Source organism: Pseudopipra pipra, chromosome W, assembly GCF_036250125.1.
Source record: "Pseudopipra pipra isolate bDixPip1 chromosome W, bDixPip1.hap1, whole genome shotgun sequence".
NCBI lineage: Eukaryota > Metazoa > Chordata > Aves > Passeriformes > Pipridae > Pseudopipra > Pseudopipra pipra.
In genome coordinates this window covers 44819420-44963598 of record NC_087580.1, presented here as the reverse complement: position 1 = coordinate 44963598, position 144179 = coordinate 44819420, and the positions used below count along the sequence as shown (strand labels likewise).

Below are 144179 nucleotides of genomic sequence, written 5' to 3'. Positions count from 1 at the left end.
TGACAGTGCGCCCGAGCATGACTGTTTGCAGACCATCGAAGAGGCCTATTCCAGCAGACCAGACCTGAAAGATGTGCCTCTGGAAAACCCAGATTGGGAACTGTACACAGACAGAAGCAGTTTCATGCGGGATGGTAAGAAAATAACAGGATATGCAGTGACAACCAAGGACAAGGTAATAGAGGCGAAGGCCTTGCCAGCAGATGTATCATCCCAAAAAGCAGAACTGATTGCACTGACAAGAGCTCTAGAACTGAGTGAAGGAAAGAAGGTAAATATATGGACTGATTCTAAATATGCATTCATCACTGTACATGCCCATGGAGCCATCTGGAAAGAAAGAGGGCTACTAACTGCCCAAGGCAGAGGGATCAAACATACTGACCAAATCCATGCACTCCTGCAGAGTATTTGGAAGCCAGAAGAAGTGTCTATCATGCATTGCAGAGCTCATCAAAAGGGGAAAACAACTCCCGAATTGGGAAATCATTTTGCCAACCAGGAGGCAAAAGGGGCTGTAGAAAAAGGTATCCTAGCAGTAATACCACAAAAGGAAATCAATCTGTCAGGGTTTACCCCAAAATATGGTGAGAAAGACCACCAGTTAATTGAGTCCCTTAATGCTGAAATCAAAGAAAGTGGATGGGCTGTTACACCTACAGGACAGTTTGTAATCACACCCCCACTCCTTCCTCTGCGGGAACATGAGGCTATCCACTGGGGAACAGAAAATCTTCTAAAACATTTGAAGAAGGTAGTAGTAGGGACAGGTATGACCAAAGTCCTGCAATCTACTGTAAGTAAATGTGAAATCTGCAGGCAAAATAATCCTGATACAAGCAAGAGAGTGGTGCTAGGGGTAACAAAGGCTGGGGACCTTCCCGGAGATTATTGGCAAATAGATTTTGCTGAGTTACCACCCAGGGAGGGATACAAGTACATACTAGTACTGGTTGACACCTTCAGTGGATGGTCCGAAGCTCACCCCTGTTGCACTAACACAGCAAGGGAAGTGGCAAAAGCTTTACTCAGCCGTATAATTCCAAGATTTGGGGTTCCTCTGGGAACGTCATCAGATAGAGGGACATACTTTATTGCAACACTAGTGAAGGAGGTTTGTCGCATCCTGGGAATTGTTTGGGACTTGTATACTCCCTACAGACCTCAGGCAAATGGCAAAGTTGAATGTATGAATGGTACTCTCAAAATGCAAATTGATAAAATTTGTCAGGAAACATCTATGGCATTGGTTCAGGCTTTGCCTATAGCTTTGCTGAGAATCCGCATACAACCAAGGCAGAGAGATAAGTCCTTATAAAATATTATGTGGGAGACCATATCAAGCTCCACATATTCCAGGGGACATTCACATGAGGGGGAAAATTGACTTACAAAAGTATTTAATGGCTTTAGGCTCTACTTTACAGAAACTCCAGAGATTCGTCGTGTTATCCAGACCCATAGGATTGGACAGCCCTGCTCATCAATTCCAGCCTGGAGACTGGGTCTACGTTAAATGGTGGGACACTGACCCTCTGTGAGCCGAGTGGAGAGGACCATTCCAAGTCCTGCTGACCTCCCTCACTGCAGTCAAAGTTGCTGGCAAAGGACCCTGGTTTCATTACTCCAGAATTAAGAAAGCTTCTGTTCCTGGAACAACTAGCAAATCAGAGCCTGATATGGATGAAGAAGATGTGGCTTAGACTGTTTCTTCCGTACATATTATCTGTACAGTCGGTAACTATGATTCGAGTTTGGAACCAAAAATTACATGTGACCCTAGTCCAAAACATATCTAAAATCCTTCGCAAAAATGACTGCTGAATTTGTACTCAAATGCCAGCAATTGATGATGAGGATAGCTGTAGGAACCACGTGACACTAAGCCTTTATGTAATAAAGAAGGATGCATGCTCTTCTGAGGTGGTAATCAAAGAGGTTTATTTCAAATTCAGCGCTTCCCTTTATACCCTGATATCATGTGACCTTCTAACCAATAGGGTTATCCATTTAGACGCATGCTCCTTTGGGCTTCTCTGCCCCGGCACGTCCCCCATGCCTTGGACACGCCTCCTACATCACCCCCCTCTCAATTATATAAGAAGGTCACGAAAACAGTGTAATAACAACATTGCAAACAATCAGCACAGTATATTGTAAACTACCAAAGCTTGCAATGACCCAGCACATCGCTTGCTTGGCCTCTTATACTTCTATTGTAAACCTTTTAAAACCTTCTTATATTCCTAAAGGGTAGTGCAACTTGGAGAAATAACTTTATTAACCTAGGGGCCTTAGCCCAACCGTGTATAGACTTATAACCTTTATTAATCTGAGGGTTTCAAATAACTGAGGAGAACAACTTTATTTAAGAAACAAGCTAAGCTTAGCAAAACTAAATTCTCTTAAAGTGACCTTGTGGCGGAGATAGTGTTATTTTGTGAGGTGTTTTGTGTTTTAATATTTGTCCAGTCAAACAACTCTCTTATTCATTCACTCGCTCATTCATTGGCGGCTGCCATTCATTCATCTCACACACACATTCACAGATTTTTACAGACTGCTTTTCGCCACATCGGTCATCCCTAAATGTAAACCTGAAACATAAACATAAATCTTTTATAACTTCTGCGTTACTCTGGTTCTTGCTGTTGTGGTTATGTACCTAAATAGGGTTTTACACACCTTGAAGGAATCCACTTAAGCTCTTTTCCTGTAGCTACAGGGGCATAGCCTCTCCCCCAAGTCACAAGATCTAAGGGTCCCGTCCACTGTCCTGAAATCAAATTCTTTACCATGACTAGTGGTTTGGGGGAGGTGAGATCCTGAGATTTGTGCTGCTTTTCGTACCTGCTTCTTTCAACGCTGTCACAATTTAAAAAATTGATAACATATGTGGCTTTCTACAGACGCTCTTGTGGGCTATACAGATTCTCCCCCTTTTTTTTTTTTTTCTAGTTAACATTTCTTTCAGTGTGCGGTGTGCCCTTTCCACAATTGCCTGTCTGGTCAGTGAGTATGGGATTCTTGTGACGTGAAATTCCCCACTCTGATAGGAAATTTCTTACCTTTTCTGAGACGAGAGCTGGTCCATTATTAGTCTTTATCTGTTTTGGGGTGCCAAGGGTAGCAAAACAGCTGAACCAGTGTCTTATCACATCCTTTGCTTTCTCTCCTGTGTGTGTTGTGGCAGTTATGTATTGTGAATGTGTGTCTACAGTTACATGTACATACTTTAATGTGCCAAATTCGGAGATGTGTGTGATATCTGTTTGCCAGATCTCATTTGCCATTAACCCTCTGGGGTTAACGCCTTCTTGAGATGGCATGGGTGTGATTTTCTGACAGCCTGGGCATGACATAATGATGTCAAGAGCCTAATTAAGTGTTATTTGGAATTGTCTCTTGAGAGAACATGTGTTCTGATGGAAAAATGAATGAGACAAATTCGCTTGCTCTAAGACTCTAGGTATGGTGTTAAACATTGCTGCTTTGTCAGCCTCCCGGTTCCCGTCAGCTATTGGCCCTGGCATGTCAGTGTGTGACTTTGTTTGTATTATATAGAAATCAAACCTTCTATGAATCACAAGAAACCAAGCAGAACGCATTTCAAACAACAGGTGAGGGTTAACAATATCTCGAAGAAACTAACTCTCGAGACGGGGGATTAACTTTACAGTATAACAGGAATCAGTTACAACATTAAAAGGTTGTTCAGAAAATTTCCTCAAGGCAATATGAATGGCAGCCAGTTCCAGAACCTGCACAGAGTTTTGGTTCATGGTCTGTACCTCTTGTTCCCATTGTTCTGTGGCAGGGTTTTACCCAAGTTACTGCAGCATTTTGTGTTTTTCCCAGATGCATCTGTGAAGGCCCTGAGGCCTTTTACTGGTTCATGTTTGCATCTGGTTGTAGTCTTTATAGGTAAATTACTGATTTCTGCCCACAATCTGTGTTTAGGGAGATGGATTGAAATGTTACTGTCAAAGCTTGCCAGGGCAGCTTGGAATCATGCATCCTCAGCTAGCATCCAATCCAAGTTGCCCTTCGTAGCTGGAATGTAGATGATGGCAGGATCTCTTCCGTCTAGTTCCTGCAGTTGTCCTCTGCCTTTAATGACAAGCTTTGCAAACATCTCATTAGCAGTCCACAGAGTTTTAGGTGGTGTGTGGGGTAGAAACAGCCACTTAGAATTTGCAACGGGTCTTTCTCAGTCTGATCCCACTGAAACAAGACTGCAAATGTCTGGTACCTGCTGGGAACTAAGGCTAGGCAGATTTGCAGTTCAGGATCTCTCCACTGCCCTGTCTACTTTCTATTGCCTTGGCACAAATGTCTAACGCCTGCCTTGCCTCTGCTGTCAGAGACTTGTTAGACGTTAGGCTGGAGTCCCCCTTTAGCAGCTCAAATAGAGGGTATAGCTCCTCTGTGGTTATGCCTAAAATAGGCCTTAACCAGTTGATGGCCCCCAGGAGTTTTTGCAACTCGTGTAAAGTTAAAATGCTTTTTACCTCGAGCTGCAGTGGCTGTGGGGAAATTTCCTGCTACGTGATCTTTCATCCAAGGTAAGTCCAGGGTTGTGATGGTTGGATCTTCTCTGACACAACCTGTAACCCAGCATCTTGGACAGTTTTGGTTAGAGCAGTAATAACAAATGGCAGTTCATTTCTTGTGGCCGTGGTTATTAATATGTCATCTACATGATGGTATATGATAACTGTATGATTTCTCGTCGGGCTGCTTTGCATCCCCTGAGAAAGGACAGCCCAGCAGTAGCCTTGCATGGGCTGTGCATTGTTCAAGGCCGTGATGGAAAAGGTAAACCTTGGCACATTCTCAGGGTGCAGAAAGATGGTAAAGAAACAGTCCTTTAAATCAATTATCACTAGGGGCCAATTTGTTGGGAGCATAGTGGGTGAGGGCAGTCCAGGCTGCAATGCTCCTGTAAACTTTATGACTGCATTTACTGCTTTAAAGTCTTGCAGCATTCTCCATTTGTCACTTTTCTTGGGGGTGCAGAATACAGGGGTATTTTTTGGGGCTGTTTACTGCCACATTGCGGCTTGCTTCAAGCTGCTTCCTCTCTTGCTCGTGAAAGCATGTGGCAAAGAGGAGGATAGCGAGCAGCACAGCAACAAGCAATGCGATGCTCATGGCATGACCTTTGCCTCGCCCACGACACCCTTGGTAGAACTCAGCCCATTCTCTGCTTCTTAGGTACTTGTGGGATGTTGCTGCTAAGGGTCTCCAAGGACAATCCCTTTGAGAGTGGTTAGGGTCACCACATCTAACACAACTAGTTCTGTGTCTGGCCTCTTGCATTCCTAAGTGGGCCCTTAGGGCTGCACTTAAGGGGGCAGACTGGTGCTTCACAGAGCCAACTCTCTGGTAGGGTTGAACCACCTTAGCAATGCTGTAGCCTTCCCTTTCAGGAGGGGCTTGCAAAGTTTTTTTACAGTCTGTGTTTGCCTTTTCAAAAACCAATTGCTTATACAGCGTCTCTCTGGCTTTATTGTACTCTACTTGCTTATTTAAAGCCGATTGCAGCCAATCTAAGCGTTGTGAATTTGGTTCAGTACAACCTTGTAACACTTTTGTGGGGGACAGATTGTTATTTTGGTCTGTAGTGAGAAGCTTTCTCATGGCATTAAGGGCCTGTTTGGTTGTTACTTTGTACACCTCCTGGGGATAGGTTGATTGGGCATCTAGTCTGCTGTAACTCCCCTCCCCGGTTAATTGGTTTGTTGTTATGCCTGCTTGGGTGTTAGCTGCATGTTTAGCACAATTCTCTCGAAAGTCAGATAACCAGACTGTATATTGGGTGTTATTAAGAACTAATTTTATTAGATTCTTCCAGTCACGTGGGGTGAAAAAATAGATGGAACTCAATATCTCCAAATACTTGAAAGTATTGGTTAAGGACAGGCCAGCATCTCTTATTGACTGCCTCAATTTCTCTGTAACCCCATATGGCAGAGGTTGAAATTGAGGGGGCTGACGTTGGCTAGTATCGATTGAGCATGCCTGAATATCCTTTAAGCCTCCCACTCGAAATGCCTTGTCCTGACATTGCTCCCACTTGTTAACTGACCTTCCCCCATTTGCCTCTTCGCTCCCTCCTGCTGGAACCATCCCTGGTCCCTTTTCCCCATCGCTTTTTGCCTCCCCATCTGTGGCCCCAGTAATCCCGGTTCCCTGTGGGGGGGGGGTGGTGGGTGGTGGAGGTGGCGGGGGGGCAGGGCTACCTCCCCCCTCGTGCCTATGGGTGGGGCGGGGCGGCGCTGGGGCCAGAAGAGACGGATCGGCTTTCGGTCTCTTTGGCGGGCAAGATGGCTGTGCCCAGTCCGAGACACATGGTCGCTGTTCATTCGCAGTGGGGGGGGGCAGAGGGGCTGGGTTTCCTCCCTCATCACTGTAACAGAGCCCCCTGTGCTGATCCCATGGGTGGGGATCTCGCATTTCAGGCTTGTTCCCTCCCAGTGACTTGTGTCCCCTTGGCTCTCGGCTCCGGATTTGAAGTTTAACTCATGAACAGCTCCTTTCCCTCCCCCCAGTACATCCCATGAGTTTCTGTTACTATGCCTGGGGGTTGTGTTGCTGCTAGCAGTGTGAGCGGGGGGGTGGGGTGTGGGTTAATTGTTTCGTTCCTCCCTGTGCCTTGTGCAGGGCAGACCTTATCACAGAGTAAACTGGTTCTATGTTGCAAGCTTGGCAATTGCCTGTGTTCATGTTTTGGTTCAGAATGTGTAGAGTTAATGTTTCAATGTTTCATGAGGTTTCCATGGAAACAAAGCATCCTATGTTACCTTAGCTCCGGGCGGCCGCTGGCACACGTTGCCGCAAGTTCTTTGTTTGGCTGCTTTTACTTTCGGTTTCTGAGTCCGCTGCGGTTTCTCCGTTTGGCTGTGGCGGCGAGGGGTCCCTTGGTGCGACTGGCGGCTCCGGGTGCGGCGGTGCGGGCAGCTCGGCTCCTCGGCACGGGGCGCGGTGTCCGTCCGGGGGCTGCTCCAACGGCGGCGGCGGCGGTGCGGTGGCGGCGGCGGCTGCGGGCGCAGGCTGCGGCGCGGCAAGGGGCGGCAGGCTAGCGTGGGCGAGGGCTGCGGCAGCACGGAGCTGCAGCACTTTCTGCTAGGCAGAAAGCTGATGAGGGCTTCCCGGGGTCTGGTGGTGGGCTGGGGATGTTAGAGGGGCGGCAGCGGAGCTGATTCCATGTGGCCAGTGGCCGCGGCGGCAGCGGGCGACAGGGGGTTTCCCCGACGGCTTTTAGTGTGCTCCGCCGCTCGGGTTTCCAAGCTGCGGACACGGCGCCACTCAGGGATTAGCCCTGGCTGCGTGCTAGATGTTGGTGCTGCCTCTCAACCTGACTCACTGCTTCGGTGGATGCTGGACCCCGGTCCGCTGTCTTTGGCTGCCTGCTGTTCGGCTTCTTTTCTTCTTTCTTCTTGTTCCTGTGCACTTCTAATATTTTTTCGAGCTCACTAAACTAAGATTGCGTTTCTCAGACGCCGCTGAGACAACGGTTTACAGACATCTAGATTTTTTCGGTGAAAATTCCCATCTCCAAACAATTGAGACGATACCGGAATTACCGAGTTTTCTGCCTGATTCAGGATATGCTAAACTGACCTAATATAGGTTTAATGTCCCTGTCCGATGCGCCACGTGTAGGAACCACATGACAGTAAGCCTTTATGTGATAAAGAAGGATGCACGCTCTTCTGAGGTGGTAATCAAAGAGGTTTATTTCAAATTCGGCGCTTCCCTTTATACCCTGATATCATGTGACCTTCTAACCAATAGGGTTATCCATTTAGATGCATGCTCCTTGTGCCTTGGACACGCCTCCTACAGATAGCAACTGGCCTTTAATTGGCATTTTGTTGAATGAGACATACTTTCGCTTGACCACTGGACCTGAGAAAATCCCATGGCTTCCCACCCCGGGAACCTGGATGCAGGTTATTAAGACCTACTTTCTGATAGCCCTAAGCAATGTAATTCCTAATCAATAAAATTATGCAGTTCCCTGTATGTTTATTAATGCCACAGGAAAGGTCATTCTCCCTCCCTATTGTGATAAAGCCAGATCCAAAATAGGGCTAATACCAGAAACTGTAATAAGATTGGCACTGACGCCCTGGAGATTGATTCCCCCACAGGTTCAGGGTGGTATTGGATCTGTGAAAATGAAGCCTGGAAAGTTTTGCCTCTTGATAAAGATCGGGCCTGTGCCCTTGGGGCTGTAATCCCAAACATAACGGTACTTTACCAAATTGACGAACAAAGAGAATGAGTAAGAACTTATCCAAAAAGGGTAAAAAGAACCCTTGTTGAACGTCCCATGATTTTTCACAGTGTGGTTAGGGCCCTTATTCCTTCTCTAGGAGTAAGTGAATTAGAAAAGGCAATTGTTAACATCTCAGCTGTCCTTGAACTCATTCAAAATCAGGCTTCAGATGCAATCATGGCCTTACAAGAGGAAGTCCGTAGTTTGTCTCATGTAGTTATACAAAACCAAACGGCCCTCAACTTTTTACTAACCTCCCAAGGAGGCATATGTACAATCATCAACACCAGTTGCTGTTCTTATGTAGATCAAAGTGGAAGAATTACTAAAGATTTGTCTGCAATTCGGAAGCAAACCCGAATTCTGCATCAGGTAACTCTCGATTATGTGTCACTGGGCTTTGGAGACATCCTCCACAAACTTACTTCATGGTTACTGAACTGGACCTGAATAAAACCACTGTTTATATTAGTGATATACATAGTGTTTGTAAAATAGCTCTTTGCATGAACCAATGCTGTAGGTGTTGTTCATCTCTGGTATAAGGCTAGGTATAAGTGGTAGAGATTGGACAAGATGGAGTTTTGTCCATCTCTAAAGGGGGGACTGATACCTTTGAACTTTTGGGATTTTTTAGCTTTTTGTTGATTTTAGAAGTAGTGGATGTAGTAAATGTAGATTTTAATGTAGCTGTATGATATACCACCCTTTAGCACAGTAGTTTGCATATACCCAACCCTATTACCTCATTTCATATCAAACTTTCTAAATTCCTTTAGAGTGTTTAGACTTCTTTTCAAGGTAGAATTGTAGAAAACACCTCTCTTTAAGAACATCGCACCCTAGGCCCAAACAACAAGATACCACAGATAGGCATAGCAACTTTCAAGCCCAGATCTTTGGAGGAGTTCCAAGGACTGTACGTGCTGTGAAGAAGATGAAGATGAGGAAGAAGGGGACTCAAGGACCCCAGACTCAATTCCTGCAGAGGCGTGTTAGGGGCAGAACTGGGGGGTGGATAGTTCTGGGATTGGATAGGCCACATTATAAAATTGTAGAACCACTGCCTAGGTGCTTAGGCGTGTCTGTGTATTCCCCTGGGCCTGAGGGCCTAATTAAAGGACCTGCTCTTCTTATCTTATACACTAAATTGGCCTGGAGTTTTTTCTCCACAATCTTTTAAGGTATCAGTAGCAAGGAAAAAAGACGATCTTTATATTGCCAGAGTTGGGTAGTCACCTGAAGCACTTTTTGTTCTCCTTTCATTAACATCAATGCCAATTAGTTGGGTTACGATGATGGTGCATTCCATATAAACTTCCACCACATGGATTGTGTACACTTGACCTCATCTGGATCTACAGGGGCCTGCCCGTTATTTGAATCCCCATATATGCTACCATATATGTCATGGTAGAGATAGTTGCGATCGTGTGTATAATGTGTTATAGTATTTATAGTATTTATTTGTACAGTCATTGTAATATATTCCCTTTCCCCCACTCTGAGTCTGGTGTGTTTTGTCTGGAAAGAATCATCTCTCACTGAGTTGAAATGTTGGAGGGGGAATGGAGCTAGGGAATTTAGATTTTTGGAGAATCTCAAACCATGACATAAATGGTAGCAGAGGATGGTTGCGAACCATCGAGGGAGAGAGATAAAAGCCATGATGCTTGTAGTAACAGGAAGAGTTTTCCAGACAAAACACAGACTGTACCATTGTAGAGAGACTAAGGCTATAGTAATGTAAGTTAAGTACTAAGAGTAGAGTTAAGTTTGTGATAATGCTATATTGATGTGTAGTAGAGAGATTTTGATTATATTTTAGTTTATTGAAGATTGAATGTTGATTAGAGTTTTTAAGTTGTTGTGGTATGTTGACATTTCGCAGGAGCGAGGGGTGGAGTGTTGTAGTGGTTTGAATCTTGTTTTCCCCCAGAGGCTAAGAAAAATGGTAAAACCCCAGAGGGGTGGTAACCCCTGGAAGTTTTGAAGTTTTGTCCAATGGGCACTCCTGCAAAATGTAAACATTCCACAAGCTCACCGGAAGAGACGAGTTGTAGTTTTGGTTGTTGGTAGGAGGAGTGGCCATGTTGTAGAGCCACGAGGAAGGGGCTCTGAGCCCCTCGGGGCCTCTGGGGCCTCCCAGCCCCAGCTGGGGGGACTGCAGAGACTTGGAACAGTGTTAGACTGGACTAAATGTCTGTAGTTAAGCTGGGAGATGTTTTCTTCACCCCGGGCAGCGGAGACAGAGCAGAAAAGCAGAGACGCAGCGTCCAGAGACTCTAGCTGAGAGCCAGGACAGATAAGAACTGAACCGGAGAAGCAGCAGAAGAGATGCAACTGAGTAAGGAAGACACCGAGTTGTCTCGAAGAGCCAAGGAGGAGAGTCAGCAGCAGAGCTGAAGAGTTTTGGGGGTAAGAACTGATACCAGACCCCCCCAAACTCCTTTGAGACCTCTGGGAAAGGAGGGACATGGACTCCTATTAAGGAGAAGAGTTTTGGACATGCAGCACCAGAGAGAGAGAGGAGCTGAGAAGCTCAGTCGTCCTGAGAGCTGAGCCAGGACGGTGTGGGAGGTTGGCCTTGGGGGCCCTCCCTTGCTGCAAGCTACAAAGAAGCTCGCAGCCATCCTGAAGCAGGGCACAGAGGCCCTGCAAGGAGCTTGAATCCCCTGGAGATACCAGACCGTCACGAAGACCCCCTGCGTCTCGTGAAATGACCGTGGTGGAACGACCTTTGTCTGGGGTGACGTAGCCCACGGAGGAAGACCCCTTTGCCTGCATCAAGGGGCTGAGGGAGCTTGGATACCTCCCTCGTGAGTGCTGGCAGAAATCCAGCTATCAACTGCTGCATGCATGTGAAGAAGACAGACTGCTGCCTTAGAAGATACTCCTGCTTAGGGACTGGAAGGGATCTGTTCTTCTTCCCTCCTGGACTTTTATTTGGAGGGGAGAGGAGATCTGATCCATTGTAAATACTATATGTCATGGTAGAGATAGTTGTGATCGTGTGTATAATGTGTTATAGTATTTATTTGTACAGTCATTGTAATATATTCCCTTTCCCCCACTTTGAGTCTGGTGTGTTTTGTCTGGAAAAACCCATCTCACATTAGGTTGAGATGTGGGAGTGGGCTTAGACTAGGGAATTAGATTTTGGGGCTATCTCAAACCATGACAAATGTTGACTTTTAAGAATAGGCCCATAGGAGCCACTAACGGAGTACAAGGAGTTACAAGTGTCATGTCATATTTTACAGGATGAAAGTATCTTAAGACAAAGTTGTTTCATTATTTTCAAGTAACACAAAAAATCTTTTTTTAAGAACAACTTCTGTCTTTAAATTTGTAGGCATATTTCAGACCTCAATTTGCACTATACAAATGTAAATTAAGTCAGAAGTTGATCACTGATGAATAATAATTGCTGCTTTAAAAGAGTAATATTTTGACCAATGTGGTGTTCCACAGGAATAGCTTGCAAATCTGCAGATAATTCTTCCATGTAGTCACAGATCCCACCTGTAGTGGGTTTTTGTGGCTAGATTTTGGTAGCGGGGGGGTCTACAGGGATGACTTCTGTTAGAAGCTGCTAGAAGCTTCCCCTGTCCCGTGGAGCCAATGCCAGCCGGCTCCAGGACAGACTTCCTGCCGCTGGCCAAGGCCAAGCCAATCAGGAGTAATAGTAACGCCTCTGTGATAACATATTTAAGAACAGAAGGTTGTGGTACAGAAAGAATTCCAGCCAGGGAAGAGTGGAGTGAGAACATGGGAACAACAAGATAGACACCAAGGTCAGTGCAGAAGGAAGGGAAGGAGGCGCTCCAGGTACCAGAGCTGAGGCCCCTGCAGCCCGTGGTGCAGACCATGGTGAAGCAGGCTGTCCCCCTGCAGCCCATGGAGGACCATTGGGGTGCAGAGACCTACCTGCAGCGATGGAGGAGCCCATGCTGGAGCAGGTGGATGCATGAAGGAGGCTGTGACCCCATGGGAGGCCCAGGATGGAGCAGGGTCCTGCTGGGGACCTGCAGCCTGTGGAGAGGGAAGCCCACACTGGAGCAGGTTTTTCCCAGGTAAGACTTATGGGGGACCCACGCTGGTAGAGCTTATTTGTGAAGGACTGCACCCCATGGAGGAATGATCCATGGGACAGCAGTTTGTGAAGAGCTGCTGCCCAAGGGATGGACTCATGTCAGAGAGGTCCATCAAGGACTGTCTCCTGTGGGAGGGACCTCACAGGAGCAGGGGAAGGACTCCTCTTGCTGAGCAGCAGCAGAAACAACAACTGACCATAACCCCCATTCCCCATCCCCCTGCATTGCTGGGGGGGGAGGAGGGAGAACATGAAAGGAGGGGTGGGGGGAAGGTGTTTTTAAGACTGTTTTATTTCTCACTCTTTGGCTCTTATCCTGTTAGTAATAAATTCAAGTAATATCCCCACTTTGAGTCTGTTTTGCCCATGAAGGTAATCAGTAACTGACCTCTCCCAGCTATCTCAACTCATGAATCCTTAGCTGTTTTTTTTCTCTCTCCTCTGTCCAGTTGCAGAGGGAGAGTGAGAGAGTGGCTTTAGTGGGTACCTGGCATCTGGCCAGGGTCAACCCACAACACCACCCTTTGCAATAAGGTTGCTATGGAAACAGCAAAACTGATCACATGAAAGAAGGGAAGAGAAGTAAATGGAGATGAGAGATTATTGCAGCAATTTTTCATTTAAATAAATCAACTGCAATTTCTTAAGATAGTTTTTGGAAGGGTGATAGGAGAAATAGAAACTTTACTCACAATATCCTGGAATGCCCAAATAAGGAACAATATAATCTTAGAAAAATCCTAGGTAGTTAGATAAGGATGTACTCAAACAAAGAAGATGTAAACTAAGCTCTGTGTACCCAAACAAGATAAAATAAAGAACAAACATAACAGTTTTTGGTGGTGGAACACAATGATGCTGTACCTGCTCACGAACTTAGGTCAAGACGATGAAGAAGACCTGGAAGGACAAAAGAAGGACTTTCAGTAGGGAAGTGACTATGTAAAGCAAACTAATGAATATGTATTAAGTAAGCAAGAGTATCTAACGAATATGTAAACAGTATGTGTAATAAAAAGCCCTGTCCATCTGTCATTTGGCACATTCGATTAGAGGAGCTATCCTCCAAACGTCCAGCACTGAATAAAGAAGAATGCCCTTTTTAACATCTACAAATTGGTGTTAAGAAGTTTGTTTCTACCACTTTTCGGTATCAAGAGGAAGGCTATAGTCTTTGACTACAGACCTTGGAGGGTTTTTTTTTTTCCTTTCATTTTGCATAGGACAGTAATGCTCTATTAGTTTTACAGAAATTCAGATCTGACTCAAGCAACCAATATGGAAAAAGATCCAAGTGATATGAACCCAAACCATGTTTATTTCCTGTAAAAAGAGGTATATAGTCACAGCTTTTTAGTGACACTGATGGCAACTTCAGTTCCTTTGAATATTTCTATCAGCTGTGTGAATCTCCCTTGAAATTGCACAGGAATTTGTAACTGAGCATTGTGTGCAGGCATATCAGAGAGAGAGAGAGGAAGATAAAATATGATATATTAAGTGAGGAAGATAGAATATGGTATATTATGTACAAACAGAATAAATATCAATATTATTAAGAAATTTTTCTTTAAATGTAGTAGCTACATGCCTTTTTAAGGTTAGCTCATAATACTTTTTTTCTTGCCATGTTATATTGCTTGTCTGCAACCACATCATCTGAGGATGTCTCACAATCTGAGGATGTCTCAAATAAATAAATCTGGATTAGGTCTGATTAATATATGGATAAGATATTTCTGGTAAATATGTAGCTCATGCAAAGAAAGGTGGTATTTTCCCTTCTCACTTAATTAATTAAGTGAAAATATGTCCCAGTTATGTCCAGGTGTTAGAAAGACTAATTACTTGTTGATAGAATTGCCTTGTTAAGGTTTAGGACTTAACATGTTTCAATGATCTCAGACCTAGTGGAGGTTACCAAAGCTTGGGGAGAAGGATGTCCACTGATAGTGGACACAAAGAACACAGAATTTATGGACCACAGGGACATTTGGCAGAACTCTGAAGATAAGGAAGAAGCTAATAAAGCCAACTCAGCAACTGTGCTGAAATCAGCTCCAACTGGGTAAAAGGTAATTCCGGCAGGGAGAGATGGCGACCACCAACCCAAGAAACCCACCAAGCCAAAAGAAGAGGAAGATTGAGCATGCAGACTAATTAGCATGAGAAGCAAGAGAATCATTAACCATTAGAAGATAGACATGGACTTATCCAAGTACCACAGTCCCCTAGGGGTGTACCTGCTTCAAGTGGAGCCTCATCTATGAGCCACAGTCTCTTCAAGGTGTCATGGTTTATCCCCAGATGGCAACTAAGTACCAGGCTCGCTCACTCCCCACCCCTCTCAGGGGAGGACAGTAAGAAAAAAAAGTAAACCTCATGGGCTGAGGTAAGAACAGTTTAATGATTGAAACAAAATAAAATGCAATAATAATACCAATAAAATTAATTATAATAATAATAGTAATTTTAATGAAAAGGAGACAGAGAAAGAGGAATAAAATGCAAAAGAAACAAATGATGCACAATATAGTTGCTCACCACCTGCTGACCAATGCCCGGCCTATGCCTTAGCAGCACTTTGCCCCTCCTAGCCAACTCCCCCCAGTCTGTATACTGAGCATGATGTTCCATGGTATGCCATATTCCTTTGGCCAGTTCGGGTCAGCTGTTCCAGTTAGGCTCCTTCCAAGTTTCTTTTGCACCTGCTCGTTGACAGAGCATGGGAAACTGAAAAGCCCTTGACTCAGGGTAAGCACTGCTCAGCACCAAAATATCACTGTGTTATCAACATTATTCTCATATTGTATCCAAAACACAGCACTGTACCAGCTACTAAGAAGAAAATGAACTCTATCCCAACCAAAACCAGGACAGTATCTACCCCTTATTCCATACCATTTACATCAGGTCCCACACTTCCCAATACCCCATCACCTTTCCTGTCTTTTGACAGATATATACACAGATATCATTCCTTTAGTCTATGGACCATCACTATAAAAGTCTGTTGAGTTCATTTAGTCCATGACCTTGGGCTCCATCTGTCATAACAGTCAGACAGGAAAGATAGTGTGTTGTCACCTGTTAAGCCCAGTTCTGATTCCATCACCGCTGTGCTTGTCCAGTTTCATCAAAGTTCATTCTTCATTAATGTGGTGATTGAAGGGGAGTCTGGCTTAGATCCCCAAACCTGGAGTGGTGGAGATGGATGTTGCAAGGTGCCCAGTGTGGTGATGAGTGTATAGATGCCATAGAAGTGATGATATCCAGTATTATATAGTTATTAACATCATACAGTTTAATTCATTGACTATTCTCACCCAAAATTAAATCCCCTTGAGGCACACACTGGAATTCCACATCCTACCGCATTACCCACCAAGTGCACCCAGGTCCTTGAGCAAAAGCAATCCCAGAGATGGGTTTGCCTTTGCCTGAGGTACGAATAACCCAGATTCTTTTCCCCAGTATATTTTTAATGTGCACTACAGGAACTTTATTCCCTTCTACAGTATGCAAAAGTTTTGATTGGGTTGGGTCAGCCCAGTTGGCAGATCCTCTAGTCTTGACTAACCGAGTGACTTTTGCTAAATGTGTATCCCAACATTTGAAGGTCCCAGCACCCACTGCTCTCACTGTAGTCTTTAACAGTCCATTACATCGTTCAGTCTTTCCAGAGGCTGGTGTATGATGGGAAATGTGATACACTCCCTCAGTGCCATGTTCTTTGGCCCAGGTGTCTATGAGGTTGTTTCGGAAATGAGTTCCCTTGTCTTACTCAATTCTTTCTGGGGCGCCATGTTGCCATAAGATTTGCTTTTCAAAACCCAGGATAGTATTCCAAGTGGTGGCATGCGTGCCAGGAGGAGCTGTGCTTCAGTACCAATTACCTCCAAAGCAGCTCAAACTCCTTCATAAGCTGTCAGTATTTCCTTTTCAGTTGGAGTATAGCGGACTTCAGATCCTCTGTATCCCTGACTCCAAAAGTCTAGGGGTTGACCTCGAGTCTCTTTTTTACATCTTGCCCTCTCCAGACTGGCCTGAGGGCTACTGCATGAACTATTTCTTGTTTAATTTGTTCAAAGGCTTGTTGCTGTTTGGGGCCCCAATGGAAATCATTCTTCTTGCGGGTCATTTGATAGAGAGGGCTTACCATCAGACTGTAATTCAGAATGTGCATTCTCCAGAAACCCACAATGCCTAAGAAACCTTGTGTTTCGTTGTTACTAGCTGGTGGAGTGTGCTGGTTTAAAGGTAAACCAGCAGGGGAAATGAACTCAACTCAAAAGAGAGATTATAAGTCAGAATAACAATTTAATAAAATAATACAATAAGTACGATTATACAGACAAACAATTGGTTTTAACCCACAAAACCCAAATATATAACCCAGCACCCTGGGGCATGAACAGAGTGATGTTCTTTGGGCCCCCTGAGTCCAAAGGAAAAGGAGAGGGGAAAACCTGTTGGTGAGAGTGCTGTTGCAGTCTGGTCAAGAGTGGTGATTGCAGTCTGGTTGAAAAGTGATGGTTGCAGTCCAGTTGAGAGTGGTGGTTGCAGTCTGGTTGAGAGCGGTGATCTGCAGTCTTCCTCTGGATCCCATGAGTGGTTAAAAAGGTCCCAAGACTCCAAGATTATATATCTTCCAGTTCAGGCAGGAATGCTCAGTACCTCCCTCAGGGCGGGGGGGGGGTCCTTAATGGGTGTGAGGACAAGAGCAACTCCTATCTCGCAGGCCTCTTAGCACCTAGTTTATAGCCTGAGGAGTCAGGCTCTATGTGCAGATAGTGTAAATGGTTCATTGATAACAGTTTCTGGGAAATGGCATGGAAGGCTATAGAATACACTGTTTTGGGTTACACCCATCCAGTGATGAACTGGTCTCAGCTGTCCTAACTAGGACATGGAGACATTGATTTTGGGGTTTTTTTAATCACATCCATTGGGATCTGATGACATCCATCTTGCCATTTTATTCCTAAAAACTGGATCTCCTGTGCAGGTCCCTTGACCTTACATTGTTTAATGGCAAAACTGCCTTTCAGAAGAATTTGGACTATATTCTTTGCTTTCTCAAAAGCAACTTCTGCTGTCTTGCCCCACACATCATTAATATATTGCAGGTGTTCTGGAGCTTCACCCTGTTCCAGTGTAATCTGGATCCGTCCATGGCAGATGGTAGGACTGCGTTTCCTCCCCTGGGGCAGTCGATTCCAAGTGTATTGGACACATCTCCAAGGAAAAGTGGACTGTGGCCTGCACTCTTCCACCAAAGGGATTGAGAAAAATGCATTAGCGATATCAGTTGTGGCACCACTTGGCTGCCTTTGATTCTAGCTCGCATTGAAGTTCCAGCCTGTCCAGTATGGCAGCACTCAGAGGTGGCATAACTTCATTCAGGCCATGATAATCTACTGCTTGACTACATGCTCCATTAGACTTTTGCACTGGCCGTAGGGGGCTATTAAAGGGTGAGCAGGCTTTTCAGTCAACGAATCAGTTTATTGATGGGAATCAAGGAGTTTTGGTTGGTGCAATATTGCTACTGGTGCACCATTGGTAACGATCAGCACCCGTTGTTCTTCGACCTTCAGCAACCCTACAATAGAAGGATCCTCTGAGAGACTGGGCAAGGTAGACAGATGCTTAATTTCCTTGGTCTCCAGGGCAGCTATACAAAAAGCCCACCAGCAGCCTTTTGGGTCTTTGAAATCCTGAGACAGTCTATGCCAAGAATGCATGGAGCAATGGGGTGCTTTTGCCACTCATTCCCAGTCAGGCTAATCTCAGCCTCCAATATAGACAGATGTTGGGATCCCCCGTCACTCCAGAAATACAGATGTGTTCCACTCCTTTATAGCTTGATGCCATTAGAGTACACTGTGCACCAGTATCTACTAGAGCCTTATACTGCTGTGGGTCTGGGATAAGAGGTGCTTAGTTAATTTAATGTCATAAATATACTAATTAAATACCCATATTTAGACCATTTTAGTGCATTTGCAGTTCATATACTGCAGCCATTAGTGATAGAAGAGTGAAGGAATACCATGGGATTGTGAGAAATGTCTCGCTATTTTATTTAGAAAGATTCAATTACCTGTGAAACAAGGGAACTGTAGCGACAAGGAAAGTTTTATTCACAGCGCGCACTGGGTCTCATCTCATGCTGAGCTCCCGGGGACAAAAAGACCCCTTGTGTTTAAATTTCGTGCATTTTATAGTTCTACAAAATCTCACCCTTTCAGGTCAGTTCAATATATTCATTTTTGCCTAAAAAGGTTTCTTTTCTCCGAAAAGGGGCTTTTTCCTCCTTCCAATTGGCTGCAAGGCATCCCCTGTCAAAAATGATGGATCCTCCTTTGTTCTTAGCCCATGGAGAGAAAAAACCCGTGTTCAAAATTGGCCAAATGGCCCAAAAGGTTTTCATTTTTGGGAGCTTTATATTTGCCTAGAAATTCCCTTATCCCGGCCACAAGGAGCCCTGGCACCAGGCCCAAGTGGGGACTGGATACCTTACAACTTCACAATATGCCTATAAGTTTTCTAAAATTTGTTTGTAATAAAAACCATATTTTTATTTCTCATAGGATTTTTCCTTTAAAATTTGCTACAGTTATGTAGTGGTCACAACCATGACCTATGAGGTTTACCTGACACAAGACTGTGTAAAGATTTTGACCATGGGAGTTCTCAAGATTCTGCAGTACACAAGGACATGGAGGTCTGAGTTTCTGAGAATTTCTTTATTATAAATGGCTACAAAACTGTTATTAGTGTTGCCTTAGAGTTTTTTGATTTTTTGATTTTTATAGACTTTAGAAGTAGTTATGTAGTGAATGTAGATTTTAAATGTAGCTGTAGTATGTTTCTCACGATGTTATATCTACTACCAGTATTTTCCGGTAGAAGTAACGGCAGTAGCCTAGTGGTTGTACATATCAAACCCCCTTCCCATATCAATCCCTCAAAAGTCCTTTAGCTGTTTAGTCTTCTTTTCAACTTAGAATTGCAGAAAGCACCTTAACGCCTGCACCAAAATATGTAAACATGGGCACAACGACCTTCAATCCAGGACTTTGGAGGGTCTCCAAGGACTGCACGTGCTGTGATGAGGAGGAAGATGATGAAAGAGGGGTCCCAAACTCCCCCGACTCAATTCCTGAAGGGGTGTGCCGAGGGGCGGAATGGGGCAGAACCGGGGGGAGGGGGGGGGGGAGGGGGGGGGGAGGGGGAGGGTGGTGGATGAGTGGGGATTGGATGGACATCATTATAAAATTGTAACACCTGGGTCGAAGGGTGTGCGTTTGTATTCCCAGAGCCTGGAGGCTCATTAAAACTTCTGCTTTCTTATCTTATCTTCTACCTAATTGAGCCTGGAGTTTTTTTTCCCTCAGTCTTTTAGGCAACATTAGTAAAACAAATATACAAGTCACTATAAAATTACCACTAGGAAAGGAAAAAAATATTACAAGAGTAAAGCAAATATATGTATATTACAAGTTATTACAGAATTCCAACTAGCGAAGTAAGTATATACTTGTGAACCTTTACCTGTGCTTGTGCCTATGAATATATTATGTGAGGTGGTACCTGTACAACACTCACGAAACTGCTCCCAGGAGTGGGGCTAATCAACAACAGAAAAAGTCTCACTTCGAAGATGATCCATGTCACGAAGTCCAGAGTCAGACAGGCATCCCGAGCGAGGGTCCAGTCTGTCTGGGAGATCACTTTTGCAGAGAAGATCATTTTGGGTAGATGAGAGTAATTTTTTTTACACCTTTTTGGTGTAGATGCATAAGTAGGCTTAGGACATCAGTTCCTGGAATAGTTGCTGCTGACTCCTGTTTTCCTGGAAGGTCAGTTTGTTATCACAGTTTCTTTGTCTTGCAACCATCAGGGTTTCTTTGTCCTGCCAACTACTCCCCATCAAGGAGGTTTTGGCTGAATTTAGCAGACTTGTCTCTGAGGAGTTATTCTTCTTTGTCAGTATGTTTACTGGGTTGCCTTTGTGGAAGCTCCAGTCAAGTTAGTAATTTGATTTAAAAGAACAACTTTGTGCTATGCAACTTCTTTGATCTGAATATGTTTATAATGCAGTATATTGTCCTACATCCAAAAGATATTTTGCAAGTAAGATCAATTTATAGAAAAGAGACATATTGCTTGAAATGGGCATTGTATTTCACAGTGCTGTATACATTTTGTATTAAAAAAAAGTAGGACAAATGAAATATCTAGTTTCTCTTTTGATACTCCTTAGATCAAGTGCTTGTGTCAGACATTTATGCTTAATAAGAACTGGGATGTTTTTTATTTTTCACTTCAGGATGTTAGTTTGCTGTATGTGGTGAGTTGACCTTGGCTGAATGCCAGGTACCTACCAAGCTGCTCTATCACTCCTCAGCAGGACAGGAGGAGAAAATAAGATAAAAAACCCTCATGTGTTGCGAGAAAGGCAGTTTACTAAAGCAAAAGCAAACGCTGTGCATGCACAGGCAAAGGAACAAACTAAAATGATTTTATACTCTACTTCCCATCAGCAAGTGATGTCCATCCACTTCCTGGGAAGCAGGGCTTCAGCATGCATAGCAGTTACTCTAGAAGGCAAATGTAAATCACAAATGCCTCCCCTTTCCTCCTCCTTTCTCTTAGCTTTTATATCTGAGCAGGCATCATATGGTATGGAATATCCCTTTGGTCAATTTGGGTTAGCTATCCTGGATATGTCAAGTGATATTCCAGAATTTTGGTGGTAGGAATGTAGATATAGTCACAAACATGCTAGTATCTAACAGAAAAAGTGAGGAACCAAAAAAGTCTACCCCAAAGAACTAACAGGATTACTTTTAATCTATATACTGTCTATTACCTGACAATATTAAAATCTTATGTTCAATGGAAAGCATAAGGCTCATAACTCAAAGGACATTTGTGGTGGAAGCCTTGCTAGTCCTGTTTAAGTAGCCTACACTGATACACAGTTCTACATACACATTTTCTTTGAGCAGTGAACTTTTTGCATTAAGTGTTAGTCACAAACATGTATACCATAAAGATGAGGTTTAATTTTAAAGTGTCTATTGCGATTCAGGGATAACAGTCCAAAGACCAAGAGCAGACTATAACTCAACTGTTCAAATGCCCTTACCCTCCTCCTATTTTCCTTTGTTAGCCTCATTCACACACCCCTGCAGGTGTCAATTCACCCTCACACCTAAAGCTTTGAAAATAGGATGTACTCATACCTTTTTATTTACCTTCTTTTTGTAATCTTTTGTGATTCTGATTTTCATTGTGAAAGACAAGTATTTGCTAAGTCAATGTGTTGTCCATCCGGAAGCCCATAAGAACTACTAGTGTGCCATGAACACCTACACAGAGAACAGATGATTTTAGGAGGGTTTAGTATGAATACAATAGTCTTCGTGGATCACAATGAAAACATGGGTCCTCATTTACTAACACTGGTTGTTGAGTGTTATGCATGCTCACCTCTTCTTCCTCTATTTCTTTTCTCTTCCTATTGCTCATTTCCTTCTGGGTTGTCTTTATCCCCTCTCAACAAGGAACAAAACCCATGCCTGCAGCAGTTGAAGTTAGTCAAGTCATCAGAAGCTGTATTTCCTGTTACACCACAGACTGTAGTAGAAAAGGTGCAGCCCCTCAATTAACCCCAAGAAATTCCAGGCTTCCATGCATGGACCATACTTTAGATAGCAAATTTAAAATTGTCTATGTTGTCCCCCTAAGAGATTTCACTCTACACTGTAAATATAGATTAAACATTGAAGTTATCAGCTTAATATTTTAACTTAATTGAAGATATTCAAGTTCCTTCTTTGCATAGTCCGCAAAAGAGCAAAGAATTTTGACTGGTTTTAATGAAACATTTAAAAACATTAATTACCAAGATGATTTTACAATTATGTTCTTACTAAGAATAAAGTTATCTACTCAGCATGAAAATTTGGTTTATAAAATACATCTGTCTACCAGCATCTCTGAAGTCAGACTACCAGTTAATTTGAATCAAGTTTCTTGAGCATCTCCATGTAGTTCTTTATTGTTATATCTGGATATCTAAGAAAAACAACTTCACAGTCAAGTCTTCATATCCCTCCACATTTTTTTCTTCAATCAGCCATTTCAGTCCTACTCCAGTTGCCGGTACACTCCATCTCGCTCACACACACATACACACACACACACATACAGCTGGTCAGCACTCCCCTGGTCCCAATAGCTGACCCTCCTGTGTTCTTGATTTTGTTGTGGAAATATCCAGAATGCAATTTTCATCAGGTCAGGACATAAGTAGTTTATTACTATAGATATAGGAGAAGACATGGAGCAGCAGAGTGACAGACTCTGCTGATATGATCTCTGCCCAAATGGGGCAGCTACAGAGTTGATATACTTCTGGGTTATACAATTTGTTCTTCATCAAACCATGCCAGATAAGCAGGACTATAGTAAATTGCAACAAAGAGTGGTAATGTGGATTGCTTCATGTAGGGATGCTCCAGATAAGGAAGCTCTAGACAGTACATCATTTTTGCAAATATATTACTCTTTATTTAATTAAATCGTGCTGAATCAGTGAGGCCATTAGGTCATGCCGACATGTATTTCTTAACTAGCAAGGCCTACAAAGCCCTATGAGACATTAATTATTTTACTTCTACATTTCCCTCTTTGACACATAGTTTCAGATTATCTTTATCTTAAAGGTCTAGAGTACAGTAGAAGGGCTGCAGGCATGCTGCTCATGACTCCCGGGAGCCCAGAATAAATCACTATATGGGCTGTGCTGTCCCATCATCTGTTCTTGCCTCTAGACTTCATAATCCTTTATATTCACTAGTCTAAGTACTTCTTCCTTCTCTTCTTCCCCATCCCCCAATGCATTCAGCATTATTATTCTGGCCTTCACTTGAGCCATGCTTCATTTCATCCCCGTAGACACCAATTTGTCACAGCATAAGATCAGCTGAACCAACACATACACAATCACTAAAGTTAATAATCCCAACAAAAATATACCTCAGTGCTATTCCAACAGCTTTCCTAACCATCTTCTCATGTCTGGGAGCCATCCCCACCAGTCAAAAGGTTTTTCTCCAGGTATTTCATGAAGTATCTGAAATCTACCTCAAATTTTATGTATCTGTTTCTATTCTCTGATCTTGGTCTGCATGTATACAGCAAGTGGTGTTAACCAATACACATATAACTCCTTCAGCTGTGAGCACATAATCTAATACTATTCTGCTTTGCCGGGCTACCTGAAATGCTTGTTTTACTTCTAACTGTAAGACTGAAATGGCATCAACCATAGCATTCTCCTCAGCTGTAGGAGAGGACCAGGTTCGAGAATATCTAAGGAACCTAAAGGTGCACGAGTCCATGGGACCTGATGAGATACATCCACAGGTCCTGAGGGAACTGGCCAAGGAAGTGGCTAAGCCACTATCCATCATATTTGAGAAGTCATTCATGGCAGTCCGGTGAAGTTCCCACTGACTGGAAAAAGGGAAACATAACCTCATTTTTAAAAAGGGAAATTAGGAAGACTCAAGGAATTACAAGCCTATCAGTCTCACCTCTGTGCCCGGCAAGATCATGGAGCACACCCTCCTGGAAAATATGCTAAGGCGCATGGAAAATAATGAAGTGATTGGTGACAGCCAATAAGGTTTCACTAAAGGCAAATCATGCCTGACAAATTTGCTGGTCTTCTACGATGGGGTTACAGTAGTGGTGAATGAGGGAAGTGCAACAGATGTTATCTACCTGGACTTATGTAAAGCATCTGACACTGTCCTGCATGACATCCTTGTCTCACAGAATCACACAGAATCACAGAATCAGTTAGGTTGGAAAAGACCTCTGAGATGATCAAGTCCAACCTTTGATTGAACACCACAATGTCAACTAGACCATGGCACTAAGTGCCACGTCCAGTCTTTCCCTAAACACCTCGAGGGATGGTGACTCCACCACCTCTTTGGGAAGCCCATTCCAATATCTAATCACCCTTTCCATGAAGAAATTCTTCCTAATGTCCAACCTAAACCACCCCTGGCACAGATTAAGACTATGTCCTCTTGTCCTGTCACTGGTTGACTGGGAGAAGAGGCTGAGCCCCACCTGGCTACAATCTCATTCAGGTAGTTGTAGAGAGTGATAAGGTCACCCCTGAGCCTCCTCTTCTTCAGGCTAAACAACCCCAACTTCCTCAGCTGCTCCTCATGGGACATGCACTCCAGACCCTTCATCAGCTTTGTTGCTGTCATAGGTTTACTTGTTCTAAAAAACCAATTGGGAATTTTTTTTTCTTTCCCCTGCATCATTATGAAAGAGGGATGTTGAACGAGGGAGGGGGAGGGTGGTTCTTTTGGCTAGGGTGACTGACAAACACAAAAGAACTGTCCGCAGTCTGCATTCCAGACTGATGGCCCTCAGAAGACTGTGGGGGGGAGGTAAGTTTGGGGTTTTTTCTCTCCTGGGAAAGGGTAGGCACTTCACTTTTGCCCTGACTCAGGGAGGGTGTGTGTGTGGAGGGATTTTCCTGGTTCATTTTGTTTTCGACTGAGTCATCTGGCTGCTTCTGGCCCCGGTTCACCTCCATTATCCTGCACCCTGTTCTGTCCCCAGCCCAGATCTGCTGGGATTTCATTGGAGAGGCTCAGCCGATCTGCGAAGGAACCTTTGGGGGAGGAGGCCACCCTTTCCCTCCTCCGCTCCTGTGTTTTGGCAGCGACTTGTGCACATCAATGAAGGGGGGGAAATCCCGGCCAGAGCCAGCTGCCGACAGCGTAAGTCTGTGGGAAGAGCCCCCTTTTCCCCTTCCCCTTCTCAGTGTGAGGGGGGAGATCTCCATTTTCGGCTTCTCCTGCGCACCGGGGCCCCCACGCAGTGACCGCCAGAGCCCAACAGCACCCCCTGCCAGCCATCACAGAGCAACTGCAGGCTCTGCTCCTCCAGAGATCCAACAGCGCCCCCTCCCAATAGTGGTTAGAATTGCGCCAAAATGCAGAAAGTACTGAACTGGTTTCTTTTACTTTGGGTACAGAATTCTTGTTTAGTTGTTTTTGTGTTCTTTTGTTGTTCTGCCAATACACATATATCCTTTAATAAAGGGCTGTTATCTTTTCTTTCTCCGTACTTCCTCATAACTCATCCTCCTTAGCAAAACACTTCAGTCTCATTAAACTGAGACAGTTGCCCTTCTCTGGACATGCTCCAGCACCTCAGTGTCCTTCCTGAATTGAGGGGCCCAGAACTGGACACAGTACTTGAGGTGTGGCCTCACCAGTGCTGAGTACAGGGGGAGAATCACTTCCCTAGTCCTGCTGGCCACACTATTTCTGATACAGGCCAGGATGCCACTGGCCTTTTTGGCCACCTGGGCACACTGCTGGCTCATGTTCAACTGGCTGTCAATCAGCACCCCCAGGTCCTTTTCTGCTGGGCAGCTTTCCGGTCACTCTTCCCTAAGACCATAGTGCTTCATAGGATTGCTATGGCCAAAGTGTAGGACCCGGCAGGACTTGGTCTTGTTGAACCTCATGCTGTTGATCTCGGTCCATCTATCCAGCCTGTCCAAATCCCTCTGCAGAGCCTTCCTACCCTCCAGCAGATCAACACACCCCCCAACTTGGTGTCACCTGCGAATTTGCTGATGGTAGACTCAATCTCCTCATCCAAATATTAAAAAGGACTGGGCCCAACACTGATCTCTGGGGGACACCACTACTAACAGGCTGCCAACTGGATGCTGCTCTCCAACCACTCTGTCCCCAGCCTGTAGTGCTGCATGGGGTTGTTGCAGCCAAAGTGCAGGATGTGGCACTTGGCCTTGTTGAACCTCATCCCTTGCTGAACATCAACTTGATGTCATCTGCAAATTTGCTAATGGCACACTCAATCCTCTCATCCAGATAATCAGTGAAGATATTAAACAGGACTGGGCCCAACACTGATCCCTGAGGGACACCACTAGTGACTGTCCACCAACTGGATGCAGCACCATTCACCACCACTCTCTGGGCCATCCAGCCAGTTCTTAACCCAGCAGAGAGTGCACTTGTCCAAGCCATGGGCTGCCAGCTTTTAGAGGAGTATGCCATGGGAGATGGTGTCAAAGGCTTTACTGAAGTCCAGGTAGACAACCTCCACAGCCTTTCCCTCATCCACTAGGTGGGTCACCCAGTCATAAAAGAAGATCAGGTTGGTCAGGCAGAACCTGCCTTTCCTAACCCTGTGCTGGCTGGGTCTGATCCCTTGTCTATCACAGCTAATTCTCTCAGGGACTGGATACCTTTCTCCATGGTGTTATACCTGTTTGGGCACACTACTAGATCATCCTTGAAAGAATATCTTTCCTTCATGCTTGACAGGAATCTCCTCCAGATGCTGAGAGTTTCTGTCTTCTTCCCAATCCCCTTGACTTGGCTTCACTACCATCTAGTATCAAAATTGTTTCCAACCTGCTCTGGGCAGATCTGTTACCTCAACCATTTGTGCCCTACATTGGGCACGAAATAAGGCTGTTGTGGTTTTGGAATGGTATTCCCCACTTTAGCATTCCCACTGAAACCCAGACACTGCTTGCTCCCCCTCCCCCTGTGGTTGGCTGGAGAATTGGAGGCACAGAAGGTAAAAATCACAGGTTGAGATAAGAAAAATTTGCTGGAAAAAGCAATGAGATAAGAAAAGGAACAGCAGCAGCAACAATATTAGTAACAAAAGTGTACAAAAGAGAAAGTGATTCACATGCAAAATGCTCACAGAGCAGACTCCCTTCCCCCTAGCCATACCCTCTCCTGACTATTGCAAAAATTAACCCTGTCCTGGCTGGAACTAGAACATATGGTCTAGTTCGGTTGGTTAGAGCATGATGCTAATAACACCAAGGTTGTGGGTTTGATCCCTGTATGGGCCATTCACTTAAGAGTTGAACTTGATCCTTATGGGTCCCTTCCAACTCAGAATATTCTGTGAACTGTGAACTAGTTGACATGGTCAACTGATGTTCAGTCAAATGTTGGACTCGGTGATCTCAGAGGTCTTTTCCAAACTAATTAGTTCTGTGATTCTGCGATTCTGTGATGAACTCCTCTCCTTGTTCCCAGCCTGGCTTAGCAACAAGGGGTTCCTGCCAAAGTCTACCATTTATGTAGTCCATAACATAGTCCTCCATGGGCTGCAGGGGGACAGCCTGCTTCACCATGTCTGGATCTCTTTCCCCACATGGTGTGGGGCACACCAGTTCCATTTCCATATGAGGTACCATTTCCGACAGCTGAATGTGGATAGGGAGGGGGAAAACTCCAGCACCAGGGGTTTCTTCTGGTCCTGGACTCTGGAGGGGAGACCTTGCTCACCCCTCCCCCCAACCACGAGGTCCCATGGCAGCCACACACAGACAGCACACCAGGCGTGGAGAGGAGAAGAGAGAGAGATTTTATTGTTGGGGGGTTTACATTTATAGGGTTAGGAGGATTCACAGGGTAACCAATTATAAGTCTCAAGGGGTTTACAGGAACACCCAATCACAGGAAGGGGTTAACAACCAATAGGAAGGGGTTAACAAGGTCCAATGAGAACACCTCAGGACATCTTCCCAGGACACTCCTGCATGGGAGATAAGAGTCCTTCACAGAGGGTGTCGAGAAGAAGGAGCAGTGACTTTGCAGAAGTACAAAAAGCCATTTTGAAACATGTTTAAACCACAGTTTCTCATATACTGCAGATCTACTGCCACAAATATGGTCTGCACCACGGGCTATAAGGGAATCTTTGCTTCCTCTGCTCCAGCGTGGGGTCCCACACATGTGAGACAGTGCTCTTTGAACTTCTCCAATGTGGGTCCTTCCCATGGGCTTCAGTTCTTCATGAACTGCTCCTTGGTGTCACAGGTCCTGCCAGCAAACCCTGTATGGGCTCCTGCCTCAGTTTAATGAGACTGAAGTGTTTTGCTAAGGAGGATGAGTTACGAGAAAGACCAAGCTCCTCCCTCTAAGCAATTGTAAATCCGAAATTAAGAGGCTCCAATTGAGGAAGTATGGAGAAAGAAAAGATAACAGCCCTTTATTAAAGGATATATGTGTATTGGCAGAACAACAAAAGAACACAAAAACAACTAAACAAGAATTCTGTACCCAAAGTAAAAGAAACCAGTTCAGTACTTTCTGCATTTTGGCGCAATTCTAACCACTATTGGGAGGGGGCGCTGTTGGATCTCTGGAGGAGCAGAGCTTGCAGTTGCTCTGTGGTAGCTGGCAGGGGGTGCTGTTGGGCTCTGGCGGTCACTGCGTGGGGGCCCCGGTGCGCGGGAGAAGCCGAAAATGGAGATCTCCCCCTCACACCGAGAAGGGGAAGGGGAAAAGGGGAAAAAAAGGGCTCTTCCCACAGACTCACGCTGTTGGCGGCTGGCTCCGGCCAGGACTCCCCAAAAGGTTCCTTCACAGAAGGTAAGGGTCAAGCCTCTCCGATGAAATCTGAACAAGTCCAGGCTGGGGGCAGAACAGGGCACAGGAGAAGGGAGGCGAACAGAGGCCAGAAGCAGCCAGATGACCCGGCCGAAAACAAAATGAACCACGGAATCCCTCCACACACACACCCTCCCTGAGTCAGGGCAAAAGTGAAGTGACTGCCCTTTCCCGAGGAGAGGAAAAAACTTACACCCCCCCCCCCCCCCCCAGTCTTCTAAGGCCATCAGTCTGGAATGCAGACTGCGGCTAGTTCTTTTGTGTGTGAGCAGGAGTTGAGTGAACAACCACACAAGAACTCTGACAGGAGGGATTCTAGAGTTTTGTTGGTAGTTTCAGTTGCTTTAAGTAACTTCATAGCCACATAAAAAAGTAAATGGGCTCTCTACATAAACACAACTTTTGACAAAATTCAACTATGGGAGTGGGCTTCAGTCATGGAAGGGACAGCCTCATGCAATTCTGGCATTCTTGTTAGCAATCTCTATCTAGATTGACTGACTTTGAATGATTTAATTATCAAAGTATTTCAGGGGATTGTTCATAGTGCATAATAAACATGTTTTGTGCAAAGAACCTCGGCCTTTTTTAAAATGCAGTTTAACTTGATAAGTTTCTAAATCAGATAGCAATACAAGAAATGAACATACATATTTTATAACAATCTTCAAATTTTTGCTGGTGAAAATTGTATATCAGGTGTTTTCAATATTTAATGAGAATTTAGGCTGAATAAAACCATTGATAGAACTAGATAGGAAAGTCAGACATTAATTTCAGAACATACAAGCAATGCTTTTTCATAGCATGGAAAGGACCTTGAAAGGTCATCTAATCCAACCCCTCTGCAATGAGCAGGGACAACTTCAAATCGATCAGGTTGCTCAGAGCCCTGTCCAACCTGACCTTGAATGTTTCCAGGGATGGGGCATCTGCAGCCTTTCTGAGCAACCCATTCCAGTGTTTCACCACCCACATCACAAAAAAATTCTTCCTTATTATCGACGATGAAGGAATGGGACTGCACACACACACAATTCCATTTTTGGGATTCTCCACAGATCTCTCTCTGCGTTCCCCTTTTATTAACCTCTTTGGGTAAACAGCACCTGGTGTTGCCATTCAGTTAACTAGAATTCCCAAAACTTTGGTGACCTGATGTTTTGATTTCATGCATTCAAACACTACCATTCTGCGATTGTTTTCAATCACAGTATAAACCATGCATGCTATCATGCAGACCAATAAGTGGTTTTCCACTTTGAGAACACAGCACTCTGTCAAAACACCAGTCACAGTCAACCCTCCTTTTTGGTTCTAATTAAGTGAATGCAGGTGCAGCTGGCCCAGCTTGTTCCCACACCTTATATCTAGTTTGAATCTACCCTCTTTTAGTTTAAAAATGTTCCCCCTTGTCCTATCTCTACAGGCCCTATTCTTTATTTTCCTTTTTTGAATTTATTTTAAAGCAGAAATAGGTCTTCTCATGCAACAGTTTTAAAGTATTTAACAGTATTTAAAGAAATTTACAGCAAGGGTGACTGACTAAAGACAGAAGCATCTGAGTGTGTTAAAAAAAGTGAAGGAAAGAGTGTGAGAGTGCATGAGAAAAAATCTGCTGTCCTCTAGGATAGGTCTTCCAGTCCTCTTGTAATGGCCTCTCAGTTTCTTGACTGCCCTTTTGTAATCAGACTGCTTGCACTGATGTGTGTGCTGAGCCTGATTTTGATTATTGTTTGCAAGATTAACCAACCAATTGCAAATGCCACAGAGGAACATGCTCCTAGGCAGTTGATTCCTGGGTGGCAGGGTGTATGGGAGGATTGTGGGCAGGTGCTTAGGGCCATTATCACCTCAAATAGCCTGGGATTCTATGCCTGAACAGGGATGTAATCCTGTTGAATTGGTACACCAGGGGATCAGGCTTGGCCAGCATGACTTTATGAAAGGCAGATCCTGCTTGACAAACCTGATCTTCTATGACAAGGTGATCCACGTAGTGGATGAGGGAAAGGCTGCAGATATTGTCTACCTAGACTTTAGTAAAGCCTTTGAGATGGTGTATTCGTGCTTAATTAGATGCTGACATTTTTGATCTGCGTTTTGACCCAGCCACCTGTGAGAGTCTGTTCTTTGCCTGCCAAGTTATGTGAAAACAAGCACTGATAAACGAGAACTTTGTCCTTGAAGGAAGCATCTTGTATAAACTGAAATTAATTGGTGACTGGCTATTGGCTGACGGCCCTCCAAGGACATTTGAAGGAGAAAGTGAAGAGGAGGAGGATGAAGTAAGCCCCCAGACTCATTTAGAAAAGACCCCCTGATGTGCAGCACGCAGGTGCAGGAGAAATTCCAATGTACACACATATGTGCAGAAGGGGTACCACTTACATAACAGAGGGAGGGACTGAAGGCCTCTAGCTGGGGAGTGCTGGCCACACCTGCCCAGGTAGATGTCATAGGTTAATTGTATAAAAGCAGATAGCTCTTGCTGGGAGCGGAACTCAAGCTTCACATGGAGGACAACGTTGCCTTTGCGGGGATGCCCGCCATTTTGTGAGACTGTTGACGCTCCGGGGATGCAGCTTCTGCTATGGGTAATTCTAAGCATTCTGGGGTTGGTAAGACAACCTCAGAAATAATGCCTGAGTGAGTGGGGGGTTGTCTTGAGGGCTTGTTTCCCTTCTCTTTCCTGTCTTTTGGCTTCTTGTTTTGTTGGCTACTTCTTTGTAATAAATGTTGTTTTGTTGAACTTTCAATGGCGTACTGGTTTCAGTTTTGGCAATCTCCCTGCTACAGATGGTCTCCCATAGCATTCTCCTGGAGATACTGGCTGCTCATGTCTTGAACAGGTGCACTGTTTGCTGGGTAAAAACTGGCTGATGGCCAGGCCCAGAGTGGTGGTGAATGGCTTTAAATTCAGTTGGCGGCTGGTCACAGGTGGTGTTCCCCAGGGCTCAGTTTTGGTGCCAGCCCTGTTTAACATCTTCACTGATAACCTGGACAAGGGGATCAAGCGCAGCCTAAGCAAGTTCACAGGCGATGAAAAGCTGAGCAGGAGTGTTGATTTGCTGGAGCGTAGGAAGGCTCTGCAGAGGGATCTGGACAGGCTGGATCAATGGGCCGAGGCCCATTGTATGAGGTTCAACAAGGCCAAGTGCTGGGTCCTGCACTTGGGTCACAACAACCCCTGCAGCACTACAGGTTTGGGGAAGAGTGGCTGGAAAGATGCTCAGTGGGAAAGGATGTGGGTATGTGGGTCAACAGCCAGCTGAACATGAGCCAGCAGTGTGCCCAGGTGGCCAAGAAGGCCAATGGCATCCTGGCTTGTATCAGGAATAGTGTGGCCAGCAGGACTAGGGAGGTGATCATTGCACCTGTACTCGGCACTGGGGTGTCTGCACCTTGAATACCGTATCTAGTTCTGAGCCCCTCAATACAAGGACATTGAGGTGCTGGAGCATGTCCAGAGAAGAGCAACGAAGCTGGTGAAGGGTCTGGAGCACAAGTGTTATGAGGAGTGGCTGAGGGAACTAGGGTTATTTAATCTGGAGAAAAGGAGGTTGAGGGGAGACCTTATCGCTCTCTACAACTACCTGAAAGGAGGTTGAAGTGAGGTGAGTGTCAGTCTTTTCTCCCAGGTAACAAGTGACAGGAAAAAAGGAAATGGCCTCAAATTGCACCAGGGAAGGTTTCGATTGGATATTAGGAAAAATTTTTTCACAGAAAGCATTGTCAAGCATTGGAATAGGCTGCCCAGGGAAGTGGTTGAGTCACCATTCCTGGAAGTATTCAAAAGGCATGTGGATATGGCACTTAGGGATATGGTTTAGTGGTGAACATGGTGGTGCTGGGTTAACAGTTGGACTTAATGATCTCAGAGGTCTTTTCTAACCTTAACAATTCTATGATGCTATGATTCTGGCATTTGAAGGAGGAGAGTCTTGCCTGCACCAATGGAACACAGCAAGTCTCCACAGCAAACTGCTCTAGTAGACATAATCTGAGTGAAGGATTGTGCTGGGAGACCATAGGGAGCTTCCCGAAAACTGGCAAAACTGTGAAGCTAGTGCAGAGGGAGAGAGAGGGTGCCCCAGCCCCCCTCCCCAGTGCAGGAAGTGTTGAGACCCTGGCGAGCAGCAGCACTGACTCAGTGTAGGCAGGGCCAGTAGTGAAGACGGCCAAACCTCACCTGTACAAAAGCAGCCCCCACAGAGCATGATCGACTGGGAGCGTGGTGAACACAGAGGGCATGCAGGTTGTGGCACATCAGCCAGGTCATGACACAGCAACAGAGCATGCAAAGTGTGTGTTGCAGCAGTCAGGGTGGGGTGTGGAAATTTGCACAGTACTTTGCACAAGACGGGAGTGCAGGGAGGATGCAGTCCCCCTACCAACTCAACAGGTTAGCCCAATTAGTTGGCATCATCTTCCCAGAAGAAACCTAGCTATGGTTTCTACTTGTCAGAAAGCCATCGCCAGAAGGCATGTGGTGACCCAGACAGAGCTCCTACATAAACATGTGACTGTCCAGGTCTTGGGTTGCAGAGAGTGCCAGAGCCTGGTGCAGCTCTCAGACAGTAGCAGAGATAACACCTGTATGAGGTGCAACCAGGTGGATGATATGCTCATCCTGGTGGCAGAGCTGAAAGAAGAAGTAGAAAGGTTAAGAAGTATCAGGGAGTGTGAGAAGGAGATAGACTGGTGGAGCCACTCTCTACCATCCTTGAGACAAATGGACATATCGCAAGAAACTGAGGATCCCCTACCTTCCCACCACCAGGCAGAAGGAGGAGACCTAAGAGATGAGGGGGAATGGAAACAGGTCCCTTCTTGGGGTTACAAGTGAATCCCCTCCTAGCCTCGTTCACCTTCCCAAGTGCCCTTATGGAATAGATATGAGGCTCTGGAATTTAAAGGGCTGCTGGAGCTGCACATGGTCTGCTGGAGGTCTCCTGGGAGGCCAATCAGCTGACTAGGGGGTGGAACCCAGCCCATCGACAAGGGATTTAAACAGCTGCTGGGAGCGCCAGCGACCTGGAGCACGGCGAACAGGGACATGGCATGACAGTTCACGCAGGCAGGGCAAGCAGGAAGGGCACAGCCACCTCCCAGCTCTCTTGGGTGAGCTTTATTTTCCCCGCAACTCAAACCGGCAATGTTTTCCAAAAAAGTGAAAGCCATTGCTGCTGCTATTATCACAAGAGGTGTGTTCACACAGATGGAACCCCCCAAGAAGGACACAGCTGTTCAAGTCTCTGGCTGCGCAGAGCATTTGAGCCTGGCTTTAGTACCAGAGAACAGTGTAAGTGGCGTCTGTGTAAAATGCGAGCAGGCGAATGATTTGCTGTGCCTGGTGGCAGAGCTCAAGGAAGAGGTAAAGAGGCTAAGAAGCATTAGGGAAAGTGAAAGGGAAATTGACTGGTGGAGTCGCACCCTTTCACCCCCAAAAGAGGTTCAGCAGGAGATGGTGAAGCCTTGCCCCTCCTGCCATCAGGCAGTTGGAGCAAACCAAGTAGATGGGGGGGAGTGGAAACAGGTCCCTGACCGGAGAGGTAAAAGAATCCCCTCCCGCCCCCCATCACCTCCCCAGGTGCCCTTAAAGAACAGGTATGAGGCCCTGGACCCAGAGAATCAGGTAGAGGACAGTCAAGAGGAAGATCTGTCTGGAGGGTCTCCTGGTTGCACCCTGTCTACCAGACGGATTACAACCACAGCTATAAAGAAAAAAAGAAGGGTAGTTGTAGTTGGTGACTCCCTTCTGAGGGGAACTGAGGGCCCTATATGTCGACCGGACCCATCCCACAGGGAGGTCTGCTGCCTTCCCGGGGCCCGGGTGAGGGATATTGGTAGGAACCTCCCTTAGCTAATTTGGCCCTCAGATTATTATCCACTATTGGTAGTCCATGCTGGCAGCGATGATATTAATGACATTAATGGAAGAAGTACCAGGGCGATTAAAAAGGACTTCAAGGCACTGGGTCGATTAGTTAATGGGACAGGAGCACAGGTGGTGTTTGCCTCAGTTCCTGCAGTAGCAGGGATGAACAAGGAGATGAGTAGGAAAACTCATCTTATCAACAGGTGGCTAAAGGATTGGTGCGGCTGGCGGAATTTTGATTCTTTTGACCATGGGGCAAATTCCATGGTACCCAATCTCTTCAAATCAGATGGGCTTCATCTATCTAGGAAGGGCAAAAGGGATCTTGGCCCATAAGTTGGCAGGGCTGATCAGGAGGGCTTTAAACTAGGTTTGAAGGGGGAAGGGATTGAAACGAGGCTCTCCAGAGAAGAGCCTAAGGGTGGAAAGCCCGAGTTAAGAGTGAAATCAGCAGCCCAGCTGAAATGCATGTACACCAATGCACACAGCATGGGTAACAAACAAGAGGAGGTGGAAGCCATCGTGCAGCAGGAAAGCTATGATGTAGTCACCATCACGGAAATGTGGTGGGATGAATTGCATGACTGGAGTGCTACCATGGGTGGCTACAAGCTCTTCAGAAGGGACAGGCAAGGTAGGAGAGGTGGAGGGGTGGCTCTATATGTTAGAGAGTCTCTTGGCTCTGTGGAACTTGAAGTCAGTAACAATAAGGTTGAATGCCTGTGGATCAAAATCAGGGGGAAGGCCAACAAGGCTGATATCCTGGTGGGAGTCTGTTACAGACCACCCAACCAGGATGATGAGGGTGATGAATTATTCCACAAGCAGCTGGCGGATGTCTCAAAATCGCCAGCCCTTGTTCTCCTGGGTGACTTTAAACTGCCGAATGTCTGCTGGGAACTCCACACAGCGGAGAAGAGGAAGTCTAGGAGATTCCTAGAGTGTATAGAGGGTAATTTCCTGCTCCAGTTGGTAAATGAACCTACCAGGGATGGGGCCCCACCAGACCTTCTGTTCTCAAACAGAGAGGGGCTGGTGTGAGATGTCGTTGTTGGAGGTTGTCTGGGGCACAGTGACCATGAAATAATAGAGTTTTCAATACTCAGGGATGCAAGGAGGGCCATCAATAAAAGCTCTACGCTGGACTTCCGGAGGGCAGATTTTGGCCTATTCAGAAGACTAGTTCAGAGTGTACCCTGGGAAACAACACTTGAAAACAAAGGGGTCCAGGAGGGATGGACATGCTTCAAGAAGGAAATCTTGAAAGCACAGGAACAGGCTGTCCCACTGTGCCGAAAGGCAAGTCGGCGAGGAAGACAACCGGTCTGACTGAACAGGGAGGTTTTGAAGGAAATTAGAGTAAAGAAGAGAGCCTACCGATTATGGAAAAAAGGGCTGGCTACTCAGGAAGAGTTTAGGAATATAGTTAGGTCATGTAGAAAGAAAATTAGAGAGACGAAGGCACAACTTGAACTGAATCTTACCACTTCTGTGAAGGATAACAAAAAGTCCTTCTACAGATACATCAATAGCAAAAGGAGGGGCAAGGAAAACCTCCATTCTTTACTGGACATGGGCGGGAATATAGCTATCAAAGATGAGGAAAAGGCTGAGGTATTTAACGCCTTCTTTACCTCAGTTTTCAATAGTAAGACAGGTTGTCCTGAGGACAGCTGGCTTCTGGAGCTTGTAGAAAGAGATAAGAATCTGAATAGCTCCCCTGTAATCCAGGAGGAAACAGCGACCTGCTGAGCCACATGGATCTCCACAAGTCTATGGGACCAGATGGGATCCACCCAAGGGTGATGAGGGAGCTGGCAGAAGAGCTCGCCAAGCCTCTCTCCATCGTCTACCAACAGTCCTGGCTCACTGGGGAGGTCCCAGATGATTGGAAGTTGGTGAACGTCATGCCCATCCACAAAAAGGGCCGGAAGGAGGACCCGGGAAACTACAGGCCTGTCAGCCAGACCTCAGTGCCTGGCAAGGTTATGGAGCAGATCATCCTAAGTGCAATCACACAGCACCTACAGGAAGGACAAGGGATCAGACCCAACCAGCACGGGTTTAGCAAGGGCAGGTCCTGTCTGACCAACCTGATCTCCTTTTATGATCAGATGACCCACCTGGTGGATGAGGGGAAGGCTGTGGATGTGGTCTATCTGGACTTCAGTAAAGCCTTTGACACCGTCTCCCACAGCATACTCCTGAAAATGCTGGCAGCCCATGACTTGGACAGGGGCACTCTCTGCTGGGTTAAGAACTGACTGGTTGCCCAGAGAGTGGTGGTGAATGGTGCTGCATCCAGTTGGTGGCCGGTCACCAGTGGTGTCCCCCAGGGATCAGTGTTGGGCCCATGTTATAGGTTATATATCTGAGAGAGGAATTTTTCCCTGCTTCCCTATAAGAGAAATAGAGTTTGAATAGGGAAGGGGGAAGGGGATCAATTAGCCTTACAAAAGAAATGGCTGGCCAGGCTGCATTCCTAGCTAATGGCCCATCGAATGCTGGAGTGAGGGGGGGAGGGTTTTGGAGATTTGGGGAGCTGACCGCCCAGACAGAGGACAGGGCAGACCGCAGAGTTCTTGCTCTGGGACTGAGATGGGAATCTGCATGCATGCATTTGGAGAGGGGGCCTGGAGACCTACCTTTCTGGCTTCTCGTCCTGGTCAGCTCTGACTACTGGCCTCAACTTGCCTTCAAGCTGTCTCTTGTCTCCAGCCTGGATCTGCTGTGTTTTCATCGGAGAGTTGCGTGCCCAGGGGGAGAGAAGGGAGGAGCTTTGAGACACCGTCGTCTGAGACAACAGTGAGTCCCGTGGGAGTGAACTGCTTCCCTTCCCCTTTTTCTTCCACTGGGAGAAGGGTCCCCCATTTTCTTTTCGGCTTCCCCTGCGATTCAAGACCACCCCCCAGACCCCCTTCCTGCGCGGTGACCACCAGAGCCCAACAGTGCCCCTGCAGGTCACCACAGAGAACTGCAGGCCCTACAACTCCAGCGATCCAACAGCGCCTCCTGCAGGCCACGATTAGGACTGCACTAAAGGACAGAGAAGTATTCATTCAGACTTTTTTTTTTTCTAGGACTACTGTCTAGTTTTTTTGTGTTCTGTTACTGTTTTTGCCAACATACATATATCTTTTAATAAAGGGTTGTTATTTCTTTTGTTTTTTCCACACTTCCTAGATTAAAGCCCCTTAATTTTGAATTTACAATTGCTGAGAGAGAGAAGTTTGGTCTGTCTCATAACTCATCCTCTTTAGCAAACATTCCAGTCTCCTCAGACTGCGACAGCCCAGTTCTGTTTAATATCTTTATCGATGATTTAGATGAGGAGATTGAGTCCACCATAAGCAAATTTGCAGCTGACACTAAGTTGGAGGGGAGTGTCGATCAGCTGCAAGCCAGGAGGACTCTGCAGAAGGACCTGGACAGGCTGGAGAGTTGGGCTGATTCCAACGGGATGAGGTTCAACAAGGCCAAGTGCCGGGTCCTGCACTTTGGCCACAACAACCCCATGCAGCACTACAGGCTGGGGGCAGAGTGGCTGGAGAGCAGCCAGGCAGAAAGGGACCTGGGAGTGTGGATTGACAGGAAGCTGAACATGAGCCAGCAGTGTGCCCAGGTGGCCAAGAAGGCCAATGGCATCCTGGCCTGTATCAGGAACAGTGTGGCCAACAGGTCCAGGGAAGTGATTCTTCCCCTGTATTCAGCACTGGTGAGGCCACACCTTGAGTACTGTGTCCAGTTCTGGGCCCCTCAGTTCAGGAAGAATATTGAGGTGCTGGAGCATGTCCAGAGAAGAGCAACAAGGCTGGTGAAGGAACTCGAGCACAAGTCCTATGAGGAGAGGCTGAGGGAACTGGGGTTGTTTAACCTGGAGAAGAGGAGGCTCAGGGGAGACATCACTCTCTACAACTACCTGAAAGGAGGTTGTAGCCAGGTGGGGGTTGGTCTCTTCTCCCAGGCAACTATCAGTAAGACAAGAGGGCATGGTCTTAAGCTGTGCCAGGGGAGGTTTAGGTTAGATATTAGGAAGAAATTCTTTACAGAGAGGGTAATCAGGCATTGGAATGGGCTGCCAAGGGAGGTGGTGGATTCGCTGTCCCTGGAGGTTTTTAAGATGAGACTGGATGTGGCACTTAGTGCCATGGTCTAGTAACCACAGTGGTAGTGGATCAAGGGTTGGACTTGATGATCTCAGAGGTCCCTTCCAACCTGGCTGGTTCTATGATTCTATGAATTTGAGGGCCAAGCGAATAATGAAGGTCCATCTAGGGGGTTGCCTAGGGCAAGTCACTCAACCCCTTGTGCTACAACTGCCTGGGTGAAGAAAAAAAGAAGGGTAATTGTCATAGGCGAGTCTTCTGAGGGGAACAGAGGGCCCAGTATCCTGGCCAGACCCATCCCACAGGGAAGTCTGCTGCATCCCTGGGGCCTGAGTAAGAGACATTACTAGGAGATTCCCTGGGATGGTACAACCCTCTGTTACCCACTGTTGGTTGTTCAGGTTGGCAGTGATGAGGTTGAAGAGAGAAGTCCAGTGGTGATCGAAAGGAACTTCAGGGCACTGGGGTGATTGATTGAAGGGGCAGGTATGCAGGTGGTGTTTTCCTCAATCCCTTCAAGTAGCAAGGAAGAACACTGAAAGGAACAGGAGAACCCACCTGCTTAACATGTATGTCAGAAGCTGGTGCCATCAGTGGAATTTTTGCTTTTTTGGTCATAGGGTGGTTTACATGGCACCAGGCCTGCTGGAGACAGATGGAGTTCACCTGTCTAAAAGAGGGAAAAGGATTCTAGTCCATAAGTTGGTGAGGCTGATTGAGAGGGCTTTAAAGTAGGTTTGAAGTGGGAAGGGAATAAGACCAGGCTCGCTAGAGAGGAGCCTGCGAGTGGCCTACCAGTGTTGGGGTTGAAATCAATAGCCCAGTTGAAGTGCATCTACACCAATGTACACAGTATGGGTTACAAACAGGAGGAACTGGAAACCATTGTGCAACAGAAAAGCTCTGATGTAGTCGTCATCACGGAAACATGGTAGGATGACACATGACTGCAGTGGATGGCTACAAGCTCTTCAGAAGGGACAGGCAAGGAAGGAGAGGCAGTGGGGTGGCTCTGTATGTTAGGGAGTGTTTCCATTTTATGGATCTCAGTGATAGCAACGATAAGGTCGAGTGCTTATGGGTAAGAACCGGGGGAAGGCCAACAAGGCGTATATCCTATTGAGAGTCTGTTATAGACCACCCAACCAGGATGAAGAGGCAGATGAAGCATTATACAAGGGTCTGGCAGATGTTTCATGATTGCTAGTCCTTGTTTTCATGGGGGACCTCAACTTGCCAGATATCTGCTGGAAGTTCAATGCAGCAGAATGGAGACAGTTGTATTGGGTTTCTGTGGCCAGGTTTTGGTGGTGGTGGGAATGCGGGAGTGGCTTCTGTGAGAAGCTGCTAGAAACTTCCCCCATGTCTGGTAGAGCCAATGCCAACTGGCTCCAGGATGGACCCGCTGCTGGCCAAGGCTGAGCCAATCAGGAGAGATAGTAACGCCTCTGTGATAACATATTTAAGAAGGGAAAAAAACCTGTTGGGCAGAGGAACATTGCAGCCAGAGTGGAGTGAGAACATGTGAGCAACAATGTACATACCAAGGTCAGTGGAGAAGGAGGGGGAGGAGGTGGTCCAGGTGCTGAGGTTCCCCTGCAGCCCATGATGAAAACCACGGTGAAACAGGCTGTCCCCCTGCAGCCCATGGAGGACCATGGGAGTGCAGAAATCCACCTGTAGCCTGTGGAGGAGCCCACGCCAGAGCAGGTGGATGCCCAAAGGAGGCTGTGACCCCATGGGAGGCCCATGCTGGGAACAAGGTCCTGGCAGGGCCCTGCTGACCCATGGGGAGAGGAGCCCAGGCTAGAGTAGGTTTTCCTAGTAGGACTTGTAGCCCTGTGGGGGACCCACGCTGGAGCAACCTGTGCCTGAAGGACTGCACCCTGTGGAGAAGTGACCCATGTGGCAGCAGTTTGTGAAGAACTGTCTCCTGTGGGATGGACTCATGTCAGAGAGGTTTGTGAAGGACTGTCTTCCGTGAGAGGGACTCCATGGGAAGCAGGGGAAGGACTCCTCTTGCTGAGCAGCGGCAGAAACAACAACTGATCATAACCCCCCTTCCCTGTCTCCCTGCACTGCTGGGGGGGAGGAGGTAGAACTTGGAAGGAAGGAGGAGTGGGGGGAAGGTGTTTTAAAGATTATTTTACTTCCCACTCTTCTGTTCTGATCCTGTTAGTAATAAATTTAATTAATATCCCCACTTTGAGTCTGTTTTGCCCATGATGGTGATCTGTAAGTAACCTCTCCCACCTCTTATCTCAACTCATGAATCCTTTTTCGTATTTTCTCTCCTCTTTCCAGTTGCAGAGAGGAGTGAGAGAGTGACTTCAGTGGGTACCTGGCATCCAGCCAGGAGGTTCCTGGAGTGTGTGAAAGATAACTTCTTGACACAGCTGGTAATTGAGCCTACCAGGGGAGCTGCCCTGCTAGACCTGCTGTTCACAGAGGACTTGTGGGAGATGTGGTGATTGGAGGCTGTCTTGGGCATAGCAATCACAAAATTATAGAGTTTTCAATTCTCAGTAAAGTAAGGAAGAGGGTCAGCAAAACTGGACTTGTGTAGGGCAGACTTTGGCCTGTTCACGACACTGATTGAGTGAGTTCCTTGGAAAACAGTGCTGAAGGACAAAGGGTCCAGGGAGGCTGGACATTGTATAAGAAGGAAATCTTAAAAGTGCAAGAGGAGGCCGTCCCAATGTGCCATGAGATGAGCCAGTGAGAAAGAAGACTGGTCTGACTGAACAGGGAGCTTTCACTGGGACTCAGGGGAAAAAAGAGAGTTTATCACTTTTGGAAGAAGGGGCAGGCAACTCAGGAAGAGTACAAGGATGTCATTAGGTCATACAGAAAGAAAATTAGAAAGGCAAAAGTCCACCTAGAACTCAGTCAGATCCCTGTTGTAAAAGATAACAAAAAATGTTTTTTACAAATGCATTAATAACAAAAAGAGGGCCAAGGAGAGTCTCCGTCCTTTGTTGCATGCAGCGGGGAACATTGCCATCAAGGATGAGGAAAAGGCTGAGGTACTTCATGCCTTCTTTGCCTCAGTCTTTAACAGAAAGACCAGTTATACTCAGGGTACCCAGCCTCCTGAGCTGTTAGACAGGGACAGGGAGTAGAATAACCCCCCTGCCTCCCGTAATCCAGGAGGAAGTAGTTTGTGACCTGCTGTGCCACCTAGACACTCACAAGTCTATGGGGCCAGCCATAGATGTGACACTTTGCGATATGGTTTAGTGGGCATGGTGATATTTGCTAAAAGGTTGGACTTGATAATCTTATAGGTCTTTTCCAATCTGAATGATTTTATGATTCTATAACTTCTAATGCTCTGTCAGGGCCCATGCCTATTGAGCCTCTGTCCAGCACCTCCAAAAGACTAAGAGAGCCTCCCTATCTAGGGGCACACAACTGAACAATGAGAATGATGCTCATTCTGAGACCACACAAACACCATGGCTAAAAACACAACCCTTAACTACAATATTTACTCCTGAAGTCAAGGAGAAACAATGAAAGTGGAGATCAATCTAGTTAGTAAGAGGGAAAGAAGCTCCTCCTGAGAGAGAACAGGAGGAAGAATAGGAAGAGGCAGCCTATTCTGCAGCAGGGCAGCCACAGGTGTTAAGGAAGCTTCCCAGTCTGACCACTCATGAGACTCTCTGGCAGTCACTCCCAACAACAGAGACTTTAACTGCTGGGACTGAAGCCCCTTCACAGCAGGCAGCTCCAGTGAGCCCACTTGACTCCCTACACACCCCACTCACACACAGTCAGACCTGATTTCCCTACCGGTTCAACCCCAGGTTTCCCATAGCAGAGTCTCAGATGTCTCATTCCATAAATCAATTTATTCATGGCACAGTAACACAGAAACAGCCTGAGCTGGTGCCTTGGAGGAGGGACCCCCAACGAAGGAACCCCTGGGCTTTTATACCCTCACAGTCTAAGTGCGCAAGTCTCACTCTTCCTCCTGAGTCCCTGGCTCCTGCTGTGTCTCTCGGTGTCCATTCACCTGGCCGACACCACTGGTCTTAGTGCCCTTTGTTATGCAAAGAGTCAGAAATTCACAGCCTCTTGTCTCGAGCTCCCACCCAGAACTCAATCTGCATCTTGAACTGCAGCTTGCAAACTGAGCTAGCTGCACCAGATTTATTCCTCAACACAAGAACGGGAGGAGGAAGAGACAGAACACTTAAAAGAGGCAAAAAGCACCTGGTTCTTATCCCTGAATAAGCTGTGAGATATGCAGAAAGATTATGGCCCTCAGGAAGGTGAGTGAATTGCTATTTGGGTGTTCCGATGCTGAGATACTGGAGCCCAGAGTCTGGAACTAGAGGGCAAGGAATCCCAGCAGCTGGGATCCCTCACTAGGTACCATGAGATTGACAAAGGTATCCCAAGAGCAATCAACAGCCTCTGGAGGTGTTTCCTATTGAGCAGGAAGGCAAGGTATCCCCTCAAGGAAGATCTTGTAAATTACTGTTATGACCTAAAGGGTTACCCAGCCTGTAGGTGTGTAGAGATTGCATTGCAACCATGGGTTTGTAGGATTCTGTAAGACACAAGGACAATGCAGGCTTTATCTTCTAAATTTCTCTACTTTATTACAGATTACCAGAAATACCACAGAAATCATCACTAGCAAGTATACCTATGATTAATAAAGTGAATATATAAATGTATCTTAAGTTATTGCAAAATAATAACAGTATTAATCAGTAGTATGGCACCAATCAACTGTATAGCAACAGTCAATAATAACAAAAACCAAGTAGGTATACACTATCACAGGTTACTAAAACTTTATCACTAATGAAACAACTTAGCAACGATTTAACAGCAGATATGTTTATGATAGATTACTTATCTGGATATATAATATTGATATCAAGTGAATTAAACATATTTCAGAAAGGGATAAACCATCCCAGAGGGGGACCCACCCATCCCAGGGATGGGGGGATAAACCAAAGTGACACAAAAAGTGAGCCTAAAGGGAGGGCAATACTATAACAGTCTCACTTCAAAGATGACCAATATCACACAGTCTGGAGTTGGCCAAGCATCCACAGTGAGAGTCTAGTATCTCAGAATCATTTAGGTTGGAAGAAAACCCTTATGATCATCGAGTCCAACTGTTAACCTAACACTTCCAAGTCCACCAATAATCCATGTCCCTAAGCAACACATCCACATGACTTTTGAACACTTCCAGTGATGGTGACAACCACTGCCCTGGGCAACCTGTTCCAATGCTTGATAACCCTTTCAGTGAAAAAATTTCACTCAGCTATAGTGAGCTCTCTCTATTGAGTGACCCAAAAGAACAATTATTTTGAGTATGGTCCTGACCAGTAACAAGCCTTTGAAAAGATCAAACAGGAGATCATTTGTGTGGTAGCCCTTGGGCCCATTTATACAGGACCAGCTGTGCAAAATGTGCTCTACACTGCAGCCAGGGAGCATGGTCTCACCTGGAGCCTCTGGCAGAAAACACCAGGAGAGACTCAAGGTTGACCATTAGGGTTTTGGAGCTGGGGGTATAGAGGATCCAAGGCCCACTACACTGACTGAAAAAGAGATACTAGCAGCATATGAGGGGGTTTAAGCCACTTCAGAAGTTGTTGGTAGAGAAGCATAGCTCCTCTTAGCATCATGATTGCCTGTGCTGCACTGAATGTTCAAAGAAAGGATCTCCTCTACCCATTATTCAACCAATACTACATGGGATAAGTGGGTAGCATTGATCACACAACAGGCTCAAACGGGGAACCCCAGCCACCCAGGAGTCCTGGAAGAGATCATGGACTGACCGGAGGGCAGAGATTTAGGAGCATCACCCAAGGAGGTGACTCATGCTCAAGAGGCCCCACTGCATAAGAAGCTACCAGTAAATGAGAAAAAATATGCTCTGTTTACTGATGGGCCCTGTCATATTGTGGGAAACAGTTGGAGGTGGAAAACTGCTGTGTGGAGTACCACAAGACGAGTCACAGTAACTGTTGAAGGAAAAGGCAAATTGAACCAGTTTGCAGAACTGAAAGCCATCTATCTCATCAAAGGTATTGCAGAATGAGAAAAGTGGCCAGTTCTCTATCTCTATACTAACTCATAATGATGGTGAATGCCTTGTAGGGGTGGCTACAGCAGTGGAAAAAGGACCAACTGGCAGCACAAAGGTTAATCTGCTGCACTGTGGCAAGACATTGCTACCTGAGTAGAGAACCTTGTTGTAAAGGTCCATCATGTAGATGCTCACATGCCTAAGAGTCTTGCCACTGAAGAACATAAAAACAATTAGCAAGTAGACCAGGCTGCCAGAAATTAAATGGTTGAGAGGAACCTGGACTGGGAATGTACAGATGAGCTATTCATAGCTCAGTGGGCCCAAGAAACATTGGGACATCTAGAGAGAGATACAACATATAGATGGGCTCATGACTGAAGGATGGACTTGACCATCCACATCATCGGACAGGTTATTCATGAATGTGAAACATGCCATAAGCAAGCCAAGTGGGTAAAGCCTCTCTGGCACAGAAGATGGTGGCTGGGATACCAATATGGGAAGGACTGGCAGATCCATTATATAAGACTTGAATTTAAGTCTCTCTCTTCTTTATATTCCAGAATACTAGAAAAGATGAGATGCAATTTATAAGTTGAAGATCCTACAGTACATAGATGGCCTTCTACCTGTGCCCAGTAGGACCTCTTTTACTATTTTGCCCAAAGCAATTTTCCAGAAGACTCTTAACTCTGAAAACAGGTTTCTCCAGGGATAGTCCCAGGGCAAAGACGCAGGAGCAGATAGATTACTGCAAATCAGATACAGTGAAGAGGCAGAAAGTCAGGCTCAGGATGCAAGAACCTGGATGCTCTACAGGGCAACAGAGTCAATTTGCTGTCTGCATATATAGGGAGTTAATCCTTAAAGAAACCTCAAAACCTAAGTTTTCAATACTCACAGCGGAACTACATCACAATCTGCATCTCAGATTAGCGATGGCACAAATTCTTCTTCTGAGATTCTGTGATTCTGCGAAAGGGTGTATTGGGTTTGCGTGGCCAGGTTTTGGTAGCGGGGGGCTACAGGGGTGGCTTCTGTGAGAAGCTGCTGGAAGCTTCCTCCATGTCCAGCACAGCCAATGCCAGCTGGCTCCAGGATGGACCTGATGCTGGCCAAGGTGGAGCCAATTATTGATGGTAGTAATGCCTCTGTGATAACATATTTAAGAAGGGGAAAAAATGTATTGCGCAGAAGTAATTGTGGACAGAGAAGAGCGGAGTGAGAATATGTGAGAGGAACAATTCTGCAGACAGCAAGGTCAATGGAGAAGGAGCTCCAGGCACTGCAACCCGTGGTGAAGACCATGTGTCATGGTTTGAGATAGTCCCAAAATCCAATTCCCTAGCTCCATCCCCCCTCCCACATCTCAACCTGATGTGAGATGGGTTTTTCCAGACAAAACACACCAGACTCAAAGTGGGGGAAAGGGAATATATTACAATGACTGTACAAATAAATACCATATCACATTATACACACGATCACAACTATCTCTACCATGACATATAGTATTTACAATGGATCAGATCTCTTCTCTCCTCCAAATAAAAGTCCAGGAGGGAAAGAAGGACAGATCCCTTCCAGTCCTTAAGCAGCAGCATCTTCTGAGGCAGCAGGTTCTGTCTTCTCCACATGCATGCAGCAGCTGTGGCTGGCTTTCTGCCAGCACTCACGAGGGAGGTATCCAAGCCTCTCTCTCAGCCCCATCGCCTCACAACCGAGGGGTCTTCCATGGGCTTCGTAACCCCAGACAAGGTCGTTTCACCACGTCATATCACGAAGACACAGGGGGGTCTTCGTGATGGTCTGGTATCTCCAGGAAATTCAAGCTTCTCCTTGCAGGGCCTCTGTGCCCTGCTGTCTCAGGCTGCCACCGTGGCAGCAGTGCGAGGGGGGAGCCAAGGTCAACTCCCCCTGCATTCCATCTGGTCATCCCGGTCCAGCTCTGGGACGTCTTTTGAGCTTCTCAGCTCCTCTCTTTCTCCGTTGCTGCATGTCTAAAACTCTTCTCCTTAATAGGAGTCCATCTCCCTCTTTTCTAAGAGGGATCTCAAAGGAGTTTTGGGGGCTGGTACAGTCTTACCCCAAACTCTGTCTCTCTGCTGCTCTCTTTCCTCGGCTCTCCTTCCAGGAGTCTTCTCTGCGGTGTTGCATGTTGCTTCTGCTGCTCCTCCAGTTCAGGTCCTTATCTCTGGCTCTCTGCCACCGTTTCTCTGGTCAGTCCTGGCTGCTGCTCTGTGCCCATGGAGAAAAACATCTCCCGGCATAACTACAGGCACCTAGCCCAGCTTTATGCTGTTCCAGGTCCCCGCAGCCCCCCAGCCAGGGGCTGGGAGGCCCCAGAGGGCCCAAGGGGCTCAGAGCCCCTTCCTCGTGGCTCTACAACATGGCCACCTCTCCTACAACAACCAAACTACAACTCATCTCTTCCGGTGAGCTTGTGATATGTTTACATTTTTGCAGGAGCGCCCATTGGGCAGAACTTCAAAACTTCCAGGGGTTTCCACCCCTTGGGGTCTACCACTTTTCTTAGCCTCTGGGGGAAAACAAAGTCCAAACCACTACAACACGGTGAATCAGGCTGTTGCAAAGCGATTTAAATTAGTAGTAGAATGGCTAAGGCTTAGTAGAAGAGTAGGCCTAGAAAGCAACACTCCAAAGTAGCAACTTTGTTTGTGTGAAGTGGAAACCATAATCAAAGGATCTAGTCAAGCATGTATATAACGATTTGTTACCTAGGATGTGGTAAAGGTCTGTTAAACAGTTTCTAGGGATAAGACAACTTAAGCAGATTTATGATTAGAGTAGATGATTATTAATTGTTATCAGTATGAAGTATGAGCTTGTTTGTAACTGCACCTGGTTTGCTGTGGAAACTGTAACCGTTTTGCCGTGGAAACTGCACGTAAACTTGTTTGTGTATAAAAGCTGAACTGAGAATGAGGGTCTTTGGAATCCTGACTTGGGGCGTTAGCCCGCAGGTTCCCGGGGCCCCGAATAAAGCACCGCATAAACCGGCACTCTGTTGGTTTGTGTTTCTTTTGGATTACGGGCAACAAGGCTGTCCCCCTGCAGCCCATGGAGGTCAACAGGGGTGCAGAGATCCACCTGCAACCCATGGAGGAGACCCACGTTGGAGCAGGTGGATGCCTGAAAGAGGGATGTGAATGTGTGGGAAGCCCATGCTGGAGCAGGTTTATTGCAGTTGGAAGTGGAAGGCTTAGACAAAATTTATTAAAAAAAGCTCTACCATTGAGTCACAAGGTGCAGAAAGGATTCCCTTGCTTTCTAAACTCCTTCTCAGACAGGAGTCTAGGTGCGGCTGGATCCAGTCTTAGTCTTGGATTATGTCAACGGTTTAAACTTAAGGAATTACAGAGGTGTGATAGAACCACTTTTGTCCCACTGGTTTTAATTATTGGCAAAATGAGAATATTTATATAAAATGAATCATTTATTATTACAAATGATGAGACAAAGATCTTAATCAGAATTATTTACTACACAGTATAAAAGTTAAAACTACTAGTATAGTATAAGATAGGATAGTGCACTATATTGAAGCAATTATTGAAGCAATTATATTAAAACTAGCAAAAAGAAATAATTAAGTAGAGATTTGATGTAACTCACCCATACCAATGCTTGTGGGGAGATCTCTTTCTCTCAGCCTCAAGGAGTATCCTTGGAGGGTGTCCCCACCCAAGGGAGGAATCTCCATACATACACCCCAAGAAGGGTTATGTTAGAAGAGCCTGACTGTATGAAAGGGGACTGGACTTTTATAGTATTAAGTGATTGACTGGTAGTCACAGATCTACAGGCCAGAAGACTATCTTATCAGTCAAATCCTGCTTCAGAAAGCAAGATGTGTATTTGAAGTCTGGTGAACCAGTCCGGTTTTAGCATAATTCAACATCAAGACAATACCCTGGCACCAGCAGTTGAACTTGCATGATGGCAACTTGCATTGTAGGCATTCTCTGATTGGATCTTGGGGTAGGCCCTCCTGCCACTGAGACTCCTGGCAGGAACCTGTGGACCTGTGGAGAGAGTAGTCCACTCTAGAGCAGGTTTCCTCGTAGGACTTGTGACCCTGTGGGGGACCTACGTTGGAGCAGGCTGTGCCTGAAGAACTGCACCCTGTGGAAAAGTGACCTACGTTGCAGCAGTTTGTGGAGAACTGCGGGATGGACTCACTCTAGAGAAGTTCATGGAGAACTGTCTCCCGTGGGAAGGACCCCACACTGGAGAGGGGGAAGGACTCGTCTCCCTTATCAGTGGAAGAAAAAATGTGTGATAAACTGACCATAACCCCCATTCCCAGTCTCCCTGTGCTGCTGGAGGGGAGGAGGTAGAGCCCTAGAAGGAGGGAGGAGACAGGGGAAGGTGTTTGTTAAGATTTATTTTACGTCTTATTATCCTGCTCTGATTTTGTTAGTAATAAATTCAATTAATATCCCCAAGTTGAGTCTGTTTTGCCTGTGATGGTAATTGGTGAGTCCTTATCTCCCTGTCCTTATCTCAATTCATGAGCCTTTAACTATATTTTCTCTCCCCTGTCCACTTGTGGAGGGGAGTAATAGAGCAGCTTTGGTGGGTGCCTGGAAAAGAGCAAGCTATGCATAGGACAAGACCAACCATAATCTGGCCCTGGGATTAAAGGACTATTGCTTCAGAACTGAGCATTTATCTCTCCGTATAACTATGGTAAAGAAGCTAGTAAAAAGCCATCAGTTGATTCACTTGCCATTATATCTTACTGGAGGCTGTTTTCTCATTGCTATCCCAATAGTGATAAAGATCCAATAGTCCTTTGACTCACTTATCCTGTCAAGTAGCCATTCAAGATTAATGGCTAATCTCAGTCACAAGAAAACCAAACTAAGATAGTTGGAAAAATAAAATCATACTGATTATTTCTAAAATGTTTATCAGAGATATAATCAGATAGCTTTTGGAAAAGTGGAAATATATTTGAAAGTAGAATCAAATTTCTTCATCGGCACTGTGCAGACTTTCCCTTGCTCTTTATTGATCTGTGTGAAAAAAAGTCATCAAAATCACTTTTCTTTGCAATTTGAATCCTGTATTGAATGGAGATGTTTTTTACTCCATAGAGGAACATCTCAACATAAAGTGAGAAGTGAAAGATACTTGAGGCAGATGACTGCATGCATCACAAATTTACTACAGTGCATTTTTTTAGCACTCATCATGACTTTTCCTTCCTTCCACACGCTACTATATTCTATAAATCTCCAGCCATTCAGATCTCCCTTTTCACATTCTTTCAGATTATCGGTGAGAGTGTAACTAACATTATTTTTGAACTGTAAAAATTCTGAAATTGGAGCACATGTGAGGTCAAATTTAGGCCATTTGCCTATTATTTTTTAAATATGAGACATACCATGTGTTAAACTAATTCTATGGAGGCAAAAATATTATGCATCTTCCTCCGTGTACACTCCTGGATTTTTTAATACGAAGTTAAGGACCATCAAAATATTGTTTGTTTTTATAGCAATAGAGATCATCATCCATACCAGGCAATAATTTCTAAGGAATGTTAAGAGTGCAGATGCTGTCTCCAGTAGCTCTGGCCCAGGACTTCCTCTTTCCCAGCTACTGGACTCCAGCCTGGGTTGCCTGGGGTCTCTGCCCAAGCTTAGGGACCATTTCCCATTTGCAGGTTCAACCAGTAGCAAAGATAAACACATATACCAGAGACACACGCACACAGACAGACATGCAGGACACTGACAGAGTTGATTACACAGACTGCTACTAACAAGGCATTGTCTTCAACAGCATGTATATACAGGACCCACATAAACCAAACCTAGACAGTCATGTCCTCATCCACCTCTTTGGCTGGTAGAGCTAGAAGGTTACTAGTGAAGGCACACACACAATGGTCTTTAGATTCACAAACACATGCACATTCATGTATCCCTTGAGTATGGCACAGCCCTCTCTGTCCATCTAGTATCGCTGCCCAGATCCTATGCCCTCTTACCTGCTTCACAGGTTCCTACTCAATGGCTAATACACCTTGAAGTTTTCTAGGGAATTATAGATGCGCATACCCCCACACCAGGTTTGGGGAAGATACAGACAGTTCACAGAGGCTCTGACCCACAGTCCTGCTCTAGATGTTAGAGCTGAGCCCCTCATTCACCTCACTTATGCTGATCCTTCATAGTAGCTGGCTCTTGGGACATGCACACATGCCTGTATCTACTCCAGTGGCTGGAGACTTAAGACCCCTCCCTCACTCCAGTAGCCCTGAGACATTCACTCACTCTAGTAGCTGGCACCACAGGCCAGAGGTATCTACACCATGGTCTGACTCCAGTAGCTGGCACCCAGTCCACTTGCACCAGTTGCCAAAGTAGTTGACATCCCAGACGCAAAGTCTGCAGAACCTTCCTTAGATCCATAAAGCTATGGCCCCTCAACTACTGATTCTATGACACCCACTCACTCCAGTAGCCGACACCACAGGTTGCAGGGTGCTTACATTCCCAGTCTGACTCTAGTTGCTAGCACCAAATTTCACTTACACACACACAGGTCTCACCAGTAACTGGCACTTAGTCCTTTCATCACAGGATAGAGAGTGAGATTACTGTCAGAGACTGAAATGGTTAATGATTTATGCATTCTAGGAGACTCTTGCAGGATTTTGACCTTTGCATTATACCTCTGAGGAGGTGTCAAGCCCTGAAAAGGCAGGACCTCTGATGGCCCATCAAAGCCCATCCCCCCCTCTGCCAATCTAAAAAGGCAGGAACCAGGACAGACACAGAAACTCTGCGCAGGCCCAGGGAGAGTTTTGGAGGCTAGAGGCATGCCCCGTGACACTAACCATGGATATAATAACTCATAACTTCTTGGCGTGTGGGGGCTTCCCTCCTTCACCCCCAGCAGATCAAGGCCACCACTTCAACTGACAGACATGGAAGCGGCAACTACCAAGTGTCATCGCTGGACCCCGTGGGCGGTGACTATATACATTTTTTTCCACTGTTATCTTTTCTTTTTCCTTACTCTCCCTTACTCTTATCCTTTCTTTCTCCCCTATGCATTTTCTCCCCCCCCCAAAGGTTATCTCTATGTCACATTGTTATATGACAACACCCAAAATGCTAGCATACCTGTGGATACCTGTTGATACAAAATTGTTAAAATAAACCTTACCAATATATGTTTTCAGACACCGATTATTCAGTGTCGTTTCACTCTAATCCACCCAAAGGGAATTATTGATAAGAACCTGGGTTACCCTCCTCCCCTTTTTCTGGGGCGGGTCGTAACAATTGCACAGATAGTTAAGAAAAGATTTAATAAGAAGGGATAAGAAGCAAGGACAGACTCTGGTGATCAGGAGCAGTACTCAGCCAGACAAGCATGATGACAGGAATGTGACCAGCCCTTTTTATACTCCTTTCTGTCTACTCCACCTTTGTTCCTGATTGTTCCCCCTTTCCTCTGCATGTTGATTCATGGGTTTGTAGATTCCTGCATCCCCTCACACCCTGGTGTCCGAAATACCCCCTGATATACAATCTTATCAGTTGCCAAGTCCAGGTTGGTCTTCCTTGAAGTGCTTCTGTTATCATTTGTCATCAAATTTCTGTCCCTGGGATAGTCTTGTTTATGGCTTTCTCCTTTTCTTATTATCCGTGTTTTCATTGAAAAAGGTCCTTGACCAGAAACCCTTAAAGGAGCAGACACTCCCTTCCACATAACTTATATAATTCATCTTAGATTTTTTTTTTCTCTTCAGTAAAGTCTAAAGAAAGGCCTGTGTTTACTATGTAGTTAGCATTTTTTTTTCATTCTCTTGGAACAAACTGTCATTCTCAGTTCCCAATTCAGTAGTTATTGGATCTATCCATCAGAAATTTTGAATCAAGTAAGTTAACTTTTCCACCTCAGTTTCTCAGGAAACTGCATGATAAATCTCACTTTTTGTTTTATTCGTTCAATGTGCCAGTAGACAATAAACTGAGGCTCACTAACAAGAGAAGAACTTTGCGTGAGGCAGAGCGAATATTTTTTGAAGGCATCAAATGTAGAATGAGTGCACAAAACCTGAGATTAGTGAGGATCCCCATGGAGACAGTTCATCCTTTCCCAATGAAATATGGGGTAATGAATGTAGCAAAAATAGACATTTGCATAACTTGCTGTTGCCCTCTTTCTTAACACTTTTGAGAATGATCTCTGGATCACATAATAGATTTGTTTTGTACTGTTTCTGCTATTAACATTGTTTGCTGTTATAGCTTAAAATGTTACTTTGTTTTCTAAATCGTTAAATTCATAAGCATTTATGTTAGATACCTGCTTTTCTAAGTTAAAAATGGTTAGAAGTCAGTACTGCAAAACCCAATTAATTAGAACATTTGCAGAGAACACAACAAACCATTCTCAGCACAACTCCATTTGTAGATCAAAATGTTCATAAGGATACTTTAAGAAGACATCTCACAATCCAGTTCAAAGGTGAGTATATACCACATGTAGATAGTTCTGCAGAACTAAAAATCAGCTGTCCAAACTCTTTGTGCAAAATGCATAAGGATCTTATATTTCCTCATACATATTTAAAGGATTAGATGCTCTTTCAGAGTTATCTTCCCCACAAGTGTTATTAGATTTTGTAAAAAAATAAAATGTTCCTTTCCCCCCCCAAATAGTGGCTATGTAAATTTCCATTGATTTAACTTGAATGTTCATTTAAAGTAGCATAAAGTGTGCTTTAAGTTGTGGTGATTATCTTAATTTACTACTAAAAATATGTCTCTCAAATGTTAGGTCCAAGTGGAACATACTAAAGAAAAAAAATAAAAGAAGTTTGCTCAAATTGAGGTGCATAGATGTCAGTGTTCATTACCAAAGTCAACTTTGAACAGGGTAGTCTAGTGTAGAGACCTGAGTAACAATGTGACACCAAAAAGCATGGAGATGTTCAAAAAAAGGACTTGTATTCAATGGAGTGATTTTCACAAGTAATTTTAAGGATTAATTGGAGAAGAAAATTTGCTAAAATATATAGGTATTTTAATTGTCAGACTACAAAAGCCATTTACATTTTTTGCTCAACTGAAGTTATGTAAATCATGACAATGATTTAAGAGGGATGTGCAACAGAAAGCAGTAATTAACATCCAAGCAGAATAGTTAAGTGTTAAGTATATACCAGCTTATTGACACCAGTGGGACCTCAGCTACATTATATTGTACATATACTGCTGCTATACTCCAAATCTGGAAGAGGAACTGAGGAATTCAGAGCAGTAAAACTAGTAAAATTGGAAGAATAAACCCTGAAAAGAATGCTTAGAAGCTTGATAACTTCCCAGGCTGCCAATCCTAAAAATCACAAAATAGTTGAGGCTGGAACCTGGTCCACATACTCCCCCCCTCCCCCTTCCTCCCCAAGCAGAGTAATCTGGAACTGGTTGCCCAGGACCATGTCCAGACAGCTCTTGAATTATCTTCAAGAAGGGAGACTCCACAACCTCTCTGGGCAACCTGTTCCAGTGTTCAGTCACACTCACAGTAAAAAAAAAAAGTTTTTTTAATGTTGAGATGGAAATTCCTGTGTTTCATTTTGTACCCATTGGCTCTCAACCTGTCACTAGGTACTACTGAGAAGAGCCTGTCTCCCTCTTCTTCATTCCTTCCCATCAGGTATTTGTACACATTGATGAGAACTCCAAGCCTTCTCTTCTCCAGGCTAAATAAACAGTCCCAGCTCTCTCAATGTGACCACCTACTTTTGACTCCTGGTAATATGGTTAACATAACTAATGCCATTAGGTAAATAGCCATTCCCTGTGACTGAACTGGTCACATATCAGTCCCCTTTTCCCTCATCAGGCCTTGAAGGTCTTGTGCACCAGGAAGACTTCTCCCCTTTCTTATCAGTCTCCAGGTTCCTGGATGACAGGCCAACTACTCTCCTCAATGGCTTTGAAGGTCCCAGGCACCTGGTCAATCAGGTGGTGACCCTGACACAGAACAGGGAAGCTTAGCAGCACACAGAGCACTGCCTATAAGATCAAGCAGTTAAAAGTCCTAAGTGGGATTTGGACCAAACTGCTGCTGGACGGCAAAACTTGTGATCCTCCAGTGGTCAGGGATGCCTCCCACATCATCTGCTTCTATCGAGGATTGAGTGACTCGTATTCTTTTACATCTTTCAAGCCTAGATTATGATTGTTATATTGATATGGCAAGTCATGTATTAAGATTTGACCTGATCTGCAGAGGGTCCAGTTGATTAGAAACCATAAGCTAAACTGTGCTATAAAATTCTGTGCTATGCTACTTATAAAATTGTGCTACACTGATTCTGCTTATTAAAACACCTGTGCTACCCTGATCATAACATTCTATGTTGATCATAAAAGTCTGGTAAAAAATAAAACTTTAAATGTAACTACAACTTAATTTCATCATCATTCTGCCAAGGATTTCCAAAAGAACTTGTCTGTCCCTATAAAGCCAGGTGACAGCCTCTCCTCATGGGAGAGATGCTCCAGTCCTTTAATCATCTTTGTGGCTCTTCGCTGTCCAAGACTGTCTTGTGCTGAGGGGCCCAGAACTGGACATGGTACTTTAGATGCAGCCTCACCAGTGCTGAATAAAGGGGAGGGATTGTTGCCCGTAATCCAAAAAAAAACCACAAACCAACAGAGTGCCGGTTTATGCGGTGCTTTATTCGGGGCCCCGGGAACCTGCGGGCTAACGCCCCAAGTCAGGATTCCAAAGACCCTCATTCTCAGTTCAGCTTTTATACACAAACAAGTTTACGTGCAGTTTCCACGGCAAAACGGTTACAGTTTCCACAGCAAACCAGGTGCAGTTACAAACAAGCTCATACTTCATACTGATAACAATTAATAATCATCTACTCTAATCATAAATCTGCTTAAGTTGTCTTACCCCTAGAAACTGTTTAACAGACCTTTACCACATCCTAGGTAACAGATCGTTATATACATGCTTGACTAGGTCCTTTGATTATGGTTTCCACTTCTTCAGCACACAAACAAGGTTGCTACCTTACTACTTTGGAGTGTTGCTTTCTAGGCCTACTCTCCTACTAAGCCTTAGCCATTCTACTACTAAATTTAAATTGCTTTGCAACAGGATCACCTCCCTTGACTTTCTGGCAACAATATCCCAATGCAGCTCAGGATACTGTTAGCCTTCTTTACCACAAGGACACATTGCTGGCTCACGTTTAGCTTGGTGTCCACCAGGACACTACACACATACAGTCCTTTTCTGCAAAGCAGCTTTCCAGTTGGTGAGCCCCCATCATGTACTGGTGCATGGGGTTGTTCCTCCCCAGGATGTGGGACTTGGCACTTCCCCTTGTTGAAATTCAGTCCATTTCTCCAGCCTGTCAAGGTACCTCTAGATGGCAGCACAACCCTCTGGTGTATCAGCCACTCCTCCCAGTTTTGCATCATCTGTGAACTTGATGAGGGTACACTCCTTCCCACTATCCAGGGGTGTTGGTAACTTGGTGCCAAAAATATATTTTGGGGTATTCATATAAGATTTTTCCCCCATAATCAGAGAAGAGGGAGGAATAAGGAAAATCTCATGATTTCAGTATTCAAAGTCAAGCTTGGTAATTTACCTTTAATGACATAAAATAATTAAGTGTTCATGTACTAGTATGAAAACCTTAATATGTCTCAAGGAAATTCACAGCACTGTGGTATTATTCTCTTCACTGCTCATCATGTCTAGCTTTGGATAAATTCTATTTTTTTTTTTTAATTCAGTGAGTAAAATAAAATTCCAATTTTAGTTAAGCACAATAATTCAAAGCAGTCACATCTATTAGCTAAACACTGACAAATGCTTCTACTGTTCCCTGCTGCTGAACTACTGCTAACAGTGTGAGCTATAGTGTGTTCTGGAAATAAGAGGTTTCCTCACAGACTTGCATAAATCCCTGAGGAGGAATTTTTCTGCTTTCGGTGAAATACAATTTAAGCATTATGCTTTACCTCAGTTAAATTCCATCTTATTGACATTCATACTTACATGGGGAAAAAAATTAAAAAGATTTGACTTAGCAAGCAAACTTACTTCATAGGGGAAAGTATTATACCAGCACACCAGTACATGTGGCCCAACTTTAAAATACTAAGTCCTTTTAAATTAAAATACTGAAGAAACTGCTTCTTCACAATCTGAAGTCACATCACTACATTTTGCTCATGAGAATAAAATTTACAGTCATGAGTTGCACATAAAGGATTTATTTTATTTAAATGTTTTAAGGATAGAGTTACATCATAATTATAAAAATTACTTACAGAATTAAGTAACAGATTTAAAGTGTTCATACTTCTAAATGCAAAGAAAATAAAAATAATGAAACCAAGCTCTAAAGATGAAGTCACTACCTAATTTTAAAATGTGAACACGAAGACCTTTGAACTATACACATACCAAGAACCGTCCAAATTGCACTAATGATGTAAAATACAAAATGCACAACATTTTCAAGGAACCAGAAACTGTTTTTACCATAATTATAATTATTATTGTAATAAATAGGATTTTCCCCAAAGTATTTAAGTCTTTATGTAGTCCAACTTAGTTTAGGCTTTGGCATTCAAAAGAAAAAAAAATCAGTGTTTTAATTATCAATTGTGATTTTATTTATTCTTTAACAGAATACATGGTCCCTTCAAATGCTGTATGACACATACAACTGGAAAATTACCTTCTGTTGGCACTATGTTCGCCTCACCAGTGCATTTAATCCTACTAACAACCATTCAAACAGCACAATAAGTAAATTCACAAAAAACTGAACACAAAATAAAAACAAAACAAACTCCAAACCTAAACATTATAACATGCAACTTCAGTTTGTTACATTGAATGTTCTAACCTTCTAAGCATGCAAAAAAGGATGGTCTGCGTTTAAGGGGTTTTTTTTTCCTTTTTAAAAGTTTTACATGGCAGATTGACATCATGCACACACAATATACAACAATACTACAGCAGGTAAATGAGAGGCCAATAACTTTTATATATAGATCCATGGCTTGTGTCATCACAAGACCTATGATAAATTTGGAAAGTAATGTTGAACCCCTAGAACAAGGGACCAACATGTAGTTACTAGGGTAATGCAAACACTGCATGCAGATCTGAAACATGAGCCTAAAATAAAGCCCAAAGCAGATGGCAGGGAGTGGAATTAGTCTCAAGTCTCAAAAAGGTGGTTTAAGCTATTAAAAAAACAACCACAAAATCAAAAACACTCCCCCCACAAACCTTAAGAAAAAAAGATGAAAAGAAAAAACCCATGCAACAGACAATGGGGACATCCGAAAACAACCATAAAATTTGACAGTATATACTGTATAGATTATATTCTAATTAGCAAAATATGGTGTATTAGAGTGGTTTACATAAAAACTCACAAATGCAAGCCTAATGGTAAAAATGTTCCAGTAGACCTAAACCTCAAATATTTCAAAACAAACCTTGTTGTTACATCCTTAGATGTAAAGCCCAAAATTCATTGTACTAAGTTATTCATGTATTTTGTGTGTAATCAATACACTCATTGTTGTGTCACAAATATCAGCTTGGGCTCATGGAGCCAGGCTCAGCTTTGAGATTTACATGCAGGACTCTTAAGAGTCAATAGAAAGCACATAACAGATCTGCAGGATGAAAGCACTGTGTTGCAAATCTGCTCATTTTGTTCAAAACACAATGAAAATTTACGGACTCAGATAGTGCTTAAAGAAGTTGTGAACTGAAAGACAATAGCCTACCTTTGGTAGCCCATGATGAAATACAGGATATAATGCAATATAGTAGCAAGGGACAAAGAATTGATACCATATTTATACAGTATTACCATTTAACAGCATAATGAGGCACAAGCCTTAAGGCTAAAATATGAAATCAGGCAAAAAAATGGACAGAAAAGGACTTAAACCACTGAGTCTTTGATATCAAGAATACCCACAATAGAGGTCAGACCTCTGATCTCTGATTAACAGTACCTCTCCTGCATCCTCCCACTGACATCATAAGGTTGGATATCTATGTATTCCTTCTTTCCATCAATAGCATTGACTGTATTCACATTCTTCACATACTGTATTTCTGTGAAGCAGTGCTTTGAAGCTTGTAGAGCTCTGCTTTAACATGACAATTTTGTCGCTGTGCTGATCCTTGTTACAATTACGATGCTTTTAAAAGTTGCTATTCTTAAAAAACAACAAATACCCTACCCTTGATTTTCAACTATCTTGCAAGATTAAAACTGTGAAAGGATTCTGTTGTTGTGAGCTGTTATTTACATCCACAATCTAATGCAGATGACTGAACCACTGAGACTGTCTATAGCTCTCATTAGATAGTACACCACTGGCATGCAAAACTCTAGTGTTCATAGAATGAAATTCACATTAACGGCATACCTCAAAGCAAGTACACCACTAAAGGCAACAACAGGTTTAAACTGTAGATTTGTCTGGACACTCCTTACATGGAAAAGCCAGAAAAAGAATACATTGAAAAGATGCCTTCTTGAACCAAAATGGTTAAAACCAATAGCAAAGCCCAACACAAAACAAAGCAAAGGAATACAGCAGATTGAGCAGAAGGCAACAAATGCATCTCCTTCTCCTTCTCTAAAGGAGGTCATCAGTGTAAAAGGACCCCCCCCAAACTTGTATTTACTGTGGAAAAGATTAACTAATACTAGGTTTCTAAGTCCACATACAAACATCCAGGTTGCTAGGTTCTGATATTAAATGAGAGACTACTGATTGCCAATGTGTAGTCTAAAGTCTGCTTAAGTAGCATTATATACTGTTAAACTTGTGGCACCAAGCACTTGTATTCTGCTACGAAATGTGTATAACAAAACAGAGTACAACATTTAGGATTAAAGGCAGCTTTGTTGTGATGTATTTTACTGGTTCGTACAATTTGTAAACACAGGCGCTTAACCTGCATTTTCTAATTAACTGGATATGCAGATTAAATATATTTTTATAGTTTAAAGCCTTTTCACTGAAAGGTGCATAAGTCAAACACCTGATACCCTACTGCCCTGTGACTAGTAAAAATGCACAAGTATTTCCATGTACTGCAAGTTCTTAAAAAACTTAATTTGAAATGAAATGTAGAAACACAGTAAATTGATGTTACTTGGGTTAGATACTCCCTACTGCTGCACAAACTGTTTAAATCTTTCAGAAAAGTCACCTCTGTCCCAAGCCAGAAAACAAGGACTGCCAGTAGCCAAGAAATTAAATTTAATGTTGCAAAAGAAGGCATATGGAAAATAGCAAACTACACTTGAATGTGGCAGTTGAACAGGTGATGCAAGGTTGAAGGAAAAGTTAATCTATGAAAAAATCTAGATTACAATACTAGATTGATTTCACACAGCTTGAATTTGCAACTGTTCTTTGCTTTTAACTCCCTACCACCCAAATATATTGACTTCCTTCAAGAAAAGGAGTTCTCTTACACAAGATGTGTCATGTTCACATAAATTTGTATTATTCAGAACAAATAGAGTTGCTAGCAGAGATTGTGGGTTCGCAGGGACATTTAAGCTTTCATTTAACTGAAAAACAGTCAAGTCTGTGTCTACAAATTTTACATTTAATAGTTCCACAAATTTGGCAGAAGTTCATGATGACGCCTAGGATGTCTTCACCAAATCATAGACATAAATATGGAAATCATCATCAAACTTGATGAAATAGACAGATGGTTTGGCTTCAACTTGATGAATGACCATGCCAGTCCGTTTTGAGCCATCTTCTTTGGCATATTCCACTTGTTTGCCTACCAGGCTGTCCACAACTTCACCTGGTTCTCGTTCTGCAGGAGGTGAATCATCTGTAATATGAAAATACAATGTACTTTGGTAGACATTTATGAATTTTTTCCAATATACAAAACTGCAGAGACTTCTTTAAAAGTTAAGAAACAATCACAAGTTTAAAATGCAGAGTATGTCTAAAACAAGTTGAGTTGTTTAGACAAACACCTAACTATTGCCATGCTTCTAGAGAGTAGTCACAGATTTTATTTTTTTAGGTAATACCATCCTCACTTTTATGAAGAAAAAAATAGCACTTCAATTGGTTAGAAAAGTAAATCTTTCGACATGAAGGTTTACACACCAATTACAAAATGTTTGTAGATAATTGAATTTAAGCCCCCAGCAGAACAAGGCATTTAGTGTCTTTAACAGAAAGGCAGGTGTGCTAGAGCCCACACGCTATCCAAAATGTCAATGCAAACATGCCATTGCAACAAACCCACATCTTCCAAGCTAAGTGCAACCTCCTTAATGAATAATGCTGTTGAAAGGAGCTTTTGATTTCACACTAGAATGGATACTGTTGAGAAGTTTAACTATATTATTTACTTTTCTAGCAAAATCTACCCAGAAGTATCCCTAAAGACACAATTCGCATTGTCTGTAAAAAATCCAAATTCAGGGAAGGTAGTTCATAGTTCATAGTGTCTTAGAAACAGAGGTAAGTAATCATAGAATCATAGAATATCCTGAGTTGGAAGGGACCCACAATAGATAGTCTCAGGAAAAAAAAACACATTAAAAAGTTAATTCTTAAATATGAAAAGCATAAGTCTTTTTTAACTTATTTTTCTAAGAAAGAGGAAAGCAAAGCAGAATTTAAAAAGTAATTGCAAGGTATTTCAGGGTGGCAACTCTGAAAGAGCTTGCTTTATTTGTTTTTTTTACAAATAGGAAGGTCAATTTTTCCATTAATATTTGTGGCTCCCTCTCAAGCCACAGATATGTTGATTTTTGTTAGGCTGGAAAAAAGTCTAAAACCATAGGATTAGTACAGAGGTTATGCAAGTAAGTGCCACCTGTTTACTCAGCCACTGCTAGATCTGAAGGAAGACAGTCTCAGAAACTCAATGAATTAATTTTAAATAATATTTATTTAGTGCATTGCAAATTAGTGTTTGGCTATCGAATTAATGATTTACTTCAAAGCCAAAATTGCTTCTCTGTCAGAGAAGTGCTTTTGAGGTGCAGGACAACGAGAGTACAATATTCTTGACAAAATTTTTTCTTTTTTTTTTTGGTATTAGCTATAATTCCTTGAACAACACTGTGTGAAAATATTTAGAGGAAAAAAACAATAACTTTCACTTCAAAAAAGGAAGAAAAAATATTCCTCCTAACCTATTGAATTTTTTTTCCTGTTTACGTGTTTAAACATGTGAGAGAAAATGAGTTTTCAAAAATTAGTGCTTCTTTCCTCCAAGAAACTATTCAAAAACTTTCCAAACTGAAGAAACCTACCTAGACTAAATTAACTGGACTATTTTAGTTAGCCCCAAAACATTATTTTTATAAGAACTGCTTCAAAAATACAACTCCTTGAGATGGCTCTTGATTTGTGACACTTCTATAAGAAAATAACAACAGAAAGTATCTAGTTTGTCAGTGTAAAAAAAAAAATCTAAGTGTAATCTCTTCCACAACAGTATGTATATCTTTATCAGAATTCGGAATTATAATGGAAAAGGATTTTCCAGTATTTACTGCATATTTCACCACTGATTCAAGTAAAATATTTCAGAAATTGTTTAATACAGATGTTTCTTCAGTTGTGCTGTAAACCTTTCTAGTCTTGATACTTAAAAAGATCCTTGTTTGTCAACTCTCTTTTCCATATATAACCCATAAGCCATACAATAATACAGAGATGCCACTTTCCAGAAGAAAAAAGTAGCTGTTCTACTTACTGGAATCAGGCATAATGCGAAGGTCACCTTCTTTATAGTCATCTAAGAGTTGGTACATGTACAAGACAGGATCTTTCTCGTAGGTAATATAAAACCATGTGTTCATAATAGGAGCTCGAGCCAAGATCATCCCTCTCCATTCATCTTTTGAGCCATCCTCTGTCTCAAACATATGTTCCACAGCTTTGCCAATCATTGTGTCTGCCAGGTGGGCATCGCTAATTCGAGATGAAGCTGAAATGGTAGTAGTTCATAAGTATGTCCATTCAAAAAGTACAGAAATAAGTCTTTGCAAAAATTAATCTTTATCCAGATTCATGAATAAATTTGTTTGAAAGTTGGACAATTCACATACAAAACAAATAATGTCCATTTCAGAGAGTTAAAGAACAAAGAACAGCAGAACTTGAAGAATTATTTTAACGTTAACACTTTATTGACATTTTCCATTATTGCACCCTCCCTCCCAATCCAACTATCATAATGCAAAGTAAAGGGAGACCAATATAGGCCACAACAAGGAATAGCATCTGTATTTTAAATATTTGTATTGTGGGTGGAGGGGAGGGAGGCTAAATCACAGAGCAGCTGTATGAAGTTATTAATGAAGGTGTTCGGTTTGGTTCCCCCTAACTCCATTCTAGAGACTGCTACTGATTTCTTTGCAGACAGGAAAACCAAGAATTTATTCCATTCAGAAATAAGTAATTACTAGGGTAAACTTTGAACTTTACAGTTTGGAAACACCTGCAGTTTAACAATTCAGTGCTAATTATAAAAAACAATAAAGCCTTGTTACTAGTCATTTCACTTCGAAAATGCTTTTTTCCCTCCACTTGTATTAAAACCTAGGGAAAGCACATGAAAAAAACCCCCAACCAAACACATAATTACTGTCAAACACTCACAAGAAAACATAGTCAGGACATTTCTCAGCTGGTTCAGAGTTTAAATTTTAATGGAACTATTGCTGTTACATGTACATAAGCTTGTTAGGGATAAGACTCAAAAAGAAAAAACACAGAATTTTCTGCATACCATTTAAAGACAAGAGACAGCACTAATCTCTGCTATCATCAAAAACTTGTGAAATAAAAAAAAAATTAAACAGAGCATTTAGATTATCTGCCATGTAATGAAAAGTAATTTAATAAAATTTAAATGTTCTGACAACATATGCACATATAGGAAAAAACCGCTTACCAACTCTGTCTGGAAGGACTTCAAGTGCTGAAACTCTTTCATCTTTGTGCAGTTCTAGTCCATACACACAATCAAATCCATCATACTTTATAAGATAGAGGGAGGGATTTACAGGAACTTGATCAAGAACTGTGCCCTTCCATTGTGTTACAGGTCCACTCCCTTCTCTCCAGCCATGCTGTATTCTGCAGCCTACAATGTTTCTTCGTGGCTGAGAAATAGGTTTGCTTGGTCCAACATTGTTTCTATGCTTTCTGTACAGATACAAACATAACATTAAACAAGTACATACTCAAAATTCTACTCCAGACAAGAGGTACATGCTTTAGGAAGGCAATATATTATTATATATTAATATAAGATACATTAATTTCTAACACATACAGCTTAGTGCACCTTATTCAAATTAGGGTATAAAGTATATTACATTGCACTGGAAAAGGAAAAAAAACACACTGAAAAGTAGTGGAACATTTTCAACATTTTGTATAAGGTTGCTTTCATAATAGTAGTTTCTAAAACCAGTTTGCTTAAGCCAAAATAACTTTTTTAGCCATTGCTACACTGAACATCAAAAATAAAGCTTGCTTGTTAAAACTCTAAATCAGGTCTGAAAGAGCAATGTCACCTAATAGTATTATATACTTTTGCTACATTGTCGCTCTTGGCAGAATAGTAAACATAATTCCCTTACCCCAGGAGGAAGAATTCAGTGGAAACATTAGTGGTGGTTAATTAAAATTCTTCAAAGCATTTGTTTTCCCTAACCTTTGTTGTCACCTGAAGGAAATTTTGCTTCCCTTTGCACTTGCAGGTATCTTTGATTTCAAGTGTTTTTAAAGACATGGTAGCGACAATATTCTTTCAACATTCCTTTTTAGTACAACACAAGAAAAATGATATGCAAAGGTCACAGTAATAGAAGTGATATTCTTTAAAGCAGATAATAAATTAAATATACTTTTTACCCTTCCTCATTTTTGTAATCCAACTTGCACTGAAAGATTCCTTCTGGTAAATGTCAGTTGCTCTGATAAACAGTCATGTAAGCTATTTGACAGTTTCAACCCACTAAAACAGTGTTACACAAGTTTTATTCTATTGAGTTTAAAAAAATCAAAACAGTAAGTTGACACTTGTAAATACAATGTATGAAGAAACACGAACATTATGACATTACATCTGTGATAAATGTATATTATCTTTATTTTAGCATGTTACAATATGCATATTCATTCCTAAAGTGATATTTAGTGGGTTGCCTGATTAAAATTCTCAGAAATGTTAGCTAATTCCAAAATAGATTTCTGGATTAATTACCAATTATAGTACACTTCATTTGAATGGCAATATACACATCACTAGCATGCTTAAAAGTAACGTAAAAAAAGAAAAATCAGTTGCATAAAACAACATCCATCATTAGATTAGTGACAATGACCAAAGAAAAATGTCTCTAGGAAAAATGAAAACTCAAAGAGCAGCCCATGTATGATAGAGATCCACAAGACACAATGAAGTCTCATAATGAGTCTTAAAGAATAATAAAAACAGTATATAAAATTACTAATGTTGAAGATATAATCTTAACTCTATTAAAAACAAGATGTATAATTCCTTCAGCAGCTTGTCCCACCTCAAGATTCATTCTCCATGAAAATCTTAGTAGAGTTCCACAGTATCTTATGTCAAATTTAATTTCTGTGATGATTTAACCTGATCAAGGAGGTCAGTCTGCATTCACAGTCTGTGTTGTCAAAGTTAGGGGTATTATAGAAATGCTAATCTCTTCCGGTTAAGAGGAACTCCTCTGCAGAGTTGGTTCTAATTTTCCACAGGAGCTTGAACACATGTTCAAATAATACTTCTTGCTCAAGTTTTATTTTTAAAAAAAATTAAAATAGTCTTAGTAAAGTTTTATTCTGAATAAATGAGATCTGGTTCTTAGGCACTATGTAAAGGACATTGTTTTGCATGTAATTAATGTATTCAGCTTCAATGAATCCCAATTCCATTTTAAGGTGTCCTCACAGAATAAAACTAACTGCTACTGAAGCTAAAAAGTTGAAATAGAAAAAGGTAAAATAATACTGCTCATGTTTAACCACACAGTTAATTTCACTTTCTGCCTATAAATCATAATCATAACATTTTAAGTTGGTACAATTAAGTGAAAAGCTTCAGTCGCTTAAAAAATACAATGAAAAAAGCTACATAATACAGTTTAATTTGGTAACTACCTTTTAAAACACCTTGGAGAGAGCAAAAAGTGTCATAAATGCAATTACAAATCGAGCAGCAGCCAGGTATACTTGCAGTTCAAGTTTTCCTTTGTCTGAAGTCTGGTACTACTGGACAGCCACTCATTCTCATTTGGACTGCTATTTGTTATAGCAGGAAATATGATTTTCAAACAAATAAATTGCCAAAGATAAACTATTTTTGCTTGCAACTGAACATGTCATAAGAAAGAAAACAGGTTTCTAACTGACTACAAATAACAGAATCATAGAATGATCAGCCTTTAAAGATCACCTAGATTCATTAAATCAGGTTGCTCAAAGCCCCATCCAAACTGACCATGAATACTTTCCAATGATGGGGAATCCACAGCTTCTCTGGGCAACCTGTTTGTCAGAGACTGAAATAGTTAATGATTTATGCATTCCAGGAGTTTGCAGGCTTTGACTTTTGCCCTAAAAATGCAAGGAGATACCCCAGATGGACAGCTGAGCCCATCCCCTCAGTGCTAAGCCCTAAAAAGGCAAGAAGTTGCCTCAGAGGGGCTAAGTCCTAAAAGGCAAGAAGGTACCTCAGGTGGCCAGTCGGGCCCAGCCCTCCCTCAGTGCTAAGCCCTAAAAGGCAAACAACTCCTCATGCCAGGGAGGTGCAAAAACATGCTGAGGGTATATAAACTGACTGGTGACTTTGAGAATTTGGGTTCTCCTTCACCCCCACCGCCTGTGAATCAAGACCATCGCTCTCAAGCATCACTGGAGACCATCGCTCTCAAGCATCGCTGGATCCAGTGGGCGGTGACTATGTCCATTTCTTTTGCACTCTCAGCTTCTCTTTTCCCTTACTCTCATCCTGGTTTTCCTCTCCCCTAAACAGTTTCTCCCCCCCAAAAGTTATCTTTATGTTGCATTGCTTTATGACAACACCCAAACTGCTAGCATGCTTGTTGATACAGAATTGTTAAAATAAACCTTGCCAGTATATGTTTTCAAAGACCGATTATTCAGTGTTGTTTCACTCTAATCCACCCCAAGGGAATTATTGATAAGAACCTGGTTTACCCCCCCTCCCTTTTTCTGGGGCGGGTCGTAACATTTTTGGCGTAGTCGGTAGGATCCTTTGGATGTGGTGGAGTAATCGGTGTAGTCTAAAACTGATATTGAGGGCGAGTCAAATAGTGTCTGTCCCCTTGCTGTAAAATTATAGTAAGAATTTTTCTCCTCTCGGTGTGACCCGGGCACATCAGACCTGTTAAAAGGTTTCCTGGTGTGGCCTGGACCTGTTGAAAGGTTCTCTGGTACCTGGACCTGTTGAAAGGTTTTTCCAGGGGAGAGTCAAGCCGACCCTCAGAGGGTTAAGGGGGAGAAAGACATTAACCTGAGCTGGGTTAATGGTTGAGGCAAAGGGGATGGCACCCCCGGTTGAGTTATATGGGGATTATTCCCTCCTGATGTTTGTCCTTGGTTTAGGACTGTTTCTGGTAGGTGCTGTTTTGGGTGTTGTCTTTAGAACAGTGCGAAAAGAAAGATCGGCTATTCAGAGATCTACCGGTGAAGTGATAAGATCTCTTCAGGAGTCAGTGAGGACATTACAGGAACAATTAGAAAAGGAACACTTGCAGTTAACTGCTGAGCGTGAGGCAGCACGGGGAGAGAGGGAGATTAACTAGTTGCTTTGGTCAGCCCTGCAAGATGAGGAAGGAAAAAATGAAAGGCTTAAAAGGATACTGGAAATGAAAAATTGTGAATCACAAGACATCAATTTAAAATACCCTAGACCAGTGGATGTTAACAAATCCCTGTACCCCTCTGGGGAATTGGAAGAGTTTAAGCAAAGTTATTCAGAGGACGAGGTAATACATATGCGCCCCCTCATTAAAACTGAAACCACTGGCCAGGGGACAGGCAGGCAAACTACCACACGAACTACCCCTTACACGGGGGAATCACTGGCCAAAATTCAGGAAAAATACAGCCGTAAAGCCAGTGAATCAGAGACTGAATATGTGTGGAGGGTGTCCCTTACTGGGGGGGATCGGATTTTGCTAAGTGAAGATGAGGCCAGAGGATTTTGGGGCCCAGGGGTCTTCCTGACCACAAATGATAACCGAGCCCCATGGTCCCTGACCCAAAGAGCTGCCTACTGGGCAGGCGGGTTAGACCCTATAGAAAGGGGAGATCCTCACACGATTAAAACACCCACAATTGGCCACATTGTAAAAAGTGTACAAAAAACCGCATGTTTCCAATTACTGCACACAAAATTATTAGATCCACAACGAAATTCCCCAATGGAACTCGAGGTAGATCCACAGAGATTTCCAGTCTTAATTCGAGGTCTGCCTAATGCACTAAAAGTTTATGCTAAACAATTACAGGACCGCATAAAGGCAGACCTAGAAGAAGGGGTGTTCCACCAGGAATAACCTGGTTGGAGATAGCCCAAGAATTAATAGCTACTGGTCAGCAGCTGGGGTTCTCTGGTACCAGTAGCCAGAGAATACACTGCAGGAGGGCAGGGAAGGTCCAAAAACGTGCCTTGCCAAGTATTTATCAACAAAATGTGTCATCTAGCGGGAGAAAGAGATACAGTTTGTGGGTGGAAGGTATTGCAAAAGGAATTCCCTGAGAAGTGATGGACAAACTACCCACGGCTAATTTAGAATACTTGATAAAGCACTGGGATAAGATCAAAGAGCACAAGTCACCCCCTAGGGGCAGCCCCCCTAAGGAGTCCAACACTGTGATCCCCTCAGTCTCTCCAAAAACCGGACTAACCAGTTTGACCAGTTCTGAGTCAAGAAACTGGACTTACTGCTCTCAAGTAAATAAGCCAAAAAATGACCAGTGGGTTTATGAGAGAAAGCTTACAGAAAACAACCAGGGAGATATGGTAATTACTTTTCCTCTCGGCCCTTTTAAATCTTTAGTTACATTCGTGGTAGACACGGGTGCACAGGTCTCAGCACTCCAAACTGAAGCTGCTACTCAGTGTGGCATTAAGCCAGACAAAAAAAAAAAGATATGGGCAACTGATGTTTTTGGCAAATCCCGACCCCAGTACACTGCTCGGGTGAAATGCTGGTTACCTGGAGATGAGACAGCCACAGAAACTATCATGATTGTGGGGTCATTACCAGCTAACATCCTGGGGTTAGATCTGCTAAAAGGGAGGGCCTGGACAGATACCAGAGGGAGAGAATGGGTGTTTGGTCTCCCACCCCCCTCTGTCCGTCTGTTGCAAACTGCTCCAAGTCTGCCTCCTTCTAAAATAACAAATGTAAACCCCCACCCACTCCCTTTAGGAATACGTGAAGAAATTACCCCAGAAATTGCAGAATTGCAGGAGCAAGGGGTAGTTGTCCCCATACACTCACCATGGACCGTATGGTCTGTCCATAAACCTAATGGGCAGTGGCAGCTGCCAGTGAGTTACCTCGATGCTGACACTGGCTCACAAATAGCTGCTGTACATAACAAAGCTGAACTGATTGCCCAGATTGCTGATGTCACCACAGTGGACCAGACTCAGACAAGTACTATCACCCACTTGGAAAGTCTGAGACTTCAAATTCCCACAGGAAAATTAGCAGTGTGTATTCCCCCTGACACCTTGGCCACCCTAGAGCAAATAAAGATGCTGAGAAGTAAAAAGGAGTTCCAGCATGCTCTGAGTTTATTTGTTTTTTGGAGAAAACATGTTCCAAACTTCTCTATTATTACTGCCCTAGTGACATTATGCCAGATAAGAAAAGGAGTTGGATAAATAGATAGTTCCTTCTTTTTAATAATGGGTCCGTAGTGGGCCAGATTTCTTTTTTTTTTTTTCCGCAGGAACCTGCCAGCAGATGAGATCAAACTGCATGAAACCAATAAAGCTTTCAATTGCAGCAAGGGGCAGAAAAGATAACTGCCCCCACAACTGCTTCTATTATCAGCTTACAAGTATCCCATGAGAAAACGAAGTAGCAACAGGACTGAAGACTTATACTCTTCTTTGACGAGTTTGTGTTTTTATCTTAATAACTATGTAATATGCATGTCTGTATGTATTTTTGTCTCAGTAAGTTTTCAATATGTAAAAGTTTGCCACGAACATTGTGTTTGTGTCTCCTCTACTCCCAAAATTGCTTGTATTATCAGCTTATTAATAATTGTTGACTTATTTGTGTTTTTACATGAACAACTCGCTGGTAAGATTGTGTAAGACAAGCCATTTTATGTACTACTAGTTTAGTTTTTGCCAAGTTTGTTTTGTCTTTTTATTGGGAAGTGGGTTAGCTTGAGAGAAGCTTTTGGATGTGTGTAGTTCTGTCTCAATCAACTGAGAATCAAAAAACTCAATCAAATTTAGCCTGGGAGTTAGTACAAGAAGTTATGAATATTTGGAATCATACAAATATGTATTATATGCATTAACCCTCTGCCTCGGAAAGCATCAAATTTTATATTTGGCTAAATCTCACAAAATATTGACAAATGAAACTAAATCTAAACAAAACAAAAGAAAGTGTTATCTGAAGAGAACATAAGAAAGCCTTTTACCAGCTCCCAAGTAGCTCAGTGTTTTTTGATGTATAATTTCAAATATTTGTGTGTATGCTTGTAACCTCATTAATGTTAAGAAATTTGATTGTAGCCATTGAGATCCTATTACATCCCCTATGACTACTCACGGGGTGGAGAGAGTAACTAATGCAATTTAGCTTACTATGTTATTATAAAATTGTTTTTTTTTGAAGGGGGGGATTGCAGTGCATTGGGGCTATCTTTTCCTTTCCTTCACTCTTCTGTCTTCCTGTCCACTATACGAAAAGCACCGCCCACAAAGAAGATTCACAGTGAACGACAAAAGAAGAGAAATTATTGAATGCATAAATCACGGGGTGGTGTCAGAGACTGAAATAGTTGATGATTTATGCATTCCAGGAGTTTGCAGGCTTTGACTTTTGCCCTAAAAATGCAAGGAGATACCTCAGGTGGACAGTTGAGTCCATCCCCTCAGTGCTAAGCCCTAAAAAGCCAAACAACTCCTCATGCCAGGGAGGTGCAAAAGCATGCTGAGGGTATATAAACTGACTGGTGACTTTGAGAATTTGGGTTCTCCTTCACCCCCACCGCCTGCGAATCATGACCATCGCTCTCAAGCATCGCTGGATCCAGTGGGCGACCATCGCTCTCAAGCATCGCTGGATCCAGTGGGCGGTGACTATGTCCATTTCTTTTGCACTCTCAGCTTCTCTTTTCCCTTACTCTCATCCTGGTTTTCCTCTCCCCTAAACAGTTTCTCCCCCCCAAAAGTTATCTTTATGTTGCATTGCTTTATGACAACACCCAAACTGCTAGCATGCTTGTTGATACAGAATTGTTAAAATAAACCTTGCCAGTATATGTTTTCAAAGACCGATTATTCAGTGTTGTTTCACTCTAATCCACCCCAAGGGAATTATTGATAAAAACCTGGTTTACCCCCCCTCCCTTTTTCTGGGGCGGGTCGTAACACTGTTCCAGTGCCTCACAACCCTCATAATAGGAAATTTCTTCCTTATGTCCAATCTAAACCTACCCTCTTTCAGTTTAAAACCATTGCCCCTTGTCCTGTCAATACAGACCCTGGTAAAAAGTCTCTCTTCGTCTTTTCATATAAGCACCTTTTATATATTGAGAAGTTGCAATAAGGTCTCCACAGAGACTTCTCCAGGCTGAATAACCCCCAACTTTCTCAGCCTTTCTTCATAGGAGAGGTGTTCCAGTCCTCTGATTGTTTTCACGGCTGTCCTCTGGACCCACTCCAACAGGTCTATGTCTTTCTTGTACTGGGGGCCCCAGAACTGCACACAGTACTCCAGGTGGGGATCTCATCAGAGTAGAGAAGGAGAATCACCTCCCTTGACCTGCTGGCGATGCTTTTTTGATTCAGCCCAGGATACAATTGGCTTTCTGGGCTGAAAGCACATGCTGCTGTCTCATGATCAATTTTTCATCCGCCAGTACCAGGTCCTTCTCTGCAGGGCTGCATTCAATCCATTCATCCTATAGTCTGTATTGATACTGGGGATTGCCCTGACCCAGATGCAGGACCTTGTATTGGCCTTGTTGAACTTCATGAGGCTCACATGTACTGAGCCTGTCAAGGTCCCTCTGGATGGCATCCCTTCCCTCCAGTGAATCAACTGCACCACTCAGATTGGTATCATCTGCAAAGTTGCTGTGGGTGCACTCAATCCCACTGTCAGTCATAGAATCATAGAATCATAGAATCATAGAATGGTTTGGGTTGGAAGGGACCTTGAAGATCATCTAGTTCCAACACCCCTGCCGTGGGAAGGAACACCTTCAACTAGATCACGTTGCTCAGAGCCCCATCCAACCTGGCCTTGAACATCTCCAGGGATGGGGCATCCACAACTTCCCTGGGCAACCTGTTCCAATGCCTCACCACCCTCACAGTAAAGAATTTTTTCCTAATATCTAATCTAAACTTACACTCTTTCAATTTAACCCATTCCCCCTTGTCCTGTCACTACATTTTTTTGTAAATAGTCTTGCCCCATCTTTCCTGTACATTTCCTTCAGGTACTGGAAGGTCCTTCTCTTTTCCAGGCCAAACAATCCCAATTCTCTCAGCCTTTCCTCAGGAGAGGTGTTCCATCCCTCTAATCATCTTGGAGGCCTCCTCTGGACTTGCTCCAACAGGTCAATGTCCTCCCTGTGCTGGGGACCCCTGAACTGGACACAGTACTTGAGGTGGGGTCTCACAAGAGCAGAGTGGAGGGGCAGAATCATCTCCCTTGACCTGCTGGCCACACTGCTTTTGATGCAGCCCAGGACACGGTTGGCTTTCTGGGCTGCAAGCAAACATTGCCAGGTCATGTCCAGCCTCTCATCCATCAGCACCCCCAAGTCCTTCTTGGCAAAGCTGCTCTGGATCTGGTCATCCCCCAGCCTGGATTGATACCAGGGGTTGCCCTGACCCAGGTGCAGCACCTTGCACTTGGTCTTGGTAAACTGCCTGAGATTTCAGCACTCTGTCGTCGATGAAGATACTGAAGACTACTGGTCCCAGTACGGACCCTTGAGGGACACCACTCATTACTTGAACATTGAGCCAAGGGTCCACCACTCATTACTTGAACATTGAGCCGTTGATTTTGAATGCAGCCATTAGTCAATTCCTTATCCATCTAACAGTCCATCTATCAAACCCATCTCTCTCCAATTTCGAGGCAAGAATGTAGTGGGGGACTGTATCAAAGGCCTTACAGAAGTCTACATAGATAACATCAGTTGCTCTTCCCTTGTCCACTGATGCAGTCACTCTATCGTAGAAGGGCACTAGATTAGTCAGGCACAACTTGCCCTTGCTGAAGCCATGTTGGCCATCTCTAATCATCTCCCTGTTTTCCATATGTTTCCACATGTCTTCCAGGCAGATCAGTTCCATGATCTTACCGGGCATGGAGGTAAGACTGACTGGTCAGTAGTTCCCAGGGAACTCCTTACTACCCTTTTTAAAAATGAGTGTGATAATATAAAAGAAATGGGTGTGTAATAACCACAATCAGTATACTTCCATATAAGATAATAGTGATGCCTTAGGATTCTTAAGATTTGTAGCATATAGATTTTTAATATAGCTGTATAGTTTCTAACACTTGAGAATAGCAGTTAACTAAAAATCCTTTCTCACGCTTCATATCAAATTCCCAAGATTCTTCCAGTTTTGTTTAATGTTCTCTTCAAGGAAAAGACCTTAGCAAGTACATCTTGTTTGGGACATGTACCTAGAAAGATATCATTGTAGACAAAGCAACCTAGAAAGCCCGGAGAACTTGGAAAAGCTCCAAAGAAGGGATGTGACCTGAGGATGGTGATGATGATGAAAAAAGGGGTCCTGAGACCTCCGATTCAATTCTGGGGCAGACCTGAGGGAGGTTCTGAGGGTTGGACAATTTTTGGGTTGGATATATCCATTAGATATGATAATTAATTACAGCTATAAAATTGTAAAAGCCCAATACTATATTGTACACTATAGTGCACTTCTGTATATAGTGTGCCTTTAAGTGCTTTAATTAAAGACTTCTCTCTACTTTATCTATATTAATATTGTCCAGAAAGTTCTCTTCTTCCATTTTAGGCAAAAATAGTTAACTTTCTCAAACCTCTTTTTATACCAATTGTATGTTGTTTCTGTGATAAGCAGAGGAATACATAAGTATGTAAATTTTGAGATGGTATAATGAGAAAATCCAAAATGTTTCCCTTCTGTTGTATTAGAATAACCCTTAAAATTTCACAAAATTTTTTTCTTAAAGACTGGGATAACATTTCAAACCCCTAGACATTCAGTATTTAAATTGCCATACATATATAAAACACACAGAGCCAGGAAAAGCAGGTAACACCAAGTCCTGAAAACAATTCCTGATGCTTCAGTTATGAACTCATTGTAAAAGGCCCTTCAATTCCACTAAATTTCAGATCCTTTTATTTCAAAGAAATGATAGAATCATTTAGGTTGGAAAAGACCTTTAAGATCATTGAGTTCACCTGCAAACCTAACACTGCCAACTCCACCACTAAACCATGTCCCTAAGCAATACATCTACATGTCTTTTCAATACCTCCAGGGATGGTGACTCCAACAATTCCCTGGGCAGCCTGTTCCAATGTTTGACAAACCTTTTACTGAAATTTTTCCTAATATCCAATCGAAACCTTCCCTGGCCCAACTATCACTTGTTATTTTGCAGAAAAGACCAACAACCACCACTACAACCTCCTTTCAGGTAGCTACAGAGAGCTATAAGGTCCCTCTGAGCCTTTTCTCCAGAATAAACAACCTCAGCTCCCTCAGCCACTCCTCATAAGACTTGTGCTCCAGACACTTCACCAGCTTTGTTGCCCTTCTCTGGACTCACTCCAGCACCTCAATGTCTTTCTTGTAGTGAGGGGCCCAGAACTGGACACAGTACTTGAGGTGCAGTCTCACCAGGGCTGAGTACAGGGGGACAATCACTTCCCTGGTCCTGCTGGCCACACTATTGTTGATACAAGCCAGGATGTTGTTGGCCTTCTTGGCCACCTGGGCACACTGCTGGCTCATGTTCAGCCAGCTGTCGACCAATACCCCCACATCCTTTTCTGCTGGGCAGCTTTCCAGCCACTCTTCCCCAAACCTGCAGCCTGGCATAGGGTTGTTGTGACCCAAGTGCAAGACCCAGCACTTGGTCTTGTTGAACCTCAAGCAATTGGCCTTGGCCCATCGATCCAGCCTGTCCAGATCCTTCCTACCTTCCAGCAGATCAACACTCCTATCCAACTTGGTGTCATCTGTGAACTTGGTGAGGGTGCACTTGATCCCCTCATCCAGATCATTGATAAAGGTATTAAACAGGACTGGCCTCTGGGGAACTCCACTTGTGACCAGCAGCCAACTGGATTTAACGCCATTCACCACCACTCTTTGGGCCCATTCATTCAGCCGGTTTTCTACCCAGTGAAGAGTACACCTGTCTAAGCCATGGGAAGCCAGTTTCTCCAGGAGAATGCTGTGGGAAACAGTGTCAAAGACTTTACTGAAATTCAGGTAGACAACATCCACAACCTTTCCCTTGTCCACTAAGCGAGTCACCTTGTCATAGAAGGAGATAAGGACAGTCAGGTAGGACCTGCCTTTCCTAAACCCATGCTGACTGGACCTGATGAATGGGTTGTCCTGTACATGCTGCATGATGGCACTCAATCTCTTCCATAACATTCACTGGCACCAAGGTCAGGCTGACAGGCCTGTATAGTTCCCTGGATCCTCCTTCCAGTATTTCTTGTAGATGGGCATTATATTTGCTAACCTCCAATCAACTGGGACCTCCTCAATTAGCCAGGACTGTTGATAAATGATTGAAAGTGGCTTAACTAGCACTTCCGCCAGTTCCCTCACTACCCTTGGATGGATCCCATCCTACCCCATAGACTAGTGCATGTCTAAGAGGTGTAGCAGGTCGCTGACCATTTCCCCTTTGATTATGGAGGCCTCATTCTGCTCTCCATCTCTGTCTTCCAGGTCAGTGGGCTTGGTACTCTGAGAACAGCTGCTCTTGCTAGTAAAGACTGAGGCAAAGACATTCAGTACCTCAGCTGTTTCCTCATCCTTTGTCATTATGTTGCCCTCCACATCCAATAAAGGACGGAGATTCTCTTTAGCCCTCCTTTTGTTGCTGATGCATTTATAGAAACAGTTTTTATTGTCTATTACAGCAGTAGTGTAATGGTTTTGAGTTTAGGCCTTCCCAGGAAGGAAGGAAAGAAGTATTCCATCCTATTCCTTTACGTAATCCAACATATAAATTGACGGAGACAGAAGCCTCTCCCTCTCTTCCTTTCCGGCGAGGTTTGGAGACAGCAGACTCCCGCAGGTCGGTCTCACTCCTGTGGGGGAGCTGAGGCCTGGCCGGGCCTACGGGGCCTGTTGTTTCTGCCGATCTGGGGTCCGGTAGCGTGACGGTGGCATTTGGGTGCTTGTGCTATCCCAAGGAAAGTAGTAAGATATTCTTTTGCTAATTCTTTAGTTTGCCAGATTGTGAGGTTTTTTTTGATTGTGCATATACATTTTGGTTTTGTGCTTTTTCGTCCTTTTTTTTCCCCTTCCCTTTCCCTTTCGGGATTATATATAGTATTTCAACTGTATATAACTACTATAAGTAAATACATATATTTTAATATAGTTCGGCTAGTCTGGATCTTTGCATAGTTTTTTTTCTTTTGCTCTTTGCCGGAGATTTTGTACTGGGTCTTGGGGACTTGGCGGGGAGCCAAATCAAAGCTTAGACAAGTAGTCAGATTAAGTTCTAGTTGGGCTTTGGCCCTTCTAATTTTCTCCCTGCACAACCTCCCAACATCCTTGTAGTCCTCCTGAGTTGCCTGCCCCTTCTTCCAAAGGTCATAAACTCTCCTTTTTTCCCTGAGTTCCAGCCAAAGCTCTCTGTTCAGCCAGGCTGGTCTTCTTCCCTGTCAGCTTGTCTTTCAGCATATTAGGATGGCCTGGGTCTTTAAGATTTCCTTCAGCCTTCCTGGACTCCTTTGTCCTTCAGGACTGCCTCTCAAGGGACTCTTTCAACCAGGCCCCTAAATAGACCGAAGTGTGCCCTTCGCAAGTCCAAGGTGGCAGTTCTGCTAACTCCCCTCCTTACTTCTGCTACACTAGGCAGGAACTTGTCACCATTGTCCCCTATCCCTTAAGTCACTGAGTTCTGCCAAGCAGAGACAGGATAGGGAATCTTCTATATCATATGTCCTGTCTACCTGACAGCTCTGCCCCAGGGAAGGTAGGGCACGATTCCAGTAGTCTCTCTCTCTCATGCTCCCTGTTATTCCTTAACAACCTACTCACCACGTCCTGGAGCTCTGTCACTAAGTAGAGGTTTTCCTCTACCTGGGTGCACCTCCCCCAGGTGTGCTCACTGCTGCTGTCTGGTACTGGTATAAGAGTAGGGCATGCCCTGCAGCCTAACACCTGGGTATGTTCCCACTGGAGCTCTGCCTGGGAAGCTGCATCAGTCATATTGGGTGCAGAGTTTAGAGTGTTCATAGACTTCTGCCAGGTGGATACCATTGCTCCCTGGTCAAGTTGGAAGAGCTACAGTACCCTTCCTGCATGCCCTTACCTGCAAAATGCTCTGTTGGCTTGCCCTGGTCACTAGCACTCCCTAGGGGTTTCTTTTATATGGAGGTGGGGGAGTTGGACGTTTCTCCTGGCCCTGCCCAGGTCTTGTCAGCAGCTGTAGCACAAGCTGCAGGTTTCTGGCAGCTCTCGCGGCTCCCCAGGCTCAGGACACCCCCCTGTGCTATGAATCATGTTGGTACCGGAGCTGCTTGTCTCGGTGACTGAGTATTTATCTTGAAGGCACTAAGTTGATAAGTAAAGTCTTGTTACGTGAAAAAGTTTTATTAGGAGAACCAGATCATGGAAAGTTCAAAGAAATTTAGAAAATAGTACAAATGAAGCAGAGTAGCAATGGTCAGTACAATTTCTATATTTCATGGTACCATGTAGAAAAATTGTTAAAAATAGGGCCCAAATTAGAATTTTGATATTACTACAGACTGTCACAATTGTTATAAACTATTTTTCCTTAATATTCAGACTATGAGGCACATTACTAAAGACAAGTTTTAAAGTACTTTCTGTACTACTTCAAAAGCCATCATTTAGTTGTGGAATCAATTTTCTTAGGATTACAAGTGTATTGGGCATACGTGGCAAGGTTCTGGCAATGGACACAACATACACACAGAGATGTGACAACACCTGCAGGGCTAGTCTCTATGAGAAGAAGTCAGGGGCTGCCCTGTGCCAGACACAGCTGGTTCCAGCTGGCCTGGCAATGGTCCCACTTCAGGCTAAAGTTGAGACAATCAGCAAAGTTTGTGGTGCCTTTGTGAAAACATATTTAGTAAAGAACAAAAAAACCACCACTGGACAGACAGAGAAGGAGGGGGAAAAAAGGACCCATGCTGGAGCAGTTAGATATTTCCTGAAGGAACTGTGGCCCATGGAGAACCCCCAGAGAACCCATGCCAGAGCAGAGTTTTCCTGACAGGACGGTCTCCCCTGGAAGAGCCCATGCTGAAGCAGACTTTCCTGACAGGAACTGTGACCTGTAGAGAACCTACACCAGAGCAGGGGGAAATAAGGTACAAGAGGGAAGGAGCAGTAGAGAGCAACCATTATGTATGGACTGCAAACTCCCTTCCCTAATTTCCCTTGCACTCTGGGGGTGGTGAGTGGTAGAGGAGTCTGGAGTGAAGGGATGAATTTGAGCATGGGAAAGGGGGAAAGAAAGGTGTTGTTTTAATGTTTGTCTTCCTGTTTCTTACCACCTGAATTTATTTTAATTTGCAATAAATTAATTTTCCACAAGTCAAGCCTGTTTTGCCTGTGATAGTAACTGGCAAGCAATCTTCCTGTCTTTATCTTGACCCATGAACTTTCTAATTCTATTTTCTCCCCCCGCCTCAGTGAGGCAGGGGAGTGAGCAGGTGGGTGGGAGTTTGGCTCATAGTCAAGTATAATCCACCACAACAAGTTAAAGTGTGATCAGAAATTCACAAGGGATAAGTACAGGGACAGTTAAGTGGCAGAGAAAACCTCCACCTCAAAGTCCTTGAATTGCCAACTATAAGAAACCTCCTAGAATATTTTATACTTACACGATGCACCAAGTGTGGAAAGGATGAAAGCCAAGAGACTACTGACTGATACAACATAAAGAGGATCAACTTTATATTCACAGAGATCATCACTACCCATTGGCACTGACAGAACATTCAGAAGAACTGCCCTTTTGCAGCTGACCTATAACCAAAAGGGTCAATGGTTAACTACCATTTTAGTTAAGAAGGGTTTAGAAGACTAATCCACACAGTTCATTTTACCCCTTCCTCAGTTACTGGACCATGTCCTGTTCCATCCTGCTGGCTCTTCCATCCCCTATGAACTTCTGAACCTAGTTTAGAATCTCCCCTATGACCTTCAAGTGCCAGTAGACTTGTTCCTCTTTTTCTTTAAATGAGGAATGTAAAAGTCATCGTAACTAAATCAATGACAAAGTATGCATTACTAATTCATGGTCTACTGTAACAGCTCATAGTAGTATCAGCATACATTTTTAAACAGCGATTCATATCTCACTTGTTTACTATAAACATGTCTACAGCACTACTTACTGTTAATTTCAAAAATGTAAGCAATGAATATCAAATAAAAACAATTCTATACTAGTGTCTGTCATTTTCAGAGAACTCAGTGAGCAGCACACAGTGTCATCTTGGTTTGGTACAAAATAAAACCTTTACTAAACAATTCTTAAACAATTAAACTAGGCTAAATCAATATAAAACTCGGGCACTTAAGTTAAATGCCTCAAAATCACATGACTTGGGATCATGACTTAATATGCCCCATAAAAGCCTTTATGCTAAAAAATATACAACCTATTTAGGTATTTAAATAAGTGTATATCAAAACAACAATAAAGACAAATCTAGCCACCCTCAAGTACAAAAGGCAACCCACCTCTGATAGTCTTCCCATCATACACTCCTTTCTCTGAGCGGTTGAAAAAGAACAAGAGAAATTAAATTTTAACTCTACCTGTCTCTTAACAAATAAATGTTTATCTCTGCCTTGTAAGGAGATAGACAAGACTGAATAGTGAAGAGTTGGTGAAAAGAATTAGAGTAGTTTTACATCAGGTGTTGTGTCTGGAAAACAGTTAATACTAATTCAAATATTAATCACGGAAGATATTTCTGCCAAACAAATTGCTTTGGATTGATGCCTGTTGTATATCAGCACTATAAGACTTCATACTCAAAATATAACTAATAGCATTTTAATAAATTTCACCTTTCCCCAGCTTATTTTAGAGTTCACCCGCCAGAGATGCAGCCAGATGCAACATCTAGCTGTTCACTAAGATCAATTATGTCTAAGCTACTACCTCTATCTTCTCACGTTTACTCATAGCAACATTTAGCTACTACTAGTTCAAATTGTAGTAGAAAGAATAATACATGCGATGAATGTATAGGATAAGCAAGTAACCTTCACACAAATAGCAGCTGTACTACAGTATGTTGTTTATTTTTTAAAAAAGGTAAAAAATCCTTTTAAAAAACTAAAGCTGTAATGAATCCTAGAGTACAAATGCCCAATTTCTGGCTTGTAATCTCTTGTTTCTAAATTATAAATTACAAAATTGTATTGACAGAATAACTTCTCTCAGAGTAACATTCAAAATGATGTTTAGAACTGTACCAATGGTGCACTTTCCCACTGTCCTCCCAAAAGAATTGAAGTCTGACTCTACACACATACATTGTTTGAATACTGCTCCATATTATTTTCAAAATGACTGGAACAATACAGATACATTTCTAGAATGGTACTCCCAGTTATCGAGAACTATACTTTAGGAAGATATTAGCAACTTACTTGTGGGACGTTCTTTTCTTCATCATGCTTGCAGAGACTCCTGCATGACCTACAATATAAATGATGGAATTATTGAACAATAAAATGTGTTTATACACAATGTTAAAAAGGTATCTTATAAAAAAGTTCTTTTTCAAGTAAAAAAGATTAAACACATCATGATTTATCAATGAGTTTCTACAGTGGAAGGCGGCTGAGGAGACAGGCAAGGACTATGTATCCATGAAGCTAAGTGAAGAAGTAGGAAGTTACTGATGACAACTGTTACAAAAAGCTGAACTTAACACAAAGGAGACAGAGGGTAGTCTTTGTTATAGATAAATGACTACAACAGTTGAGGGAATCAAATGGCTGTGTCCCCTGAGTTGATAATAATAATAATCACCATCATCAAATACATATATTCCTGAGTTAGTGAGATCAGAATGGGTAGGTGTATACATGGCTCAGCCAAACTGATTATAAAAACTCAGTATAGAGCCAAAATCAACTATAAAGACTCAGTATAGCACATATAGTATAAAAACTGTACAAATAACAGAAAGAACATTGAAGAGAGCAACAGGCTTGAGTTGGTTTCAACCCACATATTTCTTCCCAACGACTGGGGATGCCCAGCATCGTGGAGACCAGTAATGACAATCACATTTGCATTGTGATTCAATCGTGTATTGCAACTGCTATACTCTACTAAATGCAATTTGTACTTGCACTGTGATTTAAGTAAATTGCTGTATCATTCTGCTAAATCAAAGTCCCACGTAATGTCAAATAACTTCATGTATTGGGTTTGCATGGCCAGGTTTTGGCAGGGGGGGGGGGCTACAGGGGTGGCTTCTGTGAGAAGCTGCTAGACGCTTCCTCCATGTCTGACAGAACCAATGCCAGCCGGCTCCAGGATGGACCCACCACTGGCCAAGGCCAAGCCAATCAGAGATGTTGGTAATGCCTCTTGTGATAACATATTTAAGATGGAAAAAAAAGCTTATTGTGGCCAGAGAAATCTGTGAAAGGAACTCTGCAGACGCCAAGGTCAATGGAGAAGGAGGGGGAGGAGGTGCTCCAGGCACCAGAGTTGAGATTCCCCTGCAGCCCATGGTGAAGACCATGGTGAAGCAGGTTGTCCCCCTGCAGCCCATGGAGGTCAACAGGGGTGCAGAGATCCACCTGCAGTCCATGAAGGAGACCCAGGCCAGTGCAGGTGGATGCCCGAAACGAAAGAAGGCTGTGACCCTGTGGGAAGCCCATGCTGGAACAGGCTCCTGGCAAGGACCTATGGACCTGTGGAAAGAGAAGCCCACATTAGAGCAGGTTTCCTGGTAGGACTTATGACTGTGCCTGAAGGACTGCACTCTGTGGAAAGGGACCCATGTTGAAGCAGTTCATGAAGAACTGCAGCCTGTGGGAAGGACTCACACTGGAGAACTTTGTGGAGAACTGTTTCCCACGCTGGAGCAGGGGAAGGACTCCTCTCCCTGAGCAGCAGCAGGAACAACCTGTGATGAACTGACTGTAACCCCCATTCTCTGTCTCCCTGCACCACTGGGGGGGAGGAGGTAGTGCCTGGGAAGGAGGGAGGGGTGGGGGCAAGGTGTTTTTAAGATTTATTTTACTTCTTATTATCCTGCTCTGATTTTGTTGGTAATAAATTCAATTAATATCCCCAAGTCGAGTCTGTTTTGCCCTTGATGGTAATCGATGAGTGATCTCTCCCTGTCCTTATTTCAATTCATGAGCCTTTTGCTATATTTTCTCTCCCCTGTCCAGTTGTGGAGGGGAGTTATAGAGTGGCTTTGGTGGGCACCTGGCATCCAGCCAGGGTCAACCCACTACAAGAAACTTAAGTTGATATTAAAACATTAAACCCTCTACACATGGAATATCTAAAAGAACCCAGTCAGAGAGTGTTGGACATATGCATGTTATCAATAATAAACCCCCTCATATCTGTAGAAACATTCAGAATTTCATCTATGGATGTTTAAATTCACACCTACAGAGAAATACTTAATTGAGGCTTCTCTACAGATCCAAGCAAATTCTTTAACATTATGTGCATGTTCCAAGCATAGCTTTGGTATATGTCTTTTGAAAATTAATTTTCATAATGTCACACAGGAGTTAAGCACTGAAAGTGCAATTAACCTTAAAAGTTTTCATAAATATTTTAATATTTGGATTTTCATATGGAGAAGCAAAAGGACATATATCATGTGACAGAAGTGGTAGAATTAAAATAAGACTACATATGTTTTGTTTCCAACACTCAAGTTTGTACTGAATCCATGGAAAGATGCCACTCCAGTTTTAACAACAGCTGGAATTTTAAGTTTTCAAAAATTAAGCCCTCTATGCAAATAGCTATAGTAAAGATACTATTTGCAATTTTTGAGTATTAAAAGACCAATTAAATAGAACTTCCCTTTGAATATATTTATAAGAATTATCAGCGAGAAATTTAAAGATATCTCAAAAAGTATTAATAGAAACCCAAAAGACTTTGAGACTTGACTGCAACAACTGAACAAGCATTCTCATCATATCATTAGCCACCTCTTAGTTATATGAGGAAACAAGTTTAAAAACATACTTATTTAAAAAAAAAAAACACGTTCTCACAAAGTAAAAAAACCCACGAACACACAGAGTTCATGTTTTCCGTTACTGGTTGATTTGACTAAATCAGTTCAAGTAGTTAAAATGCTATAAAAAGCACACCCACATATCTAACAGGATGGTTCAGCACAAAACTTGTTTTCTGTCCTCTGCTCAGAGACTCTGAGTCTTATTATACAGTACATTTAGCCTTCCGAAACAAAAGGAACCCTAAAGATATGCAGAAGGAAGATCTATTACAGAAGCTGCAAAAAACACAAAGGAGAAGCTATGCACACAACTCAGAATGAGTGTTTGCCCTGTTTAGTAACTGTTCACCTTAAGCACCTCTTATTTTTATAGGACTGAAGTTCTACAGCCAGATGTCTTTTTTTCCTCTCAAATTCACTTAAGTTCAAAATTTCTTGGTCGTTCATACACGATCTCCATGAATGAAATGACATGTACCAAACTACAACTCTGAACTAAGAGTCTGAGAGGAGACTACCCTTTTTTGCTGTCAGATAAAAATGAACTTGACAGTTCCTGACTGATTTCAAGAACTTGCTTGTTCATGGATCTAGCTCTAAACAAAAGCCAACTAAGTAAACTGAATACAGCTCAGTTTCTTGTGTTGGTAGCTTAAGGTAGTGCCCAGTTTAATACAAAGTTATGGCATTTAGATGAAGAATGTGAATATAGCCAACTTACAAGAAAAGATGGTAACAAGGTACATGAAGAACCCAGCACAAGAAAGACACGGACCTGTGTATTGGGTCTGGCTAAGATGGAGTTCATTTCCCCATAGCAGCCCTCACAGTGCTGTGCTTTGCATTGGTAGCTAGAAGGGTGTTGATAACACACCAGTGTTTTGGCTACTGCTGAGCACAGCATCAGCACTGTAACATTCCTTCCTCAATCGAGGGTAAGATTCTGGGAGGGGACCCAAGTAGGCCAGCTGACCCAAACTAACCAAAGGGATATTCTATACCATATGATGTCAGCTGAGATATAAAAGCTAAGGAAAGGAGCAGGAAGGGGGGCATTCATTGTTTCCAATGGCTGCCTGCTAAGAAACCACTAGGCGTTGTTGAAGCCCTGCTTCCCGGAATGTGGCTGGACATCACTTGCTGATGGGAAGTAGAGAATAAATCTTAGTATTTTCTGCTTCGCTTTTGCACGTGCAAGCTTTTGCTTTTGCTTTAGTAAACTGCCTCATCCCAACCCACAAGTTGTTTTCTACCTTATTCTCTCTTCCCTTTTCCAGATGGAAAGGGGAGGGATAGAGTGGCTGGGTGGGCACTTGGTGTCCAGTCAAGGTCAACCTACTACAACCTGTTAGAGTGAGTCCAGAGGAAGGCCACAAAAACAATGCGCAAATGCCTCTTAAACACTGACAGGCTTGGAGCATTGACCACCTCTCCAGGAAGCCCATTCCAGAGTTTGACCACCCTCTCAGTAAAGAAAGGCTTCCTAATGCCCAGTCTAAACCTCCCCATGCACAGCTTTGAACCATTCCCACACATCCTATCACTGGATACCAGAGAGATCAGCACCTCCCTCTCCACTTCCCCTACTCAGGAAGCTGTAGCGAGCAATGAGGTCACACCTCAGCCTCCTTTTTTCCAAACTAAATAATCCCCAAGTCCTTTGCCATTCCTCACAGGACATTCCTTCCAGTCCTGTCAATAGCTTTGCTGCCCTTCTCTGGATGCATTCAAAGACCTTCACATCCTTCTTAAACTGTGGGGCCCAGAACTGCACATAGTACTGAAGGTGAGACCTCACCAACACTGAATCCAGATGGATAATTGCCTCTTTTGACCAGTTGGTTCTACTGTACTTGATGCCCCCCAGAACACAGTTTGCCCTCTTGGCTGCCAGGGCTCACTGCTGAGTCCTATTGAGCCTGTTGTCAACCAGCACCTCCAGATCCCTTTCTGCAGGGCTGCTTTCCAGCCACTCCTCTCCCAATTTATACTTGTGCCTGGTGTTACTCCGTCCTAGGTGCAAAATCCAGCATTTTGACTTGTTAAATTTCATCCCATTAATCACAGCCCAATGCTCCAATCTATGTACCAACATTAGTAATTAGATAAATAATTAGATGTGCACCATGCAAGCACCATATATTGGTGGTAAAAGCATGCCAAATCACCATCGCCAACACAAAGGAATAGTTACTAACCAATCTTATTTGTGAAATATTGTCTGATCCATGTGAAGATAAAAGTCCAGGAGGGAAGAAGGAAAAGATCCCTTTCCACTCTCAGAGCAGCAGTCTCCCTAGGGCAGCAGTCTCTCTGTTTCGCTCTTCCATGAAGCAGCTGTAGCTGGATCTCTGCCAGTACAACACGAGGGGGTATCCAAGCCCTTGTGGCCCATCGTCTAAAGTGAGGGTCTTCTCTTCCGTGGGCTGCGTTTCCCAGGACAAGGGCGCTTCACCAAGTCATATCACGAAGCACAGGGGTCTTCGTGACGGTCCTTATCTTCAGGGGATTCAAGTTCCCTACAGAGCTCTTAGGCTCTGATCTCAGGTTGCTAGCTTAGCTTAGCAGCAGCGGCGAGGGGGGACCAAGGTCACTCCCTCTGCATTATTTCTCCGTCCCGGTCCAGCTTTCCAGGACGCTTTGAGCTTCTCAGCTCCTCTCTGCAGTGCATGCTGCACTTCACCCCTCCCTTCTAGGAGGTGAGGGGTCTCCAAGGAGTTTGGGGTTTTTTTGGTTTCAGTTCTTACCCCAGAACTCTGTCTCTGTCTGCAGAGCTTAGTCTTGTTCTCTCTCTCTGCTGCTGGCTCTCTTTCTCTCTCGAACAACTCTGTGTCTTCCTTGGCTGCATGCTGTTTGTTGCTCCTTATCTCTTCTGGCTCTCTGCCACTGCTCTCTGGATGCTGCTCCTGCTGCTGCTCTGTCTCTGCTCACTCACGGTGGAGAAAACTTCTTTAGCTTTCTAGCTACAGGTACTTAGCCCAGTTTTACACTGTTCCAAGTCCCTGGGGGGGGCCCAGAGGCCCCAAGGGGCTCCGAGCCCCTTCCTCGTGGCTCTACAACATGGCTACCTCTTCTACAACCACTACAACTACCTTCTCTTCCGTTCTGCTTGTGATATGTTTATATTTTGCAAAAGTGCTCATTGGCTCAAAACTTCAAGGGTCACCACCCCCTGGGGTTTTACCATTTTATAACTTCAGGGGGAAAACTGTTTCCCCCCACCACAAGGATATCTTTCATTCTGTATATTTTACTTTTTTTCCCCAGGGATTAAAGGGAGAAATAAACTCTCATAGTATAAGATAGACATAAACATCTTACACTAAGGCAACAAATCAGCTGCACGGAGAACTTTTAAAATTCCAAACAGTTTGTAAAGTTTCTTTATTTGTAAATATATGATGTTGTAAGTATTACTATGTCTTAATGACTTAAGACATTTGAGAGCAAATAAAAATATTTTAATATATTAATTTTTAACATATATAATAGAATCACAGAATGGTTAGGGTTGGAAGGGACCCTAAAGATCATCTAGTTCCAATCCCCCTGCCATGGGCATGGACACCTTCCTGTCCAACCTAGGCTTGAACACCTTCAGGGATGGGGCATCCACAACTTCTCTAGGCAACCTGTTCTAGTGCCTCACCACCCTCACAGTAAAGAATTTCTTCCTAATATCCAATCTAAATCTATCCCCTTTCAGTTTAAAGCCATTCCCCCTTTTCCTTTCGCTCCCATGCCCTTGTAAAAAGTCCTTCTCCTTCTTTCTTGTAGGCCCCCTTTAGGTACTGGAAGGCTGCTATAAGGTCTTCCTGGAGCCTTCTCTTCTCCAGGCTAAACAGCCCCAACTCTCCCAGCCTGTCTTCATAGGAGACATGCTCGAACTCTCTGATCGTTTCCGTGACCCTCCTCTGAACTTGCTCTAGCAGATCCACATCCTTCTTATGTTGGGAGCCCAAGAGTTGAAAATAGTACTACAGGTAGGGTCTCACCAGAGTGGAGTAGAGGGGAAGAATCACCTCCTGCAACTTGCTGGCCACACTGTTTTTGATGCAGACCAGGATACAATTGGCTTTCTGGGCTGCAAGTGCACATTGCTGTGTCATATCATACACCAGCACCCCCAAGTCCTTCTCCTCAGGGCTGCTCTCAATCCATTCTCCATCTAGCAAGTATTTGTGCTTGGGATTGCCCTGACCAAGGTGCAGGACCTTGCACTTGGCCTTGTTGAACTTCATGAGGTTAGCATGGGCCCACCTCTCAAGCCTGTCAAGATCCCTCTGGATGGCATCCCTTCCCTCCAGCACGTCAACTACACCACACGATGTTGTTGGCAAACTTGCTGAGTGTGCACTCGATCCCACTGTCCATGTCACTGAAAAAGATGCTAACAGTGCCAGTCCCAATACCAATCCCTGAAGAACACTACTCGTCATTTGTCTCCACTTGGGCATCGAGCTGTTGACCGCAACTCTAAGTGCGACCATCCAGCCAATTCCTTATCCACTGACTGGTCCACCCATCAAATCTACATTTCTCCAGTTTAGAGACAAGGATGTCATACAGGACAGTGCCAAATGCTTTGCGCAAGTCCAGGTAGATGATGTCAGTCGCTCTTCCCTCATCCACCACCTCCGTAACCCTGCATAGAAGGCCACCAAATTTGTCAGGCATGATTAGCTGATGATGCTGATAGTCTCCTTTAGCAGAGAATGCCAAACATAACAAGCAAAGCAGAAACTTTGCTTACACAAATTATCCTGAAATGTCTAGTACCACCTCAACAGCTTCTGACAGAAGCATAATTGGCATTAGTAGTTCACTGTCAAATGTCCAATTCAAATGAAGACATTTAAAAATTTCCCAAAAATTTCAAGGGCAATTGGCAATTGTGGGGGTTTGACCTTGGCTAGACACCAGGTGCCCACCAAAGCTGCTCTATCACTCCTCTCCTCAGTTGGACAGGGGAGAGAAAATATAATGAAAGGCTCATGAGTTGTGATAAGGACTGGGAGAGATCACTCATCGATTACCATCAAGGGCAAAACAGACTCAATCTGGGAATATTAATTGAATTTATTACCAACAAAATCAGAGCAGGATACTGAGAAGTAAAATAAATTTTAAAAACACCTTCCCCCCACCCCTCCCTCCTCCCCATGTTTAACTTCATTCCCAATTCTCTACGTACTCCCCCCAGTGGCACAGGGAGATGGGGAATGCTACTGCTTCCTCCTGAGGGAGAGGAGTCCTTCCCCTGCTCCAGCATGGGGTCCCTCCCACAGGAGCCAGTCCTCCACAAACTTCTCCAACATGAGTCCCTCCCACAGGTTACAGTTCTTCATGAACTGCTCCAGCATGGCTCCCTTCCATGGTCTGCAGTCCTTCAGGAACAGGCTGCTCCAGCGCAGGCTTCCCACAGGTTCACAGCCTTCTTTTGGGCATCCACCTGCTCTGGCGTGGGTCTCCTCCATAGGCTGCAGGTGGATCTCTGCTCCCCCATGGACCTCCATGGGCTGCAGGGGGACAGCCTACTTCACCATGATCTTCACCACAGGCTGCAGGGGAATCTCAGCTCTGAGTTCTGGTGCCTGGAGCACCTCCTCCCCCTCCTTCAGTGACCTTGGTGCATGAAGTATTGTTTCTCTCACATATTCTCACTCTCCTCTGGTCACAATCACTTCTGCGCAATAACTTTTTTCCCCTTCTTAAATATGTTACCCCAGAGGCGTTACAACAATTGCTGATTGGCTCAGCCTTGGCCAGCAGCGGGTCCATCCTGGAGCTGGCTGGCGTTGGCTCTGTTGGACATGGAGGAAGCTTCCAGCAGCTTCTCAGAGAAGCCACTCCTGTCGCTCCCCCCCCCCAAACCTTGCCATGCAAACCCAATACAGCAATAAATTTCCATAAATCTTTCGAGTGAAAAATTAGCATATCAAGTATTTTGCGGTCAAGCATGGTTTGGTCTCAAGCAATAATGTGACTTCAAAGATGTTAACAGTAATTAGAAAACAATAATGGAGTTTTATCAGATTCTATATACCATGAATGTCATTGAATGGATTTAAGTTCATAACCTTTACCTCCTTCTGACTACGAAATGACAAGTGCTACTGTTTTAACTCGCACATTTCAAGAAATTCCATGTTTTAGACATCATTCGAAATAAACTCTGTACAACTTATTTGCCATGAATGTAAAACCAGAAGTTAATACTGAATATGAGAAAAAAAACTCCAAAAAAACCAAACACTAATTATTGGATTTGTTTTATGGTTCTTTATAATAAGCAGCAGAGTCAAACTTGGATAGATCTGAGGAAGAAAATATATATGGCTCAATCTCTCATGACTACAAAGTTAGGTATTTTCAAAAATGAAAAGTCAAGAACGAAAGAATTAAGCATTTAATTATCAGTGTGCCTGTGCTTTTTGAGTCTGGATTAATTCTGCCTAATGTATCCTTAAAATACTGTTAAATTCAATAGCAAAACTAGGAATCATGTTTCTGAATGCTTCTACCTTACAGAGAAAGAAAAAGAGTAAGACAACACAGAAATAAAATAAACATTCTTTGAGGGCGTGGACTCTAGAGCAAGTACGCACATTTCAACTGGGGGAGGTAGGAGGAGAGAAAAGGCAGAAGGATGGGAGAAAGCTACTAGCAGTGTTTTTAGTTGTCATATCAGATGGTACTCTCCATTCAGTCCATCAAAATTAGATGGACTCTTCAAAACATACCACAGTTATTCTCAGAATATCCCATCTTTATGTCAGGTAGCAAAAGCTGAACATTTTAAAATTATATTTCAGAATCTACTGTGGAAACATATAATCACACAAGAATTATTCTTGATCTGATGTCTCTTTCAGAATTACTTTGAGTAACTTAAATATTCCAGAGAAGTGTTTATTCACACCTAATATTGCCTGCCCAATGTCAACTTTAAGAGTTTGGGAAACCGGACCAGGAAAGAGTGGTAAAATGAATTCCGAACTTCCCCAAAAGATTTCATTGCATCTTAAAGTAGTTGAATCTTGGAGTGGGATCTCTTCTTTATTCCCAAGGACAGTACTGGTAACAGCTAGGAAGGACTGTAAAGGACCATGCATTACATTTGTACAGAATAAAACAAGTGATCACTAGGCTCAATAAGTTGAAATATAAATATAAACACAAGGTGTTGTGGTTTAGGAATGGTATTCCCCAATTTAGTGTTCCCACTGAAAACACCCCAGACCATGTGCCACTTGCTCACTTACCCCTGCCCCATAGCGGGATGGAGAGGAGAATGGGAGGCACAAAAAGGTAAAGATCATGGGTTGAGACAGTGTCTCAGTTTAACGAGACAGAAGTGTTTGCTAAGGAGAGCGAGTTATAAGGAAAACCAAGCTCCTCCCTCTAAGCAATTGTAAATCCGAAATTAAGAGGCTCTAGTCGAGGAAATGTGGAGAAAGAAAAAAATAACAGCCCTTTATTAAAGAATATATGTGTATAGGTAACACAGCAAAAGAAAAACAAACAACAATCCTGCACCCAAATTCCCACCACAAACAGTTAAGTACTTTTCGCCTTTTGGCGCAATTCTAACCATGGCCAGCAGGGGGCGCTGTTGGATCTCTGGAGGAGCAGAGGCTGCAGTTGCTCTCCGATGGCCGGCAGGGGGTGCTGTTGGGCTCTGGTGGCTGCCACGTGGGATCCCGGTGCGCGGGAGGAAGCCGGATGGGGACCCCCGACTGAAGGGGAAAGGAGGAGGGGAAGGGTAATCTTCCTGTGGACTCACGCTGTCAAAGGCTGCGGCTGGAAACTCCTCTTCCTTGTCAAAGGACACAAGCTTCCCCCGGCATGGAAAGAGGAGGGAAGAAAAGCAGCTTTTCCCCCTCAGAAATTCCTCTGCAGATCGGCACTCGCTTCTCCGTAGAAATCCCAGGCAGTTCGGGCAGTGGGCAGAACAGCGCGTGAGGGAACGGAGGCGAGCCGGGGCCAAAAGCAGCCAGGTGACCTCGCCGAGAGCAGAAAACCTCGATCCCGGAGCTTTCCTCTTCCCCCTAACACCCCCCCCCCCAATTCTGTCCCGACACCCAGTCCCTACCCCCGAAGGAAAACAAAACCAAACCTGAGTTCTCCCTACTCCCCACCCCCGGCCTCGGGTAGAGGGAAACAAAAGAGTCCTGCTTCTCACCGAGAGGAGTCGTTTAGCATATCAATAAGACAGTCATTAAGGTCTAAGCCAAGCAAACACCAAAACCTGAAAGACTCATCCCCACCCGGCCAAGCGGTTAGTGTGAAAAAATTCACCAGAAGCTAATGAAAAAGGAAGAGAAACTATAACAGATAGGAACAATTTACTGGAAACAGTAATAACATAAGAACAGCAACAACAATCCTAATAACAAAATGTACAAGATAGGCGAACAATTCACATGCGATTGCTCACCAGGTGCTACTCGACCGCAAGCCCCGGCAAACCAGAAAAGAAGTGACCCCCCTTTTGCACGGTGTGAGGTGGTGTAGAGTAACTCCAGGGTCCTGGCTGTGCCCCTCCTGGCTGCTGCAAGAGTTAACCGTGTCCTGGTTTCAGCTAGGGTAAAGTTAATGTCTTCTCAGTAGCTGTTATAGTGCTGTGTTTTGGATTCAGGGTGAGAATGGTGTTGATACTACACTGATGTTTGGTTTTTTTGCTGTCATGTCATAAGTCAAGGACTTTTTTTTTTCTTGTCTCATATTCTGCCAGTGAGGAAGTACACAAAAGAAACTAGGAGGGAGCATAACCGGGACAGGTAACCCGAACTGGCCAAAGGGATATTCCACACCATAGAATGTTATGCCCAGTATATAAACTGGGGGGGAGTTACCCAGAAGGGGAGCCTATCTGGGTTTGGGAAGGGGGGTCTGGCATCGGTCAGTGGGTGGTGAGCAATTGCATTGTGCATCACTTTCCCCCTCCCCCCCTTTTTATTATCATTATCATTACTATTATTGTTATTATTATTATGTACCACTCCTATTGTATTTTACTTTATTTTCAATTATTAAACTGTTCTTATCTCAACATACAAGTTTTACTTTGATTCTCCTCCCCATTCCACCGGGGTGGGGGGGTTGAGCAAGCAGCTTCGTGGTGCTTTATCTCCAGCTGGGCTTAAAACCATGACAAAGGGTAATCACAATTTACCTACATAAATTATATTGGATTATGCTAATGAAAAAAAAATCAGGATTCACCTATATTGAGGAGAAACATGCACTAATTAAAAGCACAGGCAGAATGCCAAGGACAAAGGAGCTGACTGATCTACTGAAACTATATCCTGGGAAGCTGCTCTGTATTTTAACAAAATCACTGAGGCTGCAGACACATACTCTACTGTTGTAAAAAAAAAGAAACACGTTTGGCTTTCCTTCATTTTCCATCTTTAGTGTTATCCTTTATTTCTCAAGATGGAACTATTAAGTCTGTTTCCCAGTAGAGGTAGACTTCAAAAATCTGGATACTTTAGACAAATGTATTTTTCTCCTCTTTTAAACCTACTTTACAGCACATAAAAGCCTTTCCTTTTGTTAAGATCTGATTAGTGAGAGATGCCTCTGCCGGAATTAAGGTGCAAATAAGGTGCAAACGAGACCATATGCTGAAGTCAATAATACAGATTTTATTTAACAATAAATATGAGGCAGAGAGATAGAAAGAAATAAAAAAGAGGGGGGGGTGGGGGGGGTGGGGTGGTGGAAAGAGAGAGATATCTCAAGCAGAAGATAGTCACCACCTGTGGATCCAGCCCCTGACCCTGGGCTTCTCAGTGGTGGGGGTCCCAGAATCATTCTTCTGGGGGGACCACCTTTATACAGTCCAAGTTCCAGGTATCCACAAGGTGGTCACAGATGCTGTTCCCATAACTTGGGGTGATATGTGTTTGAGCAGTTGCTTCCTTTCCCACAGTTTGCCACAGTGGGAATTTTTGTCCAGATTCATTACCCAGGATGTGCTAACCAGATCTTGCCTCTGCCAAGCCTGAAATTAGCACCTTCCTGTTGCAAATTCCTCCCTTCTGTGCTTATCTCAAGTTCCTGCTGTGGTGGCTTATCTTATGGCAAGTTCCTTCTGTGGCCTTGACAGTGATTTAGGAATGGTACTCCCCAATTCAGTGCCCCCACCAAGACTCCAAATCATGGCTGCTCTGACCCTCTCCTGCTTTCCCCTCCCCCTCCCCACTGCATCGGGATAGAAAGCAGAATTGGAGGCACAAAAGGCAAAGGTCACAGGTTGAGATAAGAACAATTTACTGGAAAAAAAAATGACATAAGAAAAGGAACAGGAACAGCAACAATACTAATGACAGAGGGTACAAGAAAAGGAATGATTCACACAGAAAAATTCTAGATATAATAGACAATACAATATGGGATGGCTCCCTCCACCAGCCTTCTCAGCCAGAAGGAATCCCTTCTCCCTGAAAAAGAGTCCCTTTCCCCTGCCCCTGGCAATGAGGTGAGGTTGTATAGAATAATATCCGTGTCCTAGCTATGCCCCCTCCCAGCTACTGCAAAAAATTAACCCTGTCCTGGATGGAACCAGGACACCTTTACAGTGTTTGATACAGGTAACTGTGCTCTTTAAGTCCTTACACCTTTGTAGGCAGACAGACAGGACAGAGGAAAACTAGCTTTTTCAAAGACACCACATCTAAGTCTTTACTACTGATTTGGATTTCTAATTCCAGCTCTTTGTCACTTGTCATACTTTTGATAGCTTTTTCTCTCCCAGTTGTTTTATTAAATTTAATTTAATAAAATACAACAAACTCACTATAATTTTAATTTATATCATGTTGCAAGGTCTTTCAAACTTCAAAATCCTAATTTTATAAACTGATGAAATCAATTACTGCTTTTGCTGTTCTTTTCAAATAATTTGACCACTGTCTGTGAAACTATGATGATAAATGTTCAGTCTTTCCTGCTCAGTAGCAGTATGTTTAAAAAAAACCCCAATACACACACACAAAAACATTATAGAGTTGGTTATGCAGTCTCCTAATAATGGGTACCTGGTACACTTTCCTAATATACATCTGTAATTAGGAAACATGCAGCAGGTAATTCCATCACTACATAAGTTTGTCTTTCTCATGCTGCATGAGAAAGAGAGAAGGCCTTGACACTGTGTAAGCACTGTTCAGCAGTATCAGTGTGTAATCAACACTATTTTCAGCACAAATCCAAAACATAGCACCATGCAAGCTACTATGAAGAATTTACTATATCCCAAGCAAAACCAGTACAACTTCATAAGTGTAATTCTGTACAGCTTAAATTTCTGTATATTCTTTCAATTCCACAGTTTCTATAACAAAACCAATAATTCTTGTCTTAAAAAAAAGACAACAACCAACAGCCCCCCCAACCACAAACAAACAGTAACAATTTCATAAAGCCATGAGTACATAAGAAAAATCTATAAGATAAGGACACTTTTTTACTCACTAAAAAACAACCCTCAAATTCAGTAACACCTCACCTGCATCAGCTCTGGACCGCTGACCTGGTGATTTTCCAAATGGGGTCTTCATTCATCTGTGTTTAAGTGAGCAGCAAAGCTGCTAGACTAGGGTGAAAATCCAGTTCTTCCCAACTCCTCAAATATCTTCTTATTCTCGTACTACAACAGCTACTTATTAATCCACCATCCAATCATCAATTTGTTCTTCCTCAAATATAGAAGCACTTTCAGTTATATCACTGAAAAACAAAACAGAAAATATAGTCTGATTTGAGACCTGGTTAAAATAAGCAATGAAGTGAAACAAAATATTTTTTCTTTCATGTTCAATGAGAAATCTCTTCATATTCTGTTATTCTGGATGCATTCAGTAAACAGAGGGTAGTTAGGCAAGAAAACAGCCAAATATTAAGGCTCATACTTTTCCTCATATTCTCAATGCAAGTTCTGTATCAGATCAGTCATCCACACAGATACACATAGAAAAACCTCATAAAAAAACCCAACCCCCATCTATTAGTTAGTATAGGGAAGAATGATTAGTACTTCAAAAACCCTGCCTGAAAGCAGAAGAAACTGTACTACCTTCACCAGACATAAAGAACAAACCAACTATTACCACTTGTTAGAAAACAAAATGCTTCCCACTCACATATGAGAATTCCTTCTCTACAGATACATTAAAAAATGTAGAAAAAAAATCTTACATAAAAGGTAAAAACCCCCACAGATTCTACTGCAACACTCAAACTACTATTTTGTGAAGTCACTAGTTTATAGAAGATTTGCAAAAGTCATTGCTGATTTGCTACACCTAAATTCAGATTCCTGAAATATTTAGTAATCACATTCCTCTAGATTAGGGAGATATGGGAGGACAATGCTTTAAAATATTTTCCAAGATTTAAATTACAGACACTTGTTATCATTTAAAATTTTGATGAATTACAGATCAACTATTTCAGACTACTGTTTCTGGACAGCAAACATTTCTCCTAATTAATCCATTTATTTCAATGCTGCACACAGCTAAAACAACAGGTTAGGTCAGCTCATCCTTTTAGTCTGGTTTCAGAGACTGAAACAGGTAACAACTTACACATTCTAAGATCACCAAAAGACTTTTGCAAACTGAAAAGAAACAGCTGCTCACCCAGCAAAGCCTATCCCTCCCTGAATACCACCAAAGGACCTTCAGATCAGATAAGTGGGTGCCATTGTCCAACTATGCTGGGTGCAGATGCATACCTGAAGCTACAAACTGGATTTACAGATAAGGGAAGAGGCTAAGAAGAGGCAAATCTGGAGAGGTGGGAGAATCCCTTTTATCATGCCAATGTCCTCCCTTTACATGATAACTCTGCATCTAGCCTGGGCTATGCATCTCAAATGTCAGACCCTGATGGACCATGATTGATGCTGACACAATAGGCAGCTGCAGCTGTCTTAGGAGATGTCAGAGACTCAGTGACACATCCTGTGACACTATCCATAGTAAAACTCTCCACCCCGGGGAGGTACAAAGTGTTCCCACCTGAGCTAGAAGTGTATAATAATTCATAACATCTTTGAGTTTGGTGGGGGGCTTCCCCCAGCCCCAAAAGATCAAGACCACCACTTCAACCAACAGACATGGAAGCTGCGACTACCAAATCTCATCGCTGGATCCAGTGGATGGTGACTATATATATACATCTTTCCACCCTTATCCTTTCTTTCCCTTTCTCTCCCTTAGGCATTTCCTTAAGTGTTATCTTTATGCTTTAATAGTGCTATATCACTATGCTTTAATATTGCTGTCTTGCTATATATGATAACACCCAAAACGGCAACATACCTGTTTACCTTTGAAACAAAATTGTTCTAAAATAAACCCTACATATATATGTTTACAAACACCAATTATTCAGTGTGGTTTCACTCTAATCCACCCCAAGGGATTTATCAATAAGAACCTGGGTTACCCTCCCCTTCTGGGGCAGGTTGCAACACCTGGTTTCCTTAAGAAATGAGATTAATATTGTTCTCTGTAATCTGTCAATCATCAGTGGCCTTCTCCCTTTTTCAGCAAACTGAAATTGTAATTTAGTTTCATTTTTTTATTACGTAGCTGTATTTACAAAGAAAAATTAAACAACACACAAATTTTGGCTTTCTGCCAGTTAGTAAGCATTTTATTGGAATAATCTGTCCCCAGTCACTACTATGCCAACAAAGACATACCTCTTAGAAGGCTTCCTAATCCTTTTAAAGTCACAATGCAATTGCTAACACTTAAAGCAGTTTTTCACAGTGCTCTCTGAACCTAAGGACACGAGACCAAGTGAAAAGCTAATTCAGCAATTCAAACATTTTCTATAATATAAACTAATCCAAGTAACTGTGATGAATTCAACACTTATGATTTTCACAGGAAGGAAATGAAACTTAATTTTCCTAAAATTAGTATTCTGAATTCTTTACAAGTCAGTTTCACACTGACAATTCTAAAGGCATTAATAAGGAGAGATAAAATGAGATTTTTGAAGATCAGTTACTTTGAGAACATCTTGAACTTTAAAGCATATGTAAGAACTTTTGAAATCTTGTTTGCTTTATTAAAATAAATTGGGAAAATATACAGCTTTTAAGGTGTTTTTTTGTCATAAAAGGTTTTGAATTGTATGGGTTGATTTTTTTTCTTGATAATTATGTGCCGTTGTCATTCATAATATTTATAAGTCTAAGAATGCCATGTTCCACACACAAAAAAATTTGTGATGTGATTCTGACACACTAAGTAACGATAAGCCATACTGTTGAGGAAGAATGGAAATTCCTTGTTAGGAGGATGTATATAAGATGACAAAACAACTTTTGAGGGTAATTCTGTTGACAGCACTAGAGTTTAGTATTTGAGCAATGTGAAATGAGAAACCGCTAAGTCACTTAAAAATATTTCAGCATGACTTCTGAAAGTCAGCAACAGTTTAGTGAACCAGTTCAAAAACCACTACTTTGTTCTTTCATATAGCACATAAAATACAGGTAGCTTTTTTTTTATCTAAACTGACACATCCAGATCACACTATAATAGCCTTTACAGCATACCAGTATCTTTTTTAGAAAAGCATCACAGTCTACCAGTTTGAAAATGATTGCCCCCATACCTGACTACACAGGTCACCAACAGCTCAGTTAAAAGTTTGTCATGGTTTAGATTTTCTTGCTGAATTTCTCCATGCCTCCATGCCACCATGTGGCTTTGGAGAGGGAGGGGTCGGCGCACGGCAGCCACCGTTTCTGCCAACCGCAGAGGAGTGGAGGGGAGGGGGGGGGGAAGATGGAGGTTTCCGTGAGAACTGAGGGGATCCCAGAAGCAGGAATCCCACAAGTACTGGAGGGAAAAGAAGAGGTTGGCAGTTCCAGTTGGCTCCCTCTCACCCCTGCCACGGAATCCGGGAGGTCCCTGACCGCGCCAGCTCCCTGCACTTTCACTGCCGGCCGCCCACCCCACGCCTGCTCCTCCCTGTTCTGACCACAGCCACCGCCGCTTCTTGGCCAGAGCCGACCAACCACTTTGAAAGAGTGATTTTTGGGTGACATTTTCTCTGTTATTGTTTGGTTGTTGTTTTGTTCTGTTTTGTTTTCCGTTTTTAGTAAAACTGTTATTCGTTTTTACACTTTAGTCCAACGCTTCATAATTTCAAATTTTCCTAATTCAGGGGGAAGGGTTTCTATTCCAGTGGAGGTCCCGTCTCCTGGCACACATTGTCTATAAAACCAGGACAAAGTTTCATTTAAAGAACATTCTGATCAGCCATCAGCTACAACTAGTCACCATCCCAGGTGTTTTTCTTACTAAAACCCCACAAACAACCCACAAAAACAAACAAACAAAAAACATCTCTGTGTTTTCTTTCTTAGGTCAGAACGCACATGAAAAACAACGTGCAAGCTAGATGAATACTTTGTAAGATACTGTTGTAATTATTTTGGAGTGTTTCACACAAGAAAGGTTAAATGATGGATTAAAACAGGCAAGGTCTACAAATTATCAGTCACCATACTAGTTTTAATGATAACAGTACAAATCATCTTATCAGGGTAAGGAGGAAGACAGAATATCAAGGCAAGAAAATAGAGCTATGTTTAATTCTTTTTTTCCCAGCATAAAAGCAAAAGGAGGGAAAAAACCGCATGTATACTCAGAGCACAGATTCTGCAGTTTTCCTCACGAGCCAGTTTAATCCCCTCTGCAAATCTTAATTGTAAACCACATGAGAGCATTCTTCTGTGAACAAAAGTAATTCTGAAAGGAAATATGTCAGTTAAAGAGATTTCTTGGTACGTAATATTTTGATTTCCATAGCTAAATTCAGAATCGCTGATATACATGTCAGCTGAAGTAGTACAGTGGTTTTGGCACTAACAAGTTGGATGAGTCAGGTCTGTAGATTAATATTCCCTAATTCTTATCATATGAATAGAATGGGTGACCCTATGCAAGTCTTCTGTACACACCCCTCCCCCAAGATAATGTTAAAATATCTCCTAAATAATGGGAGAATATAAAAATATACACCCGCTTTTAGTTTGTGTTGGATATTTTAAACTTCTTGAGGTATGAAAATTCAGCCACCTAAATTCCAAATCAGCATGAAAACATGCTACAGCAAATGATATGCCACTAGGATTTAGTAGGAGTAGTAACATCTGACATCTGGGAAGAGAGATTATAGCAAACTAGCTCTGTGAACAGAAAAATTATTTACAACTGATGACAAAGAGCAATACATTTCAGTGATGGATTTATCACTCGACAGACCCCAAATCAAGCACTACTTTCCCTCCCTCCTGCTATCCTCTACAGCTTTTCCTCTACCCATAGATTTATTGTTATTTGTCTAGAAGTGTACAGAAACAAGCAGTACAGGTAGACAAACTGTGTGTGTGTATATATATATTTGTATCACAGAATCAGAATCACAGAATATGCTGAGTTGGAAAGGACCCACAAGCATCATTGAGTCCAACCCTTAGCCCTGCACAGGACCATCCCTAAGAGTCATACTATGTGCCTGAGAGTACTGTCCAAACGCTTCTTGAACTCTATCAGGCTTGATGCTGTGACGACTTCCCTGGGGAGCCTGTTCCAGTGCCCAACCACCCTCTGGGTGAAGAATCTTTTTCTAATATTTACCCTAAGCCTCCCCTGAAACAACTTCAAGCCATTCCCTCGGATCCTGTCACTGGTTACCACAGAAAAGAGATCAGTGCCTGCCCCTCTTCTTCCCCTCATGAGGAAGTTGTCGAACATGATGAGGTCTCCCCTCAGTCTCCTTTTCTCCAGGCAGAACAGACCAAGTGACCTCAGCTGCTCCTCATACAGCTTCCCCTCTAGGCCTTTCACCATCTTTGTTGCCCTCCTTTGGACACTCTCTAACAGCTTAATATCTTTCTTATATTGCTGTGACCAAAACTATACACAATGTTCAAGGTGAGGCCGCACCAGTGCAGAGCGGAGCGGGACAATCACTTCCCTCGATGGGCTGGCGATGCTTTGCTTGATACACCCCAGGACAGTTGGCCCTCCTGGCTGCCAGGGCACTGCTAACTCATATTCAACTTGCCATCAACCAAGACCCCCAGCTCCCTTTCCACATCACTGCTTTCCAGCATCTCATTCCCCAGTCTGTATATACATCCAGGGTTGCCCCATCCCAGGTGCAGAATCCGGCACTTTCCCTTCTTGAACTTTCATATGGTTGGTGATTGCCCAGTCCTCCAATTTGTCAAGGTCTCTCTGCAGGGCCTCCCTGCCTTCGAGGGAGTCAACAGCTCCTCCCAAGTTTTGCTCCTCACCTGCAAACTTGCTTAGTATCCCTTCCAGTCCTGCATCCTAGTCATTTATGGAGATGTTGAAGAGAACAGGGCCTAAGATGGAGCCCTGCAGAACCCTACTGTCACCCCATTCACTCTTACCCTCTGTGCTCAACCCCATGAGCCAATTGCTCACTTACTGCATGTGTTTATCCAGCTGTGTGCTAGAAATTTTGTCCAGAAGGATCCTGTGAGAGATGGTATCAAAAGCTTTACTGAAATCCAAAATTATTACATCTACTCACTTCCCTTGTGTTATAGTTTCATACTTTTTTGTGAATTTTCCACACCAAAATAGTCTCTGCTAGGATAAGATAAACATCTGGCTTCATCGTTTTTCTAGCTTGGGCCTTAATTACTGTCCTATTGAAAAAGTTAATGGCTTTCTCTGCAAAAGTGGGACTCCCTTTGTTTCTCCTGCCTAGGTCCTGAGGCATGGGGGAGGGCAGAAGCATGGGCAAGGAGTTTGAACATGGCACAGAACAGCTTATGCTAAGCTGAGACCAAAGCAAGGCACCAGGCAGGGCGGGGTGGGGGAGGGGGAAGGGGATATGACGGGAAAAGGAACGGGCAGCATCACGCAGCCCTGGGGGCCTTTGGGTCTCCCTGCTCTTCACTGCATGGATCGGCACCCCCATCCCTGGCCAGCCGCCGCCTCAATTGCTGAGGAGGGAGGGCCCGGGCCTGGTGTGGACTGTCTGGAGGGAGCGCTCTCAGAGCCGACCTGCCTCGTGTCCCCCACTAGCAGCAAGGACGTCAGAGCCCACCCCCTGCTATGAGAAATAAATAATCTGGTTTTATTATAAGCAAAATGAAATTAGTGGAAAACAGAAGGTGGTGGGATTTTCTTTTCTTTCATTTAATTCCAAGGGGTTTTTTTTTTAGGTGTATTGTGAAAGCTGTACGGTGGAAGGCCCTGTCTGGGCCTGATGCCAGGGAAACTTTGCAGCCAGGAATAGGGAAAGTATAAAAATAAAAATGTACTCTCGGCCACATGGCCGGTCTTTGTGTGCAGATTGGTACCAATCAATCAGGAGGGAGGGTAACACCTTTTAAGGTAAAATACCTGTCACCTACTGAATATGTAACAGCTTATGTAACCAAGAGGGTACAAAAAGGCGTTTTTCAAACGGCAGGGTGCTTTCCAGGCCCCTGTGACTTAGGATTGCACCCAGCACTGCAATAAAGAATTTCTTGCTGCAAAGATAGTTAATTGTTTTGGTGAAGGTTTTGGTTACGGTAGTGTTGCTTGTTCTGTTTTGTTATATATATTTAGTAAAGAGCTGTTATTTTCTTTTCCACACTTTTTCACCTGAAGCCTCTTAATTTTGAAGTTATAATAACTTAGAGGGAGGAGTTTGGGTGGGGTTTTTTTTGTTTTTCTATCCTGCCCTTCTTAGCAAATATTTTGTCTTGTTAAACTAAGACACCTTGATCAACTAGGTGGGTTACCTTGTCACAGAAGGAAATCTGGTTTGATAAGCAGGACTTTCCTCTGTGCTGGCTGTGACCAATGACTGCGTTGTCTTTCAGGTGTTTTTCAGTACCTCCCAGAATAATCTTCTCTTTAACTTTACCAGGCACTGAAGTGAGACTGACAGGCCTGTACTTTCTGGGGTCCTCCTTCTTGCCATTGTTGAAAATTGGGACAGCGTTTGCCAGCTTCCAGTCAGATGGGACCTCTCTGGATTACCAAGACTGCTCAAAAATCATCGAGAGAGGTTTTGCAATGACATCAGCCAGCTCTTTTAGGATTCTGGGATGAATCCCATCAGGCTCCATAGATTTTTAGGGGTCCAGCAGATCCCGCACAATATAAAAATAAAATTGCAAATTAAATTTACTGTAAAATGCTATATTGATGTAACCATAGGTTATTAAACAGAAGGTTGAAATAATCTGAAATTTGTACAAACCATCCCTTGTTGGGTGTCTACAGAAGTGGCTCTTGTTGACAATGGAATTATAAATGCTGTACCATTGCTGTTAAAAGGAAAAAAAAAAAGTGCTACCTGAAGTTCACCTGGTTTTCTTTCCCTTTTTAATATGAGAATACCTAGAAAAAAAATGTACTGTATACGGATGTTTTCAGTAAAAGCCAGCATAATAAAATACATTCTAATACCACCACCACATTTAAAACATCTTAAAAAGTGATGAAAACCAGATCAGATTATATTCAGATAAATACAGGCTTTTATCTTCAGCACAGGCGTACACTCAAAATTCTAGGGATCATATTATAATATTTTATAATGATCCTGGAACTGAATGAAGAATGAAAAGGTTTTTAATCTTTTCGTAAACTTTTATCTTTCAACTCTGCCCTGCAGCGTTTAACATCCTGCTTTGCAGACGCTGCTGAGCTCTTCGGGCTGGAAGTCAGCTTAAAGAAGACAGAGGTCCTCCATCAACCTGCACCTCAGGAAGTCCCCCATCATCCCCACATCACCATTGGCCAATCAGTGCTCAAATCAGTCCAGCAGTTTAATTACCTAGGTAGCCTCATCTCCTCGGATGGTAAGATTGACGGAGAGATAGACAACAGGTTAGCAAAGGCATATAGTGCTTTTGGAAAACTCCATAAAAGAGTATGGCGTAATAAACACTTGAAGAAAAGTACAAAGATCAGTGTTTACAAAGCCATTGTGCTGTCTACTCTTTTATATGGATCCGAATCATGGGTCATCTACCGCCACCACCTGCGTCTCCTAGAACGCTTCCATCAACGCTGCCTCCGTACAATCCTAAACATCCACTGGTCAGATTTTGTGACCAATACATCTGTTCTAGAGCAAGCAGCAGTCACAAGGATTGAGGCCATGTTACTGAGAACACAGCTGCGTTGGGCAGGGCACGTCTCCAGGATGAAGGACCACCACCTCCCTAAGATCATGCTTTATGGTGAACTTGCCACCGGCTGCCGCAACAGAGGAGCCCCAAAGAAAAGATAAAAGGACTCCCTGAAACAACACCTCAGCCTTGGCCATATTGATCACCATAACTTGTCTACTCTGGCCTCCAATCGGGAGGCCTGGAGACATGCCATCTATAACGCAGATGTCTCCTTTGAGAACGCACGCAGGATCACCCTTGAGGAGAAAAGGCAATGCAGAAAGAACTGTGTCTTGCAGAATACACCTTCTAAGGAGTCTTTCTGCTGTGCCTTTTGCAACCGGATATGTCTGTCACGTATTGGCCTCATAAGCCACCAGTGTGCCTGCAACAAATGCGGATAGAGCCTTCCCAAATCTCCGTTTGCGAAGCCTAGCCATGAAACTTTTATCTTTCAACTTTGTTTCAACAACATTGAATGTGAGAGAAAACACGTTGCAGTTTATTTTTAATAACAATTTCAGCATAAGCAAATGGATAAATTAGGATTTTACCATATTGTAGAGCAAAAAAAGGTTTTCTGAGAAGGTCTGGAGGCAAGAACTCCCTATTAATAGCATAAAACTACAAAAGTCAATATAATTTAGGAGTCCTAAAGAATAAAAAAACATATTGGAAGAACAATTAACAGTAATATTTAATTGAACAATTATCCCAATATTTCCTACCCCTTAGGTAATACTCCAAATGTTCAGAACTAGATAGGTAGCTTTACAAAGGATAGCAATCTTTCAGAAGCCTTCCAAGCCAATAGTGTGAACAAGTTTTGTCTAAACCATGTTTCGGCACATCTTTAGCTTAGCGACACTGAAGTTAGACATAATATTTCATGTGAAACATGAGGTTCATGAACTTGAAGCATTAGTACAGTTTTATGAGAACACAAACACTGCATTTAAATTCATTAAAAATAAAAGGACAGACAGAAATCCTGAAAGTACCATTTCTGATGTTTCTTGCTATACTTGTTCTTCCCCTTGAATTAGCAAGATATAGTTGTTACTGAGACAAGCAGTATAGTTTTTTCTCTATTTCCACTGGATTTTCCTCATTATGTACATTGTTAAAGCACTCCATCTCACTTCATTCAATTTAGCATTTAAGGGGTCTTATTTTTGCAACAGATATTTTGAAATAATCACAGATTGAGTGCATACTTAACTCAGCAGTAAAGGCAGCAGTAAAAACTTCATTAGAGTCAATATTATAAAATAATATTTTAATGAACTTGCTTAGTATTTTAAGTTTCAGGGGCTCGATGACCACACTAACTTCTGAAGAGTATCATCTCACAACACTAATTTTCAGAACTCACATATACATTTGAAAATTGTAATGAAAACACCAGTAGAGAGAGCGTGAAAGCATAGGATTCTCACCCTCCCCAAGTCACAAAGCAGCTATTCCTGTTTCAAAAAATTTATTGTGGTTCAAGGACAAAAAAACATTTCCTCTGAAATAGTTTTTAGCCTTGTCTGTAGCACCCTTATGCTTACACAGATGGTTACTGTGGGAAATACAAGGCATGGAACTTTAACATGTTCTTGTCTGCATTACAGCACCCATCTGTCAATAGACTTGAACAAAAAAAAAAAAAAGTCAAGTGGGATTTTTCCACCTTCTATGGAAAAAACTCCCACAAACAGGGCATGGCATGGCATGGCAGTTAGCGCAGCAGTTTGCGTGGCAGATCGCGAAGAAGGGTGCGCAGGGAGGGCACTGGAGGCACTGCCAGCTAAAGTAGTTAGCCGAGTCATTGCCTTCACCAAGGGAGCTCAGATATGGTTTCCACTTGGACAGAAGTTGTTTCCTCTGCACACACCATAAAGGATGTGGTGGCCCAGAGTGTCCAAGACCATCCAGGTCTTAGGCTGCAAGGAGTGCCAAAGTCTGGCACTGCTCTCAGAGGGCAGCAGAGACAACAGCTGCGTGAGGTGCGATTAAGTCAACAATCTGGTCAGCCTGATGGAGGAGCTGAGAGACGAAGTAGAAAGACTAAGAAGTGTTAGGGATTCTGAGGAGGAGATTGGAGGAGCTGCACTCTACCGTGCCTTAGACAAATGCATTTGCCATCCACTTCACAAGAATCAATGGATCCCCTACTGTCTCACCACAAGGCAGGAGGGGACCTTAGAGATGGAGGGGAGTAGAAACAGGTTTCTGCTCAGGGTGGCAGGCAAATCCCCTCCCGACCTACCTCACCTTCCCAGGTGCCCTTATACAATAGTTATGAGACCCTGCAATCTGAGGACCAGGGAAATGAGAATGTGGATGAAGGTCCATCCAGGTTGGATGGGTCGACCAGGGCAGGGCAGTCTACTCACTGCACCATGACCTCCTCAGTTAAGATAAAAAGAAGGGTGGGAGTATTAGTAGTAAAGAAGTAGCAGTCATTGGTGACTCCCTTCTGAAAGGAACAAAGGGCCCGATAAGCTGACCAGACCCAACCCATAGAGAAGTCTGCTGCCTCCCTGAAGCCTGGGTAAGAGACATCAACAAGAAACTTCCCAGCCTGGTACAGCCCACTGACTATTACCTGCTATTGGTTTTTCAGGTGGACAGCGACAAAGTCCCAGCAGGAAGGCTGCAGACCACCAAGAGCGACCTCAGGGCCTTGCGATGACTGGTCAAAGGATCTGGAGCACAAGTAGTGTTCTCTTCTGTCCTGCCAGTTGCAGGGAATGATGGGGCAAGAAACAGGAAAATCACACAGATGAATACCTGGCTTTGAGACTGGTGTTACCAGCAGAATTTGGGGTTTTTTGATAGTAGGTCAGTTTACATGACACCAGGCCTGCTGGAAACAGATGGGGCATACCTGTCTCAAAGAGGGAAAAGAATTTTAGCTCAGGAGTGAGCAGGGCTTGTTGAGAGAGCTTTAAACTAGATTGGAAGAGGGATGGGGACAAAGCCAGGATAGACAGAGGTAAGCCTGGAGGTGCCACACCACTGTTTGAGGAACAACATGTTACCAAGGTCCTTCAGTCTGCCATATCAGCAGAGGTAGGGGATGAAGATCCATGCAAAAGCAAGGATGCAAGGGTTATTGATGTGTTAGAAATCCCAGAAGTACCTAAGAATGGTCACACGTGAATTAGGGCTTCTCCCCGCAAAAAGGCAATAGGGTCAATAGCCCAACTGAAGTGCATCTACACCAACACCCATAGCATGGGCAACAAACAGGAGAAGCTGGAAGCCATTGTGCAGCAGGAAAACTATGATATAGTAGCCATCACAGAAACATGGTGGGATGACTCACATAACTGGAATGGCTATTAAGTCTTCAGAAGGGATAGGTAAGGAAGGAGAAGTGGTGGGGTAGCCCTGTATGTTAGGGAGTGTTTTGATCATCTGGAGCTTGATGTGTTACAACCCACCCCTGAGGTGGGGTAACTGAGGTTCTTTCTAATAGATCCCTTGGGGCGGATTAGACTGAAATGACACTAAATGACCGGTGTATATATATGGCAGGTTTATTTTAGAACAATTTGGTTTCAATGGAAAGGAGGTATATAGCTGTTTTGGTTATTATCTATAGAAATATAGCAATATAAAAGTATAAAAATATGACTTAAGAAAATATATAAGGAAAAGAGAGGGGGCTGTTCTTATCAGAGGTTTCACCACAACACATCCAAAAACTCTCCTCTTCCCCTTCAGTTGGGGGATGCAAACCTGGCCTCAGCAAAGCACCCTGCTGCTTTTGCAAATGGCCAATTAAGTCATTAACCTTTAGCATTTCAGTCTCCCAGATGATGGTACTGATAGAGTTGAGTACTTATGGGTAAGAATCAGGGGGAAGGCCAATAACACAGATATCCTAGTGGGAGTCTGTTATAGACCACCCAACCAGGATGAAGAGACAGATGAAATAATCTATAAGCAGCTGGGAGAAATCTTGCAATTGCTGGCCTTTGTTCTCATGGGGGACTTCAACCTACCAGATGTCTGCTGGAAATACAACACAGCAGAGAGGAAACAGTCCAGGAGGTTCCTGGAATGTGTAGAAAATAACTTCTTAGTTATCTAGAACTTAGTTGGTTAGTGAGCCAACCAGGGGAGGTACACTGCTAGACCTGCTGTTTGTAAACAGAGAAGGACTGGTCAGAGGTCATCTTGGGCATAGCGATTAAGAAATGATAGTTTTCAGTTCTCAGAGAAATAAGGAGGGAGGTCAGCAGAACTGCCACCTTGGACTTCCAGAGGGCAGACTTTGGCCCGTTTAGGAGACTGCTTGAGAGAGTCCTTGGGAGGCAGTCCTGAAGGACAAAGGAGTCCAGGAAGGCTGGATGTGCTTTAAGAAGGAAATCTTAAAGGAGCAGGAGCAGCCTGTCCCCATGCTGAAAGACGAGCCAGCACAGAAGATGACTGGCCTGGCAGAACAGAGAGCTTTGGCTCAAACTCAGGGAGAAAAAGAGTTTATCACCTCTGGAAAAAGGAGCAGGCAGCTCAGAAGGACTACAAGGATGTCATGAGGTCATGCAGGGAGAAAATTAGAAGATCCAAAGCCCAGCTAGAACTTAATCTGGCCACTGCTGTAAAAGACAACAAAAACTGTTTCAGAAACAAAAGGAGGGCCAAGGAGAATCTCCATCTTTTGTTGGATGGGGGGGAAACATAGTGACAAAAGATAAGGAAAAGGCTGAGGTACTTAATGTTTTCTTTGCCTCAGTCTTTAGTAAGACCCGTTGTCTTCAGGGTACCCTGATCTTGAAGACAGAGAACAGAATAAAGCCCCCATAATCCAGGAGGGGATGGTCAGTGAACTGCTGTGCCACTTAGACCTGCACAAGTCCATGGAGCTGGATGGGATTCACCCAAGGGTACTGAGGGAGCTGGAGGGAGAGCTCACCAAGCCGTTTTCAATCATTTACTAGCAGTCCTGGTCAACCAGGTAGGTCCCAGGTGATTGGAAATTAGCAAATGTGATGCCCATCTATAAGAAGAGTCAGAAGAGTGATCTGGGGAACTACAGGCCTGTCAGCCTGACCTTGGTGTCAGGGAAGGTCATGGAGCAGATCATCTAGAGTGCTATCATGTGACACGTACAGGACAACCAGTTGATCATGCCCAGTCAGCATGGGTTTAGGAAAGGCAGGTCCTGCTTGACTGACCCTATCTTCCTCTATGACAAGGTGACTCGCTCAGTGGACAAGGGAAAGGCTGCGGATGTTGTCTACCTGAATTTCAGTAAAGTCTTTGACACTGTTTCCCACAGCATTCTCCTGGAGAAACTGGCTTCCCATGGCTTGGACAGGTGCACTCTTCACTGGGTAAAAAACTGGCTGGATGGCTGGGCCCAGCAAGTGATGGTGAATTCAGCTGGCCGTCAGTCATGAGTGGTGGTCCCCAGGGCTCAATATTGGGGCCAATCCTGTTTAACATCTTCATTGATGACCTGGACAAGGGGATCATGCATACCCTCAGTAAGTTCACAGACAATGCAAAGTTGGGCAGGAGTGTAGATTTGTTGGAGAGTAGGAAGGCTCTGCAGAGGGATCTGGACAGGCTGGATGGGCTAAGGCCAACCATTCAATAAGGGGTTCAATAAGGTGAAGTGCTGAGTCCTACACTTTGTTCACAACAACCCCATGCAGAGCTACAGGTCTGAGGAAGAGTGGCTGGAAAGCTGCTCAGCAGAAAAGGATGTGGGGGTGTTGGTTGACAGCAGCTGAACATGAGCCAGCAGTGTGCCCAGGTGCCCAAGAAGGCCAACGACATCTTGGTTTGTATCAGCAATAGTGTGGTCAGCAGGATTAGGGAAGTGATTGTCCCTCTGTACTTGGCCCTGGTGAGGCTGCACCTCAAGTATTGTGTTTGGTTTTGGACCCCTCACTACGAGAAAGACATTGAGGGGCTGGAGCATGTCCAGAGACAGGCAATGAAGCTGGTGAAGGGTCTGGAGCAGCTGAGGGAACTGAGGTTGTTTATTCTGGGGAAAAGAAGGCTCAGGGGAGACCTTATTGCTCTCTACAACTACCTGAAAGGAGGTTGTGGCAGGGTGGGGGTTGACCTCTTCTCCCAGGCAACTAGGAATAGGAGAAAGTAAAATGGCCTCAAGTTGCATCAGGGGAGGTTCGGGTTGGATAGCAGGAAAAATTTCTTCACTGAAAGAGTGGTTATGCATTGGAACAGGTTCCCCAGGAAAGTGGTGGAGTCGCCATCCCTGGAAGTGTTCAAAAGACTAGATGTGGCACTTTGTGATACGGTTTAGTGGGCATGGTAGTATTCAGTCAAGGATAAGCTAAGAAGGGGGCCATCCAAGAAGGTCATCTGTTTAATTGCTGTTGAGACACAAGAAGGCAATCGTCAATCTCCCACACATAGAAGAAAGACTGCGATCACTTTCCTTGATTCTGGTGAGGGGACTTCTGGTCTGGCACTGCAAGGGTTAGACAGTGAATACTCCAATCAAGAACAGAGAGAGAGGGTCCCTGCCTCCAGCCAGGAGGAGGGAAGAGATGACTAGGTATACAAAATGTGTAAATTTGATGGCCTGAAACATCAGACCAACAAAAGTACAAGGCTTTGGTAAACATCAGTGCACAGGAGACAAGTGCGAAAGCACCCTATTCTGACTGGCTTGGAAGCCCTGTGTATACATAACATAGACTACCTCAAGAGAGGGTACTTCAAGGACCTAAAAGGGTATCAGTAGGCTTTTGGTGTAGCCACCATTAACACACAAAGTTAAACAGCTGTCTACCCTGCCTGTCCTCTCAAGCAATCTTTCTGTTGTGGGGTTGCTGCAGGTCAAAGAAGAGCAGGAGTCGGTTCTAACCAGGACAGTACACTGGTGACAATATCACACAAACCAAGACTCTCTGGCTCCCATACATAAGCCAATTCATCAACTGGAGAACCAAGTGATCAGCAAGACTCACTTATCCTTTAACAGTCCCATATGGCCAGTGTCAAAGTCTGATGAAAGCAGACTAGTATAGCCTGAATGAAGTCACACCACTGAGTATTGCCATACCAGACATGCTAGAACTCCAATATGAACTGGAGTCAAAGGCAGACAAGTGATATGTTTTTTTATCTCAACTCCTTTGGCAGCAGTTGCAGGTTACAGTTTACTTTCACATGGAGGAGTATCAAATACACCTGGAATCAACTGCCCCAGTGGTGGAAGCACAGCCCTTCCATTCGTGATAGACTAATCCAAACTGCATTGGAATGGGGTGATGCCCCTGAACATCTACAATACGCTGATGACATCAGTTTGTGGGGTAACAAAGTAGAAGCATTTTAAGAAGAGAAAAAGAATAATTCAGATTCTTCTGTAAGCTGGTTTAGTAATAATAAATAATTAAATTAATTAATTAAATAAAGCCAGGTTGTAAGGTGATAGATAAGGCCACACAAAAAGAAGAAAAAGGCTCCTGATGGTTTCCTGGAAAAACCCAGCACCTGGGGAGACATTCCCAGAAACTAATAAAAGGATTAGAACAAAGAAAGGAGTGATATGGAGATAACACGGTCTTTCCCCACCCCCCCAACATGGAAGTGGATCTTTGGGCCTATTTCATCTGTCTATCACCCCAAAAATTAGTTTATTGACTATAGCCACTCAACTGCCTAAAGAAAAAGGTATAAAAAGAGATTAGACATAAGCAAAAATCTGGGAGAAGTTCCATCAATCCTGTGGAGGTAACTGACGGGCTACCTTTTCTCCCTCCACCTTCTTGGAATGCCTTGGGGTGAGCAATCACTTTATACACATACACTAATTTTACTTTTTCTCCATAGTACTTTAAAATCTTTACTTATTCTTTGTTAGTTCCTTTGCTTTAGGGTGGGTGCTCAAGTTCTTGCTTTACTTATTCATTGTAAGTTCTTTTGCTTCAGAGTTTTTGCCTAGGTTTTGCAGTATTAATATTCTTTGTAAGTTGCTTTTGCTTTAGCATGTGTGCCTATGCTTTGTATTATTATTACTACATAGTTTAAGTGTGCTTTTTTTTGCAGTTAGACCCTTATCCAGACACAGCAAACTCCATAAATTGTCACAAATTTGTATTAATAAAAGTGTTATTTTGTGAACTGTTAGAGTGAGTGTTTTTAGGTGCTGACAGTTTCGTCAATGGCAAAATAACTCCTAGGAAAAACCTGCTGAGGGGTTTTTCTACCACTATTTGGTACAGTCCTTACATAAAAAGGTATCAAATGTCCTGTCCATCTCGGTGAATCTGTTAAGCAAAGGGTCTCATTAGGTGAGACACTAACAGACTGATTTGGACATTAAAAGGCTTTGATCTCCTAGGGGACGCTGATAGCCAAAAAAAAATAAATTAATACAGGTTGGACAGAAAATTCATCTTTTCTGCCCCTTTTCACGTGACACAGGTCAATGGACCTGTGCAGAAAATCCATTTCTTGGGAGTAAAATGACAGGATTGATGTCATCACATTCCTGTGGATGTAAACAATAAAATAGGAACTATGTCCCCACCAGCTAACAAGAATCAATCGAGCTTTCCTAGGCCTGATGGGATTCTGTAGAACACATATTCCAGGTTATAGTCAGCTTTTGAGCCCTCTCTATCAAGTAACCTGAAAGAACAACTATTTTGAATAGGACTGTCATGGTTTAACCCCAGCCAGCAACTAAGTATCACACATCTGCTCACTCGCTCTCACCCAGTGGAATAGAGGAGAGAATCAGAGGAGTAAAAGTGAGAAAATTCATGGGTTGAGATAAAAACAGTTTAATAACTGAAATAAAATAATAATAAATAATAACAAAGAGAGAGAAATAAAATCCAAGAAAGACAAGTGATGCAAATGAAAACAACTGCTTGCCCCCAACTGATTGATGCCCAGACAGTCCCTGAGCAGCTCTCCCCCCAACCTGCCCCTCAGCTTTATTACTGAGCATGATGTCATACGGTATGGAATATCCCTTTGGTGAGTTGGGGTCAGCTATCCCAGCTGTGTCCCCTCACAACTTCTTGTGCACTCCCAGCCTACTTACTGATAGGGTGGTACAAGAAGCAGAAAAGGCCTTGACTCTGTGTAAGCATTGTTCAGCAATAACCAAAACATTCCTGAATTACAGCACAAATCCAAAACACAGCCACATACTAGCTACTATGAAGAAAATTGACTCTATCTCAGCCAAAACCAGCACAGGGGCCCTGAGCAACAATAAGCCTTTGAGCAGATCAAACAGGAAATAGCTCGTGCAGTAGCTCTTGGGCCTGTTCAGACAGAACCAGCCATGCAAAATGTACTCTACACTGCATCTGGGGAGCATGGTCTCAACTGGAGCCTCTGGCAAAGAACATCAGGAGAAACCCAAGGTTGAGCTCTAGGAATTTGGAGCCAGGGGTATCGAGGATCAGAAGCCCACAACACTTCAACTGAAAAAGAGATACTAGCAGCATATAAGGGGGTTCGAGCTGCTTCAGAAGTTGTTGGGACAGAAGCATGGATCCTCTTGGCACTGTGACTGCCCATGCTATGCTGGATGTTCAAAGGAAATATCCCCTAGACATTTCACACAACCAGCGTTACATGGAGTGAGTAGCACTGATCACACAGCATACTTGACTGGGGAAACCCAACCACTCCAAAATCCTGGAAGAGATTATGGACTGGCCAGAAGGCAGATTTTGGAGCACTGCCTGAGGAGGTGGCTCATGCCATATAATGAGTTATCAGAAGATGAAAGTCATTATGCTCTACTTACTGATAGATCCTATCGCATTTTAGAAAACCATCAGTAGCGGAAAGCTGCTGTGTGGAGTCCCACATGACAAGATGCCGAAGCCACTGAAGGAGAACATGACTCAAGACCATTTGCCAAAGCAAAAGCCATCCAACTAACCCTAGAGATTGCTGAATGCAAAAAGTGGCCTGTACACTCTCTATACTGACTCCTGGATGGTGACTAATGCCTTATGGGGGTGGCTGCAGCAGTGGAAGAAGACCAATTGGTAGTAGCACAGAGATAAACCCACTTGGGCTGCTGCATGTATGACTGCTCAACTCCTGCTCAGATTTTGGCTATCACAGCTCATACAAAGGCCTGATGCGTGCTGGGAGCAGTGACATTAGGTCAAAGTGAGAGTACCACATAGGCAGGACAGGTGGCCAGAAAGAGCTAAAAGGCTCACTTGCTGTCTACTGCAGCCATCATCTTTGCATACTGATTGTCTGGCAGTTTCATCAGAATCTGCTAGCTCATGGAAATAGTATAAACCAAGGTTTCAAGGTCAAAGAAGGTGACTGTCCTGCTCTACTCTGCACTGGTGTGGCCTCACCTTAAGTACTGTGCAGTTTTGGGCACCACAAAATAAAAAGACTAAGATATTAGCATACAAAGATTAAGATTAAGCTATTAGAGAGCATACAAAGGAGGGCTACGAGGATGGTGAAGGGTCTGGAGGGGAAGCTGTATGAGGAGTGGCTAAGGACACTTGGTCTGTTCAGCCTGGAGGAGACTGAGGGGAGACATTGCAGTCTTCAACATCCTCACGAGGGGAAGTGGAGGGGCAAGTACCAATCTCTTCACTCTCATGACCAGTGACAGGACGCAAGGAAACAGCATGAAGCTGAGTTGGGGGAGATTTAGGTTGGCTATCAGGAAAAGTTTTTTCACGCAGAGGGTGGTTGGGCACTGGAACAGGCTCCCCAGGGAAGTGGTCACGGCACCAAGCCTGCCAGAGTTCAAGAAGCATTTGGACAAATGCTCTCAGGCACATGGTGTGATTCTTGGGGTGTCCTGCACAGGGCCAGGAGTTTGACTCTATGATCCTGATGGGTCCCTTCCTACTCAGCATATTCTGTGATTGTAAGTTAGAAGGTACAAAAACATCAGCTTATCCAAAAAGCTTTTGAAGTGGATCCAACAGCAGCTGGACTGCTGTGGCTTTCATGCTTCCTGGTGTGATACAGGAGATGGGGCACTGTGATGGAACAAGAAGGATGAGCACTCCCACCATCAGCTAGGTAACCATTTTGCTCATAGGTGCACAAGTTAAGAGTTAAGGGTTATAAGTCATGAAACCTCATGATTTATATGGCAAATAAGTGAATTCACGATAGACTAGTTTGTGCAAAGGGGATTGACCCCTTATTTGTCAGGTTTGTTTTATTTCTTTTATGAGCTAATAAAATAAAACTTAATTTACAGAGTATGTTGTCCTGAAAATTTGAGATCCAAAGGGACTATGACACACTGTGAGAAGACATGGCTGCTCAAGTAGAAAATATTGCTGTGAAGGTACAGCATGTAAATGCTCACATGCCCAAGATCCATGCCACTGAAGAACATCAAAACAGCAAACAGGTAGAGAAGACTGTCAAAATTGAAGTGGCTCAGGTGGACCTAAACTGGGAGAAGAAGGGTGAGCTATTTGTAGCTCAATAGGTCCATGAAACATTGGGACATCTAGGGAGAAATGCAACATACAAGTGGGAGAGAGGTGGACCTGACCATGGAGGCCATCACACAGGTCACTCATGAATATGAACCATGCACCGCAATCAAGCGAGCCAGATGAGTAAAATCTCCCTAGAATACAGAGCAGGGGCTAAATTTTCAATATGGTGAGGTCTGGTAAATGGACTATATTGGACCACTGTCATGAACACACTAAGGCAAGTGCTACATACTCACCATAGTGGAGTCAACGACTGGTTGGCTGGAAACATGCACTGTAAACCAGGCCACTGCTCGAAACACCATCTTGGGCCTTGAAAAGCAATTTCTGTATTTCTGTGGCAACATGCCACAGAAATGAGAGGGCAACTCCCAGAAGCTGAAGAGGTTGACAGTCCAGCTGAAGTGCCTCTACAGCAATGCACACAGCATGGGAAAGAAGCAAGAGAAGTTAGAAACCAGGGTGCAATTAGAAAACTATGACCTAATTGCTATCACAGAAACATGGTGGGACGAATCACACAACTGGAGCACTGCAACTGAGGGCTAGAAGCTTTTCAGAAGAGAGAAGCAGGGAAGGAAGGGCAGAGGTGTTGCTGTCTTATGTTAAGGAATGGACAGATTGTGAAGAGCTGCCTCTGAGAAACAGCCAAGAAGAGAGCTTGTGAGTAAAAATCAAGGACAGGACCAACAAAGGACACCTTGTGCTTGGAGTCTACTACAGGCCACCTGATCAAGGGAAGGCCTTCTTGCTCCAGCTACAGGAAACATCACGCTCACAAGGTCTCATCCTGATGGGGGATTGCAATGACCTGGAATTCTGCTGGGAAAGCAATATAGCTGTCTGTAAGCAATCCAGGAGACTCCTGGAGTGTGTAGAGGACAACTTCCTGGTCCAGGTATTAGACAAACCAACCAGAGGCAAGGTATTACTGGACCTGGTGCTCACCGATGCGGATAAGCTCATTAAAGGAAGTAAGACTGGGCTGTAGTGACCATGCCCTGGTGGAGTTTGTGATCTCAAGGAGTGTGAGGCTGGCGAGGAGCAAAATCAGGACCCTGAACTTTGGAAGAGCGAACATCAGATGTTAAAGGAGTTGGTGAATGATATCCCCTGGGAAACTGTCTTTAAGGACACAGGGTCTGACCAGAGGTGGCAGCTCTTTAAGGCTACTTTTCTCAGAGCACAAGAGCTCTCTGTCCTGGTGTGTAGGAAATCAAGCAAGGCAGGCTGGAAACTGGCATGGTTGAGCAAGGATCTGCTCCTCAAACTGAGAAGTAAGAAAGAAATGCACAGCCAGCAGAATAAGGAAGAAGAACCTAGGAAGAGTACAGGGACATGGTTTGGATGTGTAGGGATGGGATCAGGAAAGCCAAGGCACAGATGGAACAGGACTTGGCAATGGATGTGAAGAATAACAAGAAGGGATTCTATAAGTACATAGGTCAGAAAAGAAGGGCCCAGATAAACAACAAAGGAGAACCGCCAATAACAGATATGGAGAAGGCTGAGGTACTCAATGAGTTCTTCACATCAGTCTTCGCTGGCAGTCAGGTTTTGCACATCTCTCAAGTCCCTGAACCCCTAGGTGGGGGTTGGGGGAGGCAAGTCCCTCCCACTGTAAGCAAAGAGCAGGTTCGAGATTACTTGATGAAACTAAATATCCACAAATCTATGGGGCCTGATGAGATGCATCCCAGGGTCCTGAGAGAACTGCCTGATGTTGTTTTCAAGCCACTCTCCATCATATTTGAGAAGTCATGGTGGTCAGATAAAGTCCCTGGTGACTGGAAAAAGGGAAACATTGCTCCTATTTTTAAAAAGGGGAGAAAGGAAGACCTGGAAAACTACAGATCGGTGAGTCTCACCTCTGTGCCTGGGAAGATCATGGAGCAGATCCTCATGGAAGTAATGTTAAGGCACATGCAAGACAAGGAGATGATCCAAGACAGTCAGCACAGCTTTACTAAGGGCAAATTGTGCCTGACCAAACTGGTGGCCTTCTATGATGGAGTAACAGCAACGGTCAACAAGGGAAGAACAACTGATGTCATCTACCTAGACTTCTGTAAAGCCTTTGATACAGTCCCACACAACATCCTTATCTCCAAATTGGAGAGACATGGATTCGATGTATGGACTATTCAGTGGATAAGGAATTGGATGGATGGATGCAGCCAGAGAGTTGTGGTCAATGGCTCTATTTCAAGATGGAGACCAGTGACAAGTGATGTCCCTCAGGGCTCTGTCTTGGGACCAGTGCTCTTTAATATCTTTATCACTGTCATAGATAGTGAGGTTGAGCACACCCTCAACAAGTTTGCAGATGACACCAAGCTGAGCAGTGCAGTTGACACAACAGAAGGATGGGACGCCATCCAGGGGGACCTGGACAAACTTGAGAAGTGGGCCCATGAGAACTTCACGAGGTTCAACAAGTGCAAGGTGCTGCACCTGGGTCAGGGCAATCTCAGACATGAGCACAGACTGAAAGAACCCTGTCAAGAAGGACTTGGGGGTTCCCATAGATGAAAAGCTGGATATGAGCCAACAGTGTGCACTTACAGCCCAGAAGGCCAACTGCATCCTTGTTACAGAGCAATTTAAATTTAGTAGTAGAATGGCTAAGGCTTAGTAAGAGAGTAGGCCTAGAAAGCAACACTCCAAAGTAGTAAGTTAGCAACCTTGTTTGTGAGCATGGAATGTGCTGAAGAAGTGGAAACAATCAAAGGATTTAGTCAAGCATGTATATAATGATTTGTTACCTTGGATGTGGTAAGGGTCTGTTAAACAGTTTCTAGGAGTAAGACAACCTAAGCAGATTTATGATTAGAGTAGATGATTATCAATTGTTATCAGCATGAAGTATGATCTTATTTGTAACTGAATGTAACTGTTTTCTGTGGAAACTGCACGTAAACTTGTTTGTGTAAAAGTATAAAAGCTGAACTGAGAATGAGGGTCTTTGGAATCCTGACTTGGGACGCTAGTCCTCAGGTTCCCGGGCCCTGAATAAAGCACCGCATAAACCGGCACTCTGTTGGTTTGTGTCTTTGTTACGGGCAACATCCTGGGCAAAGTTATTAAATGTAGTAACAGCGAGGCACTGAGAAAACAGCATTATATTAGCTCTAACTATAGCTAACTATTCTATATATTTATAAATTTGAAAGGTCAGTGAAAAATAGTTCTTGAAATTGAAGTGTTGCTTATAGAAGAGTAGTAGAGCTGTAGAAAAGAAATCATAGCCCTGTAATACTGATAATTTAAATATTGTAGTTAACACTGAAATCATCAGCAAGGGCAAATGAGAACTTTAACTGCTTACTATACTGTTGTGTTGAGTTTGGGTTTTTTTCACCCCCCTACAAAAGGTTACTCCTCAGCATCATATCACCATATGTTATTTTCTATTTATATACAGGTCTTTCAGATTTTTGGTGGAAAACAAGTAACATCCTCCATAACTTAAAAAAAAAAAAAGGAACGGGGAGGGGAATAAAGTTGTAAAACTGACAACCCTTCCCAGAAGGAGAGGAAAAAACAGAGAACAGTGATCATGATACTGCTGATGCTTTAAGTGGAGGGAAAATGCACAAAGAACTGGCTCTGAAGCTAATGCATATTTGCATATCCATGAAAATAAATGAGAAGCAGAAGATCTTAAGGAAGTATTTAAGAGGAAGAATAAATGTTTTAAGTTATTTGGTGAAAAGTTATATATTAGACTATGAAAAAATGTACTTTCAGAGAACACCTGCATGAGTTTGTGAGTATATGAACAGTTTTTGTTCAGAAATTAGCAAAACTGGTTTATATTTCTTTTAACTCAGCTGTCAAAACCAACCTGCAGCTCAGGAATTCGCACTGTATTCTATGCTTATCACCTCTTGCTAGAATGTTTTTTCAGAACACAAGATACCTAGCATCTTGGGAAAAACACTCCCCTTATGAACTGGAGCAGTATTCGATAGCATTTACCAACACCTAGAATAATTTACAGATGTGAGAATTCAGCAGAGAAAGAAAATAATTTTATTCTGTTATTGTACTTCAAAAGATTATATAACTGGAAGGACTGCCTGTGAATAGGCTTTGAGGAGTTGCCTCTACAGACAAGCAAAATGTATGCCTCAAACATTTAATTCTTTGTGTCCTGTATTAGCAGAGGTGAAAAAATATGGCAAGAAGGAAGTCAAGACTCTAAGAATAAAGACCATCTTGGAATCTTTTTTTTCCCCTAGCATACCTTGCTTGTCCTACAGAAAATGTGTACTCATTTCTTACTTTGATAATAATTTTTTATTAAAAAATCCTGCTTCTAAATTATTTTATTTATTTATTTACTTGTGGCACAAGTGGAAAAGAAATGGGAAAGTACATTCATCAAGATAAGACTTTATAGTGAGAACTTTTGACAAGGACAAGAGGTATATCCTCCTCCTCTTAGCTTGAAAAAATTTTGCCCTGAACTGGATTCAACAACACTTAATTATGTCTTCAATTTCCTGAGATTTTGCATAAATATATGTATTGCCAATAACGAAACAAAAAAACTGACAGAAAGGGAAAAAGTTAGGATCTCAGAAAGTAGGGTATCCCTCCCCTTATAAACAGGTGAGGCTTTCAGGTAGTCTATCATCCTATAGATAAACAGAGCATACACAAGGACAGACACCTCACCTCCCTCTGCCTTTCATGGTCCATTGGGTGTATGTGACAAGAATCAGGGACTACCCTATGCCTGTCACAGCCAGTTCCAGCCTGCTCAGCAACAAATCTATCACAGGTCAAAGCTGAACCAATCAGCAAAGCTGGTGGCACCTCTGTGGAAACATATTTTAAAATGGGAGAAGACACCAAAGGAAGAGGGGAAAAGGGAACAAAAAGAAGTGAAAGACAAGAGAGGAAACACCAAGGTCAGAATAGAAAGAGGTTCATAGCAGAGCAAATATTCCTGAAGGTACTGCAGTCTGCAGAGAACCCATGACAGAACAGAGAAAAAGTGACAAGGAATGAGCAGCAGAGAGAAGCTGCTATATGCTGACCATAACAACCCCCACATACACACACACTGCATCACTGAATGGACTGAGTGTAACCTGCAGACATAAAGGGCAAGGGGAAGAGTTTGGAGTGAAGCTGAGGCTGGAGAAGGAAAAGTGTTTCCCTAAGTGTGTTGCCCATAAGTCTTTTAATGTTTGTTTTGATTCTGTTTCCCAATACTTGAATTAGTAATTTTATATTTAATCTTATATATATATATAAATAAATTGGTAATAAATTAAGCTTTTTCAAAGCCTCACTCCTCTGGTGATTAAATTTCCCAAGTTGAGTCTGTTTTGCTAGGGACAGTTAATTGGCAAGTGATCTCCCTGACAGTTTTGACCCACAAGCTTTCTTGCTCCTGTTCTTCCTGTTTTCTCCCATCACATCCCTGTTTCATATTTAAACTTGCCCCACCCCCACCCAAACATACAGTCTCACAGAATTGTGGTTAGAGGCCTCAGCATGACTGACAACTAGAATGTTTATTCACAGCGAAGAATCCTGTCTCAAGTCATTATCATTTGAAAATGTACTTTTCATCCAACATTGATACAGTTATATCTCTAGTCATATGAATTAAATTTGCCTCATCATCCTGTCTATACAAGCCAACACTGCTATAACTGAGGGTAGGAGTCAATCAATTCCCCCCAACTTTAAACAAGTGAACTATTAGAACTCTTAGGACAGCACATAAACCATAAGAGAGGTTGCTTGCTCTCTGTCTTATGGCTGATACCTAACAGTGAAGTATGTTTATACTTATAAAATGGGGGGGACAGATGACACACACAGAAGATCAAAAGAGAGCTAATTCAAAAATACAACAAAAATAAGCCAGTAGTCACCAGAGGTGCCCTCAGCAGTCAATGGACCAAGAGAGATTTCTAACTTGATTCCCTTCTAGGAAAAGCCTTTTCCTCAGTAGAGAGATGACTCTATGGGACCTGAGGGCAGCTTTTGTGAATGCTCCCCCTACCCGCAACATGTAAACGTAAGTACCCAATGATTGCCAGTTTCCTAATATGTCAAACACCTGTGTATTCCCCAACTCCAAAAGCATTTGTCAGATTTTTGAAAAGTATTTGCACCACACAAGAGACACAATTTTATCTTAAACTGTTTTTTGAAGACACTCCTGTCAGTGGATATTTTGACAGATCAGATATCTTATAACTGCAATTCAACTGATGGCAAATTAACCATTAATGAAATCTTGTGTCTTCTTTCAATTTTAAGACAGAGATCTCATGACTGCCCAAAATACATGAGATTAAGGAACAGGATGGGCAAACAACCATCCAAAATCATACAGATGTAGCTGTCTTTTGAGTAAGAGATGTGTTAGACAACCTACATTTTCCAAGCCTTATTTTCATTATTTGTATCATTCCTAGAAAATTTAAAGACAGTTTACTCTCCAAACATTTTACAATGCAAGTTGAAGACCAGAGATAAGTTACAGACATACAGAAGAACAAAAAAATGCTCATCAGTATGATGATGTCCATTATCTAAGCATACCAGAGACTTAAGAACTGTGCTGAATTTTAGTTATGTTTGACATAGTATTTGAAAAACGATAACAAGAAAACTTAATATAAATGTGTTATGGGCAAAAAGGTTTACTGATTTTTGGGGAGTTTCAATCAATTTAATTTGTTGTCAATTGAAAACTTCTCATTACCAATTCTGTTACTGAAACAAACAAAAAGCCATACTCATTCTCTTTCAGAAATCACAAAGTCACAGAATGCTTGAGGTTGTAAGGGACCTCTGGAGGTCATCTGGTTCAATAACCCTGCTCAAGCAGGGCCACCTAGAGAATTGTCCAGTACTATGCCCAGACAGATTTTGAATATTTCTGAGGACAGAGATTCCACCATCTCTCTGGGCAACCTGTCCCAGTGCTTGGTCACCCTCACAGTAAAAAAGTTTTTCCTTATGTTCAAATGGAACATCCTGCGTTTCACTGTGTGCCCATTGCCTCTGGTCCTGTCACTAGGCACCACTGGAAAGAGCCTGGCTCTGTCTTCATTACAGCCTCTTCAGGTATTTATAGATAAGATTCACCCTGAGCCTTCTCTAGGCTAAACATTGCCAGCTCTCTCAGCCTTTCCTCAGATGCGAGATGCTCTAGGCCCTTAATCATCTTAGTCACCCTTCACTGGACTCTCTCCAGTATGTCCATATCTCTCCTGTGCTCTAGAGCCCAGAACTGGACATGGTACTCCATGTGCAACCTCCCCAGTGCTTACTAAGGGAAGGATCACCTCCCTTGACCTGCTGGCAATGCTTTGCCTAATGCAGCCCAGGATACCATCAAGCTTCTTTGCCACAGGGGCACATGGTTGGCTCACGTTCAACCTGGTGTCCACCATGATCTCCAGGTCCTTTTCTGCAAAGTTGCTTTCCAGATGGGTGGCCCCCAGTGTGTATTGGTACATGAGGTTATTCCTCAGGGGCAGAACCTGGCACTTCCCCTTAGTGAATTTCATGAGGTTTCTGTTAGCTCATTCCTCCAGCCTGTCCAGGTCTCTGAGTGGCAGCACAACCCTCTGGTATATCAGTCACTCCCTCCCTTGCTGAGGGTACACTCTGTCCCATCCATCCAGGCCATTAATGAAGATGTTGAACAGGACTGGACCCAGTATTGACCCCTGGGGTACACCACTAGTTACTGGCCTCCAACTAGACTTTGTGCTCACCACTCTATGGGCCCAGCCATTCAGACAGCTTTCAATCCACTTCGTCATGCCTTGCCTCTGCAAAATCTCTCCTTCCCTCTGTTTTTTCTCCAATCCCATCACCACACATAAAAGTCTCTTAGATGGGGCAACAGGCAGCTCAGGAAATTGGGGTCAGTGTGTGATGGTTCCTGTACTGGTAGCAGTCCCTTTAGAGTCAGGCCTTGACTCCTGCTCAGACTACTGCTTGAGCTCCTGCTTTCCTCCTGTTCCAGCATGGTCTTCTGTCTCCTCTTTCTTCTGCTCTGCTGTTATTTCTTTTCTTCCTTTTTTCCCCCCAGCATTTACCACCCTTTCTTAGTTTTATTTTCACAAAGGCACCACAAAGTTTACCTATGGACTATCTTTGACCTGCCATGGGGTTGCTGATGAGCTGTGAGGAACCAACTGTAACCAGTACAGGGCAGTCAACAACTTTCTCCCACAGAGGTCATTCCTGAAGCCCCCCAACCTTGCCAATTATACCCAATACAAAAAGTGTCACAAGGGAACTATTCCAGAACATGCTTTCTTCTATGCTGTTGGGAAATTCCAGATTTAAAAATCTGAACAGCAAGCTTGAAGTTATACAGTGCAATTAAGCTACCTTTTTTGAACACACTAGGGAAGAATTTTTCATAAAGAAAATATATACTAGGAAAACTATTTCTGTTGTGAAAATTATTATTTGATCTCAACACATACCAGACCAGAAATATGATGTTTGATATGTCTTTCAGTTGTGCTTCTTGGGGTAAGAGGTTCATTTTTACATTTAAATGTGATTAATACAGGTTCAGAAAAAAAAAATAAAAGTAATTTATATTTTTCAAAGGGGGGGTCAAGTTAAGGTGTAGATAGGTAAAGGGTTTTTTTTCAGAAATTAGCATAGTGGCAGCTTTAGATCAAGTCAGTGGACACTACTGAAAAAGTCAAGCTTACTTCTTAGTGACTGGCAACATATAGGCAAAGTAATATCACTTTAGAAGCAGCACCAGCGGTAGACATCAGTTTGCTAGGTAAGGTTATACTTTACAACCGAGCCACCATAGTAATCTTAGAATAGTTACCCATGTTCCCTATATTCATTACTTGTTCTGACCTAATAGTAATGTGGGGAAAACAAAAAACCCACCAGGCAATACAGTGGATAGAATTAAAAAGCCTTTGAGGTACACATTCAGAGAGAATTATCACCTTAATGGGCTACACCCACAGAACTTGATATTCAGGATTACCTCTGAACCACTAGGAAGACTGAAGACAGAAGGACGAGAGATCAACCAGTGACCTTAAATAAAAGCAACATATTTTATTGGAGCACTTTCATCCTTAAGCATTTCCAAACTTGCAGATACAAGCAGTCTTAAACTTAAGCAAACAGATAAGCTCCCCAGTATTCTGACACTAAATCAAACAACCAAAAACTCCAAAAGGGAACATTAAGACTAGCCAGGTTACCACACACCACTGATCACTCCCAGGAAATCGAACTGAAGGGATTGAATCCAAAGCACTTCAATTAAAGTAGCTGGCACTGGTAATACAAGGGGGCTATCAGCTACAACATGATCAAAGAGTAGGAAAACATTGTCTTCAACCTCTCAAATAGTCAAATCAATTCACTTCCTACATTTCTGCATGTCATCACCAAATTTACATTTTAGATTAAGACAGAAAGTCTTAACCATATGGTGAAAGAAGTAATAAGCACTGTATATTATTCAGTTAAATAATTTCACCATTACTTGAAAATTACTTTAGTGATGCCAGGCCCATTTTACACTGTTCATAGATAAAATACAAATTAGTTAACTAATTTTTAAATTAGTAATGATAGAGTAACAGTGCTGCACAAATTCACCGACATATCAAGTTACAGACTTTTGCTCAGACTTTTCCATCTACAAATATTACAGTTGGCTCGGGAACCATGACATGAATATACATTTCAAAATGCAATTTGGATTACTCCAATCAAGTTTTACATTGTGGTAAACTCAATACTATAATTTATTGTCTTCTCCAGTTAATCATCACTTGTTAATGCAGATGGAAAAAGCAGGAGGAAAAAATAATAAAGAAATTATTAATATATGATACATAATTCTAGCATTAAAATGCAGTAACTACTTCTATCTCAATAAGAACAATGATTATGCTATGCCAGTGCTCCTCCACTAGAAGCTTCCAAGGCAAAGTAGCCAAAAAACAAAGTTAGGACACTACTTTAGGACACTGCTCTGATAGAAGTCATGGCTATCAATGTGTTCATGCTTTGACTAAAGACTTTGTTTTTAAATATAATCTTTGAAAATGAAACATTTACTATGAGTTACAGTAACACATGTATTTAGAAAGCAATAGAAAGCATCACATCCTTTGCACCTTGGGTACTCATCCTTAAAACCTAGATATGCTGTTCCCTAGCAGATCATTTTAGGTATGCCCAAGAAATTAAAATGTTATTTTGGCTTTATGTCATTAAAAAAAAATCAACAAAAAAACCCCAATCCAATAAAATATAAGTTGTTTTCTTTGAAGCCAGAAGGGAGTACTCTGAATAACTGAGGTTGGGAGGTGCTGATCTGAACATTTATCTTGTGTTAGAAGTCAGAAATATGCTGTCTTGTAGTTCAGTATCACACTTCAGTTCACAATGCCATACCTTTTCCTTTTAAGAAAAAGTGCTCCTTTTAACAACAAAACAAACACGCTTCTGTTTGTACTATTGCCATCACAAGGGCAAATAATTCTGTGACAGAAAACTAGCATCACAAAGAGACCTGGCAAGTGTTAATTCCAGTTTTATATCCTGTGATCTGTGAGCTATTTAAGATAGTGACAAGGAGATACAAAGAGAGCCAAGAAACCCCAGAAAACCTATGCTATGGTTTTTCACTACACAATGCCTATTCTAACATAAGTAGTTCAGGTTTTTTTAATGACTGCCAAGTTGATACCTTATACTGAACTACATCCCAAAATGAAAGAAATTACTAGATCATTTGGCAAGCATAATACAGTATTTCATCTCCGCCAGCACTTTGGTGCACCAGCCCCCTCCCCCAGAGATACGCGCATTCCAACCAAGCCTCTCTCAGCAGGGCTCAGCCAATTATCCCCCTCCCTCCAGGCCTTGCTAGGTTTCCAAAGCCCCTCTGATTTTAGGTTTGACTTTGTTGAAAACAGCAAAACGAAAGGAGAAAGCCTCCAAAGTGATAATCCTTACCCTTGAAATCCCGCCATGCGCGCAATAAGGAGGGTGATTTTTTTTTTTAATGGGAGATGAAGGAGAAGAAACAAAAGACTAAATGGAGGAGAGGCTAAGCAGCGGAGACAGAGGGAGAAAGAGGAGAGCTTGGTGAAGGAGTAGGGCGAGCGTCAGCCATGTTGTGTGTGTGTTAGTCCAGTATTTATAAACCTGCAGCTGCAGCAGCGTTTTGAGTCTGGAAGAGAGGGGAAAGAAGGGAGGGGGAAAGAAAGGAGAGGAGAGGGAATCGAGGGAGGAGGGGAAAGCGGAGACAGCAGCAGACAAAGGAACTCAGAAAAGCGCGAGCAGAGCGCGCGCATACGTACACACTCTGGGTGTCCCAGACAGCGGCGGTGGCGTGTGTAACTCCAGCGCTGCCAGCTCAACGCGTTAGCAGCTTTCACAGCTCTAGCCTGTGGCTACTGAGGCGCGGCCGAGCCCGGCCACCACCCTCACATCCCCTTCACCCCATTTTCTCATGGGAGGAGCGAAGAGATGACAGGTCAGAGACATACCTGCCTCCCCCAACGTGCACTATCGACAGAGAGGCTTATCTGCTAGGAGCCCCTCAGCGGGCCCCAGCCCACAGTACAATAGCTCCACAGAGAGGAAGGGGGAATGTGCAGCTGCGACCCCTTCTCTCCAGCAAGGGACGCGATGTGGGCGGGGTAGATACCGGGAGAGGCCATGCCAAAGGAAGGCAGCAGTTCCCCGGAGCCCAGTAAGAGTGGAGGTTGCCAAGGAACCGGGGCACTACGTGGAAAGGGAGCCCAAGGACCCCCCGCTCTCGCCCGCCTCCCGCGGCTTCCAGGCGGGCTGCTGAGGCAGGCAGTGAAGAAGTAAAGGGTTAACAGAGACGGAACATCGCAGGTATATAAATAACGTCAGCCTCGGGGGAGGGGAGGGAAAGCTAGGAGCAGCAGCTCCAAGCTCGTTCCATAGCGACTCCCTCCGGTTCTACCCGGTACTAGGCTAGGCTAAAGGCGGCACGACGGGCTGCGCTTTCCCTTCCCTCCCCCCTTCCCCCGCATTCATTACTCACCTGCTGGGGGGATAGGCGCCTGGAAGTGCCAGGAGGATGGCATAGAAGCGTTAGCGCTGCAGCCGCAGCAGTCCTCCTATGTCACTAGGCCACTCAGATTCTCTGCAGCAACGGTAGGGACAGCTGCTCCCCTTGTTTTACTTGTCCTACTCCGCCGTTGCCACTGCTGTCTCCTATTCGCCTCTGCTACATTTAGATCCTCCTCTCCGTACACGAACTCCACCGCCAGGATAGAGGCCTCCTCACCTTCCTGCCAAATAGTGAGCTACCCGCATCGAGACGTTCAAAACACGGGACCGGACACCGCCCTCTTCCCCGCCACCTCCACCAACGCGCAGGCGCACTGAAAATTCCGAACTGCGACAGGAGCGCAGGAAACCATCCTCCACCTAGTCCACCGCTACTCCCTAGCGCGCAGGCGCACCTTTCGATGCTGCCGCTGCTTTTCCTTCGCCGGCGTCTCTCGGTCCTTCGTCGACGGTCGTAGCGGAGAGTGGCGTGGGCTTGTCCGCAGATGGCTGTCTGTTAGCCCTTTTCCAAACGAAGGTCACTAGGCCCAGGGGCGTTGAATGTCCGTCTTTACCCTCCCATCCGCCCACCTACCGTGGTGGGTCTAGTGCTGCCTCGTGAGGTGGCCACAGTGCTTTATGGCAATGGTAGCGCTTCCTTAAACAGGCCTTGGAAGCCAGTGGCTGTACACTGCCCTCTAACCATCATAGGAAAGAAAATGTGTAAGCCATCATAAGAAAGAAAAATCAGCTGTGGATATCCTGTGTTACAAATTTGGCCCGTGACGACTGAGGAGAGAGACTAGGACGCAAAGAATAGAATTACAAAGGTAAGTATTTATTCATGTGCGTGAGATGTCTCAGCCAAACAAGGGATTTTTAGGGTTTTATACCTTATGCTACAAGGGTATGATATGAATCATCCACCTACTGATGCATATTGTCTAATCATAAATGTGGTACAGCATAGCAACATACATTACAAAAATGTATTTTGTAGGTCTTACAGCATAATTATCTGTCAGCATCCTTGTGGTTTATCTGTTAATCCAGATGTTTCCATCATCAACTTTGCAAATTTATTAGGCATCAGTAATTCATGTTTCTCTTAGATATAGATCTTTCAGGTAAGGAAACCCCTGTTCTTGCAAAAATTATTTTAGTTGATCACTTGCCTTTAGTAGGGGTCTTGGGTCTCCAGATAATGATTCAGCAATTATACACTAATAATGTTCTTAGCTCCTAATGACTGTGTGGTCTCAATAATTTATATAATGCCTACTAGAAATGAAAATAAAGATTTGACCAGGTGCCTTGGGACCTTCAAGGCCAGTAAGGAGGGGAGTAGTCAGCATGGCACCCAAAAACCTGGAGGCCAATAGGGAAGGGGAGAAAAAGTCTGCCTGGTGTGCAGGACCTTCAAGACCCGATGAGGAGAGGAAAGGGGACTGATAGGTAACCAGCTTGGTCACAGAGAATGGCCATTTACCTTATAAAATGGCATTAGTTATGCTAATTGTATTACCAGAGATCAGGAGCAGGAGGTACCAGTCACAGTCACACTTCCTAGTCTTTTTGGATGCTTGGAAGTACCACCTAGTTTGGTTAGGAATAGAATGGCTGAACTTCTACAGAAGCTTTGAATGCTATTAAGTAGCTTGGGGTGAGAACCAGGTTCCCTCTGGTCCCAGAAAATTTTGCTTTTTTGATATCCTCCCAGCGTAAAGAGAATCAGCATTAAATGATGAAAAAAAATCACAGCCCTCTTGATTTGATGGTAGAATCAAGAACCCTCAGAATTCAAGTGGCTAGATCTTTGCTTGATCTGAATTTGAAGGAGGAATGATATCTAGCTTCTGATCTTGGTCTTCAATTAATATCTTTAAATGCAAATACCACTTTTGCTTTAATGTAACCTTAAAGGAGCAATTATCTGTTTGCGATAACTATCTGGCTAATTTGTCTTTTTCAAGCAAGCTACTATAGAGCTATCACAGGAATTATTTAAAGTCATCAAAAACAGAAGCCTCCTTCCAATGTGTTTGCTTTCTGACATGGTTACAACATTGATGAAATTTATCATGCCAGCAGGAGCTAACCATCTATTTTTTAGCAACTTGAATAAAACATCAATAAGTTTCAAATTCAGGTGATGTAAATTAAATGAATAGTTCCAGTTGGAAGGGACCTACAATGACCATCTAGTCCAACTGTGTGACCATTTCGGGAAAATTTGCCTTCTTTAAATGAATTCTTGCATACTACAGGAAGTAGTGAATAAAGCCCAGTTTTATTCACTCCTAATATCCAGTCTGAACTTCCACTGACACAGCTTTAAGCTATTACCCTATCACTGAACACCAGAGGGAAGAGATCAACACCTTCTCTGTTCCCCCTCATGAGGAAGTTGTAGACAGCAATGAGGTCACCCCTCGGTCTCCTCTAAGCTGAACAAGCCTCAGCTGCTCCTCATAAGTCATGGCCTCAAGTCCATTCACCATCTTTCTTGCCTTCCTTTAGACACATTCTAATATTTTTCTATCCTACTGGTAGGACCAGTACTTCTTTCAATCAGTTACCTATACTGTGCTTAATGCACCCCAGGACATAATTGGCCCTTTTGGCCACCAGGGAATTCTGTTGGGTCATACTGAGTTTACCATGAACCAAAACTCCTAGATCCCTTTCTGCAGGGCTGCACTCCACCTCTTGTCCCCCCAGTCTATGTGTACATCCAGGATTACACCACCCCAGGTGCAGAATCCGGCATTTGTCTTCGTTACATTTCATAAGGCCGGTGATTTCTCAGCACTCTAATCTATCAAGATCTCTCTGTAAGGTCTCTATACCTTCGAGGGAATTGACTCCTAATTTAGTATCATCAGCAAACTTAGTGTGCACTCAACTCCTGTGTCCAGGTCATTGATAAAAGCATTGAAGAGAACTGACTCTAAAATTGAGCCCTGTGGAACACCACTAGTGACTAACTGCCAGCCAGATGTTGCCCCATTTACTAGAACTCTTTGAATCTGACCCTTCAGCCAATTGTCTACCCATTGTATTGGATGCATGTCTAGCTGTATGCTAGACATTTTGTCCAGAAGGTTACTGTGAGAGACAGTATCGAAAGCTTTGCTAAAATCCCCCAAACCCCACTGCCACTACCTTCCCTTTGTCCACTAGGTAGGTAACCTTGTGTGGTGAGTTGACCTTGGCTGGATGCCAGGTCCCCACCCAGCCACTCTATCACTCCCCAGCCAGACAGGGAAGAGAGTAAGATGGAAAACAACTCGAGGGTTGGGATAAGGCAGTTTATTAAAGCAAAGCAAGAGATAACATGGTTTATTCTCTACTTCCCATCAGCAGTGATGGCTGGCCACTTCCGAGAAGCAGGGCTTCAGCACGTATAATGGTTCCTTAGCAGGCAGCCATTTGAGACAATGAATGCCTGCCTTTCTTCTCGTTTCCTTACCTTTTATATCTGAGCTAACATCATATGGTATGGAATATCCCTTTGGTTAGTTTGGGTCAGCTGGCCTACTTGGGTCCCCTCCCAGAATCTTTCCCTCGATTGGGGAAGGAATGTTACAGTGCTGATGCTGTGCTCAGCAGTAGCCAAAACACTGGTGTGTTATCAACACCCTTCTAGCTACCAATGCAAAGCACAGCACTGTGAGGGCTGCTATGGGGAAATGAACTCCATCTCAGCCAGACCCAATGCACCTTGTCATAAAAGGATGTTAAGTTAGTAAGGCATGACTTTCCCTTCATGAACCCATGTTGGCTTTGACTGATGACTTTCAAGTGTTTTTCAACAACTCCCAGAATAATCTTCTCCATAATATTATCAGGAACCAAAGTAAGACTGACAGGCCTATAATTACCAGGGTCTTCTTTCTTGCCCTTCTTGAATATGGGAATAATATTTGCTATCTTCCAGTCAACTGAAACTTCTTCAGTTTCCCAAGGCCATTGATAAATAACTGAGAGAGGTCTTGCAAGAACATCAGCCAACTTTCAGTACCCAGATGGGATGAATCCCGTCGGGCCCCATAGACTTGCAGCAGCAAATCCCATACAAGTTCAAAGTTGACTGGAAACTTAGCATTCCCCCAGTTGATGCCTAAAATGGTAGAAAAGAACTTTCTAGACAATTGTAGTGGGTTTCTGTGGCTGGGTTTTGGTACCGGGGGGGACTACAGGGGTGGCTTCTGTTAGAAGCTGCTAGAAGCTTCCCCTGTCCCATGGAGCCAATGCCAGCCAGCTCCAGGATGGACTTCCTGCCTCTGGCCAAGGCCAAGCCAATCAGGAGCAATAGTAACACCTCTGTGATAACATATTTAAGAACAGAAGGTTGTTGCGCAGAAAGAATTCCAGCCAGGGAAGAGCAGAGTGAGAACATGGGAACAACAAGGTAGACACTAAGGTCAATGCAGAAGGAGGGGGAGGAGGTGCTCCAGGCGCCAGAGCTGAGGCCCCTGCAGCCCATGGTGAAGACCATGGTGAAGCAGGCTGTCCCCCTGCAGCCCATGGAGGACCATCGGGGTGCAGAGACCCACCTACAGCCCATGGAGGAGTCCATGCTGGAGCAGGTAGATGCATGAAGGAGGCTGTGACTTCATGGGAGGCCCAGGATGGGGCAGGGTCCTGCCGGGGACCTGCAGCCTGTGGAGAGGGAAGCCCATGCTGGAGCAGGTTTTTCCTGGGTAGGACTTGTGTCCCCTGTGGGGGACCCACGCTGGTACAGCTCATTCGTGAAGGACTGCACCCCATGGAGAAGTGACCCATGGGACAGCAGTTTGGGAAGAGCTGCTGCACGAGGGATGGACTCATGCCAGAGAGGTCCGTCAAGGACTGTCTCCCATGGGAGGGACCCCACGGGAGCAGGGGAAGGACTCCTCTCCCTGAGCAGCGGTAGAAACAATGACTGACCATAACCCCCATTCCCTGTCCCCCTGCACCGCTGGGGGGGAGGAGGGAGAACATGGAAGGAAGGAGGGGTGGGGGGAAGGTGTTTTTAAGACTGTTTTATTTCTCACTCTTTGGCTCTTATCCTGTTAGTAATAAATTTAAGTAATATCCCTGCTTGGAGTCTGTTTTGCCCATGAAGGTAATCAGTAAGTGACCTCTCCCAGCTGTTATTTCAACTCATGAATCCTTAGCTGGTTTTTTTCTCTCCTCTGTCCAGTTGCAGAGGGAGAGGGAGAGAGTGGCTTTAGTGGGTACCTGGCATCTGGCCAGGGTCAACCCACTACAACAATATTGGTATAGATAAAATAGAGAGCAGGTCTTTAATTAAAGTGCTTTAGGTACACTAAATACATAAGTGCACAATACAGCATAGGGCTCCTACAGTTTTATAACTAATTAACTATCATATCTAATGCATACATCCAACCCAGAATTGTCTGCCCCCAGAACCTCCCTCAGGTCTTCCCCTTGGCACACCTTCTCGGAATTAAGTCGGAGGTCTCAAGACCCCTTCCTTCTTCACCATCATCATCTTCAGCATCACATGCTGCCTTTGGAGTTTCTCCAAGGTTTCTGGGCCTTCTAGGTTGCTTTGACTACAGTGATATCTTATTATGTCCTTCTAGGTACATGTCCCAAACAAGATGTACTCACTAAAATCTTTTTCCTTGAAAAGAACATTAAACAAAATTTGAAGAATTTCGAGAATTTGACACAAAGTGTGAGAAATGTGGGGGTTTAGTAACTGTTAACTGCTATTTTAAAGTGTTAGAAACTATACAGCTTTATTAAAAATCTATATACTACAAATCTTAAAAATCTTAAGGCATCACAGTCATAGCCCTCCAGCCCAGGGCTCCAGGGGTCCTAGGGCCCATCATTGGTGTTAAAGACAGAGGTGAAGAAGGTATTAAATGTCTCTGTTTTATCGTCATCTGTATTGGCAAGGTGACCAACCTCATCAAGTAATAGACCAATATTTTCTTTAGTCCTCCTTTTGTTGTTAACATATGTAAAAAAGCGTTTTTTGTTATTCAACACAGTACTGCCCAGCTTCAACTCCAATTGAGCTTTCATACAAATTTTTTCCCTGCAGTGGTGAACAGCATCTCTGTAGTCCTCCTTTGTAGCCTGACTTTGCTTCCAAAGTCCATGCACTTTCTTTTTCTGCCTAAGTTCCAGGAGATCCCTGTTCAGCCAAGCCAGCCGTTTACCCAAATTGCTTGATTTCTGACACACTAGAATTGCCTGCTCCTGTGCTCTTAAAAGATATCTCTTAGAAAGTGACCAGCATTTATGGGCTCCAGTATCCTTGAAAGCAGAGTCCCAGGGGACCTTACTAGCTCCTTGAACAACCTAAAGTCTGTTTCCCCAAAATCCAGGGTAGCAGCTCTGCTTCCAGTTTTTCTCATATCACCATAGATTTTCAACTGAACCATTTCATGATCAATGTGGCCAAGACAGCCACCAATCATCACTTCACCCATGAGACCATCTCTATTTACAAACAACAGGTCTATGAGGGCACCTTTCCTAGTTGGTTCCTTAGTACCTGTATCAAAAAGTTATCTTCAAAGTGCTTCAGGAATTTCCTGGATCTATTTGTGTCTGTTGTCTGATAGTCCCAGTTAACATCTGGGACCCTGAAGTCACCCATAAGGACAAGGGCAAGTGATCTAGAGATTTCCTTTAATTTCTTATAGAATAATACATCGATGTCATCATCCTGGCTGGGTGATCTATAGTAGACTCCCACAACAACATCCACTTTATTAACTTTTCCCCTAAACCTTACCCAGAGACTCTCAACCATGTCATCCCCAACTGCAAGCGTAGTACAGTCCAACCCCTTCTTTACATACATACTTCTTTACATACTTTCTGGTGTGGAATTCCCCCTGGTTTACAATCTTATCAGTTGCAAAGTCATAGAATCACAGAATCATAGAATGGTTTGGGTTGGAAGGGGCCTTTGAAGATCATTTAATCCAACCCCCCTGACATGAGCAGGGACATCTTTCACTAGATCAGGTTGCTCAAAGCCCCATCTAACCTGACCTTGAACCCATTCCAATGATGGGGCATCCACAGCTTCTCTGGGCAGCCTTTTTCAGTGTCTTACCACCCTCACAGTAAAGAATTTCTTCCTAATATCTAATCTAAATCTACCCTCTTTTAGTTTAAAGCCATTGCCCCTCTTTCTATCACTACATGCCCTTGTAAAAAGTCCCTCTACAGCTTCCAGGTTGATCTTCCTGGAAGTTGTACCTGTGGTTTCTTGATAGGCCATCAATTAGTGTGACTGGCAAGGTTTGTTTCTTGTCATTGCCTCCATATTTCTTTTTTTCAGGTCTGTGTCTCTATATTTTGTTTCTGGTTTCCCCCTATAGTCCCTAGAATATAGATGGTTACAAAACAATCTATACTTTTTCAAAAAAATCTGAAAGATGTTCATTTCAGTGTTTCATTGAGGCAAGTATATTCCTGCCTAAGCAAAACTAGAATTTCACCTTAATTTCATGTGAAAGTGTTATTTTAACTCTCCTCTACAGTGATTAAAACCTTAGATTATCATTGGGGAGGATAAATAATATCACATGAAAACTAAATAAAAATTGAAAACTGTAGGAAAGTTGCCTCAGACAGTTCTAGCTGTCTTTATAATGATTCAGATGCATCTGAAATAAGCACAACAGCCTGACAGCATTTATACTTCTTTTGATGCGTTTTTAGACATAGGCGCATTGACCAACTAATAGCCTTCTGCTGGTTCTGGTGATGCAACACTACTGCAGAAAGAAAATAAATTGAAAAATGAGTCATATTGTTCCCAATAATTTTTGATCCAGAATGGATTTAAAAGCAAATCAAATTATAATTTCTTACTGTTAGGATATGTTTAGAGTTAATCCACAAGAAGCTTATCATGTAATGAATTCTTGTAGAAATTGTCAGCCTTTGTAACAAGATTGTATCTGAATATTTTAACATTTGAGATATAGCTGATGTATATTGGAACAAGATCAAAGGTGATCCTTGAAGTTTTCTGTTTGTGGTTCCAGTAAGTCTAATGGTATGTTCTGCATTAGATAGATGGAAAATAATTATTTTTTTTTTTTACTTTTTAGCCAACCAATGAATTGGAAGAAACAAGTAACACAAACTGATTAGTTAACACCATCAAAAAGCACCCATTTAGGAGGAAGGAGGGAGCAGTAAGTGTAGCTAGAGATATCAAATGGGGATTTAGGTTGTGGCTGTAATTTTTTCAGTAGCAGGGCTTGATCACAGAATCACAGAATGGGTCCAGTTGGAAGGGACCACAGTGGGTTATCTGGTCCAACCTCCCTGCTCAAGTAGGGTCATCCTAGAGCACATTGCATGAGCTTCCCATTGCAAAACTTCCCATGTAGACACGTGATAAGGGTCTTACCTTTGCTGACAGAGGTCAGAGTTGAGTGCATGAAGCTTGGGTTAAAGAGTTCATGGTGTAAAATATTTATGGTGTAAAATGGGTGTGGCACCTTCCACTGAGGTACCCCTTTGCACTCCTGTATCGGGACGAAGTTGGGATGTTACTTTTTGGTCTGTGTTTGGCCCTAGCCACCTGCAGTTAGTTTATGCTTTCTCCTGCCAAGTCTTCTGATAAAGCAGTGAACTTGGCCTTGGAGGGAGAGCTTCTGTGTAAACTGTTTTAATTGGTCTGTTGTGATTGGTCAATTGCTCGTCAGGGGCAGTTGGAGGACAAAGTGATGAGGAGGGTGATGAAGTAAGCCCCAGCCTCAATTGGGAAGACCCCCCCCCCAAATCACTGCGCCTGCGTGGGGGACTTTCCAAAGTACTCACGCATGCGCAGGAGGGGTGCACTTACATAACCAAGGGGGTGGGATTCAGAGCCCTGACGGGGCGGTGCTGGCCACACCTCTCCGGGGCAGGTGCTCTCAAAAAACTTTATAAAAAAGCAGAGACGAGGTGGCTGACTCTTCACGATGGACCAAGTTGCTTTCAGCGGGGACGCCTGCTTGAAGTGGGAGCCTGCCACCCCCCATGAACCCGCAGCTGCTGCAGAGAGACTTCATTATTGGTTAGGATGGGTAAGACTTGTTTACAGGTGATACCTGGGTGAGTATGGGGGGGAAAGCCTTCTTCCTAGGGTCTTTTATGCACTTTTTCCTCTGCCCCAATCCTTTTCCCTCAGGCGCCTGTTTTGTTTTCTCCCTTTTTCCTTGTTTACCACCTTTTCCTAATAAATAGCTATTATTTTTACCTCGCTCGGCCGCCTCCCTGCCGAGCCGGGTCTCTGTGGAGCCCGGTTCCCGGCCGAGCCCTGGCCTCTGCCGCGCTCGGCCGTCAGTCCTTCCGTCCCCCGTCATTCCCCCCCCCCCCCCCCCCCCCAGCTCAGTCCCTTCCCTTTGTATGCTAACTTGCGCGTCGCTACCGGCTTTCTTGCATCACCCCAGAGCTCCTGCTCCCAGGGAGCGGAGCCCTGGCCCCCGCTGGCTCCCGCTAGTCGGGAGATGGGGGGAAGGTTTGTTCGGCACAGCTAGAAACCGCCCGAAATTAATTTAAGGACAAACTTCGTTTGGAGATTGTCATGCCTGTTATTGCTGGAGGGGGATTAGAAGACTTGCCGCTAATCCTTTCGCTTTTGTTCTCAGGTCCTGTTTTCCTATCCTTGTGGGAGTACTCCCGGCTTTACTCCTTATTGCGTGTGAGCAGGGTAGGAAAGCGTGGCAAGAAACCTAAACATGAACCGGTTAGCAAAACTGATAATTTCCCCGAAACGGGATATGAGAGGGGCTCCTTTTATGGAGCGTGCTGGGAGGACCCAGGAGTCCCGGAGCGTTCTTTGGGGCCACCTAGAAACCTATACTAGGGCTGCTCATGTACCATGAAGCTGCAGTAGCCCGACGAAAGTAATGAAATTGTGGGGGCAGTGAGACAGTAACTGCTAGCCTCCAAGTCATTATGAGTTTAGGTTCCTGAACGTTTTAAAAATCATGTTAATCTTGGGTTCACGCGGTGGCTATTTAGTTCACGTGGTGGGCACGTGTGAACTGGGATCACAAACAGATACTACAGGTAGGTATTAAATTATCAGCATGGGAAGTATGGGGGGTGTGGGGTTTTTTGTGTGTGTGTTTTCTCTCCCACAGAACCCCACTGGCTTCCGACATGTGTGATAAAGCTTATCATGACCGGCAAGAATTCTGAATGGAGTTAAGGGGATGCTGAGCAGCATAAGACCAGCCTGAATATCATATAGAAGAAAGTATATCCTAAATATGGTTCATTTGCGTTCACTAACTTCTACTAACGGGTGTGATGGTTCAGTCATCGTGTGTCTGTCTCTCAGGTGTCTTGTCCATACCCAATGTTGTGATCTGTGTAATGAACAATGATGAAATTAGAATCTTAGGTAGAGTTTTCCACTGATACTGTTCCTTAACTGTGTGAGCTGCGCAGGAGATCGCCAGTTTTGGAGCGGGTAGAGACCATAACCCAGCAAGTATTAATGTAAGCTGCAGGGTCAGCAGAGCCTAGAGCAAGGTGCACCGCTATGCATCCAGGTACTCAGGAACCATTCTTACAATCCGTGGAAAGGCTGCCAGTTGCTGTAGGGAAGCAGGTTTTGTGATACTTGGTTACAGAAGCTGCTAGTTAGAGGTTATGCTAATACAGGCTGTCAAAGGTACTATCCTTGGTGCAGTAATGCAGGCTTGTGCCGGGATGGGGTCCTTAGACCATCAAATAATTGCATTTGTATCTGCTATGACAGTAGTGGGGGTTGTTTGAGCTTTTCTGTGTTTTCCAGGATTTAAATCAGGAGTTGTCTATGTTGCTACCTTGCTGGTTCAGCTGTCATGGGGGTTATTGCTGACCTCAAGGCCCTCTTGTGCGCCTTTCCAATGACATCTGTAGCATTGTGGATAGGGTGTCTTCAAGCCTCCTGGGTGGAGGCCAAAGCAGACTAGTTATGTTGATCAGTGTACTGTGTACGCAGAAAGATAGACTGCTTGTTTCCTACCAGACTTATCGCTTGCATAATTTGTAAGCGGTGTTGTTTTGTCCATTTCCAAGTTTTTCTCAGCAGCATTTGTACTCCCAGGAGCTCCTTTTTACAGAGGATTGTTCACCCCTTTGGAGTTTTGGGAGAAACACTTTGTGCTTGGCCAGGGGCCTCCTTTAAGCTGATGGTCTTGTGGTCCCTGTGGGAGCTGGAGGCAGAATGCGGCTTGCAGGTGGGGACCTTGTCCTTCTCGCAGTAGCATTCCAGCAATTTACTGTGCTGGGGCATTTTCCTCTCAACCAACACTTGGGCGCCGCAGAGCCCCACCAGGACGTAGTTTTTCCATTCCCTGGGTGTTCTTTGTGCTGTGCTCGCTCAGGTGGGCTTGGCACAGGGGGGGGCCTTGCATGTCAGGCAAGTCTTCAGGGCTGGATAGGGACCCTGAAGGCAGAAATCACACAGGATCACCTCTGCTTGTTGTCCCAAATTCTCCTCCGTCTGTTTGCATTGCACTTTCTGCTTTTCCTCCCCTTGATGAACACAAGCGTCCAAAAGGTTCCCCACTATGTTGCGAAGATGGGAGTTGGGCTGCAGCGGTGTTTGGTTTATTCACGTTCCAGAATCTCCCGAACCTGTGTTTTTCCCTTGACTTAGTCCCTTCCCTGTTACAACTCCTCTCAGATGCATCCTAAAACATTGGAATAAGTTCAAAGGGAATCCCCTAAGAAAAGATAAGCTGAAAATGTATTGTAATCAATTGTGGCCAATGAATAATTTGGATGTTGGGGAACAGTGGCTGGAGAATGGGTCATTGAATTATAACACTATTTTGCAACTAATGTTTTGCAAACAGTTGGAAAAATGGTGGTGTATGTGGATTTGTTCTTCTCTTTAAGACAAAAATGCAAGGAAATGCAATCTGTTAATGAATAATGCCAATGGAATGTATGCTCTGGCAGAAAGTGTGAAAGGAAAAAAGAAAAAAGTGAAAAGTTGTTGTGAAGGATGTGATGCAGGAAAGCAGTGTTTTAAAGAAAGTGATGAAGGAGAAAAGAAAAGAAAAGAAAACAAAAAGAGATGAAGATACAAGCCTCACTATATACAGTGGTGGCCACAAGGTATGCAGGCAGAGGACAAGGAAGTGCCAATAGGGAAAGGGCAGAAGAAGAGGTCAAAGAAATAGCGTAGGACACAGACAAAGATTTAACACCCAAATGCGTGCCCCGTTGGGCCTTAACCAATGTGCCCTCTGCATAAGGAAGGGCTATTGGAAGAGTGGATGCCCACATAAAAATAGATCCCAGACCAGATTTGCTGGTCAGAGACAGAGTGGTGATCCAATAATGTTCAAAGCTGAATGAAGGGGACTGGGGGAGAAGATTAAAATATCCCCAGCTGATCCCCTGGTTCCAGTAAAGCTGGGAGATGAAACAACTGATTTTCTAGTAGATAATGGGGCAACTTATTCCGTAGTAACCAGTTGTAAAGAACCTTTGAGTAAAACTTATATGCTGGTCATTGGGGTCACAGGAAAGTGAAAATTAAGGCCTTTTTTTTTGAAACCAATGGAATGTACAGTCAGAGATACTACTTTAACACATGAATTTTTATATATGCCAGAATGTCCCTTGCCACTTTTAGGACAAGACCTGCTATGTAAACTGAAGGCTCAAATAACCTTCTCTGACAACTCTGTCCAGTTGCATGTGCCACAGGAAACAGCATGGAAAGTGTAATTATGCTTATTAACAGAAAGTGAAGAGGAAACTACTGAGATCCCTGATGAAATTCTGAATTCTGTAATCCCTCTGGTATGGGCTTCAAAGAAACTGGGATGGGCCAAGAATGCAGTACTTTACCTTTGAGTGGGAAAGTCCAACCACTGAGAGAAAGACACAACTTTGTTGGACCATGTTGCCTCAAGGATTTAAGAACAGCCCAACCCTGTTTGGTAATGTAATGGCTAAAGAGTTGGAAGAATGTCAAGGTAAGAACTCTAATATTACCTTGCTAGAGTATGTGGATGATATACTGTAGGGAAGTCTTTCCTCCCTAAGAGTACTTTTCTCAATAATAGTTAGATGTTTTTCTTTCCCTTCTCCTTTTGCATTCCAGAGAAAAGCTGCAGTTTCTCTCTGGTCTGAGGAGAGAGAAACCCTCACAGTGCTACAGGCCATGCTGGTGGTGAGCCTGGGGGGAGGGAGGCCAGAGAAGATAAGAAGCCTGGAAGAGATCAGGAGGCATGACTTTTTCAGGCCCAGCGTTTTTCCGCAGCTGGTGCAGATTTTACTTTGCAAGTTTTTAGTGTTCCTGCCTTTGAAATAAATCTTTTTGGATTCTTTCCACTGCCTTGGCATTTTGGGGGGATACCTGCATGTATCTTACTTTACATATACCGTTGAGAGCAGGCACTGAATCAGAATGCAAGCAGGTCACAATTAGCTTACTCAATTTCCTGGGATTAGCCACATATCAAGTCTTACAGAAGAAAACCCAGTTAGTGAAAAAGACTGTGACTTATTTGGGCTTTGAAATATCAAGGGGGCAAGGACATTGAGTGCAGAACGGAAAGAAGCTATTTGTCAGATAGAACCTCCTAAATCTAAAAAGGAGCTCAGAGGATTCCTGGGAATGGCCAGCTGTTATAGGCTATGGATACCAAACTTTAGCCTATTGGCCAAACCATTGTACAAGGCCGTTAAAGGACCAGGAGAAAACCTCGAATGGACCCCTGACTGCCAGAAAGGATTCAATTCCATAAACACTGAATTAATGAGTGCTCTGGCTTTAGGTCTCCCAAATCTGTCAAAACCATTTTTACTATATGCCCATGAGTGACAACATGTAACATTGGGAGTGCTCATTCAAAGATTAGGGGAATCCAAGAGACCTGTGGCTTACTTCTTGAAACAGTTAGATGAAGTAAGCAAAGGATGGCCAGCCTGTCTAAGGGCAGTAGCAGCAGTAGTGCTCCTCATCAAGGAAGCCCACAAACTGACCTTGAGGCAACCTATTACAGTGTTTGTCCTGCATGCTGTCCTCACTGTTTTAGACCAAAGAGGACACCACTGGATTTCCCCTAGTAAATTGTCTCAGTATCAAGCAGTACTAAGCAAGCAAGATGATGTAACACTGAAAACCTCCTCAACCTTGAACTCTGCTACCCTGATGCCTGCAAATGAAATAGAAGAGATGAAACATAATTGTTTGCATGTTATAGAACAGGTCTATGCCAGCCAACCAGATGTGAAAGACATGCCATTGGACAACCCAGACATCAAATTATTCACTGGTGGAAGCAGCTTCATGATGAATGGAGAAAGAAAAGCTGGATATGTAGTGGTAACTTTGCATGAGGATTTAGAAACTCAAACATTACCTTCCAATACCTCTGCCCAGAAAGCTGAATTGATAGCTCTGTTAAGGAAACTTCCTAGTCTGACCATTCACAAGACTGGCAGTCACACTCCCAAGGCCAGAGATTTTAACTGCTGGGACCAAAGCCCCTTCACGGTGGGCGGCTCCAGTGAACCAATGGGTGCCCCGCTTGACTCCCTACTCACACACAGTCAGACCAGGTTTCCTTACTGGTTAAACCCCAGGATTCCCATAGCAGAGTCTCAGATGTCTTGTTCCATAAAGCCATTAATTCATGGTGCAGTAACACAGCAACAGCTCAAGCTGGTGCCTCTGAGGAGGGACCTCCAACAAAGGACTTCCTGGGCTTTTATACCCTCACAGTCTCTCCTGCACGCAAGACTCACTCTTCCTCCTCTGTCCCCATGTCCATTCACCTCACTGGCATCACCAGTCTTCATCTCCATTGTTATCCAAAAGGTCAGCATTTCCCAGCTCCTGCTGTGTCTCTCAGTGTCCATTCACCTGGCTGGCCTCACCCATCTTCATGCTCTTTGTTATCCTAAAGGTTGGCAGTTCATGGCCTCTTGTCTGGAGCTCCCACCCAGAGCTCAATCTGAATTTCAATCTGCATCTCAATCTGCAGATTTTGAGTCCAGCTACCTGGACCAGATGTATTCCTCAACAGCTCTCATGAGAGCTCTTGGACTATTGGCAGGAAAATGAGCAAATATTTATACTGACTGCAAATGCACATTTGGTGTAGTTTACGCACATGGGGCTATTTGGAATGAAAGAGGACTTATCATCACAAGGAACTCCTATTAACTATGGGCCAGAAATTCTGGACTTGCTGCAAGCTGTTCAAAAGCCAAAGGAGGTTGCCATTATGCACTGTAAAGCCCATCAAAAGGGTCAGACAAGTAATAAAAGGAAACAGAAGAGCTGATGAGGCAGCCAAAAAGGTTGCAGAGACCAGACAAGTAATCGCAACTCTCATTCCTATAGGAAAGGTGGATTGGGAGCCCCCACAGTATGCAAAAGATTAACTCACTAAATGACTAGAATGTGTCAAAAGAACCAAAGGATGGTGGGTAACTAAGTACAATCAGGTATTGATCACCACCCCAATGTTGAGTGAAATCTTGAAAAAGACTCATGATGAATCTCATGGGAGCTGATGCAATGGTTGTGAGCATTAAGTGATATGCAATGGGACTCTATGTGCAAAGACTCAATAATATCATAGTACAAAAATGTCAACTGTGTTGTGTAAATAATCCTAAAATAATAAGAAAGCCACCTTTGAGAGAAGTAAGAAGGGAACAAGCTCCTGAAGACCGCCAACAAATAAATTATACAGAATTACAAAGGTGAAAACAGTATAAGTACCTCCTAGTTTTGGTTGATAGATTTTCTGGGTGGCCTGAAACTTTTCTGTGTTGTACCAACTGTGGTGGTGCACATCACACACACCCTCATCCCAGACCACACTAGGATCTGAGAAATGCTCATTAGGCCTTGGCCTTGACAAAGAACACCTGGACTAAGCTCCTCTTCAGCTTATCAGAAACATTTTATGTTCCCAGGAACTAGTGCTGGCTAACAAGCTCCTGGTTTTTAATGAACAGCCTTGGAAACTTATTTTTCTTGCCTGAATAACAACTCAAATGGAACAATATTTTCATTATCAAACTTTCAAAGAAAGTTACGGACCCAAATTGCAGCCAGGATGGAAATTTACTATGACTAAAGCCCACTCTCTTGCAACCCTATAAACAGCAATCCAAAATGAGACCCTTTGAGCTCTCCTGGAACACAGCAGGCTGCAACCAGCAACCTCCCTTTGAGTGGGGCCTCTCAGAGCCAGCAAACTCCTGAGTTGGCTGTACTTGGAGGACCAGTGAACAACGATGACAACAGATCCTGGGCTGATACCCCACCTCCTTGAGGCTCAACCCTTCTCCCGTTGAGAAGATGCAATGGCATCCGAAGTGAGTATTTCACTGAATTTGAGGAGCATTTTTCACAAGTATATACCTTGTACATACTCCTTTAGGTCTGTATGTGTGCTAGTGTGAATATGCTATAGCAAATGTACTAAGAATATTATTCTCCTAGATCTTGTAGTGCTTTAGATTTGTAAGTTAGGCCTGTGAGTTACTCTTGTGCTACAGTAAATTCTATATGAATACTTTACTAAATTCTTTAACTTAAGCTATCAATTAAGTCATGGCTAGGCTTCGCGAACGAAGATTTGGGAAAGGCTCTATCCACATTTGTTACAAGCACGCTGGTGGCTAATAAGGCCAA

At 43.5% G+C, this 144179-nt stretch overlaps 1 protein-coding gene and 1 long non-coding RNA gene across 2 annotated transcripts; one reads left to right on the top strand and one right to left on the bottom strand.

The window, feature by feature from the left end:
* Nucleotides 1-47543: 47543 nt before the first annotated feature.
* LOC135405133 (uncharacterized) lies at nucleotides 47544-118485 on the top strand. The gene is made up of 2 exons (XR_010425752.1): nucleotides 47544-47684; nucleotides 118189-118485. It is a non-coding gene; the product is annotated as an uncharacterized LOC135405133 (long non-coding RNA).
* On the bottom strand, nucleotides 57241-128565 carry LOC135405124 (spindlin-Z-like). Its single transcript, XM_064639839.1, has 6 exons — nucleotides 127521-128565; nucleotides 95325-95545; nucleotides 81219-81267; nucleotides 63984-64237; nucleotides 62781-63014; nucleotides 57241-60887 (listed from the first exon to the last, which is right to left on the bottom strand). The coding sequence occupies exons 2-6, from the start codon at nucleotides 95374-95376 to the stop codon at nucleotides 60688-60690; spliced, it is 789 nt and encodes a 262-aa protein (XP_064495909.1). The 5' UTR covers nucleotides 95377-95545; nucleotides 127521-128565; the 3' UTR covers nucleotides 57241-60687.
* Nucleotides 128566-144179: the final 15614 nt, after the last annotated feature.

Excerpts from the sequence above, each read along its gene's own strand:
- LOC135405124 (XM_064639839.1), bottom strand. The coding sequence starts at position 95,376 with ATGAAGACCCCATTTGGAAAATCACCAGGTCAGCGGTCCAGAGCTGAT. Across the intron at positions 81,268-95,324 it reads GCGGTCCAGAGCTGATGCAG|GTCATGCAGGAGTCTCTGCA; the intron begins GTGAGGTGTTAC and ends TTTATATTGTAG. Across the intron at positions 64,238-81,218 it reads AAGAAAAGAACGTCCCACAA|AAAGCATAGAAACAATGTTG; the intron begins GTAAGTTGCTAA and ends GTATCTGTACAG.